Source organism: Haemorhous mexicanus, chromosome 1 (genome assembly GCF_027477595.1).
Source record: "Haemorhous mexicanus isolate bHaeMex1 chromosome 1, bHaeMex1.pri, whole genome shotgun sequence".
In the NCBI taxonomy this organism is placed as follows: Eukaryota; Metazoa; Chordata; class Aves; order Passeriformes; family Fringillidae; genus Haemorhous; species Haemorhous mexicanus.
Window position 1 is genome coordinate 113,315,776 of NC_082341.1, and position 144,179 is coordinate 113,459,954.

The 144,179-nt window shown below is 39.0% G+C and overlaps 1 protein-coding gene across 1 annotated transcript; it reads right to left on the reverse strand.

The window, feature by feature from the left end:
* Positions 1–3,686: 3,686 nt before the first annotated feature.
* CDH2 (cadherin 2) lies at positions 3,687–117,736 on the reverse strand. Its single transcript, XM_059859732.1, has 16 exons — positions 117,604–117,736; positions 106,740–106,851; positions 41,727–41,953; positions 39,749–39,895; positions 38,514–38,669; positions 37,007–37,151; positions 35,779–35,951; positions 30,747–30,884; positions 30,200–30,385; positions 28,055–28,311; positions 26,610–26,752; positions 25,183–25,416; positions 24,629–24,862; positions 23,246–23,385; positions 12,197–12,361; positions 3,687–5,114 (listed from the first exon to the last, which is right to left on the reverse strand). The coding sequence occupies exons 1-16, from the start codon at positions 117,676–117,678 to the stop codon at positions 4,908–4,910; spliced, it is 2,739 nt and encodes a 912-aa protein (XP_059715715.1). The 5' UTR covers positions 117,679–117,736; the 3' UTR covers positions 3,687–4,907.
* Between the last annotated feature and the right edge of the window lie 26,443 nt (positions 117,737–144,179).

A 144,179-nucleotide genomic window follows, 5' to 3' on the forward strand; every position in this document is an offset into this window, starting at 1 on the left:
GGGGTCCTACATGGGCAGCTTTTTTGTGCTCAGAAAGGAGTGCCAAGAGATCTGCAATTATGCTTAAATCTGAGAGACAACAGTTACACACACAGGGATGCATTCTCTGCAGGCAGAGCAACAGGAGAGCAGCTCAGGGACCACATGTCCACCTCCTCACCCTGACTGATCTTTCCAAAAAGCTCTCAGGGTGGGGTTGCAGTGTCACGTTGTCACCACAGGATGTGTCCATCTGTGGCAGAAATGTCAAGAGAGCACATAAATGCAAAATCTGATTATAAGTGCCTACTGTATCACTGGCAATTGCTGAATTTTTAGATGTCCTAGAAACCCACAGAGGTTTCAGGGGTAAAATGCTGTTCAGGACACTGAACCTTGAAAAGGAAGACAAAGGCTTCCCAGCTATTGCTGTGTGGAGGACACGTCCTCCAGCCTGCAGCTAAACAACCAAACCAAAACAAGACCTTGATTCTTTGCAGCTTGTAAACTGAAGGTTACATTAAACCTGGTGTGAGTTTTGGCACTGTTCAACTACCTAGGTAAACTGAGGAGGAAAACTGGGAAAGCAGAGTGCTGGAATGTAACCCAGCAGGTCAGGAAGCAGCACTGACTCTGAGAATTCCAGAGAAGGAACATCTCTAAGTTCCCTGTTACACCCAAAAAGATGTTTGGCCAGTACAGAGGCACAGGTTGGCTAAAGAGTGTCTTGCATTGATTCATCAAAGGGTCCCTAAAAAATGGGATGCTCTTTCCCTAGCTGTGTGATGAAAGCACCTTGGGTCCCTGTGAAGAACACTTGGCCTTTTTTCTTTAGCCTTTCTTCCTCACTTGTATTTCCCAGCTGAGCTTTGTTGCTAAAGGGAAATATTTTCATTATACCCGTGACATATATTAAGTAAAGAGAAATTATCCAATGCTTTAAATAAATTCCTAGGAAAAATCCTTGTCTAGAGAGAGACTAAACATTAAAGTTTAAGCAAATGCAAAATAAGTAAAAAAATAAGGACACCATACATATGTGGATCATCCCTGGCTGAAAATTGTGTATAAAATACACCACTGTGGATTAGGTATTTAAGCATTTGTCTGACTTTTCTGATTTTTATTTGACTAATAAATATTGACTAAGGTAAGAGCTGGAACTTTGCTTTCACACTCCTGAACCAGAAAGGTAAATCTGTCAAAATAATGCTACCACTAGCAGAAAGGTTCCTTAGGAAGGTGGGAGTAGTTGTGTAAAGGAAGAATTGGCAGTGGCTTACATGAGACATCTCTAGTAACTACAGAAGGGTTTTAGAGACCCTTTTGGGGATTGTGTGTCCCATCACCTGTCAGAAGGTATTTTCCCTTGGGTGTTAGGATGAATGGGGCCATGGCAGAGTAGATGTAAATGTTCTAGTCCAAAAAATACTGCATACCAAGAAAAAGAATTCCCAAGCAGCAGCCTTCATGTGGCTTTTAGTCACTTTGCTACTTTGGAACCAAAATAACCACTTGGGAGTTCAACTACCTGTAGGGAGCATGGTGAGAACATTTTAGACTGCTACGGGATGAGTATTAGCATATATTCCTCAGTATTTGGCACTCCCAGAAAAAATACAGTAGGGTAGACCCACCTGCCATAAGGCCATCGGTATCCATTTCAAATGTTTATTTCCTGAAACCACTCTTCCCCACCTTCATCAGCCCTGAAGCTGAGAAGGATATAGGCTATGAAAGACTACCATTGAAAGAAAATACAAATTGCAGAAAGGCTGAAAGGTCAAAGTTGCTCAAGCCTCTCTTCTTGCCAGTAACTTCCCTTGGATACAATGTCTACAAAGCAGAGGTAATAAATGCTGCTACCAAATGCCATTTACAATTTAGGCTGCCGAAATTTCCGTTTTTCAAAAATATTGTAGGGCCATACATTCAGCCATCTTCCTCTCAGTGCAGCCCTCTGATGGGCATTGAAACACATATCACAGGTACAAAACCTGGCTGCACATTTCTAGAATAAGGATGAAACTTGATGAAAGATGATTGGTTCAAACATCTTTTTTCTTCTTCTACAAGCATTTGAGATTCATAAAAATAATTTGCTTTTTCTGCTGTTCAGCAGACCTAATGCTGAACTATCACTAGGTCTGAGAACTGTTGCTACAATTTCAAAGGAGCTGTAGAGCTGGCTGTTTGTCTGATCAAGATAAAGCTCCTACTACTGTACAGAACAGCCAAGTGCTTATAAAAGATGACCTCTGTCCACTTTTAACAAAAAATTGTGTGCTAAAGCCCAAACTGGTAATCTTTCACAGATCTCTCCCCCACTGTGTCCTTTAACATGCAATGTCAATGAATAAAGTTCATTTAGCATTTCCAGTTTGTTGGTTCAAAGTAACAATAGACTATGCTTGAAGTACATGTTTGCGTAATTTTTTGTGCTAAAAGCTGTCTTGTGCTTATTTAACATGCATTGACAGTTTAAAATCTGCCCTTTATGAAAGTTTTACTTACTTAACTATGCATGGTCAGACTTTATTTCCACATCCTGATCTATATCCTTTGTTCCATATACTACAAATTGAACGTGGAAATAGCCTAACAGTGCTTGTTGGCAATGACACATTACTCAAAACTCAAGACTGTATTACAGCATTAAGTTATAGTTGCAAATGCATGATATAAATAATAGCCAGGTGTGCAGAAGTTGAAATAGTAAATCCCAGCCTGAGAGGATTGCTACCTTTCATCAGGAGCAAGAAAAAGGAAGGAGACATGGAAAGCCAGTGGAGATATCCCCCATGCATCATCAACGCTCCCCAAATCAGATTTCAGGATTTACCTCCCAAAGTCAAATTATGCAAATTATGGTGTGAGTGCTGAGGAAGCACTGAAGTGGCACCAGGGAAGAACTGTCCCCCCAGATTAACTCGCTGCCCATGCAGCTGCCCCAGCACAGAAGGTGGCTATGCCAGACCCAGAACCTGGCTCCTTTCCCTGTCCACTGACTGTGTTTCTGCTGAGTTTGAGCTTCCCACCATTCACACTCAGGTCCTTAATGTCTGTAAATGTAGGCATGAAACCTGAGCAGACTGCTGCAAGAGAACAAAGACAGAACTGCTGTACCTACTATGCTTGCTTTGTTTGCAAGTAAATCATGGTAACGGGTCAGAAACATTTTTATTAATGACAAATCTCCTAATGGGGCTTTTTGATAAAGCTCCATGAACGTAAGCACCTCCTTGAAGGACATGATTTGATGTGCACTCAGGTTAGCAGGGGCTTGTCTTCACTTCAGCACAAAAAAGTCCAGGCAGCAGAGGACTGCCACAATCTGCAATTTATTTATGCAACCTGCAGCATAATCACACATCCATTAAACTGTCAGTCTAGAAATGAGCCAAAAACTATGCAAGTTCTTATTTAGATAATGCACATTAAACCATAGAGCTAGCCATCACTGGGGAACTGAAAATTGAGAATTGCCAGAAATCCCAGCGCAGATCACTTTGCTTTTACCTGGGAACTTGTCTTCCAAAATTGTGCTGGGCTTTCTCCTACATGCAGCTTGTTTTCAGTCTGGCAGTAGGAAATGCCAAAGAAGCACACACAACTTCTCACAGAAATCAAACACATTTTGGGTACTTTTTATTTACTGTAGTCAGGGCTGCTCAGGTGGAAGAAAAAATGCCAAACCAAGCACCAGATCCAAAATTAGCATTTTATTCAGAACGTTGGGGTCAGAGGTGTATCATTTGTATTCTGGTACACAATACAGAGGCAAAGCTGTTCTCAGAAGTCTCTCCAGTTTGAAAGCTCCTTCCCCCCCACCCCCCACCCCCTGAAAACATACTGTATATTTTCTCGTGCCAGTAGTATCAGGCCAACTCCCCTCCCCCCCCCTTTTTTGGTACAAATTATGTAAAACTTTTTTGTGCTAAGAACTTTTCTCCCTCCCCAAACCAAAAAAATAATAAAAATAAAAATAAAAAAAATATTGAGTACTCTAACTACAGTTCAACAATTGAATCAATGTCACTTGTTTGCAACCTGTTTTGTAAATACTTTATCCATAAACGAAAGATATAAACATGCAAAAACCTGAATCCATAGTCCAAATAATACATACACGTGTTCTGAAGTTTCTGCACTTCTCCACAGACTATGCCAATAAAACATTATGTACACATACCATTTTTTACAGTGAAGTGGGAAAAAAATACTAGAAATTAAAAAAAAAACAAAAAAACCCAAAAAAACCAAAACGCGTACATGGATTAAGACCAAAATGTGTCTAACATTCTAGCATAAGAAAAAAAAATCAATTCTGCTACAAACTGGTGATATGAAAACTCCCTTTATTTGCAACCAGCTGCATAATTTTTAGAATTTTAGTGAAAAAAGTCCCCTAACATCTAAAACTAGAAGTAATGTACATTGTTGAACCTCATGGTCCTCTCTCCCAGATAATAAAATTGTTCCATGAGGATTTTTTTGTTTATTTTTAATCTCCTTATTTTAATAAAAGCAATGCGATGTAACAAAAGCATTGTGAAGTATATTGTGTTTCACCTTACTCCTCCCCACCCCAACATATTTTGTCTCTTTAATGCTCATTTCACAAATCAGTACCATTAAAGCCTTAAACATAAAACTAATTCCGATCTGAAAAAGGTACAAAAAGGCACATAAAATCCCAGTGCTTCTGTACTGTAAAATTCAAGTGTAACTGAGCTCAATATTTTTTTCCAAACAGCATTGGATCACTGATATTCCACGGAGCCCAAATTGATTTGCAGCCTAAGCCAAAGCCTTCAGCAAGCACTTGTGCTAGTAGACTACAAAGTTAAAGCCTAGCTTCTGTATGCTTTTGGGGAATATCAGTTGAAATGTTTGTACTTGTCCAAAACCAAAGTTCACTTTGAAGTTCAGTCATCACCTCCACCGTACATATCAGCAAGTTTCTTGAAACGTGGGCCCCAGTCATTTAGGTAGTCATAGTCTTGCTCACCACCACTACTTGAGGAGTTAAGAGAGCTCAAGGATCCAGCAGTGGAGCCGCTTCCCTCGTAGTCAAAGACTAAGAGGGAGTCATATGGTGGGGCTGTAGGGTCGTTGTCAGCTGCTTTAAGTCCCTGCAAGAAGGAGAGGGGAAAAAAGAAGATAAAGTTCTGTATCTGAGAGTGAGACAAAAGCATGTCCGGAATATTTGCAGTGCAGTTATCTATCAAGTACCACTTGAGAAAACAAAGCTCTTCCTCTCCTGCCATTCAGTGCAAAAAAGGATTTACATTTTTGTAACTCCTTTTAGAATGGCCAGGTTTCCAGCATTGCAGCACTGGACATTTTGAACGTAGCTGCAATCACAGCCCTAACAAAACCTGAAGAGAGAGTCATGGCACTGGGAATGAAGCTAGTAAATAAACAGTTTCAAAGATATACAGCTCACAACCTGTGCCATGGGCAATGTGGGAATGGTTAGACAGATGAGGAAGGAGAAATAAGCATGTTTGCAGAGATTCACTTCAACCAGTCATCTCACATGGACAATAGCATATCCACTGACTTTTCTTGCCTGCAGGCCATCTGCATGTGCCAAAATCCATATTTAGTTAGTCCTGTACACTCATGTACCTCTGTAGGCTGCTGTGAGAAAAATATATGGTACGTTGTCTTAAGCCTTTTATCTTTTGCCACATCCACCCATGAAATCCACCTGCTCTTCAGAAAATACAGTGACATCAAAGCTGAATACAAGATGATGACTGTTTTTGTTTCCTCATTTCAAAGTACTGAAGTTACCAACACACGAATAGTGGGCCATCAGCATTTTTACATTTTCAGTCTATGGAGTTGAAAAGACAAAATTAAAAGCAACACAAATTGAATTGGAGGAAATGCTGGGGAATTGAAGAGGAAAATCCAGGAAAGAACCACACTTCTTCCAGAGAAAAGCCTCTTCATTCTGTTTTGTTACATAAGTCCAAACCTAAACGCTTACATGAGTAACTAACTTTAGAATATGAGACAACTTCTCTGCGCTTATCTGGGGAAGATTTACAAGCTGAATATAAAAACCTGAAGCCAAAAAGCCCTCTTACGATTTGTATTTTTTTTAACCTCATAGTTTCCTCCATGGGATTAAAAACACTTTTTCAAGATCTTCCATTTTGAATAGGACCTATGCTGGCAGCCACTGACAGGGGATAATGTATCTTCCAGAATTCCATAAGGCTGTGCTAGGATTTTAAATTGCTCACTATTAATTTTTACCAGTGATATTTGTGCTGGTTTTACTTTTAATTTTTAATGTTTACTTATTTAAAGAATGGCATTATTCTACTCATATCTATTTGAAGGAATGAGTGTGCCTCCTTCAAATTATCTAATATATTCTGGTTTTAGAAAAGTACATTTCACTCTCAACTGTGTTTTGTCCAAATATGACAAAATGGAACCAGAAGCTGATTTTATTTCTACACATATGTATTATGGAGTACATACATATTAAACCCATTAATTAAAGCATTTGGCACTGATAAGGTAGAAGTCAATCCTGGTTCTCTATGACCAATTTAAAGAATTCAGAATTGTGCAAAATGTACCTAAAATAATTTCCAAATTGGTGGTGGAAAAGCCCAGCATATTTATCAACCCAATGACCTCTAATCAAGAACAAATTTTGGCCTTGAAATGATCATTTTATGTGGTACAACATCAAGAAGGTTATTAATAGCCTGCATTAAAAGTGCAATTTTGAATTATGAGATAAGAGTAATTGGTGATGCTTGTTATCTCTCTCTGGCATTTTCAAACCTGATGGCCATAATAAGCAAAAAAGATGTGAGATTTTGAAAAGGCAACAGCAAGTTTTGGAAGACATCCCTTATCCAGCTTCCAAGGGGCAAGTTCTAAGGCTTTCTCTTATTTTCTGTTGCTGAAGCACGAAGACAACTTTACTTAGGCAGTAACTGGCCTTATGGCATTCAGATCCTTCCCTAAGCCTGCTTGGGGTGTCAGACACCCATGTGTTTGGAACACAGGTGACAGGGAAGGAGAATAAATACCAGCTGAGGTTAAGGAGTGCTGAGATACAAATGCCAAGTATCCATGTGTGAAAGTCATTTATAAACTCCGTTTGGAGACAAAATGTTATTTCCCTTCAGTTCTGCCTACTAATAGCCAGTCAACCATGGGATACCAATTTATTTTAAAAAATCCGTGAACAAAAGAGTTTCCTACATCACTGCAAAAATTCTGATACCTATCAGTCATCCACGACAAGGCACAAGGCAGCCTCTTTCCATCTGTTTTTCCAAAGGGGAAGTTGTAATTTTTTTTTCAATTTGCTGCTGCTATCATGATAGCATTTCAGAAAAGGAAACTGGTTTTGAGTTACTGACTTACAAGATAGGATCTCACTAACAAATTCACTTTCTCAAAGGCAGTGCTGGCGGTGTAATCCATTTCATTCAGGGAACGTAGCTACGGGTCATGTTTTGGAAGTATTGATTCAACTGCACAGCACAAGCTACACTGACATTTTCACCTATCTTCTGGTTCACAGTGTAATGACTGAACTTAGTGTCTAACTCTTCAAGTGACAAGATTTCTGCTATATTTGTGTCACAAGTTACATACTAAAATGAGAAAGAAGTGCTACAACGTTTTCTCTTTCCCTCTGCTAAGCTGATTCTTTGAGCATACCCAGTGTACTGCTGCTCTTTGCTGTTGGGTTCTACAGCATGCCAGACAGCCCTGGCTGTGCCATCAGCTCAGAAGCTCCCTTTGGTTTCAGCACTGCCACCTTTTTTCTTTTATTACGCTCTCCCTTTCAGTGGGTGGAGGTGGCATGGATACATGGCCTGCTGCATCTGCACAACCAAAAAGACAACAAAGGGCTGCCAGGAGTGGCTTCTATTGATTTTGTTGCCAAGGCATTTGTTGTCAGTCACCTCTGAAAAGAGATCTCAGTTTTTACCAGATGCATTCAAGAACCTCAGAGCAACAGAGCTGTTACAGACACTTGGTTTACAGTTTCCTGATCTGAAACCCCAAAGTTTTCATTAGAATGAGAATTTAATTCAACAACAGAATTTCCGGGGCACATCCTCAGGAGCAGGGGAACCTGCTGGGACAGTGAACTGTCACATTTCTTTACATGTGCTACACCCCCAGTGCACAACAAGCAGTGACAGAAGAGCCACAGCAACAGAAAAGCCAGCTTGAGACCTTGGACACACTCACTTATTTCCTATTCCTCTTTTATATACATAATAGAGCTTTCAGTAAGGAGGTAGTAAGGGGCAGAACTGGAGAAATTACAGTGCCCTGGCTGAGGAACAACAGTAAAGGTGACAATACAGGCAGCATTCTGCATTTCTCTCAAGTTAAAGGAAAGCAACTCTCTCAAATCTTGAACTAACATAGAACATCACCAAATCTAATGCTTCTCTTTTCATTAATCCTACTACTTAATCAGATTCAGCAGACTTTTGATGAGAAGGAAGAAAAAAAAATTCAGGGAAATAAAAAAAAAAAAAAAGGTTTATATCTGGAACCATCGAGGGAGTCCATTCTGCATGGAGGTGCACTACATCAATAACAATTTACTAAGAATGAATTGAGGGTCCTCCATGTCCCCATGGGATGAGACCTTTAGTTTTCAATTTGAATTCAGTTTACCTCAGGCTATGTCCGCTATTGATTATAAATATAGTCTTAGCCATAAATTCTCCACCACAATATAACTTGCTTGAGATTTCCAGGGACAATAAGGGTTGGTCTTGAAAACAGGATTAACAAAATACTTCAAACAGGTCTAATTTATACTGTCCTACAAATCTTGACTATTCTGTTTATTATGCTCCACACTCTGCAGGTTAGGCTTTCAAAGGCTCAAAATGGAAAACAAAGTCTACAGAGGATTCTTAATAACACATGACTTATTTCACTGACTTGTTTGTACACTGGACTGGAAGAAAAGGAGGTTTTTCCCTTCCCCTCTTCAATTACAGATTCATCTATCCATTGAAACAGACAAAACAAGAAAGTCCCTGAGGTCATTTAGCTTATGCCTACAAAACCTATTTTGACTATCAGACACCTCTGGAACCTTCCTGTTTTAAACAGTTCATAGCTTTGTAAGTGTTATCTCAACTTTGTGTTATAAAAATGCATGACTTTTTATTGTAATTCTAACTTGTTTTTCAACTGAGAAGTCACCAGAACACTACAAAATACTCTTAACTTTATATAATGTCTCATTGAGTTAAGTAGGTTTAATACAAGGGATGACAGGTAGAAAATAATAACCAGAAGAAACAGAGTACTGCTAAAAGGAAAAAAAAACCCTAAATGACCCACTAGATATTCTTTTGCTTTTTGTTTCTATGACTCTGTAAGGAAAACAAGAAGAAAACCCCCATGGATTGCTTGGAAATGGGAGCTAACCCCTCCAGTATCTGAAATCAATTTTTTGTCAAAAGCTAAAGTAATTCAGAATCTAGTCTGAACAGTGTGTCTGAAGTGCTGGTGAGCATTGAACAGATTAAATTAATTTCCTCATGTGGACCAGCATCCCAAAAGACCATACTGACCCACATCTCCTGGAATAGGGTTAAGTCCTCCAAAAGATTGGACTGATTTCTGAAAGTGTTGCATCTTTTCAAATCAAGGGGCTAATGCAGACTTTTCTACTCAAGTGCTGACAATTCAAAAGCAGCCTCTCCCTGCTCAGCTAGGGACTGGGCTAGTTTGGTGGGTGGTTTGGGTTAGAGATGCCCAAGGGAAGAATTACATCTAATAATATTGAAGTTGGATGCAGAGAGATATGAACTTTGCTCTTTCTTATCTTGCTATGTTGTTTCCACAGCTCAGCTTATCTTCTGTAGGAACTGCCTTAAGAAATGTCTGGTACAGGCTTTACTCAAGATATTTTTTCAATTTACCTCAAGTAAAACTGAGAGAAACTTACCAAGTTTCTTGGGTTTAATCACACCAGGACTGCAGGTGCAATTTTCTGGAGAGTCTGAAAACCTCTGCAGCCTGAAAATTTATACTCTAGACAGTGATAATTTTGAAATTTAACTGTAACAATCTCCATAGGAATACTCCTATGAAAGACAGACCCATTTTCCCCCACACCCAGCAGACAATTTAGAATCACATCTGTCATGGGACTTTTTTTATAGAAAACACAAATTAAGATGACACTATTTTAGAGCAATAAAATGCCCATTTTGCTCAGTCTTCTGGGAAAACAGAGCAGGGGAAATCTTTGGGTGGCAACTGTCTGCTAGAGAGAGGGTTAGATGGAATGCCTCACAGTAAAACAATACATTTCTGTAAAATCCTAAAGAAAAAAAACCTTATGAAGAAGACAAGCTAAATATATCATCCTTAAAACATATAAGCTACCTCACACAGTTCCCTTCAATCAGAGGATGTAATTAATTCTGAGCTAACTTGCAGACAAGAAAATTGCTGTGTTTTCTTTAACTTCATATATATTTCCATATATTTTCTTAATCAATGACATTATTTTACTGTGTATGAATAGCTGGGAGAAGCTTTCTTTTTTGGTGGATGGCAAGGGGAAGCATAAAGGGAGGTACTGATATAGCACAATACACAGCAGGAAGAAAATGACTCCATGTTCGTCTGTAGTGCTTTATAAACTTATGGGGTTAAATCAAGACCGCATGTGCTGTTTCTTCTGCCCCATGTGTACACACTGATGCTATCATCTTCAAGAGTGATAACCTACTAAAAAATAATATTGCAAGAACAGCTTGCTACGTCATTAAAAAATTGTAGGAGGCTGGACAACCTCAGGCCCCTTTCTGGCCTTACAGCAGAATCAGACCCATTCCCTGCCTTTGCTCCATAGCAGAGCCTCCTAGCTGCCTTGAGAACCACAAAAAATAGGGTTCCTCACTACTGCCTGCCAGGTGGGCACGGTCTGGCCACAGCTGTGTGAGAACAGGATGGGAATCTTGGATTGTATGGAAGCAAAATGGAGTTCTTGTGTGTACACTGCCTTGGCCAACAACGTGGGCCTTTTACTGTCCCGTGTCTCCACTATTTTCCAGAAGCCAATTATAACTATAATATTTAGAAGTGTAAGGCAAGCAAAAACTGGAGTCCCTTAAAATACAACGTCTTACAACAATATTTGTACATTTCCTGCTAGTCAACTCCCCTCTAAGTTTTTTGACAATTGTATCACCGTATACCTTAAAAAGGGTAAATTCAATTTTCTGCAGCTTTCTAACACAAAAGACTTAAGTATATTAGCATGACTTTTCTTCAAGGCAAACAAGAATAAACACATTTGCAGAAACTTTCTGCAATACTCTGCAATATGTGTCCAAATCCAGCTGACAAGGAAGATATGAGAAAACCAGAGAAAATAGTTAACTACTACAATTCAGTACAGCATAAAGTAAAAATAGAAATAAATCCTGTGTTAGCTTTATTTTTTTCTATAGCCTGCAAACACAAGAAACACATTCTATCATAAGTACCACAATACCAATGATTTAAGACTGACCAGTGATAGAAATAATGAGAATCATTTCTTCCAGAGCTATCAGCACTCTGGTATAGTCTGAATCTCAATTACATTTATTAGATTGAAGAATCAAAGATACTGCAAAATCTTTGAAAGCTCTATGACAAGACAAGTATTAAAAGCACTTACATAACATTTAATTTAGCTGCCCGGCTCACTAATCGTATTTGACGGAATTCTTTTGGTCTTATTGAAGGTACTGAATTTCCACTATTATCTGGATTCAAAGGGTAATGCATGATGAGAATGAAAATGAACTTCTTCCATTATTAAATTACTGTGAATTAATAAATGAGTTTAGGCTACACTACAATTTTGTTATTCTGTTTATTACTTGCAACCCATTGCATAATCCTGCTTGGAGATACTGTGGTTGCTGCTGATAACGTACTATGAATGTAATTAATACGGGTGTACAGAAGTTAATTGATATATCTTCCCTTTCTGTTTGAATGAGTTAATTAAATTTGCCTGCACTTTAAAAGACTGTATTTATTTCTGTCTAGTGAGACAATTTTAATTGTCTAAGGAAGTTTTAAAAAGTTATTACGTTCTAACATAACAGCTACTCATGCGGAGTAGAATAAACAAAATATAAAAGCTTATCAGATCTTAGGAGGAAACCCTTTTTCGCTTCTTTACCTCATTAATGAAGTCCCCAATGTCCCCAGGATGAGGAGCAGCTGATCTGACTGGATACTGAGGTTCTGCATGGATTGGCCTTTCATCAAGACGTCTGATTCCAACAGGTTTGATGGCATCTGGTTCCAGCGTGTCAGGCTGCTGGAGCTGGCTCAAGTCATAATCCTGCAAAATATGAGACAGACACAGTATGTTAGCAGAATTTCAAACAATATCTGTCAGGGGAAAACATGAGAAGGAAAAAAAGGAAAATGCAAAGTATCATTTCACCAGAAGTCCTGTTTTCAGGATCGTAATGCTTACTGAGGATAAGTCAATAACACTGTTATTTGCATACCCACACGATGTTATTTGATTTATACTCCCTGAATCTCTGGGTTTGATTCTATTCCATCAGATTTGTAGAGCTTCTCGTAAGTTTTCCCTTGAGAAGCAGGGATTTGAGTAGTACTATTAAGGGACTAAACACTTTACCTAGTAATGATGATTTACAGCATAGAGCAAAGATGCCAAATCCAACTCTTATTTTTCTAAGAAAATAAATTCCATACATTCTGACAGAAAAAAAGCAAGCACAGTGTTCCGCAGTATTTTCTAATACCTTCAAAGAATGAATTTAAGACTCCTTGCTGATTTTATGTAGCTTCCATAATATGAAAGCTAAAGGGGGGGAATTGTCATAAGAAGTACAAAGCTCCTCAGATTTGGCCTTAATTCTAAGCACTTTCTAGAGATTACTCATGAATCTGTTCATTAAGTACTTGATGCTGCAGTTTCAAACTCTGGCAGACTGATGAAGTTAGCACAGCAGTATGAATTCCAATAAGCAGTCTGTATGTATGTGAAAAATTTAATTAGATCAATGTTTATGCATTGAACATAGATATTCCTGAATTCTCTCTGCACAGTGTGATGCACTTCATCATTGTCATTCTCCTCACTGTTGCCATGTCTAGAAGAAAGTCATGCTCTAGGACGCCTTTACATAGGGCATTGGTGAGAATGCAAAACTGAGAACTGGACTTCAAGGCTTGCATGAAAGCCACTCAAGAACTATCAGCAGATGAGGGCTCATGCCAACTCTGCTGTATGCCAGATACCCTGCCCCACAAATAATCCAAGCAGTTATAAACACCCTAAATAAGTTACTCTACCCATCAAAAATATCATTTTTTCAACAGTGGTGTTCTGGTAAAAATCTTATTTATAATCTCAACCTGCTGGAAGTTGCCTGCTCAGACTATTTTTCATTAGTTCCTTACAGGCTCCTAAGGGTAGGAGCGCAAGCTTTTACTGCTGCTGTTATCTCACGGGATGTAGATCCTTTCTGAGACTATGACCTCCTGTGACCCCAAACCCAGACTTTTCAACAGGAGCAGAATTCTTTTTGACAGCAGTGATGGTAGTTTGTGGGGAGAACTGTAACTGATTATCAAATCCACTACAACTTCTGATTTGTTACTTGGGTTCTCAGATGACTGCACATAAATATAAAGTCAAAAAAGGTGGAACGGCTCCACTGAGATCTGAGAATGCAGTTTCATATGCTTTAATTAGATTACAAGTTCCTTGGGGCAGAGCTTTAACTCCTACCATTCAGTACTTCATGTACCAAACAGAATAATAAGTGATCTCAAGGAAGCAGTATGAATCAGAGAAAAGTAAACAGAACAGAACTTTTTATCCTTTCCCTTTTTATTACGTAAAATAAATCAAAATAGTTTAGAGACATGCTATCAGAAAATCCTATCAAATAGAGAAGAATGTACTTTTTAGAATTTATAAATATGTAACACGAGTGCTTTTCATACCCACCCAAAAGATAAAGGTGGAAAACATCAACAGGGAGAAATGAAATATAGATTTTTTTTTTTTTTTTTTTAAATCTAAGCATTTCATTGTGGAGTAATTCAATTGTTTTTTAACTGGTATAGTTAAAAACCAAAGTATTAAAACCAGAAGAGCATCTCTGTTCATTTCAATTCTATAATTCCCCCCCCCCCACCACATTTGTATACAATTCTTTTACTGGTTAGTGGCAATACAGAAATATAAATCAAGCTTGTCAGTCTATTATGTCCACATCTAAGGCATCCTTTTGTGTGCATTTAACAGTTTGAAACATATGCAGACTGTAATAGGTAGAAAGTCAGCAAAGATAGCCATCTGTGAGGTAACAGCAGTGCAGAATGTGTCCTTATGTGGAATCCTACTTTGGTTTTCTTTTCCAGGGTAATTTATGACACTGTCATTTAGCCATCTATCAAAGGAAATTTATCTTGCAGGTCTCACAGTGTCTGGATGGGAAAAGAACATCCACTGTATGTATGACCTCGGACTCTCAAACCCCTCCTATCACTAAAACCAGTACTAACTGCACACCAGTTGGGTATGGCCAACCCACCCAACACCTCCCCAAACCTGCTGAGTGCCAGGCACCGTGCAACCGCTCCAGCCATTTCAACATTCTGTCTAAAGTCAACTCTACTCAATTATTGCAAAGTAAAAGATGGAAAAATGTTTTAAAATTCCAGGTCATAAGCTGTTAAGAGGTGGTAAGGTCCCATCCCTTCACTCAGTGCTGCTTTCACAGACAGGACAGCTTTTCATACACTACCTAAAGCTCCTGGTTGGACTTAAAGGTTAGCCTCAAACAGAGTTTGTTAAGATAGTTACCTGTAGAAGTGACAGCTGAATGGAAAACTGGCACATCAAAGACAGAACAAAACATGGTGGGATAGGCTGGGACAGACAGCTTTGATCAGTATTCTGGGTCATCATTTTAACTCTTAATTTCAGGACCACAATTCTACAGTGCTTTGGTTTTGCTCCAGTCTTTTCCCATATCATCTGTTGATAGTTAAAATCTGCTTATGGATTACTGGCAGTTCATTGGGGAAAAAGTCTCAAGCCCTCCACTGGAAATGCACTTCGGTGAGAGTTGTGAGCATCTAATTCATATGGCTGTCAATTTTTGTCAGAGTATTTATTTAGTTAGGGCTGGTTAGCCCTAACTCCAGCAATTCTAGAAAAAAATCCCTTCCTTCAGTTTGGACTTGAGCATGCTCAAACTGATGTTTAGTACAAGTTTTCTCCTTGTCAAACTTCTGGACAAACTCAAAATTGTTGATGAAAGAGAGAATCTACTTCGTTTTTCTCAATTGTACTACTGCTAAGATATGTAAGTTTGCTCCCATTTCGCACCTAGAAAAACTCAGGCCTTTGGAAACCAGAAACCTGGACTAGTCTGATAGTCCAAACCTACCATCACAGGGAAACAGAAACCTCACATTCTACAACAGGGATTTAAGTGAAGCAAGCAGAATGATTTTTTGTTTTTCTGCTTGTTTATGAAGGGATCTGTTATCACTGGAGAAACTATATCTGCCTTTTTGACAACTGGTGGTTAAAGAGATGACAACCTTGTGCTAGAAGGGCATTTTATCAGAACTTTCATGTTGTGAAATCAATCCATCTCACCACCCACCTCCCCCCAAACCCCACTAACCCCTCTCCCCTCCAAGTTGATTGCAATATTGACATTATTAGCTCTTCACTTAGATCTAACAGCTTTAAGAGAAGATTTTCACCATTATTAGTTCAAACCTTGTATTTCTGAAACATGCAATCCCAGTGAAGAATGCTAAATGTCAAAATCAGGTAACCAAGCCCTACCAATCACCAAAAATGTATGCAGAGGGCTCTAAAACCCCCCAAAGCACTTCTTTAAGAACATCCACACAGTAGTCCAAAGCACAATTCAAGTATCTCAACTTGAATAGAATAAACATCCAGAAAAGAAGAAAAGGCCATTTTACATTCCCCAGTAGCCACTGACAAACAGGATAATGCAGCCTTAAAAAATCTCCTCCTTAAACAACTTCCTCTTGGGCAAGGCAGCTATTCACTGAACAGCACCTGAGTAATAATCCCTCACAGAGCAGTGATCGTTTACAGCAGGAGATGTTTTAAACATCATTTATTTTTTTCATCCTTGTTAGTTGTTCTAAATTAGAAGATTTACTTAAGCTCTTAGAAAAAACCCTAACAAAATAAAAAATGTTTACAGTAACTGATAACTGCCTTATATGAATGTATCCTGGAATATTATGATGCAAAACTGCAAACAACAGAATGAAACAACAATGAACTAAAACTATAAAATTCCATGCAGAGACAGAATGGACTTTTTTTGAGAAAGGAAAACTCAGGAAATATTTTAATACATTACATCTGAATTGAGCTTTCCACTACCACAGGCTAGTGCCTGGAATGTGACTGACATTCATTAATGATTTATGACTCTGGTTTCTCTGCTGTCTCGGAGCTCTTGGTTTATTTCCTGGCTGTTCATGAGACTGTGTGTGATACACTTCTAGGGATGACTTGGGTTTTCACCTTCTACAGAATGAAAGCTTTGGCTAGGCACCAACACAGAACTGGACACATGAATAATGTAACAAAACCACTACACCTGTTTCACATTTTCAAGGGATGCACCCTTTGCAAAGAAATATGGATGTTCAGCTCTATCCCCATACAAGAAATAATCAACTTAACTGTCACCAGATCACTTTGACTTAATTTGATGGTGAGACCTGTAAGTGCCTTTCACTGAACACAATCAGCTGCAGTGGTTTAGGGGCATATAAAGCAAGAGTAGCAGAAATTTGAATTTTACCTGCCCCTTTTAGAGGATGGAGCTTTAGTATAAACTCAGGTTTCTTATTTTCTGAAGAGAACAGAACTAATAATGACCCTGAAGTACCTATGAATAAAACACCTGTTCTGGTTTGGCTTTTTGTCCCAAAGGCAATTACTGTCTACTCCAATAGAGAAATGGGATAGGGAAGTAAGGAAAGAAGTATTTTACTCCTGCATGTTCCCACTGAAATCTTAAAAAAAAAAAAAAGAAAAAAGAAAAAAAGTAAAAACCAATCCTGCTATATATTCTACCCCGAAACCCAGCAAACATCATCCTAAAAGGCTATCAGAAATTTTCACATAAAATATTGCCTGAGTTCTGCAAAACACTACAAACCCCCTAAATCTTACATTTCCTGAAACTATGAGACTTCAAAAAAAGCAAAGATAGAGAACTGACTAGATGTAGGCTGCAGGTGGGAGGATAGTTGAAATGCCTACACCAACAGTTGCTCTTTGTCACTTGCTTTTAGATTACTTTCTGCCATACTGCTTTTCCCATTTGTTTTTATTACAGATGCATCTGGAGTACTACAAGTTAATAATTTTTAAGATAACAAAGAAACTAGCTTATCTTTTTCATAATAAAAAAGGTGCAAGTGAAGCTCCAGCTGCAGATACAATGCAGTAATAGGCAGAGGTTCTAGATATGATAAAACAAAACAATTTTGTAATGGAATTATGAAAACATTACTTTTCTTATCACGAGATAAAGATCACCAAGGAATGACAGTAATTCCTCCACAGGAGCAATGTATGAGTCACTTATTCAAAAAAGTGAAGCTAATGTCTTAGTAAGCAAACACAATCCCTGAAGTAACTACCTTTTAATTATAGTGTTGTATATTCATGGGGAATATCATAGCAACCTTTATTTCATTCATTATGTTTGAAATTTCAGAACATAAAACATGTTCTATTCTTAATGCAATGCAAAATGAAGGTTAAAAACTGAGAGTAAATGATCTCATTAACACTCAGGGTGGTGAAAAAGAAAATCTAATCACATGGATTTATAAAGTTCATGGAGTACGTAAGGACCATTATCATGTTTACAACAAGTGGTAAAAAGACCCAGCACAGAAGACTAATGTTATCTCAAATTATGGGCATACAGAAAGTTATGACAATATGAAAAAGAACCCCAAAACCCCCACACAAAAATTCAGAAGGATTACCTAATTTTGCTTTTATCTATGACACATAAATGCTGGAACACAGCTACCCTTTCATAAAGGAGCAATGTCTGTTCAGAATTTAGATCCTGCACACATAACAATAAACCATTCCATCTTTTATTTTTAATGTGATTAACATCATTAAAAAAATGCTAGTGTTTTCTTTATGTAAATAGGTAAAAAACATTACAAAAAGCAAGCTATTGATTAATGTAAAAAAAAACCCTGATGTAGGAAGGACAATGAAGACTCCTCAGCAAGTAAACTACTTTGAATAATAGCAAAATCACTGCATTGAAATTCTTATGCTGAAAAGATCTGAGGGCTAGATTATCCTACATGTTCAAAACATCTAATCTGCAATACTTTAAAAGCATACCACCCACTTGCTCAGACAACTTGCTTCAACAGGGCTACCAGCATGAGCAAGTACTGCTTAAATTCAGAAAACACTACAGAGAGGAACTCAAAGGAGAGACTCATCTTGTGCAATGAGACATATACAATAGCAATAAGATTAAAAAAAAAAGTATCACAGTTATGAGGCTGACATACGCTGCACATACATCAAGGTGGTGGGTACTTGACTGGGATAAGTCACACAAATGGCCTGAGATATGTGATGAAAATGAGTTAGTGATGGCTATGGGTTGTGGTGTGCTGTGTGAGCGAACTATGCTGCAGACACAAGCTAAGTGCTTCAACAGTCAGCAGCAGGTCTGGGGTCTCTGGAACTCAGACTGGTGTTACAATTTCAGTGCACATTATATCAGGAAAGAATGTTCACCATTTGCAGCTCACACCTCCCCATTTGCTGAACAACTACAAGCTATGGATCATGAGGTTCATTAATAATCAAGAGAGGCACTCACTACGGTTTCCTAATTTGAACTTTCTGTTTCAGAATGCAACAAACTATACCGTCCCCCACCCACAAGAGTTCAAGATTCAGACACAATTTAAGGAAAAAAAAACCAAAATACCAGGGTTTAAGGAACAAAACAAACCAAACCAACACCACAAAAACCACTAACCCCAACACTTCTCCACTTCCCAAACCAGTCACACTGACCTCTGTGGAATGATGCTGACTCAAACCCTTTCATGGCCCATCTCCTCTAAGTCAGGTAGCTCAACTGTTGAAAGTATAAAATACTAAGCAGAATCCTAAGACAAATCCAAAGCTTTCTATCTGGAACACTTCTGCTTTCTTTCATTCCCCCCTTATCCCCAGCTTCTGCCAGTACATTCATTGTTCAGAAAACCCAGACAGTTCCCGCCTGGAACGACAGGAGTGCTGTAAACATTTTGGAGCCTTTTTTCAGCCTGCCTTTTCTAGGTGAAAAAGGTCCAAAACACTTCCAGTGTTGACAATGCTCTTCAGAGGCGAGCAGGCTGACTTCAGTTATGACCCACAGATCAAAAGCTTTTCTGGCTTAGAGAATTAATAGCATTTTTCTCAGCTGCTGTGGAGATCACACGACCCTGTGTACATCATGCCAGGGTAGAAGACAACTATGAATGATTCAAGATCCTCAATTTTCTTGACAAGCATTCAGTCTGTCAGACTGAACAAAGCAGGTCAAGATGGCCTCAGATGGGATTAACAGAAGACCTTCACGAAGGACTAAACTGCTCTTTTATTAGAGATTTCACTTCATAATTCCTTGGAATTGCTGGCATAGGAGAAAAAAAAAAACAAAAAACAAACACACCAACAAAACCAAACAGGAATTCCAACTTGTTTCTGGCAGTTGCTATGACTCAGAGGAACTAGCTGGAATTTGAACTCATCTAATTTCTTACAGGAGACATCACTCTGATACAACGTACAGAGAGCTTGAAAGTAACCTGCTGAACATGTTGTAGGAGTTTCTGGGTCTGCCATGACAGCAAAGAAACTCAACTCGCATAGTTTCAGAATAAATAAATTAAACCTCTCAAATAAATAAAGTATTTAAGAAAAAACCACCTAAGTTTAATTTGTTTCAGGATAAAGAGAGATCTAAGTTCTATCACCTACCTTCAAGCCCTAACAGTCATATCTTCAAATAACCTAAACACCTGGGAAAAATCAGGCCACACAGGGTAAATCTTCAAGCTGTCCTTATAGAGAAGCATGCGATTTTAGAAAGTAATTTGCTGGCTATAAATAAAAGTAACTTTACCTTTAATGAAAATGTCTGAAGCTTTTAAAATACTGTTTTCACTGAGATGCACACGAGGCTTTAAAATTCCCTTTTATTTCACCGTATGAGATGCTTCCTGGGCTGGATGGCTCTGTGTTTGAGCCACCTTGTTTACTGCCATCAACTGAAGCTCCTTGTTTAATCAGTCCTCAGGATTTTAGGGATAGTGTGCCATAAAAAAAGTTAATATTGATGCAGAGCATTTTCCTGTAATTTACTGATGACTTATGGATCCAAGATTGACACAAAGCAATTTTTTCTTGATTTTAATAGAACAGTGGCAGTTTTACCTTGTGAGGCCTCATTCTGAAAATACATTTTTGATGTTAGTCCCATACTTTTTTAGAACACTTACTTCGACACTCGAATACTTTCATTAACATTGACAAAACCACAAAGATCTTTCTAGCCAATATCTTTTGCCCACAATGCTGTATGCAGCTTTGCTTATGCAGTATTTTGCTAAGCCATGGTTTGCAAAAATGAGATTACTGCTTGCAGAGAACTTGCTGGGACATTCGAAAAGCTTTGCACTCTAAGTTCTGAAACCTCACATAAAATGTGTGCAAAACCAAATAAACCCCAATGAAATATAATTCTCCCTGTTTCCTCTGGGCAAAGGAGATGAGGGGGGCCAGGAGGGAACCAAGAAGAAACAAACCTAGCAATTATTACCATCTAGTTATGGACAGGCAGAATGTAGATTAAAAAATTGTCTAATCAAAATAAAGTAAAATATTCTCTCTGAAAAGCAAGACAGAACACATTTATGTCATCCATTGCAGCCAAGAAAATAAATTGAAAAGTTTTTGCTGTCTTTTTATCTATTTTGCATAGGAACAAATTCCTAGCTTTGAAGCTATGGGAGAACCTACTCCTGTTTTGCCTACTAGTGGTATAAAACTGGCTTCACTAGAAATGGTCATGAAAGCTTGCTACACTTTGTACAAGCTGTTCTTTTCTGGACGTGCTTTGTACATTTAGAGTGTGCAAGAGAGTTTTAGACCCCCAGAGACTGGCCTATTGTCAATGGATCAAAAAGGGGACCCATGTACCTGAACAAGTGGCTGCAGTGAAGATAAGTAAGTTGCAGTAGTGGCTTTAAAATTCACCTTCAGAAAGTAAGAAGGGGGGGCTGTGACTAAAAATCATTCAATCTTTTGTAAAGCCCTTAAAATTCTCTAGGTTTAGATGCTCTCCATGTCTGCTGTGAGATGAAATGGTCCTAATTTCACGTTGCTTACTGTTTTCCAGGCAGCCCATCGGCAGGCAGCTCTCCTTTCCCTGCGTGCAGCACATTCACTCAGGGCCGGCGACAGGCTGCGATTACGGATGGTTTACATCGCGCCAACCTCCGCGGCACTCACGGCACGTCTCGCTCAGTCCTGCCACACCACCCTAACCATACCCCTCACTAAGACAGCACTGCCAGCTGGAGAGGAGCACAAGATGGGCAGAGGAGAGACTTCAGCACCATTCCCGTTTTGCTCTCACTGTACACTGTTACTATGCCTAATGTTTCTGATCTGCAGCACAATCCCTCCCAACGCTACCCTACCATCACCTATGGCTTCCCAATGGACTATACTCAGAGAACCTAACTCACTTCTGTCCTGAGGGTTGTGTGGACAGTAATTAAAAATCAAAGATCCATGACAATTGCTGAACAGATCCTCCAGAGAATTCGGGATGAACAGAAGCTGGGAATATGTGAACTGAAAAATTACTTCTCACAGGAATGAGTTTTCCTAATTTTCTTTTAAGATTGTAACTTTCCTGTACAACAACAGATGCACGAACAGGATGCAGTTCTTGTACTGAAACTATGTACAAATAACTGGAATACATGCATAGACTCAAAGGGCTGTTTTCACTTTATTTAACATAAGCATTTTTCCAAAACTGCATAAACTGAAGTTTCCTTTGAAAACTGCCTAAGAAGAACATTAATGCAGAAAAGCCAGGAAGTAGGAACAGTACTTGGGGAAATGCAGGAAGCATGGAAATTACTAAGGGGAACACAAATTTCAGATAAACAAACAAATGAGCAGAAGGAAACTATAGAAGTCTGTACCAGCAAAGGGAGACACTTTTCAGATAACTCAAGTGCCAGATGACTGAGACTGGGGATGTGTGGAAGAATTGCACTTAATTTTTCAAGGCTTTTAACTGGAAAATTTCTTAGACTATTATACGCACTGTTCTCTTTGTAATTACTACACTCACTTCGACCATTGATAATGTGCATAAATCTGCTGTTTGTCCATGTTCATAAAGCACTTAATAAATGTCCTCTGAATGAAGGAAATCACACTGCTTGAAAATCCACTAACTTGGCGGGAGGTGGGGGAAAGACACTATTCTTAGCATATACACATCACTCCTAGGCCTCTGACATATCAGCAGTGGTTCAACCAGAGGTGACATGAGAGTAAATGCATATGGCACCTGCCTGGGAAAGTATCTGAATGAACACAGATGTGCCCTGACAGCTACTTGAAACCTAAATGCTTTCCAAGCTTGAAATCCCAGTGGTGGCAAATCTGTCAATAGCCAACATTACTATTTATCTAGAAAGGCATTCACCCACCACCAAGAAAGGGTTGTATTTGGTTTAGATGATATTAGGCACCCTTCACTCGTGTTGCTGTACAAGCTCCCAGACAAGGAGTGAGGAAAGTTTACAGACAGCAATGACAGTGGATGTTAACTTTCATTTAAATATAACAGCCGTAGCTGGAATCTGGTCAGAATGCTTTTACTGCAAGAGGACAAGATACTGTTTTTACATCTTATCCAAATGGCATGCAATTGGTATATCTGTAATAGCAAAAAAAAAAAAAAAAAAAGATAAAGCAGCTGTTGCCTTCAGTACTTAATGTAAAAATTAGCTACCTACCAGAGTGTTTCAATGTAAACAAAATAAAGAGCAGAGAGAAGTGTAAATCTATACATAAAACCCATTAACCTTTCCTCACCTGATCTTCTTCTCCACCCCCTTCTTCATCGTATTTCAGAATGTTGTCCCTCACATCATCTTCAGGATCAATCAAGAGCTGCTTTGCCTGACGCTCTTTATCACGGCGTTTCATCCACACCACAAACATTAAAACTAAAACTGTAATGCAAAAATGGAAGAGACAAAACCACACCTTAATTCTGAACTACAGCCATAAAAACTGTAGAAATTTAATGTGAAGATTAAAAAGAAGAAAAAAAAAAAAACAGAAAAAAGCAAAGAAGTTGGATTTTACTGTTCTGGAGGTTTTTTAAAAATTATTAATTTGACAGAAGGCAGCTTAAGTAAGAGATGTTTCAACTCAGACCACTATAGGCAATTCAGTTTAGAAATCAATCACATATTCAAGGTTGTAAGTAACAAATCCATTCCACATCTGCAAAATAAACTTGCCATGAAAAGAACTAAGAAAGACTATACTTCATAAACCACTCTATTCAGAAAGAAATCTCTTTTTCAATAAGGCTCTGTTAGTTTCACACCTAGCATTTAAAAAGCATCTTCTATCAAGAAAATGCACTGTGTGCTTGTGTAGAATCATGTGCTTATCCAGGCTCATTTTTTTTTAAATTATTGTTTTCCATAATTTTCTATGTTCTAGATGGCTGCATGGTGTTCTATGACCAGGCTAATCTCTCCCTTGTGTTCCACCACAACAGGCAATCAGTTAACTATAATGTGGAGGAGAGCTAGCTAATCTAATTATCTAATTTACTACACTGGACAGACACTTACTCATGATTTTTAGTCATATCCCTTTCTCACTGCACTTCACACAAAATAAAATACTAGTACAGCTTTATGCAGTACTTAACCATACACATCATTGCAACACCTGCCTTTCTTTCCAGGCCTTGTGTGAAGGGCTGTGATGAATTACTTTCCAACAGTAATTCCTACTTGCACTAATCTGAAGCACAGTGGTAGTAACATCAGAGCACTCCCTAAAAGCATTGCTACCTGCTATGGGTGGCACCAAATTGCACAGTACTGGCAGCGCAAGACAGATTAGAAGCCTGGGGACTAATCACATCTTCAACCTGGCCGCTCACTGACGTAACACTACAAGTGTCCATGAGTATAAATGGAAAATCTCTTTCACAAACCCACTGCAGGGTTTGACTTCCAAACAGGTGCTAGCTGTACTCTGTCCAACTCTAAATCCTGTATTATAAGGAAGTTTTCATACTCGTCCAAAACACTGAAACACGCAGCAACAATTCCTGGACCTGAGCCTTTAATAACTCCCCTGTGTTGTCAAGGTACCTGATACTAAAGTAAGTAATATTGTATTTGCAAAACAAGAGTAAAGGAGTTAAAATTAAGAGAGCTATCTACTCACTGAGCAAGATGATGATACAAAGCAGAATTGCAATGATGGCACCAGTGCCCAGTCCTGCACCAACAATCCGGTCAACATCTGTGCAGTCTCCATTTAAGTCACACTGGCAAACTTTCACCTTCAGCAAGGAAGTGCTGGATGCATGTGGATTTCCAGAATCTGTAATTACTATGGGCACATCATAGATACCAGCCTCCAGGAACCGGATTCTTAAGGAGAGCTGGGCGTGATCACCTGTGTGTGGAAATAAGGTGCTGGTTAAAAAGTAATATATTGCTCACATGGGATTAAAATAGAATTGGCAAAAATAGCTCTTGTTTGAGCTCAGCGTTAACTTCTCGCTCAAACTGCTCTGTGACACTCAAGGTAACAGACTTCCTGACTGCTGTGACCATCTTTTCTTTCTTAAAATTTCTTGTCCTCCGGAGAACTTACACTAAGGTGATTTCTTTTTTTGAATCAACCAAACTCATGTATGTTGTGAAATAATACCACTGAGAAGATATTTGCAGAAGTTTCTTTAAAACTATGAAGATTTCCATAATGTTAATTACCACTAATTCGAACAATGGTCCAATTCCTCTTAATACTAGCAGGTGTGTCAGGCAGCTCAAAGGCAAACGGGCCTGCATTTGGATCTATGTCAGGGTCTACAGCAGTGATGTTAATAGCATTAGGCTGCAGTGTTTCACAAGTTGTGGCTTCTTTTGGATGCACTTGGGGGGCATTATCATTGATGTCCAGCAGGTATATCTGAAGTGTGCCAGTTCCACTCATTGGGGGTATTCCTAAAAGAAAATGAAATAGCATTAAGCCAGTTTCCAGTTGCAAGGTTTTTTAAACGAAGCTGTACCAACACACTTACATGTTTACCTCTGTTTGGGGATTCTTTTACAAAACCAATCTAACACAGTCACTGGCCCTGCTAACACAGTACTTCTTATGTAGTCTGTGCTTAGAAAAATGGCCCTACTCAGCAAAATTCAGCAAATAACTGCAGATCCATAGATTATGGATTCACCCACTTCACTGATCAGACAGACAGCTAATCTCCAGAGATGGTCCACATCAAAGGCTTCAAAGAAGCTGCAAAATTGGGATGGTTTGTCCTCTGAAAAAATTATTTCCTAACTCTGAAGGCTTAAGATCACCCTTTACCACAACTGTGCTATTTAAATTCTTTCTAATACTGAGTTTCATCATGCTATTTCTGGACATTCCTGCCATCCATACTGAATGTGTGATAGTTCTATAAATCTTGCCGGAATCACACACTGATGTGATCACTTGGCACTGAATGTTTCAGTATAACTAGCAATGGTTCTCATTCCACCTCCCATAATCTTCCAGTTCCATTTATGTCTTTTCTCCAGAACAGAGCCAAAGTATAGAAACAGTTGATATAGCTTCCAGTTCAGAAATTTTTACCATGTCTTCTTTCCAAGGCAAATAGCCCCAGTGTTTCAGTTTTCCCTTATAATATGAGAATGTCTCTAACTGTGCCTGTCCATCTTTCTGCTATCAGTTATGAACAGGACAGCCCTCCAGCTGAAATCAAAGGACTCATTTCTGAGCAGCATTAATTGTCATTAACAAACTGACAACAAAAAGATACTTTTCCCTCTGCACTGCTGCACCCTGAATGTGGGAAAATACAAAGCCCCTCCAATGACACATTACTCCCCATAAAGCCCACTCATGCTGTGCATTCACTCAACCTACCACACTCCCATGCAGGGCTTTTTCAATTTTCTGTCAACTCAACTAATGCAACCAAGACAGTATTCTTCTATAAACTCAGAGAATAATTCTTCAGCCATTTCCCAAGTAGCTGGGAAATTATACAGAGTCTGATAGTAATACAGATTTCCAATGGGATGTATGCTGAGCATATCCTGTTTTCTGCCCCAGTAAAACTGAATGCCATTCAATCACAAAGATGAAAAGCTTTTTGAAAAAAATACACAGTATTGATACATACCATTATCAGAAGCAAGAAAAGTTGCATTATACATGTTGTTTTGCACATATATTGACTCTCTGTCCAAAACAGCTGTAGTAGTTATTTGTCCATTAACAGGGTCAATTTTCAGCCAGTTTGCAGGATCTGAAAGTTTTGAGTACCTGTGTATTTAATCATAAGTTGTGTTATTTATCTGCCAACATAAATATTAACAACAAAGACAGTATTTTAATTTGTATTCTGAACATGTTTTTGGAATTTGAAAATAGGATTTTACAAATTTTCATTTATCAAGCCCTGTCAGTAAATTTCTTAGAAATACATATTAAATACCAGTCCTGCATTTTGATTCTTGAAGTGCCTTGCCCTGTAAGCTATCATGTAACTGGAGGAAATAATATAATTACCATAAACTATATAACATTACTACTCAGACTCAATTAAAATATTCAGTCAGGGTCCTCCTTGGTTTTTCTACACCTACAGAGCTATTCATACTAATTTTCATATTGTCAGAGTGCTGAGAGCAGGAGAGAGAGAAAAATGGATAGTGTTAGTTGCACTAACTCACATTGTTCTAGCATTTCAGTATCACTTCATTTTCAGTGGCCCTGGTTTTACTGCATGTTTCTGATCTTAATTTGAAAGAGAAGTGTCTTTCAAAACCATTCTTCTATCTGATAAACTTTCTCTCTGACATTAATCAAGTGCAAGCTATCTTGGTATTCAAGTCCTCATGCTGTCATTTCTATGATGGTTATGTCCAGAAATGAGCAAAGTATTACAAACAGCTAACCAAAAATCAAGATAAAATAAAATTGCAATAATCTTGGATTTTGGAAGGAAAGACAGAACATAAATTCTGGAGTTTCTTCTACGTGAACTAAAAAAAAAAAGCTGGATAAGGTGAGTCCTGACCCATGGGCAGTCACAGCCTTAGCTCTGCAAATAATGACCACGTCTTACATGAGGCATGCTTGTGTACAAAAGTTTTAGACATAAGAAAAATTATGATAAAATTATGATCATAGTACAAGAATTCACAGTCAGACCACACCACCATTTTGCTTTACTGGAGAAAAAAGGAAAAAAAAAAAACACCTTCAGATTTCGTCAACAATCCGATTTTGCTGCAATGTGAAAATTACTGAATTTTAATTGCAAATGTTCTTAGCTCACAGAAGCATGTGTCTGTTCTGACTGAATTCGTTGGGATAGAACATATACTTTACCACAGATGCGTAACTGCTTTCTGTCTTGATGGAATGGGACTTAGGATGAGAAAATGACCCAGTTTACACACCTATGAATACTGGTCAGCTCGCCTTCTCTACAGCCAAAATTCCATTTTACAGGATGTGTTGGGATAGCTGTGTGCTACGGTAAATGCAGTCATTTCAAATGTCACCTCTTTGCTCCCCACCCATTCCGTAACACAGACATTGCCAAATGCTTATACAGACCTCAGAGATGTTTGTTGCATGTAACGATCCGGGTCCTGAGCAGTAAAAGTCGTCAACATGCTGCCAGCCATCAGCCCTTCTTCCTGACGCACGAGCTTGGGGTTTGGAACAAAATATGGGCTCTCATTCACATCAATGACCGTGATGGACACGGTTGCTGTTGACTGAGGAGGATGCTGAATCCCCTTAGCCAAAGGCACTTGATTTTCCGCAGCTACGGTAAGTACAAACATCCTGTTGGTCTCGAAGTCAATAGGCTGGGAAGAGCAAAGAGCAGGAAGTGTTAATGTTCAACCACAGGAGCAATGGACACACAATAACATTTTAAATTTAAAGCACATTTTTGAAGATTTCTTGTACTTTTCTGAAAAATGAGCATGGGGTTTGAAGAGAGCACACAATATCATCACCTCAACACAAGCCCATGCTCTGGGGGTTTTGTTTAGCAGCATGTGGTGGTTTCAGCTCTGCACACAGCAGCAGCAGCAGTTTTGAAGTCAGAAGAGCTAGAAACCTTTAGAAATCATTCTGGGATTTAACCTACTCTGGTACTGCTATTAGAGACAAATGAGGAAACGAGTAGTTTAATCACAAAATGATGAAGCTCCCAGCTTTGTGCTGGGCACTCACATGTACCTCCTGATGATCTCTCCTGGGGACAGAAAGCTGCCTCTTTCTGTTAGAAGGACGGAAGTTTCCTTCAAACAAGTTTTAGTACTATAGATCAGAGATTCTCATGTCCTCAACATCTCACTAGAAAGACTCTTAGTAATCCCAGTCAACCTGATTTCTGATATACCTACAGCTTCCATCTTCCCAGTGAAGACAACCTTCCATTTGGAGATTTCCTCACTGAGCCAGAAGTCCACCTTAGAAGTAAAAACTCTGTAAATGTAGAGTTCCTCTGTCATGTTGTGCAGGGCTGAGGCATTCCTGGAAACAGGATTTCCCTTTGTACTATGCACTGTACTACTCACACAGATCCCAGACTGGAAGAAAACCCTGTACCTTAGTGGGGCAGTTTGCATGTGACAGTATAAAGTAAGTGACAAGAGGCAATCTAATCTTCATTACAGGTTGACAGACCAACTCACTGCACTGCCAATAAAAACTGTAGGCAGGTTTCCAACTCTTCCTGTGTCTGGGCACTTAAAGGAGTGCTAAAAAGCACAGACACTCACATAATTCTTCCTGGAAGATTGCAATGCAATAATTCATACCTCTGGGGAAGAGCAGTTATAAACCAGAGACAGTTCTTAAAAAAACCCAACGTGAATTACTATTAATGCTGCCTGTAGGTTGTATCTTTTTGTCACCTAGATACTGGGAGGATTAAAATCAAACAAAACGAAATTAAATAAAATGAAACAAAATTAAATTAAACAAAACAAACAAAAAAAGAGAGAAAAGGAAAAGTGAATTTTTTAATTTCCAAATGGGATTACTGGCATCACACATGTGACTTTGAAACGGATCAGCCAAAACCAGAGTAGGCCAACTCAGAGATGAGACATTTATCAGTGGGTCATGAGGAAAGGTGGCTACTGCCTGGCAGGTTTAATTATAGAGTCACATTGTTATTATCACTTGAAATAAGTCATCCCTCAACACAGAGCTGTGTTGGCTAGAGAATGAAGACAGACAGGTTATTCCATAAAAGGTATTTAAATGAGGCTTTAAAAATAGCCAGCCTTTAAATGTCTCTTGTAGAAGTACCCTCCCACCTATCATTTTTTCCTCTCTGATTGTGCTTTGACTGCCTGTATCTCTTCCTTAATGGAACATCTTGACATAAAATGTGCAGACGACATGCATGACTACTAATTGAGGAGGTAGGAAGTTTAGACTAGCAAAAAATACTGAGCAGACACTTTTCCACAAAGTAACTTCTAACTTTTGGCAAATAAAGATTCAAGATTTGTAATTTCTAATAACCTAGCCTGATTTTTAAAACTGAGCAGGCAGAATACTATTGATAGCATAAGCAAGGTAACAACTGAAGAGACGGACTAGATTCCACAAGAAAGGGAGCATCCATTTGATTCCAGATTCACGCTGGCCTCAGGAATTCACATTTCCCCCTTTTCGGTGCTCTCCCACCTCTTCCATCTCTGCTGAACTCTCTGAGAGGCAAGCACGCCTTACCTTTACGACAGTCACCAGCCCGTCGTTGCTGTTGGGGTCGGTGAGGATGGTGAAGCGGCCGGTCGGGTCCCCCCCGGTCATGCGGTACATGGCGTTCCAGGCCGGCGTGTGCGGCTGGTCTTTATCTGTCACCGTCAGATTGGCCACAATCACATCCACCCTGTTCTCCGGCACTTCCCCGTAGAACTGCAGAAACCACAGAAACACTTCACCTCATCTGGGGGAGCGTGCAAGGGCCACACCAGGCTGAACATTCATCAAAGTGGGGCAGCCCATCTCTTTTCACTGGAGCTCTGATAATTTATCTGATGAAGATTACCTGAGGCCACCCAGAGAACCAATGGCTTGATTCCCTTGTCAGCTTTTGCCTTCTGGTCAAAAGCAGAACGCAGCATGTAAGGGATATATATTCTGCACATATTTTGATTCTGCCTGCCAGTATGGTATTTAATAAGTAATAAATATTTACTGTCTGTGAATGTAATGAGAGAAACAGAGAAGGGTTATAAATATGCACATCCTTCAGTAACTCCTATCCTGTACTTACAGTCATGGCAGTGAACTCTGGAGGATTGTCATTGACATCTGTCACAGCGATGACAGCAGTTGCCGTGTTTGAAAGACCATATGTTGGGTTTCCTTCCATGTCCGTAGCTTGAATTATTAATGTATATTGTTGTACTTTCTGAAACACAAAATGACAACATAAGTTTTAGACAAAACTAACATTACCATAGGACAGCAGGTGTTCCCAAAAATTGCACTCTGCTAAGCAATGGAGCCTATCGCACAGTTTATTCTAGTTAGCATCACCCAAAATGACAGGAGCAAGCAAAGTTTGTGCCACAGGAATACGGCAGCAGGTTGCTTATACTGAACTACTATTTGACTTTCTTCAAAGACCATCAAGGTAAGGACTGACTGCTTCCTACGCTAATAAATCAAACCACTTTAGACAGTTAATGCATGATCACAGGTTTGACAATGCTTTTCAAACAGCGAAGAGAGAGACAGAGCGCATTTTATACTAAAACAGGGAAAGTCCTCAAAAGCATTTGAGAGCACTGAGCCAAGGTAGGTTCGTCGGCCAAACGGCCACAAGTGCCAAGGTTTTGTTTCAGCCAAGCCCGAGCATAAAACTGCTGCTGCAACTTCTTGTGATCTCTATGGAAACCAAAGATGTCGAGGCCAACAGAGACGAGTAAGGGCACTGGGAGAAAGGGGGAGGGAAGCACCAAACGGGCTATTTCCATAAATGTTAAACACCCTGGTGAGTATGGCAGCCATGGGCCCCCTCTCCCCCCACTGCTGCTAATGGCCCTTGAGCTGGGCACTCACTCCTCCCTCACAGCTGGACTGGGGCCAGCGGCCCTAAGCACCAGAAACTCCTGTAGAGACCTGACCTCAGCCTGGTGAGCTGCTTAAAACAACATCAACAAGGTTCTATTAAAAAAAACCCCAACATCATAAAGATGTTTTCCGTGTAGGATTGGTGAAAAGTTTACTTTAACTCATTGCTCTCCAATATTATGCATGCTCCTTCAGTTTTCCAGTTCATCGTTCTTCCTTGCAGAGAAGTGTTACCATTCAGTTCTTCCCAAAAGAAAGGACACAAACACAAGGAGCTGCTATTGCTTTGAAACAGCACTTTCACAAATCGTTTGTTAACACTGGCAAAAATCTTTCGGCAAAATAAAAATAATTCAAAAAGAGCCTCTTTTTATGTTCTGTTTTTTTTTTTTCCCCCCCACTTTTTTTTTCCCCCCACGTTATTTCCTTCTACTGTCTAAAGAGTGGGGTATATGACAGATTATTTCTCACGGAAACAATTTAGAATCATGAAACATGCTGAGTTGGAACGGACCCATTAGGATCAGAGAGTCAAACTCCTGACCCTAAGCAGGACACCCCTAGAATCACACCATTTACAAAAAGGAATTACAGGTATTGATACAAAAAAGAAGCAAGGATAATTCCACTGATATTATTTAGCTTTCTTTCAAACTTTGGCCAGACAGTACGACAGACATGAGAGGTTTAACGGTTTGCACGTTTCCAAGCAGCAACAATGAGTCACGGAATAGAAAGTTTTAAAAATAAGCTCTATGGATCTTTATCTCCCACTGAAGACAATGATTTATGCTCATGCCCTCTTTCACACAGAAACCCTTACAAGACACCCCAATGTGTATTGCTACATGTGCATCCCACAATTCTTTCAAAAAAGCAAGACTAGTATTAAGTCTACAGAAGTGCAGTATACATGTTTAATAATGCATAAATGTATATACATAGAGGTATATGAATTCTGGCCTGGAAAACATACTTGCAAACCGACCTTCAACAGCCTTTAAACATCTTAAAGGTTTCCTTCATGACAACAATAAGAGTAGCAGTCATGAGGGAATCAAAGAAATGCTTTTACCACTTTCACCCAGGAAAAAAATCAAACTTTACTTACTGTGAAACAATAAAATCTAAAGCAGTATTGAAGCAAATCTCACTACCATATGATTTTATGTTATTGAAACAGCAGGTGCTTCTGATTCATCTGGGTCCTAATACATTGATCCCAAGAAGCAAATTTCATTAAGGAAAACTCCATTATTATTACACAGAGATTCAGCTTCCTTACAATCGACTTACTTAATTCCAACAGAACCAGCACACTACAAACTTCCCCAGAAAGTGCCCCAAAAGACAGCAAATAAGTGTTTTTGTTTGGTTCCTTGTTTTTTTCCCTTCTCCCCAGCACTCACATAAAGCAGATCAACTGCTGAGAGCGAAATTTCAGAAATCAACAAGCACACAACTTTCCAGGCATGGGGAAATTGGGGGAGGTGGGTCTCTTTTTACTGTGGTTTGAGAAGCAGCCAGGAATGAGCTGTGCAGCATGTGTCAGCAGCCTGCACAGAGACTTAGCAGCAACACATCTAAAAGCAAACTGGCAGCTTCAAGAAAGAACGCAGACCTCATCAGTTCACATCTTTCCACTTCAACACAGGCCAAATAAAAGAGCACTTCACTGAATTAACCTCACGTGAGGCAGGAATGTCAGTGTGTAAATTTAAGTACCCTGCCTGACTTCTTCAGTACCTCCAGCAGTAAGGCAGATGTTTTAATGCTGAAGTGAATTCCACAGCAATAAGGGAAGAAATAAGAGCAGCTGGATCTCATGAAACAGCATCTTTTGAGATAACAAATGAAAGATTTCTTCTGCCTTAAGCTGAGTTTCCTTACCTAAGCAAATCTCCTCCTGTGCGTGTTAGCACAGATAATGCATTGTGCATGTTAATCTAAAATACCAGCAGATGAGGAATGCTATCAGAGGAACCACTTTTTTTTTTTTAATGCCTACAACACTTATGCTCCCATAAAAAATGTGTCACATTATTTAAGAATTTAAAATTCTGCCTGGCGTTTTATGACTTTAATTAGAGGTTTATCTATAGAGACAAGACTTATAGAAAAGAGTGGAAAGGCAGAAGTGGGCAGACCAGCTGGGGTACACGGACAACAAGGCACTCCCCAGCCCACTGTCAGAAGACGATTCAGCTTTGGCTCTCTAGACTCCCAGTCATTTTAATTTAATTGACTTCCACAAAATGACTCAGGAAATGGGGGAAGCAAAGCTTGGGAAGGAAACCATTTTATTTCATATTAGTCTAATTTAATATTTGAATGATTTAATGTTAATCATTAATATCCAATATGTTCAAGAAATGTTTATATATACCCATCTGGGTGTCAGCAGAGTGATCCATCAGGAAAACTGATGGTGAATGACAAGGCTTTTCCAACTGTTAATGTGAGGGTCTGAGCTCCACAGGCAGCTGGTTTCTTCCGAGTTAAATCCCTCCAGTATAGCTAGTCACCAAGTGATAAAACCTCAAGAATTATCGCTATGTCCTTCTGAAAGTTCATCTGTCAAAGATGACCAGGGGATTTTAAAAACAAGGGCAAAGCTGCCCATCATTCTTTTAATTTAATAGGGCAATACTGTAAAGTTCAGGGTTTTCCTTTGCTCAAATCCCTTCTCTTCAAAACCAACTTAAATAGTATGAATGTTAATAAAACCTCAAAAATTAATTGCAATATCTAACAGTCTGTTTAGCTTTTCAAATCTTCTGATTGCCCCTTTCAAACTGAAATGCATCAGAATATTAATAGCAAACACAGAACTTCAGAAAGCATTTTTATTCTCCATTTTACATAACTATAAACAAGCAGCTAAAAGATGAACAGTTTATCCAGTATTTTGGATTTAATGAGCTAAAATGAGGTTAGTAATACAGAAGTTGAAACAAGATGTATTCAAAAGAGGTTTGTTAGGATTTTATAGCTTGTTTATAAAATAATGCTTATCTCTTGTGAAGTTTTCAAGTGGTTTAAAAGCACAGTTAGTATGACAGATTTGGAGTTGGGAGGGAAATATTTTTATTCCCAACCTCACAGATGGGTGAATCAGAGCAGAGGATCTGGCACGCTCCTTCTCCAGTGGTGGGCACAGTGAAGAACTGTCTAGACAGGATGGACCTTGCTCAGCACGTAGCAATGAATTACTGACAGATTATTTCTTTTTATTATTATTATTATTATTATTATTGCATTGCTCTGCTTTAGTGTGTATCGTTAGAGTGTATCTGTTTCTTATGAGCAAACAGTCTTATGGGACAAGATCCTTTCCATGACCCCAGACAGCCAAGAGAAACTACATGTATGGAATACATTGGTCCGACTTTCATCCCTAACGCAATTTTTCTCTCCTTTGAGTTTTTGTACTCTGGGACTAGAAAAACAACGGGTGTCAACAGAGTGAAGAAAGGGAGTAAGTTAAGAGTAAGGAGAAATATTTCAAAGCATCATGAAATTGTATGGACTAGAAGTGACCTTAAAGATCATCTAGCTGCAGACACCCAGCCCCAGGTAGGGACACCTCCCACTACACCAGGTTGCAGAATGCCATCCAACCTGGCCTTGAACACTTCCAGGGATGGACCATACACAACTTCTCTGGGCAACGTGTTCCTTCATCTTACCACCCTGACAGTAAAGAATTTCTTCCTTTTATCTGATCTAAATGCACCTGCTTTCACTTAATAGTCATCTCCCCTTTTCCTATCTCTATATGCTCTTATTAAAAACCCCTCTCCAGGCTCTCCTCTAGCCCCATTTAGGTACTGGAAAGCAGCAATAAGGTTTCCCCAGAGCCTTCTCTTCTCCAGGTTAAACAGCCCCAGCTCTCTCAGCCTATCTTCACAGGAGAGGTGCTCCAACCTCCTGACGATCTTCACATCCCTCCTCTGGACTTGCTCCAGGCAGGTTCACTTACTTCCTGTGCTGAGAACCCCAGATCTGGATGCAGCACTCCAGGTGGGGTCTCACAGGAGCAGAACAGAGGAGGAGAATTACTTCCCTTGATCTGCTGGCCATGCTGCTTCTGATGCAGCCCTGGATACGACCGCCTGCAGGTGCACATTGTCAGCTCATGTCCAGCCTCTCACCCACCCACCACCCCAAGCCATGCCTCTTAACAATATTAAGTGCAACCCAGCCCACGGGATTAAGAGCTGCCCTACCTCTCTGTCAAGCCCAGCTGCTACAGTGATAATGTCACCAGTCTCGTTGTTGATTGTAAACATGTTTGGAGAGGGGCTGCTCGGGGCCTGTGACAAGATTCTGTATCTCAGCATCCCATTCTGGGCGTTGGGATCATCAGCATCGATGGCAGTAACAGTCATCACGTAGGTTCCTAGCAGCAGGAAAAATAATTAATGTTATATAAACAGTTTATACTCAGATTATACAAGATCACTTTACAAGCAGTGGTCAAAGCACATATTTCTTTTGGTAAAATCTGCACATTCCTTCTTTACTTAAAACAAACTGGCTAACATCAAGACTCACCAACAGAGTAATTAAAATACATAAGAGGAGATAAAAATACTCTATGTTTATAAAAGACTAGATTTGCTTATAACTGAAGAAGCTACATAAACAATGAAACCCTACAGTTCTGCCACAAATAACATTTCTGTAGCAAAAGAACATCTCATGTTTAGATACTTACGTTATTAATTGGGCCAAAGGAAATATACTTATTGTTCAGAATCGGTGGACATACAGATAGTGACTGAAAATCAATATAAATAATACTCTTTCAAAAGTCTTTGAGATAGATCTCAAATGCCAAGTAAACACTGCAAAGTTAGAAAACACATTTCTGGTGCTAGCCTTTCATTTTGCACTTCTGACAAATTAAGGAAGTGGTTTCAGCCATCGTGCAAACTTTAGTCTGAGCTGATTAGAATTTTAATGAGATCTGAACAACACTTAGGTTTTCTCAAGAATTCAAATGACACCGATTTCAAATCCCAGTATTTCCAAAGCCTCTGGGAATCAGAACTAGAACTGTATCTAGTGACATTTCAGAAGTCTCTTATACCCTGACCTGTCAACTAAATGAACATCAATGTCCATCATAAAAATAAGTGTAAGAACTGTGATGTTATAATTAGGATTTTGAAAACCATAAACCAGAAGTCATATACTTAAAGCCTCCCCTGGTTTTAGCTCATGCACATAGCAAATTTGCCTTTTGGAAATGAGTCCCAGCATGCTAAAAAGTGCATTAAAAATAGGGTGAAATAAGAAGATAGAGGATCTGAGATTTTGCTCATTGCACTAAAGACACCTTTCAAAGTATTACAAGGTCTGAAGGCACTCCCTTCATCACACCTTCAAAATGATATTGTAAATATGATACTTCAAAATAATACCTCTGCCTCCCAAAAGCCCATATATTACCTGGCTTGGATCCCTCAGGGACCGTCCCATTCCAAACCTGGTGTAAGAATTCAGGTCTATTGTCATTCATGTCAATTACATTAATAACAATGTCAATGGGATTTTCCACCTGGTTTCCATTTACATCCACTGCGTGTGCTCTCAGCTGCAAAAATCATTAAAAGTATTAGAATTTGCACAACGTACAGGTGCAAATAGATATAATAATAGTGACAGGAAGTTTCAGGCCAGACATTTTTAGCCCAGTGTATTTTCTTGTCTGCTGCTGCTCCCTCATATCGACCTTTTAAACTTCCAAGCTGCTAATGGAACTGATGTTCAGACTTCCAAACTATTCTAAGTTACACACTTCCTTCTTTGATTTGATGAAAATTATTTTAGATCATGTAATTTTGATTACTACTACTGCCGACTGTCACATAGAATTCTGGTTTAAATCATGGCTATTAGAAAACATTCTCCAAAAAGATGAAGATTTTAATGTAAATCTGTGTATTTAGACCAGAGTGTGGCCATTGCTAGGGAAAAGAGCAACTTCCTACTATAGCAGCCCTGCTGATGCCCATCATGTATACACACACACACACACACACACTTATCTTGTGGCTACAAAGCTACTAAAAAGCAGCAAGATGGCATTATTAGCTCACCACCCTGGAAATGGCTCATATAAATGTAAATTCCTAAGTCAGTAAATCCTGAATTGCCAATGTCAAATTCTCAGTTAAAATCTTATGGATTATAGAGCTTTTGTCTGAGAGCCTTTCACCCACACCTCCCCCCCAGATGCCTCCTGCTGTGTCCTCTGTTTAGGAGCAGCACTCAGTGGGCTCCCCAGAGCACAAGGTAAGGAGTGTTTTAATCCACAACATGCTGGAAAACTCTCTCCAGGAGCTGGGTGATTTCAACATGGTTTCCCAAAAGCACAGGAAACTTTAGCTCACAGCCTGCTCTCCCCATCTTCCTTGCAACTTTCCTTTTCCACTGGTACTGGAATCTGTGGTCTACTTTGTCAATTTCTTTAGAGCAAAGAATATCATTTTCATAAGCTGACAGGCCTAATTTACAATTCTATTAAAATGCTCAGATTTGCCCCTAAAATAAAAATTCTTCCCATCCATTTCTCCAATCACAGCTGCTGCAATTCTAATAGCAGTCACATCCTAATTTAAGTTGCTGAATTAAAAATAAACTTCTAGAAAGTATACAATTCAGTGGAGACTGTGATCAATGGCCTGTACTTGAAATATAAGCCACAGTACCCATATTTCCATCTTTTAGAATTACTTTACCTAAATACATTTAATCACTGTTTACATATGTTAATGTATTTAAGCTGCTTAAATATAGTAACAGTTAGCTTTATTAAGTACAATAAATACAAATCTGCTACAAACTCCTCAAATCATATCTCATACAAAACTAAATGCTGGCTGCTCAAGTCATGTTTGAAGCAGATGTTCATCTTCAATTTGATAATCTGATTTGTGGTAAATTAAACTCTTACATGAAAAGAAGCAATCTGCTCCCGGTCCAAAGGCTTTGTCACAGACAGCTGTCCTGAGATGGGGTTGATGATGAAGATGCCTGTTGGAGGCTGGTCAGCTCCTGGGCCAGTCACGCTGTACCGCAGAGAAAGGCTTTTATCACGATCCGACCTAATCTGTGTGTCAAAAAAGATGAAGTTTACATTAGCTACAAACAAGTGCAGGATGGAACTGCTGCTGAGACAAGCAGCAGCTCTATTTATCTTCTCCTTGCTCCTTAAGAGGTACTTGCAAAAACAATTATTCTGGAAATGGTACAGAGTGGGTATAAAGTCTGAAGTTCTTAACAGGACTCTTTGTTAGAAAATGGTCAAAGGATATTCAGAAGTGTAAAATCATCCCTATTTATTTCTCAGAATAAAAATTATTTGTGTTAAACAAAAACAAGCAAATACTTTAAGCAGAGTTATTTAGATCTTAGAGAAAACATATAGTATCATAAAATTACACATGAAATTAGAAGTTTGGTTTGTGTTTTTCCCCTTCTCCTATACCTTCTCAGCCCAAAGCTACAGGCTCTCTTCCATGAAAGGCCAGCTCTTTAGAAACTCGACATTTTTGCTTAAACATTGAACTTGTTTCATATTCCAAGGAAACAACTGAAGGGCAGTGCATCTGTGAAGAGGAGCTGAATCACCAGTGCACACATAAAATAGAACAGAGTGGAACTGTGTCCTATCAACTTGGGCTAATGTTCTGCCAAGTTCCAGCAAATTGATCATGACCGGCCAGTACCATGGCTGGAAGCCAGCCCAGAAGAGGCTGGCTCCTGCAGTGGCTCCTTGCAGTGGCCACTTCTGGGCAGCAGAATCTTGTGGAAGATCTGCTGTCCTCACCCCATCAGATAGAATTTCCTTTAGTCTCCTGTTGCACTTTGCTTCCTGCTCACTCCCACACCATTTCCCAGGCAGAGAACTCCAGGCAGGAGACTGGAAAACTCCTGAACTAGCAGAGACACCCCTTAGCACACTTACCACCCAAAACAAGGTCATCTTCCACCAGCAGAGATGCATAGGAACAAGTTAAACCCCAGGAAATTAGATGCATCCCAGCATGCAATGCACAGGCAGGAAGTAGAAACCAACCCAAAAGAGTCTGATAAATGTCTGGATGATGAACAAGACATCATTTACACAAAATCTCTTCAAGAGCTCTCTGAGGGACACTGAAACCACACTTCTATTAACTTCCTTACCCTAACTAATTCCTGAGGAAAAGGTCCTTTGGAATTTTCTGGTAGGTTGATTGGAGGAATAACCCAGTCTCTCTTCTGCCTCTTCAGAGGGCTGCTGTGCTTGTATTGTTGCCATGGAAATATGATTTCTTCAATTTTCCTTTGGTCCTTTCCCAGGTACAAGATAAAATTAAGCACATGTTAGAAGGAGAATTACTTGCAGACATTATAAAGTAACTCAGGTACAGTTACATAATTGACTGAAAGACTGTCCTTCCTCTGTGCTCATCGGACTGTTTTATTTGCATTCACAGTGCAGTTTGAAAAAAAACAATATCATTTACAACTTCACTGCAAAACTGGAAGAACCTTTTTTTTCCTTATTTAACTAGGAAGAGAAAGGGAATTATAAACCATTTATAACATGGCACTACTGTGTAAACTATCTGGCACTTTCTGAGAAGTAGTTAATATTTTGCAGAATTTAATAGTACACCCTTATGTATTTCTCATTAGCTAGAGCTTCAGTTCAGGTAATGTGCTACTGTACTCTAAATTTAGATCTGGGTGTGCTATAATGTAATTTGAGTTCCAAGAGAAGTTTAATACATACTGGTAAGGAATGTCTCAAATATTTATGACTCTATTAAATCCCAAAGAATTAATGCTGTAATTATTTTAAACCTATGTCAGCCATGATGGATGCAGTAGATGACCCACTTTACACACTGGGCATTAATCTCTGCTGGGTGTCAACATTCCCTTCCTATTCCCTTCTGTATCTGCAGTCATTTCATCCTTTGGATGACAGCACACACAGCTAGCTTGCTTGAGGTCGGAAACAGGGGGACAAAAACATCTTCCAAATCTTTCAAAAGAAGAACTTTTTTTCAATCTAACCAACTACATCACAGAGTAGGAACAGACACCCAACTGAAGGCCAGATTCTATTCGTCTACATTCTGTTGATGGTAAGGAAACCTGAATAGTGTCTTTGGAATAAACAGGGCATGTGCTGGCACATCTAAGCATCTGCTCTTTTACAGTGCTTCCACAAACAAAATGACAGTATTTCTATTGTTAAAAACATGCCTTAGGAAATTTAACACAATCACAAAGTAAGCAAACAAACAACCGAGGATTAAACAGCAGTGGTCTCCAGTGTGTTCTCAGGAAAAATGTATTGCATAACCACATTACCTACTTTTAACATGATGCTTAAATCTTAAATGTGTACCTATTATAGGTATGTTAATCTATGAATAAACTTTGTTCTTTATCTGTAAACTAAACACTTCTCCTTCACTAAGGAGAAGGCAAGAAACAGCAGGCAACAGGTAATATAACAGAAAAAGGTAAACAACCTAACAGGCTTTTCTAAAGTAAATCCATTGCTAATTGCATATTGCTAGGTCTGATTTTTGTTACAGTACATGGTTTATCCTGTGGCAGCTTCCAGCAGAGGGAGACTATCTTCCTTACCAAGTAGTGCTGGAATCATGAATAATTTACAATCTCCAATTTGATTATGACGGGACAAGACAAAGCCAATATTCCCTGCCAGAAGTGCTTTCCTACTTACTGCTGTAAATCTACAGTTCCCATCTAATAAATGTGACTGATGCACTCTATCACAGATTTGTTTATTTTGTGGTTATATTTAACCGCTTGAATAAATACTATAATACTTTCAAGTAATTTAAAATAAAGGAATGGCTGTGTGAGACTTAAATTCAGGTATAAATCTCAAGCTATACAAACAAAAAGCTCAAACACAAAGAATCCTATATAGTTAAATAGGCATGTCCTTTCATGCCTTAGCAAAACTACAGAATAAAAGATGATCAAAGTTCCTTCTAAAGCTCCAGCTTTGCATGCACTAGGTGTACATTAATAAGCTGGTTCATGGAGAGGTGCATGACAGGCAAAATGAAGGCCCCATTTTAAGGCCTCTTTGTGGAGATACATTTATACAGGCTGCATTAAGCTCTTGTTTTACCTTTTCTGAAGCCCCTGTGAAGGCTGGTTCCGGGGTTAGTTTCACCCTCATTTGCCATTCTTGCTGGGTTTCCTTGTCTTGAGCAGACACGACAAACTCTGTGGGCTCTGCTGAAAGTTGAAAGCTTCGCTCTGCATAGACCACACCATCCTCACCTACTCTGAAATCTCCTGGCTCACTGCTACCAAAGTGTATTTTTTTGTTTCCATCACAGCTTCGAAACCTCACTGTAAAACAGACAGAAAATGGCAAATAGAAGAAAATTGAAAAAGCAGCCCAATTGAATTCACTGTGACATCAAATGCACTAAGAACAAACTCAAAAGCAGAGATACTTAACGTGTTATTGCTATTACCACATGCAGTGAAGTCAGGACTTGTACTTTACCAGTCAGTCCCTGCCACATAACAATGATATTCTTCTGTGGACTGCTAGGCTGAGATTTTAACCCGAGACAGGAACAGCCTCCTGCCTACAAATCTACCCCACCACCAGCAAGAAAACCATCCCCCTTCCATGTCCTACAGTACATCTCAGTTGGTTGCTAGTTGGGTTTGCATCTCAAGCTTTGCAAAAATCCAGTCAAGCTGATTCATTAAAAACACTCAAAAAATTTTGTTACACTGCAACCATAACTGCAAACACAACTATGTTTACAGCACGCTCTCTCTGCCAATGGGAGTAAGGCTGAAACCTTGAAATATGTTAAAAATATTAAATTTTGTGCCCACATCAGCCTATGATTCAGCTGTGCAATCTCAGGAAGATTACTTATGAGCTCTGGGACTGAGTTTCCTTGTTCCTCATTGACAAGATGGAGGAGGCAGTAAATGCCTCACAGAGAAAACCTAAGTTAATGACCTTGAGTTTTCCTTTTGGTTTGGCTTTTTGTGTTTATTTGTCTGTTTGTTTGGGGTTTTGGGGTTTTTTGTTTGTTTGGGTTTTTTTTTTTTTTTTTAGCTATATTCTGTACCACACATGTCCCTTTATCTACTTAGGGATTACCTATTCTTGTTTAATTCTCTCCTCCCTCCTTCCTTTTGTTGTGTCTGAAAGACACACACTGGAGCAAGAAGTCAGTAAAACCAATTGTAGAGATAATCATGTGTTCTCCACAAAAGAGAACTGGTAACAGGTTACTGTCTTCTCTACCCAATTCTTTTCAACACCAGTTATCTTCTGGGTTACTACAAATAATAGTAAGTAAAAAAATGCAAGTGTGCTTTTATAACCAATGATCATTCTTTAAAGTTTCCAAAGCATTATGAAATATTTTGATTGTATGGGCAACAGAAGTGCAAAATACCATTATGAAGGTTGTGCTGAAATCCACATAGTGAAGATGAAGATGAAATGAGGCTTTATGCCTCATTTCAGTTATTGCACTTTTTATATTGTGCTAAACCATGCAAAAACTATTTAGCTTCAAAACCTAAAGGTCCCTCTCAAGAAAAATCACTACTAAATGTCATGCATCATATGCTTTCTTCTGTAATGCACTCTTTTCAGGCAGGTACTAAGAAGAATTACTTACTTTTCTGTATTTGAACTTTAAGGACCAAGCTGATGTTCAGATGACAGACTAAATTGCTTCCCTTATTGCACCCTTTCACTTATCCAGAATCCCCCATTTGCCCTCTCCTGACAGAAAAGACTGTATTTTAAAAGGGTCCACCACATAGAAAAAGGGGACAAAGCACAGCGCTACTCTAAATAAACTATACAGCATCAACCTTCTTAATTTTCATCTTGCTGAACTGGGCACGGATACTGCTCTTTCCAGACAGATCCCGGAGTTTGAAGGTCTTTACCTGTGAAAGGCCAGCCTCACCGTGAGGAGAAGAGCATGCCATGTCCACAAAGCACTGACCCTGAAAGAACAAACCTCCCTGGGTAAAAGGCTGAAGCCTCACCAGCAGGGTTGCTCCTGTGATCCTCCTTAGACAGGCTGCCTCTGGTCTTCCTCTTAAGCAAAGAGAGTGGTTTTCTAAATCTCTAGTAAATACTCAGCCTCTCGTGAAAGCTTTCATATATTTAAGCCATTCCTATGGATCCTCAAGTCTATCCTACCTGCACTGTACCTTTTTAGGTACAATGACTGCCTTCCCTATAATCTACAGGCTACAGGTCTGCAGAATTTGGAGATGTCAGATCCTCTGTTTTGCTGGTCACACGGGAGGAGAAAATTGGCAGGCAGAATTTCCAGTTCCCAGATGTTAACTATCCCATGGACCTCCCACTTTTTTCAGCATGGGCCTTGCAGCTTGAGTCAGCTCACGGTAACACTAGGTTGAAATGCTACAGCCAAAAGAGAACATGCATCACTCTACACCAAGAATGTAAGGCTACTACTTAAAGCAACTACTCCAGTATGTAGGAATTACCGCAGTCCTACTTCTGTAATTCTTGCCCAGCACAGAAATAAAAAGATGTCCAAGAAGAGCTTACTCCAAAGTCACTACATTTAACAATAAAAGAATTTAATGAGTGGACTATTAAACAGTGCTATTTGTACTTGGTTACAGAGGCACAGGCGATCCAGACCCCAAGCATGGAGGAAGTTGGGCATCCTTAAAATGCCACCACTGTTCCCAAACAAACCTCTCAGAAACACTTCACATAAGTAAAAAAAAACCCCAAAAAAACGCCAGCCAGCAACATGACCCATAGCTCTGTGCTTCTGCTAACCTCTCATCTCATCTCAGCTACAACTGCTCTCAAAATCTGCTTTTCAAAAAAGAGTCTTGACCAAAAGGACAAGCCAGCTCTATCTTAGGCTCTTCTCAGACTTACTTCTGGAAAGTTCAAGAGTGGAAAAGAGAATGAAGATTAATCTAAACTTTGATCATTACTGTTTCTCAAAAAGGTGAAAGCTAAAATGAGTATTTGTCAATATGGTCTGAAAGACCAAGATATCACAACAATATTTTATAAAAAAATATTTCCTAACTATTGCACACAGTAGCAAAATATATTCCTATTTTAGATATTCAAATTCATAAAGAAGAAGATTTCTTTTCCCCCATCTCCTTACATACAGACTCCAGCAGCACAAAAATAACACAAAAAACCCACCCTGCTAGCCACTTCATTGATATTCTTCCCCCAGGCGACTCTGTATTATGAAATTCAATGAAAATCCCTTCCTCTGACAGTATCCTGGTAAAAACATATAAAATTGTCAATGTGAGAATTATTCTCCCTTTGCAAGGAGCACACATTAACGAATTATAGTCAAGTATAACCATCTATAATTAAATTCCCTTGACAGAGTACAGGTTGTGCAGTAGCTACTCTCCCCCCAACCACATGGTTATCAGTCTTGTAAATTCGATTTAGATCACTTTGCTTCATTTTTCAGTGTTCAACTAGTATGAACAAAGAGTGATTTCTGACAGTAGGTTTTCAGGCAAAGACTTTTTTTCTTTCAAAAATGCTACAGGAAATATTTTTTTTACTGTGAATAATGACTACTTATGCAACCATGTTCTTTTCTAAAAACCACAGGAAAGGGAGGCATACTTTCCACAAGTCACTTTATGTTGACAGATCAATCACAGATTTTTTTTCCACTTTAATAAAGGTTAACTAGATATAATCAGCAGAATTTCAGTTACTTTATATGCAACAGAAAGAGTAATCAAGTATCTAATTTTACTGTTTTTTAGTAACACTCTGCATAAATGATCAGATAAGAGTATCATAATCTGTAAAAATAACTCACAGATTTTTAAGTATTTTTGAGTATCCTGTGCATCTTCGGAAAGTATTTGCTTTTTAGAAGTATATTATTTGAAAGCCCTGGGAAGTATTCAATCAAACTCAAAGATAACTGTTTCAGTTTTAGAGAATACTTTTGGTCATATAAAAGCAGTAATATGCAACATGGGAGTAAATGCACTCAGTTCACAGGCTCAAAATAGGGCTATGCACAAGGGTTTATAAAAGCAGGGCCTTTAAATAGAAGAAAAATTGTATTTAGCATTAGCATATAATTATTATTAAATATCATAGTATAAATTTATACATATAAGACAAAAGACCATTAATATCCTATTTTGAGTCTTTTTTTATCTTAAAACCAAGGCAAGTATATTCTTTTAAATAAAGAATAAAAGAGGACCTCTGAGACTACAACATTGTAAAATGAAAGTCTACAGCTCCATGATATTAAAAGAAGCTTTCAGTTTAACACTCTTGCATGGAAGTAATTATAACACATGCATACATGTGCAGTGTAAAAAACATTAAGAACTAGACATGCAAATTCATTTAAAGTGCACTAGAAGATCACCACCATTCCTGCTCAGGTCTAATATAAAAATCTATAAAATACAGCTACTCATGTTGGTTTGCACTCTTTGCCAACCTGCTTTTGCTCTTTTTGTCCTGGGAAAATAATATCAGAATTACCTGATCCAAACAAGGACTGAGCAGAAAAATTGCTGTTAATAATATAGCCCACAGTACAAAATTTCATGAACATATATATTCATGTGCAACATAGAATATTAATACGGAATTTTCACTACTCGTTTTGATTGTGAGACTGAGTTTGCCATCTGGATTTTCTGCACTTAGAAAATAACTCAGTTCACATCTAGGTATCATCCACATGCATACAAGCACACTAGTGTGCTTCCTTCTGTACATTTGTTGGAACACTACTCCTCTTGAATGCTCTTCTCAATGCCTAAGAAGCAACCTCAAGGCAAAGGCTCACTTAGTAGACATCCTGGAAAATTGCAACAAATGCCAAGTGCTAACAACACATGCACTTCAGCAATACAGTTAAGAGCATGCATCATAAACCAGAAAACCTATAGCTATTTAATCCACTTGGGATCGTTTTGCAGCAGACAAAATAAACAGAATAAGAAAGTATCCTAGGTACAACTACCTACTGATACCAGTTTTACGTTTGACAGATGGAGAAACTATATGGAAACATTCTGCTTGAACTGTCTAGCCATCTGCATATTTAATATCTGAACACTCTCCAAGAACGCCCTGTATTAAACAAGTCTTTACTTCTCAGAGAGAGAAGCAGGAGAAAACTACATGAGAAACCCCATGTAATGCCCCTCCCCCACGCTCTTCCTTTATAAATTAGTAATTTATTCATACCGGTTACTTCTGTATCTGTAAGATGATCTGTTAGTCCTACTGGCATAGTGCACATGCTCCTATCTCAGTTCATGGCTTGTTGGAGTGGCATGTGTAATGCCCATGAGACATCCTTTATTATAATTATAGATGACCTTCAAAAGAACTGGGGTTTTGACATCCTGGCAAACTGTTACAATCACAAAGAACTAAAATACATTTTAACTTGCCTTTTCTATCACCACCCTTAAAATCTGTTCTTATTTTAGCATTTCCTGGAACCATCTTGAAATCTTATTAAATATTATTTAATATCTGATTTTCTGATATATGGGCTGTCTACATCAGCCAGAAAAATGCTGTTTGCATCTGCAAACTGAGAATATTATCTATGGAAATTACTGAGTCAAAATAAATATGAAATATAATCAGGTTATTTTAGGCAATGGCATTTCCCTACCTGTATTGAAATTCCATTTGTCATTATATCCTTTAGAGATATTTCCATACACCAGCATTGTTTCTAAAAGTTTCTTCTAGTCTTTTTTCCTAATCCCTTTTTCTTCTCTGCTTTTATATTTATTGCCTGTCGTTTATCCGATACTCCAGACCATCCAAAAAATCTCAAAACCCTACTCATTTTGAGCCTTGCTGGACTAACCAAGCTGTGACACTTGAAAAGAAAGCTGGCTGTCAAAAGACAGCTACTTACCAAAGCCTGCTAATTCAATAATTGCTTTTGAAAACCTGTGCCTTGTGCTGAGCACTGTGTTCTGCCACCCCAGCCCACTTGGAGTAGAGGGCTGCTTCAGCAGGTCACGCAAGCCCAACTGGAGTTCTGCCACTTGCTGAGGGCCAAACACAGCCCATTTGCTTCTAAATCCTATTTACACTTGTCTTCAACATCTTTACAGCCTGGTTCCATGGGTAAGCCTGGTTATGAGGCTCTCAAGCGCCAAAAAGGTGTCAAATCAGAAGGTTACAACTGAGGTGAAACTGAGGATGTATTCAACCTATTTACCAACTTTAGGTGTTTCATGATCTGACTAATAGCAGCTCAACTTCCCACTTTTCCACGCTGAACTGTTTGCTTAATTGTCTATTCAGTTAGGAAAACAATAATTAAAAGGAAAGGTGATTTGCAAGAATTAGGTTTAATTCATACTGTACCCTTTTTTCATTAATTGAAAGCAGTTCAAGTGATCAGCAGCAGGCAATAGGCAAAACCTAGTACTGATCTATACCTTTACTCTGGGGGAAACAGGATGCTAAGGAGTCTACTGTACAAAACCCCTAAGTTTTTATAAAAGTTGTATGTTACGTTGGTAAAAGCAATTTGTACTGGTGACCACAACTATGACTCAGTGCAATTCTCTCTCCTGCCCCAGTCCTGAGACTGCTAGTTCTGGATAGAGAAATATGTACGTTTCCTAAAATAACATACTTTCAAAGCAATCTGGCAGTCTACAAGACAGAAGAACACTGGACATAAATCTCCCTCTCCCTATTTCTGCAACATATTCTTTTTCATTCTGAATTTGTACAATTACTGTGAAAGGTTTTCTTTTAAAGTATTTTGTTGCGAGGTACAACTGGGAAATATTAAAACTCCTTCCTATATTCATGAGGCCTTATGAACCCTAATGCCTCCTTATGAGCCCTAATAATTCAAACATTAAGGTCTATTTTTAAAGTATTTTCTTTCACAGGTAGCTATCACCAGACTGCCTAATTCTTGCATTCACAGGGAAAGACTACACAGTTCTTTAATAAAATGCCATCTAGTTTCCAGTTCCCATAATCCTCTTTGTTTACAGAACAAAGTCGTAACAGGCATGCCAGAATGAAAATAGGGATAATGTTCTTTCTATTCGATAGAAATCCTCTGCAGCTTTTCAGTACGGGAATACCAGCCATCAGCAAAACACAGGACTGGTATCTCAAACAGAGTCCAAATTATATCTGATTCACTGACTCTTTTCAGTCTTCGCCTCTACCCCTCACTGGCACAAAGATCTGTGCTTTTCACATCCCTTTTGTCTTTATTTTAGAAAAAGTAAAATGTAGAAAAAGAGAATAATCATCTTCAAGAGGGAAAGTACTTGTATTTCGACAACTGCTTTTGTTTTAAAACACAAAAAGGTTTCTTTTCATTTTCCTCTACTCGGTATTGTTTAAGGCAGCTTCACTATAGATGAGCCTATAGGCCCCTGCAGAGTTCTGCACCAGCTTTTTCTAAATGATGCTAGCTGAAAGAAAACTCAGTAATAAATGTCATTTCTGTACTCTGGAGTATGCAATGCACCTTTAATACTTTCCCAAGCACACCATTCTACACAGTAATAAAAAGAAGGATTAAACACTAATCTCTTATACCCATAATGCATCAACTGACTACACCTGCTAAAATCCAATTTGGTAATTAAAAAAATGTATCTACTGAACAGTCAAACCAGGAGACTAAAGGGAAAGTACTGTCTCTGCAGATAGCTAGCAGAAAATGGTTTCAAAATTGAGGCACTTAACACAAACCTATTTTTACCTCTATTCGTTTTTATGTGACCTTAAGCAGCGTAAGAAACAAATACCTACAATTACACTGCAGCAATTAAAGGGCAGTTTTTGTGCTGCAGTAATGACTTAAATATCTAGTAAAAAACTGGATAAGCTGCTTTTCTTTTTACTCTATCTTTAGAAAATGCCAAAAAAGTTAGCCCTTGTTTTTTTTTTCCTTTTCCCTCACTAGCAATAAGAAAAGTGAGAACAGAGAATAGATGCTTTTGTATGTTCTCTATGCTAACTGTTCTTGGCCTGAAGTCCTTTTAGGCTTCAGGTTTCAAGGGGTTTTTTTCCTACCTCTCTTCTCTTTCTTCTTTATTGTTCCTTCTCCCTGCCTTTCCAGGTGTTCTGTTTTCTAGTTTAAAGAACCGCACTTTATTCCCTGATGCTCCCATTTTTCCTGTCCCCTCTTTCAGCTGCGCTCCTGACAGAGGTGCTGAGGCGTCAAAGCACTGCTAACTTCAGGCTGCAGCTTAGGCTTGGAGCACACCTAGGCAGAAAGATCATGGGAGGCTGTCTTTACAAAAATAAACAAATTAACTAACAAACTAAATATCCAGGCACCTAAAGTTTCTGTAAAAAGACAGAACTTGCTGGAATATCAAATGGGTGCATACTTACAAATGAGCTGATGATCTATTTTATAAATTCAACCAGTCAGCAGCTTTAAACAGTGGCTTAAGCCCCCACACTAAAAGGGGTTTAGGAACAACAACAGAACATAGGAGAGAAGCATATATCACTTTTAGGCAATGTGTCACTTTTTACCATGAAAAGAAATACAACAAAATAAAATTAAGGATTTTTCTCATTAAATTACAGGACAGGCAGAAGTGAGTGTTGCATTTGAACTGCATTGCATCAAACAAAAATTCCCAGCACTGACAAAATGGCAGCAATCCTTTCAACAATCCATTAAAAAAAAACTCTTGAAGCAGTGGGGAATGCCTAATGTTTAGTATTGTGCTGCATACCCCAGGATACTGCCTGTTTCTCGAGATCACATTTGGCAGTCCCTCCCATGTGGCTATGGATGCTTCAAGGGGAAAGGAGACAACTCTCCCTAAACCAGCCTCTCAGCTTCACAAACCAGCACACATCTGAATGCAATGACCCTCCACAAACAACAATACAGATTTTCCTCTGCTTCCTTGCTTCCTCTGTCTGGTCGGCCCAACACTGGTGGCTTTTGTCACTCTCCCACATGTCACTCCTCTGGGCATAATATGGTCTAATTTTCCAAAGCTGCAATTATTCTTTATGACTTTTTAAAAGGTCCTTAGTCATACCCTAGTTACTGTGACAGCTCTGTGCACCACTTCTTTGCTAAAGACTAAGGCTGTTATCCTCTGGGGGAAACCTGGACAACCTTCCAGCCAATGGACACAACTGCAGCAGCATCCCCACACAGCATGGCTGCTCTCAAAGCAGAACCACCCTGTAACACAGGGATGCTCATTTCCCCAGCAAATGGATAACAGTGAAAACATAGCCTGCTTGAACACTGTGCTTTTGTATTAAACAAGGGGAGAAACCTGCCAGTTGCCAAAGGGACTGGAAGAGACAGCAGAGATAGCCCAGCAGTATTTACACTGATGTGGTTAGATAGCAATAAAACCCATAAATCCCAAGGATTATAGCATCACTGGATCATGTCCATTAGGCCTCAGGCAGAAAACTAGTTGGCATGGCAGCTTAACAGTATCTAGTCAGACCTCAGGTTTTCATCATTATTATTCTTAAACAGAGATATCTGACCTTAAAATTCAGAAAAAAGCTCCTGGTGACTGGTGCAGGCTGGTACAGAATATTTCACAGCCAGCCTACAGTAGTGCTGCCCATAACGAAGCAGAGGACTCAAGAAATTGCATGCCTATTATATTATTAGAGAGTACCTGTGGGTGAAAGTAACCCCTAAATGGGTATTCACTCCCTCTGAGTATTTTTTTCAACATTTAAAATAGCTAAGGTGACGTGCTAATTAACTGATTACCGTTAAAGAAGGGGAAATATCAAGGGAACTATCAGGAAAATGCCTGATCTCACGTATTTTGAGATTATTATTTGAGTTGTTCATAGAATCTTGTTATAGCATCTCTCTGAATATGCCTCACACTCCCCCTCCATCCAATATACGTGTGCAGATGCCTTTAAAATAAATGAAGAATCACTAGTATTAGAATTAGATTTAATTAGAAATATGTAGGAAATTGCTTGACACCGCTGACTATGGAAGCTCACCTAAAACACTGCAACATCATAGGGAAACCTTAATGTTGTCATCAGTCCACAAAAGGGAGCAAAGAGTAATTAGTACATACATTAGGTATTTTTTCCTCAAGAGCTAAAATAAGTCCAATGATCAGAAAAAAAAAAATCCAGTGCTGGAATAGTTTCTAGTGACCAGCACTTGTTGAATGCTCTCAAACAATTATTAATTATTTTTATCTTCTTGGCTGACTATCTAAACCATATTCTGAATGAGATGCAAACCACCCATCCTTGCAAAGTCACCAAGTATCAACAGCACAAAAGGAAAAACAAAAGAGGAGGAGAAACTTGGACTTTTTGTGTCTAGGCTGCAGAGTAAGGACCTCAGGCTTGAGTCTTTTCAGATGATTTTTTAATTTCATGTAAGGCCCACCTGACTGTAGGTACATTAGACAAACACTGGCTAATTGCTTCATGTCTGACTGTACCATACAATGCAAACTCATTAAAATGACCAACATGAGGTTACTTGTGTACATGTGACACGGTGTAAGTCAAAATTTAAGTGGTGCTACTTTCCTTCAAGGTCTTTTACCATTTTTTTTAATATCTTGTCTAGGGATTACAAAATTACGAGGCTCAAATAATCCCCTCAAATTCCGATTGACAGTAATAGAATTGACAGAAATAAAATAAGCGTTACACCACGAAAAAAACAGATTAAAAAAACGTTTTCTTAGCAAAATGCAGACAAGCATGACAGCAGCACAACATGGTACCAGGATTAATATAGGAAGGGGAAAAAGTAAATAAATACTTGGATACAATTTGCAGACAAATGAGAGAAATACAGGCAGACTTCATTCAAGAGGGAACTTTCAGTACTGCAAAATTAAGACATACTTCAGGATACCATGCCAAAGCAATGCTGTGCAAATTTATGCAATTTATTCCAGGTGGAAAGAGAAGAGACAGACCTGGCTGAACAGACTCTTGTTTTACAATCATGATTCAGTCTAGTCACAGAAGAACACAGAATAAAAAGAACGGATCTTCTGATATATTCGAAGATACTCTTCCTGTGATAAATGCAGCTTTTTTCTTTTTTTCCTTTTTTTTTTTTTTGGTGTGTCTAGACTTTCCTGTGGGCCTTGTGAGCACAAAACACAAGATACTTGACATTCAAATTGTGTTAGATTGGAATAATGCCTGAAAATAGCAGGGGCTTGACTGATTGAACTAGAACTGAAAATTCTACTTTTAGCAAAGCCTAAGGATGAGAGCAGGGTATTACCTTTCTGAACCCCTTTGCTGGATTGAACAGTTACATGAGCTTTGAGACCAAAGATTACAGTTATAAATATCTCAATGAAAACCCCACATGTGATAATGGCTCCTAGAGGGAATCAGGAGGATTCATTTCTGGATGTGGCAATTAACCTATTACTGTCTGATCAAGACTATTTTGCTGAGAAGCAATGAGCTATTGCACTCTACGCAGACTTGATTTTTCAATTATTAGTCACAACATTCTAAGTTTCTTAGCAAAGATTACACACCAACACCCTCCAAATGCCCAGACTGCATCCCAAGTGTCTGGGGATTATTTCTACAGCAACTGGTAAAACAGGACTGCTCCCTGACTGGGAGTCCTAGGTACAAGGTGAAAATTGGGTAACTTCTGACATTTACCTGAATCAAACATAATACAAATACCTGAACAATGGAAACACTCAGTAACTTGCAGAATCAATCCATCACAAAAATGGAACTAAATCTTCCTTTAGAAACCTGAGTACTGTGTTATTTCAATAGAAGGCACTTCTTGCTTTGCTTACCAGAATACTAAATATTCATTTCCAAAAGGAATCTGAATGGAAAAGCCCCATTGTAATAAACATTTTAACATTTCAATGGCTATTTCAACTGCCATCTGTATTCTTCTCAATTTTCCTCAAATGTTTGAATTCCTCAAAAAGACACCTGTGGCATTCACTCATGAGAACAAGCAACTCTTTTCACTTCCTCTTCCCAAAAACAATGCCAGTTTGCAAAGGGAATAAAGAAAGCCACGCTACGCTTGCTGTATACTTCAGAAAATACTACCCAATGTGTTCTACAGTAATGACTGCTGATCCAGAGGTATTTCTCCTTAGGATAAGCATTACCATGAACATCTTGTGATAAAAATCACTGAAATGCTGTGCTTTGATGGTTAATATAAGCAGATTCATGATCTATCTAAAAGTCTGTTAAAGTTACTCATGGCAAAATTATTTCCTTTCTTGGTGCATGATGCACAGCTCCTCTCTAATGCTAGGCTCCAGATGTGTCTTTGTGTGCATGTGAATATGCTTTTGGTCCAAAAATGCAATAGTGTCACCAACAGGGAGAACACAAAGTCACTGAGTGAAACAGCATACTGAGTTTCTGTTGAAACAAAACTGCAGAGCATGAAATAGAAACCTGTCATCAGATGTAGGGAGTCTGACGTTCATGAGTAGCAGATAAAAAAAACTCCTCTCTCCTCTCACCTCTATCTGAGGGAACTGACATCTGCATGCAGGTGTGGCCAGTCTGCATCATAGGCAAGGACTGGAGTCTCTGCAGCAGAATTTGGGATCTATTTCACTAGGATTTAGGGCTGCGCTCTAGGAAGTAAAAAAAAAAAAAAAAAAAAAACAAAAAAAAAAAAACAAAAAACAAAACAAAACAAAAAAAAACCAAAAAAAACCCACTAAAACAAAAATCCACAAACTAATCCATCACGAAAAGCTACAAAACAAACCGTCCCCTCACACATGCACACCCTGAAAATAAAAAGAAAGAGCCCCCAAAGCTAAATGAATTCTATTCATTTAAAGTAATTTTAGTGCAGGCATTCTCCAGTACTTTGTACTTTCTATCAAAAGGTGCACATGCTAACTGGAACACAGATCCATATTCACATCACCCTACCCCATTTTACAGTCAAGGTGAGGAGTTCAGTTACCCTCAGGAGGAGGCTCCCAAGGAACACAGCCTGAGAGCCTGCAAACACAGGCTCAGTAGTTGTCCAAAAAGCACTATCCAGAGCACATAGAATCATGTTTCCAGCTTTGCTCGGACAGGCTGCTCACAGTCTTTGTACTGAGGACCTTCCTGCCAGTGGAGAGATTCTACATGGCTGGTGCAACACTTTGATCAGGTAATCAGACAAGTTAGCAAGCAATATAATCAATTTGATCTGCCCACCTCAGCTGAGCACTCGGAGTCCCGAACAACTCTTATTAAGTTAGGCAATGCCTACAGTAAATGAGTGATGCGTTATTTTGATTTGCCTCTCAGGGCTCAAGATCATGGTATCTAAAGCTCACCTTCCCATGAGAAATGGTTTTCTGCAAACTAAAAGCAGCCTCTCCCACAGCAGGAGGAAGCAGCAAGTGAAATGGAACAGCTCTGACCTTACAATAAACATCTGAGCAACATTTTAAAATACTGGCACTGCAATGTTATTACTTTGCTTTGATATGCTGCCAAGGGAAAGCAAAGAGCCACTGAAAATTGAACTTCATTTTGCGGTCCAGTCCATTTTTCAATAATCCTTGTGGTACTGTGTACATAACTTAAGGATGTTACAAAAAGCAACATACTATGATGTCATAAAATAATAATATTCATGTGAAGTTCTTAACAGATTCAGGCTTAGAAGTGTCATAAATCAAAAAAAAATATCAAGGAACATACACATGATGCCACAAATGAAATACATACGATACCCTGGGTATGGAGAAAGGCATTTGGGGAAAATTAATCAGATTTTTGGCTCACAAGCACACAACATGGCTGCTGTTCCTTATTAGAAGTTAAAAATTTATAAAGTTCACTACAGTGTGGTTTTTTTGTTTTGTTTTATAAATGCAGAGATGTCATTTTTAATGTACATCTGTTGGCATTTTGTACATTATAGCCATAACTTACAGATTTTAAAAACAAATGGTATAACCAATTAACATGGTTTTTCCTTAACTCTTTTATTGTTGGATGTCTCCAATATACAATTCAAATTTTTCTTTGAGGACCAAGGTAACAAGAGGAACTTGAGACACGAAATTTTAGTCCTCGAGCTATGATTTATCTGCGCTACTCTCAACAAGCTCCCATGATAAAAACCAGTAATTGCATTCAGTTCTGTCTTGAAATCACATTCAACTGACTCATGTCGCTCTACGCTACACAACTCTGTTTTTACAGGAGTTTACCTCCAGATCCAGCAGATTTCTGCACTTTCGACAAGTATTGCAATGTCAACTTATTTTGGTATTAATTAATATCCTTAATACAGTTTGACTCCACTATGTCTTTTCTCAGCCTACCTTCTTACACATGACATAACCCTAGTCTCTGCCTTCACAGTTTTTGACTACATGTCTTTGACAGGTGTTTACCATAAAATGTGTCCATGTTCTTCAGGGCAGTACTATTGCTAAGTAGGCGCTTGTTCTATCATTCTCCCAAATGGGAAAAATAGAAAGAGAATAAGAAAAGCCTCTAAAGGTAAAGACCCCATTATCTTCCCAAAATCTTGATGCAGGGTGGCAGAGCCAAGACAAACAGCAATGTCTTAAACAAAAACACCTTCCTTAGCTGAGAAAGCTTTAAACACAGTATTTTAGGGGACAACATCATTGGACACATAATTTCTTTCCACTATTCAATAAAATGCATTCTCCCCATCACAACTAGAGAAGCTGCTATCCAGTGATGGATAATGATGGATGAAGAGCAAACACAATTCATGCTATGTTTACAAAAAAATCAGAAACTATTCTTAAATTAATTCTAAAAATCAGGCAAGACCTAAGTTCAGAAACCCTCCACAAAGGAATCAGAAATCAGCACCAAGGTCTCTAAAGAAAAATTTGAAAGTCATACTGAAGTAATTAAGAAATGCATGAGGAAACACAACATTACTCTCAAAACACTGTTCTGAAAATCTGTCACAACTTAAACTATGTACTGAAATCTTTGCTGTTTTATTTAGAAAAAAATAAATGAATATGATCTGTGTCAATGTTTCCTCTCTTGTCATAGAGAACCGTTCTTCCTTTTTAGTCTCATCAGGTCAAAAGCACAGGTGAGCTTGTGATTTTCATTTAAACATCTAGTTTTTCCTGCGGATAAGATCAAAAAAGCTACCTAATTTCTCTAGATGAAAATGGACAGGGTGCATCTTTTCCTAAGAATGTCTTCTCAGTCATGTAGTACATTTAATTTTTTAAATATTTGCTAATATTTGATACTTTTCTTCACTGTGGTCATCAGCTGCAGAAGGCTGAGATTTGAGAGTTCTCTTATTTAAGTAAAAAAAGGTGGCTTTGTCCTTTCCTTTTTTCATCTGAGTCTGAAAAACATTTAGAAGGCCAGGTCAACAAACATATATAATTATGAGAATTAGAGAACTGGCTCATCAGACCTAAACACAGTTTTGATACTGTTTAATGCTGTGTTTTTAATTACCACTGTTTCCCAAAATAAATTTACCAAGTTTTTAAAAGGTGCATTTAGGTTTCCTGATATAGTACTTCACTGCATGTACTGGACCAAATCTGCTGACTTCTCATCTGCTCATAAACATCATGCACATATAATAATGGTTTGACTATTTCCTTTTCTTACAATAGATAATAAATTAAAAAAAAAAACCAAAAAAACCCCAAAAACCCCACAAAAAAACCCCAAAACAAAAAACAATCAAATAAAAAAAAAAACAGCCCAAACTTTTTAAGGCCTTCAAATGCAGCTACAATGAAACATGATCTAAGGTAGACAAAACCATCCAGTAAAGGAGGCAGGGAATGAGCCTATCCCTGCCCCTATTAATGCTACTTTACTGGGTAAGCCCAAGGAACATCACTCCCTGGTCAAACAGGAGGAGTTTCCCTGCAGATGGAGGTGGAGGTAAGAGGTGAGGAGGATCCACCACTTCTGGTGCCACAGCTGAGCTGGGCAAGCACCATCCAAGCCTACACACAAGCAGTTTCTGCTCCTCCTGTAACTGATACAAACCTCTGTCTTCCCAGGCAAGAGAAGCCATCTCAGCCTCTGCTCAGAGGAGGAATTTTCGCTCTGACCCACAAACACGGAGCTCAGGAGAACGATGCCAAACGCCACCCAAATGCTGCAGCCCTGAGTTGTGCGGTGGCGCTGCTGCAGGCACAGCTGTGCCGTACAGGCGGGACAAGGGGTCACGCAGGTCAGCAAAATATTACGGGCAGCAAATTGTTTAGGGACTATTTTGTTTACTGTGCAAGTGGCTTTTGACTAGGAGGGGTGGCAATTCTTTCCAGCTTGCCTTGGGCAGTGAAAGCTACAAAAATGTTTGTACTTGACGGGTGTCCAGGGAAATCGGCAGTCTTAGGTCTGTTTCTTTATCAACTCTGCCAAATTCTGTGCTACCTGTGGCACGGTGTTTTTTTTCTCTCTCTTTCCTCCCTCCCCAATGATTCTACATAACACGTCCAGCAAGAGTGCTAAGCAAGCCAGTTCAAAAGCAAACAGAAAGCAGGCAAACAAATTCCTCCAAAACCACTTAGCAAGCTGTTTTTGCAAAGGTTTACAAATGGAGCAAGAATCTGCCCTTGCCTTCACAGCAACCCACAATGCCACAGAGATTCCTCATGAGAAAAATCTCTCTCAGGCTAAAGATTTTCATGGCAAGTTTAAGGAAGCGATATATGGCTGAAAAATAGTTTTATTTACAGCAAGGCAGAAGTTAAATGACCGAGCCAGCTATAGGCATTACTGATGATCAAAATAGAAGCATGACTTGTAAAGTTTATTTGTGGGCCATTATGTAGCTTATGCTGTAGCACTAGCACATGTAAAATAAGAAATTATAACACAGCTGGTGACAACAGGGAATAATTTCATACTGACCTGAAATAATCAGTTATCTTTCCCCCCAAACTTTATCTAGGAAAAGGTGCATTTTTTGTCAAATCTCCTAAAACTGAAGTCAATTGTACATTATTACATTCACAGAAAAAGGTGACTTCAGATAATACCGATCCATTTACAGAGAAACAATCCACCTTTCAAATGAAAACTTTAAACATGAAACACTGAAATGATCAAAAATTTAACAGATTATGAATTGTGATTATTAAATGCAACTTAGAACAGTAACTCAGAGAAAAGTGTGTTGACTTACAGATTATTTTGATAGCAAAGTAGATTAAAACTAATTATAGTTTCAAGTTCATTATTACATAACTCAATGCCCACCCACATCAGTCAATTTACTGAAAACATTACACATGCATGAAGCAAATTATTTATGTTGCAACTGAACAACTAAAGGATGGCAGCCATATTATTAATGAATGTGAATTTAGTGAATATAAGCAAGACCTGAAAAGTCTGAACCAACCAGCCACAGCCTGTTAATAAAGTAAGATCAATCACATCAACCTTAAGTTCTTGCAAGTCTTTATAAAATTTAAATATTTTAAAAGTCACGTGTCCTCCCACCCTCTCCGACTTTTAGGTATTATTTACTCCACTGCTCAGTTAGAACTCTTAGATGGTGTCTACTGGAAATGTAATTTCATGCTGTTTTGAAAAGAAACTACAAAAACAAACAAACAAAAAACCCCACACAAACCAAAACAACAACAACAACAACAACAACAACAACTACAACCGCAAAGATTGAAAGCATTAAAGTAATTTTGGTATTGTTTATTCTTGCTTTACATGAGGCAAGAAAGGAAAAATTGAACAGACTGATACAGAAAAATTCATGAGTATTCACTTGTGATTTCATTTGAAAGTTGAACAAAAAAACCTTTCTGAACATGCGTCTCAAACTGTCAATAAATAAATAAAGTATCAACAACCAAAGGCCAGCTTTTCCAGAGTAATGACTGTGTTTGCAAAGTGCTAAAGGGAAACAAGTAGATACCAGTAAACTCTATGTACTCCACACTGGTATTGATCTGGGGGGGCTTGGTCTGCAGGAGAACTGCAAGACTGCATCCCAGGAAATGAAAAGTAGCTTCAACACATTTTCTGATGTCTGGAATCTTACCACCCAATGGAGGATTTACTTTTGTGGCTTTTCCTAAAATTTCTGATGACTAACAGAAAAAGGGGAGGAGGAGGTTGTGTGTGTGTGGGAATCAAGGCAGCCAAAGCATGAAGAGCATCCCAGTCTCCTCCTCCTTTATACCATATCTCCTTGCCTCTCACTTTGACTGTTCTGCTGAGACCCGGTTAAAAAGCCAGAGCAAATATTTCTAAACACAATGCTAAGGGGATACATGACTGCTCTCACCAACTGCATGCAGGCAAGGGAGCATGCTTCTGCCAAGTTAGAAATGGCCCTGGTCACAGGCACCACAGCTTGCTCTCATTCACTGTATTGCAGACTATACCTCCCCCAAAACTGTTTTATTCACAGAGTCCTTTCTTACTGTCTACAGGCAAGTCTTTGGTTTTCCTTTTCGAAGTACACCAATACAGTACTTGCAGAAATCTATTTTATCTCTAAGATACTGGATTCAGACATACAAATAAAATAACAGGCTACAACAAACACTATTAAAAATGATGCATCCATTTAAAGATTTCCCAACATATATAAATGCTATCTATCTAGGTGTTTACTTCCATATTTTTACAGTACATTATCTATATATTTTTTACAGTACATTGAGGCTGCCAAGAAAACAGAATTGCCACTACTCAGGCTGGAATTTGCTATCAGAGAATTTTTTTTCTTTTTCTTTTGTCTAAGCATGTGGGTCTCAGACATTCTGGAAAGTGACAGCAACAGTTGGTTGCTTTGCTCTAAGAGTTAAGCATATGCTTAACCATGCTAACTACCTTGACAAAGCCCATGGCAGGGAAGGGGAGGTGTTCTTGACTGTGGCAGCTGTAAACCACAAATAATTACATTATCTTTAACTACTCTTCACTTCAGCGGGAAGAAACATGCCTTGGATTCTGCTTCTCCTAGACAACTGTAAGGAAACAGAACAATGGTAATTCCCAAAGCCCCTGACCTCACGGAACTGTATTTCATTAACCAGTTTTCACTAAGCAAGTGGCAGAGAAGTACATTACACAGAAAGGGACACAGAGGCCACAGATCTGGGGCAGCTGAACACTGGGAAAGAACTGTGATGATGTTGCTCAGAGAACACATACCATGAGTGAGCACTCACCTCCTCCCCCCAAGTGTGAGGGTTTGCAAATCTGCAAACTGACAAGACAACTAGGCAGAAATCAGAAAACCAGGTATTTTGACTCTCTCAACTTAAATTTGAAACCAGTAATCATTCAAGAAGGCAGCACACATGGGCAACAAAAGAGCAGGCAGAACGCAAGACTCAGTACATCTCTATTCAGCGGCAGGAAGGCATCTATTATCAGAGGCAGAATGGACCAGAAATGCAAAGAAAGCCAGCATTGTTGCACGCGTTACTGGGAACATCCTAGCTGCTCCTTACAACTATTCAAAGAAAGATGAGCTGGGAGAACCCCAAAACAGTATCTTTAAAATCAGTACCTGATAAACCAGAGCTTAATTCTTGCAACAAAACTGAAACCAAAGCAAGCACATAAAGTAACTTAGGCACTACCCAGAAAACACATGGATAAAAACTGGCCAGAGGTTGGCCCTCACAGCCGATCTCGGCAAGCTCACTATAGAGCAGCAGTGAAAGATGCAGTCAGCCTTTTAGACATGGTTGTCTTGGAGACACCAGAACACACTGTATTGATGACAAAGGAAACAAAAAGCTGGATGCACTTTCTAAGGCTTTTAGTCTGCCCTCTTTCATGTGGAGTTTACGGAGGAGGGCCTCCCTGGGATGGGTATGCGGGGAATGCTGGCAGCAGGACCAGCTTATTGAGGTAGAAATCTGCACTTGCTTAGGAGTTTCATGCAGCCTCAGAGTACCCTTTATCCCAGGAAAGTGGAGCCTTCCACATGGAAACTAGCAAATGAGACTCAGGTTTGCTCACTTAGAAGGTATATAGCCCTGCACAAGCATCAAACCCTTCCACCTAAGGGTCTTTAGGAGAAATAAAGCAAGCAGTCTCTCCTGGCTTGTGCAAGGGCCCTGGAGCTGCTCTGGGGGCACTCTCCAATTATTCAAGTGCTCTTCTGCTAGGCTCCTTCCAAACTTTGAAGCAGAAATCCAGCAAAGTACCTTGAGGTAACTAGGAGAGAAATGGCTAGTGACATTTAGGCTGTAACTGTGAAAACTCCAAGCTCTATCTCAGTGTAACTGAGGTAAGCATGGGAAAGAATTTTGACAGAAGTTTATTTGTTAAAGAGACCATGAGCAGTGAATGCTTCTTATTCCAGTTACTGAGTAAATCTTGTAACACTGAAATGTAACTCCCATACTAGACTGTCAGATTCTGGCTTTGTAAGAGGATAGGACTTGTTCAGTATATTGCACTGTAATATGTGCATTATGTACAAGAATCTTCTCAATTTGTAATACTTCTCACTGATAGTGCAATTTAGACTACACAGAGGATGCCATGACAATAATAGTAAATACTGGCTTTAGGTACAGAGTCACATGCATCTATCGAGCCTTGAATGAATCACTGTAACATCGAGGTCTAGCTGGATAGTGTGACTATTTAGCTGATAGTGCAGTATTTGCTGCAAGGGGTCTGCATCTTACCTTCCTGCAGGACAAGCATGATACTGACTTCTTACCTGCAAACAGAGTGCAGGGGCTGTAACTGTTTCTCACAAGAAGAGATGGAAGGTCTCACCCTGCCACAGGCCGCCTGCTTGCATGAAAGTTTATAAATTTCCTGATTTCATAGCCTGCTGAGTTTTATATGCCCACTTTCAAATTCTGTGAGTACACTGAAAATTGTGCATGATATATCAACATTTAGTTCTGACAGCAGGATGGGTGAAGCAGGAAAAAATTGGTAGTTTTCCACATCATAACCTCCTCTTCTTTCATGTTGCTCCTCTCTTTTGTCTGTAGGGGGGATTGAAGAGGAGGAAAGCAGTGAGGCTATAAAGATAGGTGATAACTCCTTGCCTTTCCAGTCTCTTCAGAAGAGCTATAAAATAAGATAGGAAATAGGTACCTGACAAAGGGATATTGATATAATCAGCACCAACACCATCTTAGAGGTTCTTTCAATGTCTTTATGTAAAACCATTTATCTGTAGTGAATAATTGCTACCTTCTCACAAGTCTGACTATCAACAGCAGAAAACCTGGGTCAAATGATGCAAAAGACACTCAACCTGATGGGAGCAATTGCTACTGGTGTATTTCCACATCAGAGGTGCCTACAAAATGAAGTAGTGCTAAAACAACCAACTCTGTTAATTCTGGCTCATTTGTTTTGTCACTAAATGCAAAACAGTGCAATGAATTGACTGAACTGCTGACAGCAGCTGCGGTTTTTTGGGACTACTAAAATCAAACTATTTATAAATACCACAATATGGATTTTTGAATCTCATTTCAGGCACCACAGAGCTGAGGCATATCCACACCAGGACAAACATCAAGACAGAATAGCTCTCAACTGGAGAGCCTATTCCTTAGTGTAGCTACTTCATGTACCTGAAGCATCTGTGACAGTACAATTCAGCATGAGTTGTGAGGAAAAATTCATTTCACTCGGTTAGTAAAATTAAAACCCTTCCTGCTACTGAGAGGTTCTTCAATATGGATACAGGTGAATTTTGCACTTATGGAATCATGACTGCTTCTGTGAAGTTTATAAGAACTAAATAGTCAAGCTGTGCTATCACTATCTCAGACATTGATGCCAACAATAAAGACTAGGCTCAGAAAACAACCAGATGATTTTGACGATGATGAGCAAAGCAGAACACAAAACACAACATCCTTTCTCTGTCTACTTCGATTTTTAAAATAAGTGAAATATTGCATGAGATTAATGAACAACCATATCCATTTTGTGATGTCACACTAGAGACACATCCTAACAGGCAGGAAAAACAACAAGAGGATGAACAAAGAAGGCACTTGTGTATGCTTTTGCACCAAAATCACTTTTCAGGTTGGACGCCTATCTGCAGCCTACCTCATTCTGTTACCTCATTCTGTTAGAGGAGGCTCTCAAATGCTGCTCAGAACTGGGGCACAAGATGTTTTTACACGATGAATCCATGGGCCTTTAGTAAAACAGTTAGGCAATGACCACAATGTATGCTTGCGGTAAGGAAATTTCTAGCTAGAAGAATTTTTTCCTTAGATCCTATTCAAAAACCTCAAAACCACACCAAAAAAAATCTCCTCTTGACTCCCGGGCCAAAAAAGAAATCAAAAATTAGAAGTTCTAATTCTACTTTTCAGGCAAACTGTAATTAAGATCTACCACATTTATTTACAGGCAAGTGAAATTGAATAGATAATATGCTTTTACTGATAGCTGAATTGTACCATTGTGGACATGCCACACTGGATGTCTATTAAAATAATTTCTCCATAACAAATCTGGGAAACAGTAAATTAGAGGTTTGTTCTTCAAAGCACATTCCTCTCTGTCCCAGCTCAAAATCACTGCGGTTCAGTTTACCAGGACTTTTTTAAGGGCCTGCACTTTATGTAGTTTATGTACAAAGACTGCCAAAATTCAGAGTTATCACTAACCTGCCTATTATGTCCAGATACAACAAAACCTAAAAGAAACAAGAAGGAACACAGCTGTAAAAACCAGGACCTAGAATATTTTCTTCCTTCCTTCTGTCATAAAAGAGTGTGAAACTCTGTGAACCTATTCACATTTGGACAATAAATCTCTGCATGTCTTCCGTATTTGCAATAATCAGCCAATAGATTAAGTTTTCACAAGATCAATGACCACAATAAATACTTGCAAACTAACATACTGAAACTTTTATTACTAAGTAGAACAGGTTTTCTATTTTTTTTTTTTTTTTGCAGCAGAAGCTACTTTCTTCCATTACTCTGTTTTATGAGAATTCTGTTCTTTATTTAGATTTGAGCACTAAAGGCTGCACGGTTTATGGATACAATTATAACCACAAGTCTGTTTCCAATTTTCCAAAGCCAAACCTTCCTTGTAACAGATAAAGTCAGAATTATAGGAACAAAGCACGATCACGGAAAAATGACATTTGTAATGTAAACACACAAAATATTATACTACACAATCAAAAAACATATTTTGCAGCCTTAGCTAATATAAAACACCATGAGGTCAATTGTAGGACTTGCCTGACTGGAAAGCAAAGCCTGAACCACTAAAATAATTGGTATTATTACAAATACTCATATGCTTTGAACTGGACATATGTATGAACCCTTGTGGAGATGCAGTCCTGGACTGTTAATATACACATCTCAGTATATTTTCACAGCAGCTGAAAAACTGAGGTTTTACACTCCTGCTGCTAACACCACGTCCATAGCTCTAGCTGGTATTTACATCCATTCTATTCCTATGGTGAAAACTGTCAGGATAAAAAATTTGGTTGGAGACACTTAAGAAGGTATTTATGACTGATTGTTTTATTTAGTCATCTGCTTCCAAAGGAGCAAAATCACTCCAAACCCATCAGAGTAGGCTCTTCATACTATACTTGAACATTGCTTCCTCTAGCTCATTTTCCCCTTACTTTTTAAAATCCATGCATTACATCCCTTCCCTACTTTCTTCAGCTCAATCCCTTCTCTATTGTGCAGATGCAAAAAGAAATGCAAAACAAGCTTGTATTCCTGCTGTGGGATTGTGTCACCAAAGCAGAGAGAAGTTCACTAGAATTATATACTGCCAGCTCTGTTCTACTCCCACTGATGCTCACAGACATCTTACTGTAGAGGAAGGAACAGAGGGGCAAAGCTCCAGCATACAGCAAATATGTATGAGGGGGAGAAAAACAAAATGGGAATCCTGGTGTATAATAAATATTATGGATGCTGTGTGTGTAACAGACTGCTAAGCAGAAGCAACAGGAATTCTAGTTCTATAATCAACAGTCTTCCAATTTGATTCCAAATTATAGGTGTGTATAACTCATGAAGCTGGGGGTAAATAACTGCTTAAACTCAGTGATGTCAAATAAACTATACATTAACAATTAAATGTTTCTCCCTCCCTCTAAATGCAACATTCATAACACAAAGTCTGAAAAGTTCCTTTTCAGCTGAAATCACAACTAAATACACTTCACAGGAGAGATCTGGTTGCCTGTGAAGTTATTCAAGAGACTCAGAACCACTTCAGTTCTCATAGGAAAGCCATTCAAGTTTCTGTTGGCTGGGAATTATTTCAACATCTAAGACTTTAAAATATATAGGTTATTGCTATACTTATTCAAAAGCGGTCACATTCCTCCCTTAGAAATTCTTAGATGAAGAAGTCAAAATTTGCTAATAACACTGCATAACAACTCTGAGTTTTCAAAGATTGTATCTGAAATTGATATTACAAGTTCAATTTCCATTTTGAGAACAGAAGAATAAGAGACAGAGAATTGAAATTTTCTGTATCAACTTGTCGCATTAGAAGTGTTTTCTCTGGCCTTTATCCAAAGACAATATCCAAAGATACATAAGGGAACTTCACATATACTGTAAAAGGACCACCAGCGAGTGTATTTTCAGAATTTCAGCTTACCCTTAACAAGACTGATTATTGTTAAGGGATAAAGAAAAATGCAGACTGTATTCAGAATGTAAACTAACAGGTTTTCCTGCATCTTAGGACATTTGTGTTGTTTATACATACATGGATGCCCAACACACACATACAATTAAATATATAAGGATTTGTAACAATGCCTTAGGACACCAAGTACTATTTATCTCTGCCCTAAATTAACTGTGAATTTAAGTCCTTGACATGAGGATGCTGCTGATGTGGTATTCATATAATGGCTTCTGTCTTCAGGGGATCCTCAGAAGCAGACTTCCAGAAATTATCTGGCATGTTTTTACCCCATTTTCTACTCAATTTATCAAATAAATGTAAACATTTTAAAGACAAGAACAACTAGCTGAAGATGGTGGAATTCCTTGCAACCAACTGTAGCAAATTCAAATGTGTCTCATAATCTGGACACTTTCTGTACTCAACTGAAAGACAAATTGCTTTGCTAAAGGGTTAAGACAAGCTGGGAAACCTGCCATCTAAAAATAACTCCCTCTTCACTGGAGAAGCCAGAGCCCAGACAACACAGACTAGAGGATTAACAATGAATGATAAGTTTTAGATGAAGAAGTATATTTCATTTGGCCAACTCATGTAGTTTTTAAAAATGACACAAGACTTGGGACAGATAAAGCCTTTTTTGTTTCAAAATCTTTCCAATGTTATTCTCAGGCTAGGCAAGTATTCTTATTTTGGAGCCAAAGAAAGGCACACATACAAAGTCAAAAAGATTTGCCCCGGGCTACGTGCAAACCACCAGCAAACTAAGATCAAAAAGCAAGTGGTTCTAGATGTACATTTGGAGTGGGCTCCTTTCCCAGCTTACATCACTTCTCCTGATACTTCTGGAGACCTTGCACTGAACAAAGAGAGACTTGTAAAAATGCCTTAAATGAGTTTTTGTAGGGCATGTTCAAATGATAAAAGTATTTTTGTGTCACCTACCCAGCAAACATACTCACTGCTGATGATAAATGGTATCAGTTGAAGACACAAGAAAACTCCATACCCCACCAACACTGTCTATTTTTTTAAAATGCCTAATCCACCTATACAAGTATTTCCACAAAGTCAAAGAACAGCCAGCCACCTACAAAGACGAAGAATGCTTTTTTTTTGTTGCACTTGTGGTTGTTTGGTTTTTTTTTTTTTTTTAATAATATTATACTGAAACAGATTTGTTCTAAAGGACTAAAACAAGAGCCTGTTTTTAGGCAGTGTTTCTGAAAAGGAGAGAGAGAGAGTCAGAACATATCAGAAGTGGTTTATACATAAATATATCCAGAGGGGAAAATTACTGAAATATTTGTTTACAGTTCTGAGGTTGAGACTGCCTACAGGTAAATAGTCTAGATGGGAATTAGCATCTGAGGGTGACCAGCCTTTCAAAAGTCTCTGATCTGATATAATCCTTTCACTGAGCTATAGATAGATATCTGTGTACTTGCCCCTTGGGGACTCAGACACCAGACCCGACCTCGAATGGATACCAGCTGGCCTGGCAAAGGCTCCCACCCTGGATCTGAAATTGCCCTGATGCTACAGCCAGTGTGGGGCACAATTAGCACGGCCACTTGACGAGGAGCAATGCCTTCTCTAGTTTGTGTTGCAGTTGGTGGGCACAAACAAGAAGCTTCCCATAAACTGTTCAGTGCCCAACAGAGCAGGAAGAATCCAGAGGGAAGCTTTAACAGGCCATTGAAGAAAACTGTGATGAGCCAAGTATGAAACAGCAGTAGAAATAACAGTGCAAGACTGAAAAACAAAGGTGCAAGGCTTAATATGAGAAGACGTGCCAGATGGAAGCAGACAGGAACTAACACTGGAAAGAAGAGATTACAATGCAATTCTTAGAATAATGAATCAGATAAAAAAATGTAAGCTTCCTCTTGTCATTAGCCTGTGATACATTTAGTTTCACTGCATACACGGGGATGCTGCTTTGCTATTTGATTGCACTCCCTGACTGGCTCTCAGCAGTTATCAGCAAACTGTGCCACCAGCTCCTGCTGCTGTCCCAACAAACCCACACCCAAATTTGAAGATGCTCAAATAGAAACAGACTGATGATTGCTTTACCTTCCCTCTGCTTCCCACAACCTGTGAAAGATAGACCTTTCAAATCGAAGCCTGAAATTTAAGGACTGGACATTTTGTCACTAAGCACTGCACACAACTCCCCAAGGAGCACTGGCTGCACTTCATGGGGGCTCTGCTTCTCTCTTGGTACAACCTCACAGTGCTGCAGCAGCAGGGAAGCTGTTAAGACTAAAGGACAATGAACAAACATCAGTTAGAAGATGGTGTGAAGTTTCTAATTCATATGTTTACAGAAAAAAAGGGACTTGTGATTACAAAAGGAAGTCAATGGGGAAGAGATGCCATTAAGGGCTGGTTGTTTTTTTTTGGTTTTTTTTTTTTTTTCCACTGAAAACACACAGTTTCTCTCAAAATGTCCAAGAGGCCAAAAAAAGCTGTGAATTTAAGCAACAAGGCACTTCCCAATCAGGACCCATCCAGGTTTAAAATCAAAGAATTGTTTAGTTTAGAAAAGACCATAAGATCATTGAGTCCAACCATTAACAAGACACTGTCAAATGCACCACTACACCATGTCCCTAGGTGCCACATGTCTTTTAAATACCTCCAGGGATGGTGACTCAACCACTACCCTGGGCAGCCTGTTCCAATGCTTGACAACAATTTCAGTCAAGAATTTTTTCTTAAAATCCAATCAAAACCTCCTCTGGCACCACTTGACGCCAAAAAGTACCAGCTGCTCAGTACTAGCAGACAAAAATACATGATCTTGCACTCCAAGTCTTGTAAAAGCCCTTCTTAAATGAAGACATTTCTTTCTTTAGAGGAGGAGAATTTATTCTTTAAAAAAAGAGTTCTGAGATTTGAGGTAGGGTAAGCACACAGACCCAAGGGAGCAAAATTAGCTGGAAGCTATGCCTTCCAGAGAGGCTGGTGGAAGAGATCACACACACTCTAGAAGAACATCTAACTGCAGAAGATCTATTGCCTGGAAGGCAGTCCATCCAAATATGGATGAGCGAAGTGTCCTTGCTGTTTGTGCTTTGAGACTAAGAAAAAGGTCTTTTACATACAAGATTTCTTTATTAAATTCATTTCTTCTATTATTGTTTTTAATTCCTTTGATTCAACCTCTTCAGAAGTCATTGTTTTGCTTACTAACAGGAAGGAGAAAAACATGTACAGGACACAGGAGTACCAGGCTGAAAGAGAGAAATCTCTTAACTACAGACTTTAACTAAGCTTATGTAAGACTTTAACTAAGTTTATGTACTCCACTGTATTAAAATCAGATGATGTAGAAGGCAGGACATGAAGGACATATAGGGTATTCCAGCAAAATTCCTAGGTCTGCTAGAGGATTTGGTTCTCTAATTATTTATAGAGTTCATAAGAGTTTATGTATTAGCCATTTCACTAAATGGTGTACATAGTAAACTGATTGAGCAGAAAGAATCAGCACAATATTCTATCCTGGCACATACAAGAATCACATCAAAAACATCTATAAGGCTATTTTCAGCCGGCAGTATTGCAGTGAGAAAAATAAAGCATTTCTTAAGTGTAGACAGCATTCTTACAATCTGAATATATGACACATTTAACACTGGTCATGCAAAAATCATCTAAAATAAATATCTGCTATTCCTTCTTCATTCTGAAATGACCTTCAGTGGTAACAGTTATGCCCTTCCTGCTGCACGGGCAAACATGGCATCTTCCATCGTGTCACTAACAGATTGTCACTCTGACAATGATTTACAGTGACCACAGTTAATGAGCAAGATTGCATAGTGAAGAACACAATATTTCTCCCTATCAACTTGCTGGAGTAACTGAAAAGGCTAAAATGGGATTTACAAGCCAAACAGTTTTCGATAAGAACAAAACAATTCACTTTGTTCAAAGAAAACACTTTGTTTGCTTTTCTAGGACACCTCACAAGTTTAGGGTTTAGAACTCTACAACAGCATAGCTGTAAGAGTCACTCTGAGCACCCACAGAAGCAAATACACCTACAGATAAATATGGGCTTAAGGGTCAGATTTGCCTCTGGAATATTATTGTTTATGAAATGGATTTTGTCTTTTTTAGCTTGTTACTTCAAAGGTAGTTCAAGGGTTAGAAAATGAGTACCAAATAAAAACAAACTCAAAAAGAATTACTGGGAGTGGAGTGGGTCCATAGTTTTCCGTTACCAACAGCCTTTACAGAAAACATTTGTGTTTCCTGCATTTTCAACTGTGATTTTCCAATGTATTCTGTTATACACTAGGTGTCAGTTGCCCCAACTGACCATTTCATTATATGTTTTAAACTCTATACTATTTTCTTTAAAAGAAAGGCCTGAAATTACATTACGGTATTTACATACAAGTCCATCTGTGTTCCTCCCCCTGCCTGCCCCTTGCTACTTGCTGTGTTGGCTTCTGACTGGTGCTGAGCAACCTGCTGTTTTTAGCCTTTATTAATACTTCAATGGCTTTCTGAGGAACAAAGAAAGCCTAATCATCAGGAGGCAAGGCCACAAATTCCAGCTTCACTGCATATAACCAGCCTAGTTACTTACCAACATTATTATCACAAGAACAGAAAATTGTTCTTAGAGAATAAGCGTAAAAGTTACAGGCAGATTTACTGCTCAGCTCTAAAAGGTATTCATGGAACAGTTGGAGAGATAACAATGCAGGAACAAAAAATTATTCACTGTGTTAATCTTACAGCTGTGAGCCTGTCCTGTCACTAAGTCCCAACAGCTAACTTCTCCTCGTTAGATACTAACATTCAAAGAGAAATGAAATTATGCTTTAAGTACTTCTATTTCTATCAATCTCTCAAAAAAAATCAACTACGCTGTTGTGGATGTTATGTTAATATGTAACTTCTGAATTTAACTCCAGAGAGGGGAACAAAACTACAACTACTGTTGAGTCAGATGCTTGTTTAATGCTACCACTGGACAAAATCTTAGTGGAGAGGAAAGAATGTGGCTATTGCTATTTACTATCAGGGTGGACAATAAAAATTTCCATGTTTACACTACGGAATACAATCCTTTCATCTCTGAACTTGAATCAACCAACTGCAAAATGCTTTTTAGAAATCCCTTTTAGTGGATTAAAGCATCTTTTAAGTCATACATTTTACAAATGGTTAATTTTGCAAGCAATGGAATAAAACTCACCAAATCTAATATAAGAATGGTTAGCTTCAAAACAAATTATTACCTCTTCTTGAACAGAGACACATGTAAATTCATTTATCTCCTTAATGCTTCTACAATTCTGCTTCAAACCCAAAATTTCCAGGACAGGGTATGCTAGACAATATGTAATAGGCATAATATTTTTAGCCTATCCACGATAAAGAGATGATAAATACTGTGAGAAGCCCATGGCTATGCCCAGGACCATGAGAAGTCAGGGAATACTTTGGATGTCCCTTTGAACTTTTAAGAATTAAAGGCTAATCGCCTTTTTAAAACGGAGATTGCTTAAAGCTTTCCGCAGAAGATAAAACCTTTACTAGATGAACTACATCTGTTCATCACATCATTCAGAGTCAGCCACACCAGTCATCTTGGAATGAAACACAATGAATCTGGGTGGAGGCTAAAAAGTGATTATTCTGACTTCAGTCCTTGCACACACTGTTCAGCGTGACCCCTGGAGCTCAATGGGAGCTTGTGCTCAACCACCCTTTCCCAGCCCAAGCCCCCATCTAATTGCAATTCCTGCATCCTCTGGTCCTGCAGAACTCCCCCTTACCTTCCCTTGTGTTAAGGCACTGAAGTCAGTAATTTACGTCTAATTAACGGAACTGAGTCATAACGAGCTTCTTTCTTTTACGAGACTTGAATGTTAAATGTCCCAAATAACCAATGAAACCCCGCTTTTAGTCCCGCTCCAGCTCCATGTGTTAAGTTCCTGCAGCACAAAGCTGTTATTCAGGCCTTGCTTTGCATACAGTCGGAGGGTCGGGGGTTATTCACACTGACAAATTCTTAAGATGGCACACACAGAGCCACCAGCTTCAATATTTTAGCTATGCAGCCATGCTGAAACAGGCTTATCCTTAGGGACCTGCTGATTTTCTCCTCCAGCTTTGGAAGGGTATCCTTTTCTCCCTAACTGAATTTGACAGAGCCCTTTAGGAGGGATCAATTTCCACGCCACAGGACAAAGGGCAGTATGAAAGTTGGAAGGCAGGCGCACAAAGAGCTGCACATCTGCCCAAAGAACAGCATGATAAAGCAGTTCTGCTGCTGAGCCAGGATGAACCACCAAGACGTCATGAGGTAAACCAAGGCTATCAAAGAAACCAACTTTGTAGGAACAAAAGCATGCTTGAAAACATAAGAAAAGAAACTGAGCTTCTCACCCCATGAAAGCAGCAACCGCTGCCAATCCAGTGAACTGAACCATAATAACATGAAAAACAAAAATGTATAAAGATACCAACATATCATCCATCTCAAAAGACAAGGCAAGTTCTTCTATCATATTTTCCCCATCATGTTTTAAAAGTTATATAGACAGTGATGACCATCACAGAGTATGCAAATACTAATTTGTTACTATAGCTGAAAGACAAGAAAACAGCCTAAGAATGACCAGGTAGATCAACAACCTACAGCCTTACAGAACTTTGTTCTTCCAAGTCCATATGAGATCCTGTAACTTTGGAAGTGTGGTCAAGTGGATGCTTCCACCTACACATCTACTAAACTACAAATGCATCCATGAAAGAAATTGTTTCAATTCTACTTCATGGTCTTGGGTCTTCTGCTTATTTTTACAGAAAATTAGAAATACAGACTCTTTTGTGGGCTACTAGATGCAATAAAGACTGAGATTTATCTCTGTATTAAAGCAATTCTATATATGCTTGTTGTAACATTAGATTTAAAAACTTTTTTCCAAACTAACTTTAGGATAAGAATCTTTAATGTTCAACTACTATACCTGATGTCAAGTGATACATAAATAGTTATAAATCCACCTACACATTTTTATCTGTAGTTCACCTGAACTGCAAAATAGTGAAAACAAAATAAAATCTTAGACTAAAGTTACTAATATTGAAATCCAGTTTGTATGAAAACTTTCACAGATTAACCTTTATGTCAGTATTGTCACTTTACCCACAGCAACTTACACTTCCATATATATCGTTGCCACTAACTTCAAACTCAGCCTCTCTAAAAATGTCATGAAAAACAGCTTAAACTGCCATGGCATTTAGTTTTCAGCTGTTCTGACTTGCCTCCCCAGGCCCTCAACATCACTCTTTTTGCACAAACTTGTGCTAGTAAGACAAAATCTAAAGCTCATAGTCTTCACACTTTGGAATTAATGCAATTATGATTTATTGCCTAAACTTTTAGGGGTTTTGGTTTTAACAGATTGAATATATTAAGCAAAACCTACACAGGTTTTTTCCTCTCATGTCAGTCAAAATAACTGAGGCACATTAAGTTAATAATCTAGTTACTTGGTAAAAATATTTAATTTGCTTAAGAGAAAGAAAAGGTGATTATTTTTCAATTGGATAAAAGCCCCATTTGTTGAAACTGAACATTAAGAGCACTTTTAATTTTATAGCCATATGAAATGAAAAAACAATGTGCGTTTAAAGAATCATGCTTGTCAAACATTCATTTTGTTAATGTTCTATTCTATTCTTCCATGTTAATGGCTTACTAAATGTACTTTTCAAAGAAATTTAACATATAAGGAAAACAATTTAAGCATATCCCAGTATATTAAAACTAATCTTCATTGAAGAAATACTGGTAATGAGCTAAGTTAGTAAGTGGAATTGCATTCAGAAGCAATGCAAGTTCCCAAACAATTAAAGATATGATTAATCAAATATGAGTATCTTAGTAAAGCTACTGCAGTCTCTTTAAATCTAACTACCAAAAGCAAGAGATGAAGTTTTCCTTTTCCCCACGTTATTCTTCTTTATACATAAATATAGAAAAAAAAGACAACATATCAAGAACCATATATTATGAGTTTGTCAAGGATCCCATTCCTCTTTTCTCAGTCATTCCACTTCTGCTCCTTTCAAACTGAGTCAAATGGATTTGCAAAGGTTGATTATCATCAACCTTTATCATTTGCATGTAAAATGCATTTTTACTGGAGAAGTACACAGGACAGATAAAAAGACAAGGGGGAGGGAAACTGCTAATAAAAACATACACCAAACATGAAAAATTGTTTCCAGAATTGTTCTCCCCCAAAATGAGCACACAGCTATAGCACAGAAAAGGAAATTTGCTGGTGAGACCACTCTGCTTGGTAAGAGCACAAGGTTCAGGCTAAAGTGTACCATGTTTTCTCAGAAATTCCCAGTGCACAGTTGTCCAGAAGAGATATTTTTGAAATAGTATACACAGTATTTCTACAAAAAAGCACAGTGTAAGGTGCATGACAGACTGCATGACTCTATACCTGAAAGAAAAAACAAGTTTGACCAACAAAGCTACACATAATTTACTACTTCAATATTTGCAAAGAATTAATAATTACAAGTTTGATTTAACATTTATTTCATCCACATTATTTTCTGCTCAATAATTCAATATATTTTACACATTATTTATTAAAGTAAACTGAATTATGAAGAAAACCCTGACAGACTAACAGCGTGTCAATGGATGGCATTATTGTGCTAAACTCAGATTGCTTTAATGCATGCTGTACTAGACCAGTGAGAATCTTACTTTTTCTTCACTATGAGAACTGAATATAAAAGCCTGCATTCTCATGTAGCTGAAAGTTTAATTGTGTATAAGAAGGATCTACTCCTAAAATTTAAGAGCGGTGGTGAATAAAATTTTAATGGTAGACAAACATGCCAGATAGGATTCATTTCTGCAATTTAAATCTCAGGTCTCTTTATTTATGTAGCAATGTAGTCTACTATTTAACAGACTACCAAAGCAGAACTTGCAAATCTATGGAAAATTTTATTTAGAAACAGGGATAAAGATGGATGGAACACTGTTAAAAAAACTGTGTGTTTTGTTTTGTTAACAGATGTCTTCAAGTGGGAAGCCCTTCTGCTGGCTCTTCGAAACACCAAGTTCCTAATTCTCAGCTATTGGTTCCACCTTGTTAGAAACTCTATTCTTAACTCGGATATAAAAACTCTTTCGTTCCTATACTTAGCGAATGACCAAAGGAACAATAGCAGCAACAAAAATTCAGGCTGGAGAGATCTAGTTTTAGGCCTCATCTATACAAAAGGGTTTTTTTAATTGCTCAGTCAGATTCCTTTCTTTTGCATTTGTGCCCCAATGCAGCTGCACCAAAGCCAAACTCACAAAATAATGGATGCAGCATTTTACAGCAGAGCAAAATGTGTGCATCACTACTACCACAGCATTACATGAGGACAGGAGTTTCCATTTAAAATCAGGGTTGTTTTCCATATCCTTAAGTCTTTGCTTTATAAGGTTTCTCTTCTGGAAACAAATCTTCTGGAAACAAAATGAATTTCAAATAGATTAAATTAAGTGTTTTACAAAGTCATCAGTGGGGCCATTTTTTTTTTTTTTGTGGTATGAGTTTATCTTTACATAATATGGATTCATCATAAAATGTGAAAATGCTCTGAAGATCAAAACTGTGGCCAATGCATTTTTCCATGTCTGAGAAAAAGGAAATATGTACTTTTCCTATACAGAGCAAGAGGTTTCTTGCAGGTATTTACAGTCATACTAAATAAAGAGCCAAGATCCAACAGCTGGATACCAGCTCCACCTTTTAAACATTACCTCTCCTTTCAATCATAGTTAAATTGTAATACATTTTGTGCAAAGAAGTTTAGCATCATGATAACATTAAAAATTAAATAAATATGAACTTTTTTTGCCAGTATCAAACCCAAATGATGCTTTTTGGGTGCTCATTTAGGCTTTTATTAGGGAGATACTGCTGACCACTGCAACATCCAATCTTCTCTTCTTTCTAAGAGATCCCAACTTAAAATTGGAAAAAGTCTGAAACCTAACACTAAGCACATTTAAAAACACATTATTTCAACACTTTGGGATATGGTGAAACAAAGGCTTTTTTGTTCCTTTGTGAAATTTCTGAATAATTACACTAACAGAGACATGCAAAACCTCTTTTCAGAAAGGGAATGTGTTGTTGCCTCCCGAGCAGAATTCACATCACAGTACACATTTGATGAGTACAGGACTCAACTGAGTAACATTTTCACAGTATTGCAGAGCACAGTGTAAATCCTGGGTCACAATTAAAGTGTCCCCTAGCTCCATCACCAGCTAAAATTCCTCATGTGACCAAGTTCAGCGCTGGTATGTCCTGAAGAGACTGTGAGGGCAAGAAACATTGTGTTTATGACTGAGGCAGAGAAATTATGTATACTGCATAATACATGGCTCTCTCTGGTGCTCATTTCAGAAGCAAAAACATGCAGACAAATAAAGGCAGTATTTCATTTTGGCCAAAATTAAGCATGACTTCTACCAGCATGGGGACAAGAACAGAACACAAAAAGCTAATTCTAAAATTGCACTGCTGTTTTATAGGGGAAAAAAAAAAAGTAGCATCCCAGGAAAGTTCTTCTCTAGCTTAAGTATTATTTGATTAGAGTTTTTATAAAGCATAACAGTCTTTATTACATTAGGTAAGCAACTGTCTCACTATTGGGTAGACCAGTTATGTTTAATGGAATTTAGTCTTTGTAACACAGAAACTACTCCAAACTTCTGCTAAAGGTTTTTATTTTTGTAGTTCTTCAGTTCTCTCCCCTCTGTGCAGAGCTGGTGTGATGTGCCCGTGATTGTTAAAAAATAATAAAGAAAAACTCTTGTCTTGGAAATATTGAACTTAAACAAACTTCCAGGGAAACTATTCTCATTCACATGGTCCACACTTACCAGGGTATTTTTTTGCCTCATATAATATAAATTAGTTCACTAGGGATTGATTCTTCCAGGTATGAAAAATTAAAAAGATGCCAAAATTTATGGATGAAATAATTGTAAATATAACCAGTCATCATTTTTTCTATAAGGGATTGTTCTACTCTCCATGTGGTAGTAGATACAATACAGTATTAATGACTTAAAAGAGGAAATAATCATGCTGTAGAAAGACAAAAAAAGAAAAAAATTATTTCCCATGCAAAGAAAATACGTATGCTTGCAAAAAACCTTTGCTATCCTGAATACATTTTGTTAAACATCATTATTTCAGTAATTAATAAATATCCAGCAGCTAACATCTGATCAAGTCTGTTTCAAGCATAGGGAAGAATATTTCAGATAAACTGTGGTATCTGGTGATTTACATTAAAAAAGACCCAAACCAATAAATCTTTAAAGATGAACTAAACATTTAGAATTGTACTTCCAACAGGGTTGTAAAGTATTACTTCACTCACTGAAGCTGGTAAGAGGGCAAACTACCAGTCAGTGATTACATGTTCTCATATTCCAGCTGCAAGTCACAAAAGAGGAAACACAGGATTTGGAAAGGGGCACTAATTCCAGAAAGGAAGCTAAAAATTCAAAAAGAATACACGTAATGACAACTTTTTCAACTTGTTTTTCTTCTCCTTCACAGTGCAAAAGTCAGTTTTCGGAGGAGGGAAAAAATGGGCATGAAGATGTCTGAAAAGAGCCAGGGACACACAAAAACAAGCAGCTGTTGGATTTATTTTTTTCCCTTTAAGAGGAGGCCTAAAAGATTTTCCACTGGACATGTATCTCTCCAACAAACTTCAGTTTCCTGGTAAGAGAGCTTCTTAACACATCTACAGGAGACCTCTCAACACATAAAAACAAGAAGCAAAAATCACAGTAATTGAACAGCTATCCTCATTGCAACTGAGATATAGAACTGATACAAGGCACCTGGCTGTAGAGACAAGGAAGTCATGGTTGCTCAAAAATTCTGCTCAACCAGGAAAAAACCAAACCTGGGACTGGGAGATTTAACCTCTCAAATAACAATTCTGAAGGGCAATAATCCTTTTATTTGCTTCACTCTGGAAATCTGTCTTTCCTCAATGGTGCTTACAGGCACTCCCAGTGGGAACAATGAAACTCAAACCACGTATTTCTTAGAGGGCTGCTGTTAAATTTGGAATAGCATATATAATTTGGGGAGAAGAAGAAAAATAAATTATCCTTGCTTGCAGTGATTTCTTGCAGACATCTGCCAGATGGGACTATTCCCCAGACTGATCTGCTTTCCAATTCTGTTTCAGATACCCAGCTTTCCTAAATAATTTTAATTGTCTGACATAAAATGTCTGGCAGTAAATCATACATATTTCTTCTATAACTTGGTGTAAAAATTTTACCAGTTCTCGCTGGAATATGAGTTGTCATTATTTACATATTTGTAATAACTTCTTTCTTTCATTCTGGCTGTCAACTGCTCTTTGATCTTTGTTTTAAAAACACCATTCAAACATACAAAGTGACTACTGGTTACCAGGTCAAGAAAATAGAGCTACAAAAGGACTACAAATCTACCATCTCTCTAATAACTGGACTAATGGCTAAGGTGCACATTTCTTCACATCAATTTCCCCTCCATCAAAAAAAAAAAAAAAAAAAACAAACAAACAAAAAAAACCCCACAAAAATCAAAACCAAAACCTTACATTTACTGCAACCAAAGGATGCAGGTGCTGCTTTTTAAGTCAATGCAATACTGAAGATAACTTTCCTCTTCTAATGACATAAAGTAAGAAAAAAGAACATACAGCCACATCATCCAGAATGACTGGAGGCAGGATAATTAGGGATTATTAGCCACATTCTATTATCCCCCCAACAGTATTCCAAATCTGTTGTCTGTCCAAGTCTAAAAAAGAGAAGGATAAAGACAAACCAAAAGGAAGTTAAGCAACAAACATAAGAAGCAGCCTGGCAAGAGCAACTAATATTGGATGATTGAAGAGCTGAACGTAATGGTTCACGTATCTTAGTGAAGCAACAACTGAGGGAGGCATGATATCCTCTGCAAAGCATTTGAAGGACACATAATACGGAGGAGGATGAGGAATTCTGTAAGGCTCCATGACCCGTGAGGGTGCCAAGAGTGCACCAGCCTGTGAAGATAGGAACAATGGTAGCACACTATCAGCAAGAGTCTTTAATAAGAATCACTTAACATGCAGTTATGTTTGAAAGAGGAACACTTCCCCTGACTCTGGTAGCTTCCAAAACCTTGCACCACCTCCGGAAAAAACCCCAGCCTTTCATGCCGGAACAGCTCTTAGCTCTGTGCAACCTATGGGACAGAAGCCAGTCGGAGGTGTTCACCTGCAGATTTGTTTTCTTCTCTGCAATCTTGGTGCTTTATCACTTGGACTCTGATGGTATGGAAGGAATTCTAAAACAGATTTAGAAAGCCTTATCACTGGCAGTCGAGGGAGGATGTCAGGCATTTCCTCCTAAATTTTGTCTGGAACCAGGACACTGGCCACACAAGAGATGATTTTCTCTTTTTTTTTTTTTAATAGAATCAATAAACTTGAGCAGCAGAGTAAGAAATCCTTCAGAAAATCCTTCTAAAACCAAAAGGCCTGAATAAAAAACACACTATAAACCCATGAAACAACAGCAAACACCCCACCTACTTCCCCAGAAGAATCTGGAGGCAATACTCTGACATGCTCTGGGGATGAACAAACACCTCACCACAGACAAATATGTGAGAGGGATAAGACTATAATAATTTTTTTCTTTTTCTAAGTGGTGAATGAGAGTTACATCAGAGTCTGAAAAGTATCCATAAAAGCATTTCATGAATCACTTTCCAGAGATTGCACTGAACAGGGCAGAGACAAAACAGCAAGGTTGCTGAACCTGCATATTCAGGCGTGTGCCAAACAAGTGTTAAGATAGAGCAGATGACAGAAAGGCTTAAATCCCAGAAGTTCCTGTACTTCTATGTAGGAATTTCCTCAGATCAGCTTCCTAACTAGCATCGGTTTCAAAAAACTATCAGGGGGAAAGAAAAAGATCAGGTTTTTGGCAATGGAGCTTTCACATTCATGAAAGCTCCACAAGATCAAGGATGAGGTATCTGCTAAGGTGCAAGGTTAGCAACATCAACACTCTGGGAGAGCAAATTTACATCTAGTCTTAGAACAGGCTAGTGATTCTCAGCTTCACTAAACTAGAGAGGGAGATACAAAAATAAACCTATTAAAAATAAGAAAAGTTACCTAATCACCCGGGGAAAAAACCCAAATAAAACAACAAAACAGCCCCAAACAACAAATACATAAATGCATCACTGGATACACACTTCATAAGGATGAAGAAGACACCTTCGTGTATACAAAAGGAAAGGTGAAGAATGTCATTATAGCATCCTAGCTTAAAAAACCTTTCTTGAACAAATTATGCATTGATTGTAAGCTTTGAGCCAAATGCAAGAAGCCAATACAACTGTGGGAATGCTGAGCAGAATTATTTTTGGAGGATGATGGAATGGTTGGTATATGCACCGAGAGAAAGCAGTTTCTTTTATTTATAAGTATACAGCACATCTTTTCCAGTAGGGCCTCAACAGCTCCACTGGGCAAACCTGCCAGGACTAGAGCTGCAAAAATAAAGGCTTAGATGAATCCACACAACATTTAATATTGAAGATGATAAAGCAAATGCACTTTAAACTTAGGTTCCAGACTGAAAATGCAAGACTAGCAGTTAGAGGGAACATAATTAAACTTGCACAGTAAGCATATTTGATGCACATCTCACTGCTGAACAATACACCAGGAAGTACAAAGCCATTTTTACAGACATGCTTTACAGACTACATGCACACAGACATTGACTTTAGGGTGACACCAGAATGGAGCATATTCTGTTGGCTTTTTGTAATTTCTCTGTCTCAAACCTACACATGCCACAGCTTTCAACTCAGTATATAGCCTCCTAACCAACAGTGGCTTGTCTGAATATCCTAAAGAATGCTCTGGTAACACTGACCTTTGATGTTTGCTGCTTACAGTAATTATGTCTAGAAGGAGAAAACATCATTACTTTCCTCTAAGTGTGATAGTTATCTCTTAATAGCTGTAAACAGAAATAAGTGCCCAAATAATGTCAGATTTACATGATGCCTTTTCCTCAATAAAAAAGAAATTATTTCTAAGGTCAATTTTATTTAAACAAGTAATGTAATCATTTTTGCCTGCAGTTTTACCATAGGGTGCTGTCCCAAAGAGCTCCCCCACAGCCCTGCCATCAGCCTGCTCTGACCATCCCCTCTGATTTTTCTCTTAATTTACGTACAGTTCACAGAATTTACACTTGCTTTCTTGAAGTCTAAATCTTTATTCAATATAGCATCCCTTGGCTCCACACACCAGATAACACTTAGATTTCACCCTATTTGAGGGATGGCACTCAGTACCTTGTGATCACCCCTCAGGACGACTACTGCCCCTTTTAACAACCAAGTTCTTAAACAAAACTCATATTATTTTACTTTTCCTTCTATTAAGTAATGTTTATTTGCAGCCTCCAATACAAATGCCAAACCAGGAGAAAGCTATGCACCCAGGTTATCTGATCCATAAATCCTAGACAGGCTGTCAAGTAAGATGCTTACTTACTGTCCTTTTAGACAGTGCCAAAATTACATTTCATCCTTTACTACCCTCCCTCCTCCCATAAACATACCTCTGGCAGAGGCTGTCAAGTAGAAGCATCTTAAATGGACCATCTGCATGGAGTGAATTTCATCCACAAACCCCATTTACTGCTACTCAGTATTTGTCTATTTTGTGCATGAATCTTCTACTATATAATTTATGCAGTCAGTTCAAAAGTACACAGAAGTCATTAGATGCAGCTGAACATTTAGTCTACTTAGATTTATGTTATGGAACTCTGAGCAGCATCAGAAATGAGATTATCTGATTCGCCAACAGAAAAGGGAAGAAAACATGGAGGAAAGGTCTTCAGTCAGATATATCCTTGCTTTCCTGAGCTAACATTACGCATTTCAAGGTTGCTTTTTGAAAAAAAAAAAAAAAAAAGAAAAAGAAAAAGTTATTGCAATGCCACAGAGCATGGCATCTTGGCCACCTCCTTCATGGATACCAAGCCACTGCCTTGCAACAATCAACTCTCAAACCGCCATGGACACCAAGAAGTTTTAACTTATGTTCAAATAGCTGATGTAGATGAGGAAAGCATGATTTGGTGTCAAAATGACCACCATGGAATCCTAATAAAGTTTAACTAAAAAAAAAACTGAAAGCCAACAGCTCATGAAAACAATGGTTTTGTAAACACAAACCATTAAAGAAATTCAACCTTCTATCTTTTCTAAAGTTAATATAGCTGTGAAAAATAGTTCATCAAAGAAACTCACCAAGAATCCTTATTTTTTGTCATCAGTTAGAAATTAGTTGTAAGAAAATGACTGTATTAGAAATTGTGCTTGTTTGTAAATTTCTAGTTCTTATGCAATGAAAACATGCCATAGACAATTATGTAAGTACATTGATCAATGCATGTTTCCAAAACTGCATATAACCTATGTCTTTAGCCCACTTGCACAAAGGCAAACATTACTGTTTATAGATGACTCATTCTGAGGCAATACTTTGGTAGAAGGGTTAACCAAAAAATTTTCCATGTATTTTGGTTGTCTAGCTTGCGAAGTAGAAAGAAGACCAAGACAAATTTAACAAATTCTGTAGCTATAGTGTTTTTTTCCTTCAGTATTATTTTTGTAGTTACTCACAAGACTTATCTTGAAAAGAATTCTTGTTTAAAGTAGACTTATTATCCCACTGTTAATTAATTGCAAGTATCCAGTTTTTTTTTTTTTTTAACTGAAGCTATTTCAAAATTCTCTACCACCACTTCAGTCCACAAAAAAAAGCAATAACCCACAGCTGATGGGAAGAGGTTGGGCTGTTTGGGAAGAAAAAATATGAGAGGAGAGGGGTCTTACTAGACAATTAATTAAAAAAAATAAACCTATATATGTCCAATGAGCATGACAAATGGTGAAGAGATAAACCGACTCATTTTCTAACACTTTAGTCTTGGCGTTTGACCAAGAGGTCCCTTCCTGGCAAGCAGCCCTGCAAGCTACTGACACTCAAAACATCTGTAAGTATAAACTTCTGGACATTTATTCATTCCTAACATATGAGCTCATTAACTTTTTTCCTAATTGCAGTCTAAGTGAGTAGATTTTTTTTTATTTTTTTTTTTTAAAGAAAGACAGAGGCAGAGTATTCAGCGAACCAGGTCCAGCTGCTGCAACAGCAGCAGCCAAAATGCAACTGCTCATGCCTGGGGCTCTGCCAGTGCCAGGGCACCCAAGTGGGCTGGTGTTCAGGCCCTCACCACACCAGTTGCTGCCCAACTCTTTTAGTCCATTAGGAGAGATTTCAACAGCAAAGCTAAACTCAGATTTTCTAAAAAATCAGATTTGCATGAGCAAGAGGGTGATTGGACTTTAATGCTTTGTTTGTTCTGTAAGTATTTATCTAAAAACTTTTCAAAACTTGTATTATCTCGCTCATGTTGGATATCTTTGGTGCATAATCAACCAGTCCAGAGTGTCCTCTCCCACCATGTCACCAGCTTAAAATGTAGGCTGACTTCAGTCTAGCTAGCCTTATCATTGTTGCAAAGTTAAATGTGGAGACAGAATTTCCCTCTCTGTTTTTAAACTGATGCCACTTCTCCCCACCCTATAATCCCACTTTAAGAATGAGCACAGCCCTTTGAGGACTTCCATCTCATGGAATGGCATCCTACAAAGGAAAACCACAAACATCTATGTAACTTGATAAATTAAAGGGCTTATGAGAAAATGAGTCAACTTTGGTCTTGCACCACCTCTCAAGAGAGCGGGAGGAGACTGTGGCATAACTTCTCATTATCCCTGCAGAACCATTTATGCCTCTGCTATGTAATTCCTGAAGTTCTGGTCTTTCATTACACTCTCAAGAATGCACCACGTCTTGTTAAGAGTAATTTTAGTCTTCAACACAGAATTTACATATAACTCTTGAGGAAGAACTTAAACAAATCCCTGCTCTTCTATCTTATGAGATGATCAGTAATCAGCACACAAAACTCACATGGGTTTCATATCCCAACAACTCCCAGTATTACACAGGTCACAGGGCTCAAGAAATGGGAAGACTCTGCAAGAATGGAAAGGTCTATCTGCTGAGTGATCTAGTCAAAAGAAACAGCTCAAATACATACCTTACACCTACAAATTTTTTGGCAAAAACTAGCAATGAATGGTAGCATTCAGTCTGCCACCTTCTGGATGTGCCACCGCTTGAGCATATGCACAAGGAGGTTGTTAGCTGCTGTGTGACAATGGCAACCTGCTCAAACCTGTCTGTCAAAGCTGAAGCAAAGGTGCATTTGAGGTACACACTTTAAAGATGAGGCCTTTCTGGTTCAGCAGGTCAGGAATACAGAAGAGGATAACAGCAGGAAAATGTGCAGAGAGGTAGGGCTAGGTCCTTCCACTATATCCATACCTTTCAGTGAGGTATGGATATAGTGGAAGACAGATTTGAGAGCCCTTCAAGTAACTCCAGAGCCTCTTGTTGCATGGAGCAAACTTAAGTCAAAAAGGTCAATTCAGCCTACATGCAACTACTCTGAAAACAAATGAAGAGTGGAGCAAACTGACACAGAAGTTTGGGGCTATTTTTGCAACACTGTCATTAGTTCTTACATACAGAAAACACCAGAGAATGTCTTCCAAGGTTTGCCACGAAGCAAAACCATCTTTCTGAAGAAAATTCAGCTAACTAGTAAAAAGGATGGAATGAACTTTACATGGCATTTCAACAGCACTGGCCTGTCAGAAGATTATAGACATCACAAAATATGCATACTGTGCAATGGTTAGACCACGGACAGCAATAATGACAGCCTGCACTACCCAGGGCTTGTCATTGTCAGAGAACTTTGCAAACAAAAAAAGCATCACTACAAAGATCCTTCCTAACAAAATTCTGTCTGGAAAAATATGAAAGAACTTTAAACCCCTAACATGTTCCTCTCAACTTTCCTTCTTGACCACATCCCTGTTTAGACTTCAGAGAGCAAAGTGAGTGTGCCAACTTGAGCCTCTTTACTCTTGGGGAGTGTAAAAGTTGACAGAAGACCAACTTTGCTTGAATGCAGTGGAACATTAACTGCCTCATGTATTAATTCTATATGAGACCTCTGAACCATACTTGCCAGTGGTTCACAGGTCTAGCAACGAGAAATGGAGAAAATTGCCTTCTTTTAGGGAATGGAACACCAAAGAAGGCTCTACAGAATTAGCAGTGTTCAGCTGGTATAAGAAACAACATTCTAAGGCCATCCACCCTTACCTTCCCAGGCAATATATATGAGCAGCAACCTGCATCCTTAAAAGACAAAAAAAAACCCCTTAACACCCACAAAAAACTTCTGTTGTCGAAGTTCCATCCCACCCCCAGAACTGCCACAATATCTAGTTTTAGTACACATATAAAGAAACAACTTAAGGGTGCTGTAGCCTCAGTGTAGTATTCTCCTCTCCTTAAATATTTTCTTTAAGCATATTAAAGAGCTGTGTTAATTTACTAGTCAAAGGATACTGATAGCTTGCATGTCAAGTCCAATCCTCTAAGGACCAAAGATTCTTGTATTACCGTCTGGTAACTTTAAACTACTAGATCTACATTATTTTACATAGATGGACAAACAAATGAGAAACATGAGACTTTTACTCTCATTGTTATGATTTTTTAATTAAGGTATTTTAATTTCTTGTAACAGTATTTTTTGTGTCACCTTTGCATGTTTGATTTTTCTATCTTACAGACTCTGACAGTGGAGAAACAAGTAAGTTCATCCAGCATGGCAGGATTTCACCCCAATTCTTCTGTTTTTAGCTGTAAAGGAAACCCACAGAAATATGCTCAGCTACTCACTGCTATTAGAAGTATTCAGCATTTAAATCTGCACTGCTTGTTTCCCTTTATGTCTTAATTTTTGCTTCACTTTTGACTGAAAATTTCACTTTTACATCTTCACTTAATGCATGAAGCAATAATGACTACCAACTAATTATAGATCCAGCAGAAAGTACAGCCAGAATCCATATGATGAAAGTTTATGGAACACCATGTCCCCTGACGATAAACTCAAATCACACCCACTACAGGCTCTTGGAGGCATGCAGGTTCTTTGATTTTCCTATCTCTGCTTTGTGGCCAGACACAAAGTCACTGGACCAAAATAAACCACAGACACCTTCTGCTATTACCATCCTGGGAGCTGCCTGGAGATGAGCAGAGGTGCCTCCAGCATCTGACCTCCCCGCAGCTGTGGCAGGGCAGCATCTGGGACTGCAGCACACACTCTGCATGCCCAGGTCCCATCAGATCTGACACGGAGGTGAGCCAGAGATAAGGGCCATCAGCTCACTGCCACACCTCTTAAGTCATTTGCCCAAAATAGCCTCGGTATCTGTGGCATTCAAAGAGAAGTCTGATGCATGTGCACGTTCTGGTCTCTCTCTGAATTCACTCATTAGATTTTTATTTTTTTTTAAGTTGTAGAAAATAAAGACAAAAATGGAAGAACTGTATCAAAGAACAGACAGTACCTGGTAGCAACAAAAATCTTCATTCTCCGAAACCTGACACTAGATTAATAAAGGCTAAAAAAAAAAATAGAGGGGAAGAAAAGAAGAGGAAAAAGAAAGTAAAAGGTTAAACTACCATCCTCAGCTTTCCCCACAATGAAAATACTGCCAGCAAAAGATTAGCAGTTACCAAAATCTGTCTTCAATGAGTATTTCAACTCCAGCCTCTGCTGAGGAGAGGAGGATTTCTCCATCTTTCTTATTTATCTTTATAAAAGACTATTTCACCCAAATATTTAAGAAAACTTTATTGTGAGGGTTCTTTACACTGTCTCTTCTGGGTGAAACAGAGAATTGCGCTTTGAAAAGATTTGTTTTTCTTTAAAGGCTGTTCTACTTCAGATGGTCTCTCGAAGCTTATCCTATAACTAGACCCTTCTTTAAATATAGAAATCACCTTTGAGAATTGCTTTTAATTATTTTTTAAAATGCACTTTTAAAAAATGCATCTCAAGTCTCCCAAGACTTTGAAGATTGCTATTGTGCCTTCATTCCCAGTGCCAGGGTGGAGCACAGCTCTCATCTCCTTGGACAGAGATTAGCCTTGCTTGGTAGAACTGGTGGTACCCTGTGCCTCAGCAAACCCACTGTCCTCTCTCCCCTGTGGCACACAAATGCCACCATGCCCATGGGTGGGAAGCATGGCCTCCCTAGTACATGTGGTTCCATTCAGGGCTGTCTGACCCCAAAGCTTTCCTCCCCACATTCAGAACACACAGAAGGTTTTTAGATCAGCCCTTCAGACTCACGGAACACAAGCTACCTTGGCCAATGATGCAAAGCCAAGCAGCATGACAAAAAGTGATGACTTTTGAGATTTAAGGAGAAAATATTTCAGTAGAGGCAACCTGGTATACTCCAACTAGCCTTACACTCACTTTAGCTACATAATTTTTAATCCATGTGCTACTCTTCCCCTGTATGTAATGATGACATCCTTTTAGAAGCAAAGGATAACGAAGGGAGATGAAAAACTGGACTAGATGTCAATAAATGGTATTGCTTACTGGGCAAATGAAACATGAAACAAAAGACAAAGGCTGCAAAACACATTACATAAAACCAGGGGGTATTTTTGGTGGGTTTTTTTTTGTTTTGTTTTTTTAATCAAAGAATTTAGTAGATGGCAGAGTTATTGCATTACTGAAAAGCCCCTTCCAATCTCAACATTTTTACTGGGAAGTTTTCATGCTTAATTGCTCTGAACTATGAACACTGCCCTGCATTTTTAAAATCACTCTTGGCATCCTGCTCTAAAAAACCTGTTCCCCCAAGGTTGTGCTTCCTGCCTAAGTCAATGTCATACTGCTTTAAAAGTGTTTCCAAATACCCAAAACTACTACTTTTGAAATTTATGGATGAGAGATTTTAAGTATAAGGACAAAGAGATGGCCAAAGCACTCAGTAAATGCTCCAAGAGAGCAGGGTGGCTGAGCAAAACAGATCCTTTTGGCCAGTGCAATCTTCCATCCAAACTCCCCTACAAGCAAGTACTTTACCTCCAAAACACCTATAAACCTTTGGCATTTCTAGTGACCAACAACTGAATGTGGGCTCTTGCTCCCTACTGCGTCAGTGACTAGAAAGTGAAAGGATTCCCTAAAAAAAGTGTGATGCTCCCTGTAGTTCCAGGCAGTTCCTTCACTAGAATCAGCTCACAAGACAGCACTGCATGGCACAAATCATCTCTGTTATTAACTACCAGTTTTTAGAAAGCAAAAATCACTTTGAGCTTTGAACACAGCTTCTGTACTGACAGTAAATGATGAAATTTCACTATTTTCTGCTGCTTCAATAATGTAAAGGAGAAAAAAACAACAATTCACCTAATAAGAGCTGAGCCTATATAATTTAATTACTATTGAGGTACTGCATTTACCATTTAGGAAAAACAGATGTCCCTTGTTTTCACGTCTACTGCAGTTTGACAGAAGCACAAAAAATTTACAGAAATAACATCTAATTACCAATCTTAATGGCAAGTATGCAGGAACTACGGATTTCCATGTTTTATCATGTCATGGATTCCCCAAATTTGTAACTTGGAATAAAAGAAAAGCCCATGGTGAAATGAATTTAATAATTTTTTATCTTCTTGTGTTCTCCTCCTTCCTCACACAGAACGCTTGCAGTAAACCTGAGATGCACATGAACTATCACAAGCTATTTACTGATCTCTGCTTAATATGTGCACTGTTGCAAGTGTATTAAAATTGCTTCTTTTAAAATGTAATAGTTATATTCAGTACCTTGCACAGCATTTCAGAAAAGCTGAACATTTCCAAGTTCCTAATACATCTTAAAATTGCTCTATTTTTTCAGTATTACAGCCTACTTCTAAAGTTTTGCACCATGAGAAGTATTCACCCATGCAAGGCAGGCAGTCGTTGAATTCAGATGAGGAAGTTGTTCTGAACTGCATCTGTCTAAATACTGGAGATTTATTTTCACAATGTTCTCATAAGAGCACAAAATTGTTCAGATGTACAATAAATAATAAAAAAGAAATGTCTTAATTAATTTTTTGATTCAACAATGAAAGCCTCCCCCCACTTAAAGTCTGCTTAGAAAAATTAAAATTATTGGCAAAGACACACTATATTGCATTGAAAAGCCCCCTCTGGCCACAGCTGTCAGTTTTTACTTTTAGAATCAGGATCTGCCCATGGGCACACAGATAGCTTGTAGCTCATAGGCTCATTACAAGTCAAGGGCAAATAAAAAAATAATCTATGCAAACCAGTAGGAAATACTAATATAACTTTGGATGCTAAGATTACACAATTGCACATCAATATTCTAATTAAAAAGAAAATGTACTAACAAACATCCATGTTTGTTAGTTTATGGGAAAACATGTAAATTGTAAGTCAAACCAAAAAAATCCTGACCATTGGGTCAGATTATAATAAAATCAGGTATCACAAAATCTTTATCTGAAGAAACACACTGATGCCGTCCAACACATTCTCTTCATCACACACAACAATCTCGAGATACACCTTTACTCCTATATGTCCCTGAACAGAAAACCAGCATCCTTGTCATTCCCTGTAACATTCACTTACGATACATAAAAACAACTCACAAATCTTTTCTAGAATGCAAGATCCATAGCAGATCTACAGAATTTCCCTTTTCCAGCTGAGATATTCCAAAATAAAAAAACAATGAAAAGCCCAAAGCCCTAAATACTAGAAGCTTACGAAGTTTGTGGTTGACTTTAGACTAGCCAGATTTGCCTTGAATTTCAAGTATTCTCAGAAACTCCAGACCTAGTTTTCATCTTTCTTATACCACATATTTATGTAAATCCACTGGTTTTGATGAATTACTTTTAAGCTGACCACTAATTTAAGAGGAGAGACAGATTGTGCTATTTAAAGAACTCCGTAGTAGATAGCTTACAAGGCCGCCGGGTTTGCTTTTTTTTTCCTCCCTTAATGGGAAGCTTTAGAAGTGTCGTCCAAAACAAGTCACAGCCTTCAGCTTAAAAGAAAACATTCCTGTTGTTTTCATCCCAAACTTAATCAAACTGATTATTACCAGTCATGGAGAATGTGTCTATTTTTAACCCCAAATGCCACAGTACATACACCTGGAACAAGACTTCAGCCTTAGCAGAAGGGCAGCAAGCCTGGCCACCAGAGGAATTCACTGCAGAAAGCACTGCAGACCATTTCCTGAAGATAGCTTCAAAGGTCCCTGTGACCAAGAGCTCTGGGGCTCTTTTGCCTTCCCGGCACAAAATACATCCAAGCCCAGATCTTGACTTTGCTAAGGACAGTGATGAGCAAGGCCTGACAGAAGGGCACGCACATCCTTGTGCTGCTCTAGTTCTTCTGCTGCTGCCCTGGTGCCAGCACATCTTTATCGATGATAACTCAGGGGAGGCTGTGACCCTCGGAGGCGAAGCGCAGACAGGCAGCCTGCGTCATCAGCCCAGCAGCAGGACGGCAGCCTCCAGCAGAGAGCCAGCATGCCTACAGCCAGGCAGCAGCATCCTCTGCTACAGCAGGAGACTCCAGCAGAGCTAGCCCTCAAATCTCTACACGTGGAAGAATCTGAGGAACTGAGAATGCCACTGAAGCCCCTGAAGCAGCCCTGGTAGACTGTCATGTTTTACATCACCCCAGGTGACAAAAGAGAGTTCAACAGGGATCGCATGCAAAAACGACTTACAACTGCGGTAGTCGGCTTTGTTTGCTTCATTTTGTCTTTGCAATAAACCTGTGACTCTTCTTGTCTGGATACTGCCACTTACTGAGGGGTTTAATGCTGGATTGTTAGTGTGGAGGTATGGGAAGGCAGGGAGAGAGACTGGACAGACTGCAGATTAAAATGCTGCACATCATTCTCATATTTCACAGAAGAGCTTGAGCTAATGGTGAAAATATCCATGATTTATACATTCATTAAAAAAAAAAGTAATCACAGTGAAAAGGTCATCTGATTTGCATACTAGATGCTCAAATCAACCACCCTGGCTCTGCAGATCTAAAAGGACAGCAAAGCAGTATGGCTGGCCAGTGAGAGATGAAGATCTCAGTAAAAAATGAGCAATATTTACAAACACAGCTAGCATGCACTTCTGGCATGACAATTAAAATGATTTAGGCACAAGATCCTGCTAGAAGACATGGTCTTGCAGCCCATGGTCCCATATCCCTCTTCTCCCAGAAGCCATCGCAGTGTAGCTATGGGACAAGTTCATTCATCCTGCTGATCCACAGGAATATCACTTCTCTGTCACTTCAGTGTAAGCCTGCCATGTGATCAGACCAATGCACTGACTCATACTGAGCCTGCAGGATCACTCTAACTAGGATAAAACATGCACCTGGACCTCTGGGGAGGGCAAGGAAGAGATGTGGGACTGCTCTCTCGCATGGTAATTTAGATGACTTTGTTCCAATACTGGACTTAGACCTCAGACTTGAGAAGTAACACCTGCCTGAGCTCCTCTGTCACCAGGAAGATGCACACTGGATTGTCTTCTCTGTGGTGTAACTCACATCAGGAAAGTTGTACCACTCAGTCCCTCATCCAAACACCTCTTTCAGCCCACCTGCAGCCCACCTCTCTTTGGTCCTACTACCTTGTACAGAACCAAAAACAGAGACCAAACTTTAATTTAGCCACCTCATCCACAGCAATGCAAATGCTTCTGCATGAATTTTCCCAATGGATTTGGGTCTGGGAGAGTGAGACACTCTCGCAGAGTAGGGACTGTTCCACAGTAGGACTGTTATCCACAAGCAGGACTGTTATCAGCAAACCCTATTTTAATGTGCATCTGTTTTATGTTTGTCTCTCACTAGCAAGATACGCTTCTCTTTTTGGGAGCTGCTGATGCTGCTCTGCAATTCTTAGACCCTCTAAATAAGGGGAACTGTTACTCTTGAAATGAGGGAACTTGGAGCTATCAGTCTCCCAAACTGGCCTTCTAATCTTCCCAGCCATTTTCAATATCCCCCATGACAGCACTCTTTAAGTCTTTCAATCACGGAGATTTGACTTTTTTTAAGAGCCACAGACAGTGCTTGGAACCCGAAACATCTACCTCAGAGGGCTCTGAGCACCTGATGGCTAAAATCACAGAACCACTAAAAATTCTGCAGCCTGTAGCAAAAATTTTTTAGAGGATAAACTTTAATTTTAATATTCGTTATAGTGAGGAAAATGTATTTTGAATGTTTAGTAGGGGCATCAATTAAAAAGATGAGATATACCATTTTCATCCACATGCATTCAGAAAGGCAGCAAATAGACTGTGCATAAATGAGAATTAATCCTCCAATAACATTATTAGAATTAACTGGGCACATTCTGAAACAACCTAAAACCATCTGTCTGTCCCATATTGAGTATTACAGACCCACTGTCCCCCAGGTATTTCAAAAGACTTGTCTAATATTATCATTTTGGTAATAAACAATTATTATATAATAAAATTATTTTTTTTAAATTTACTTTTTGTTGTTGGCAAAATTAGCAAATTTAACATTAAGTATGCAATACAAAATGAGCAATGTTATTGACACATTTTGCATTTATGGCATAAAGGTGACATTCTCCTCTTTCAGTTCATGGGATGGCACACTCAGAATTTCATTTATCCTGTTCATGCAGATCTGTGAATGGCTTGCAGAAATTTTAAAATGTAAGACAGCAAGATTCTTACTAAAATAATAATGCAGAGACTTTAGAACTCTACCACCAAATAAAAATAAAGACCTACAAACAAAAAACCCCATGTTTTGACCTGCAGTGACTTCTAGACACTGCCCATTTTCTGGCAAATTCTCTGTATCATAAATATACATGGTTGACAGACATTATTAAAACACAGATGTAACAGCTTACCGAACTATTTATGTATCTCTACCCCCTCTAAAAAGGTGTAAATGCTTTACAAGAAGTTATTGCTACTAAAAAATACATATATAGCCCTTCAGACTTTGCTGATCTGCTAGATTCACATTCACAATTTTTTAATTGTTTGCAACAGAAGTCACACTATCATCTTGGAGCAGACAGCAAGCAGTCTTTAAAAGCAGCCATTTCCAAGACCTTATTTGGTTACCCAACAAAAGCTTTAGGTACCTTTTCAAAGTTGATAGTCACTTATAGGAACAAATGTTTGGCGAGAGCTTCTTCAGTTTTTTATCTATGTCCTGCATGATAGATGGGGCTTAAAAAATTAAGAATTTTTGTATACTATTGCTGGGTTTTGTGAGGAACACACAACTCAATACTGTTAGGACTCAATAACTTTTCTTTTTGGTTTAAATCAGCTGCACTATAAAACCCACAAACACTGAGACAGTGGCCATCTTAAGCCAGGCTTCATCACTGCACCATAACCTGCTCAGCAGACTGGAACAGCCATGTGCTGCTGGGATGTCTCTTGCAAAATTGCTTCCTAAAGCCAGGTGCACCTGTGCTTTTGTAGGCTTTGCTCCCTTTAAACAGCAAACTCACTGAAGGCTAACAAAAATTTTCCATTTTAGCCACACTACGTCAGCTTTTTGGCATGCACCTGTAAATTACAGAGACATTGCTTCAAAAACTGGAAGAAGAAAATAACTTCCAGATCATTTGCAGCTGTAACAACTGATATAGTCACTTTCTCTGAGGAAAAAGAGATCCATTTTTATAAATAATGACACATATCATTCTTAAATAATTAATTGGCACACAGGCATAAGAACAAGATTTTAATTTAATGAGACTTGGCATGGTCAGAAGTGCAGGTAGTGACACACAGGATAAGGATGAGATGGATTTCTTTTGCTGTTAATTTGTATTTGAAGTTTCAGCGTGATACAGACTTCATTCCAGTCCTGGTAAACATACTGAATCAATTACACGTAGGCAAAACCACCTGCAGTCCCTAAACCACTAGATGTGCTATTTGCCCCAAGCTGTTAAAACTACTGCCCTAACATATCACAGCTCTGCATAAATGCACTTCAAGAGGTTAAAATTGCCATCTGTTTCAGTGCTTCTCTCTTCCAGTCAGGAAAGCACTGTGATATTGACCTTCCCCAGCTACCTTCATACACATGAGCACTCCCTGCCCACATGTGCTGACCCAGTTTCCACTAATTTCAGCAGTGTTTCTGCTCTTGTGTAATAAGTACCTTTTCAACAGAGACTCCTTCAGAAGAAACCAAATCAACCAAAGCTCCTTTTGCATAACCTACCAAGCAGTTATAAGTTACTGGCTACTGGATGCAGATGACAGACTGATGTGAACCTGTGACCTCTGCGGGACCTACACTCCCCCATTAACTGTCCCCTGAGAACAAGTTGATCAATTTTTTATAAAAGCACATCCATGCACTAAAGCACTGCAAAGGGAAAATTGGGGATATTTGAACAGAAAAGCACATACTGAATTGGAAAGTCACTGATTTATTATTTCTACAGTATAAAATGCATACTTACTGCTTTACAGAACACACTTCACACAAGGGGGGGGTTTGTTTCGGTTTTGTTTGAGTTTCTCCCCCTTGAAGAATTCAGACAATAATCAGCACTGAAAGCTAAATCTATGCAAACATTAATTGGATTTAATGAATGCACAGTGACAAGAATTTGATTTAGGGAAGCACATTCCAAAGAACTTTTAGCATAAAAGATGATGCTAAAAAACCACCACAACAGCTGACAGAAGGAGTACTGCTGGTTAATAAAGCCACATAATTGACCCACTGATACAGTTCACACGTCTGTCAGTAAACAATATTCTTGCAGAGGGTAGTTAGCAAGGTATCAGTGTGTGAGAGATGTTTCATAGATTTGAAAATACAGACATTAAAAAGATCCTGAAAAGAGAATTTTAAATGTGTGATTTTTGTTTACCTTTCCCAGCAAGAGTTCTTATGCACCAATTTTTTTGTATAGCTAGGTAGAAATAATTTACTGTGAGAGCAGTGAGGCACTGGAACAGGCTGCCCAGAGAAGCTGCAGGTGTCCCATTCCTGGGAGTGTTCAAGGCCAGGATGGATGCTGCTCTGAGCTACCCAGTCCAGTGGAAGGTGTCCCTGCCCATGGCAGGGGGTTTGGGACTAGATGGTCTTTAAGTTCCTTCCAACCCAAACTATTCTAAGATTCTCCTCTGTAGAAACCTATTTGTTATGGTTTCTACAAAGGAGAATCCTATTTCTTAAACTTTGAATGCCAGGCATTCAAGTTTAAGAACCTGTACTACACACCACTGAAAACCTTACAACATAAACACCACTCATAGTTTATGCATCCAGTTTCTGCCACAAGGCTTGAAAATGAAATGGCTACATCATATAGCAATAATTTTAATAGAGAACATGAATATGATCCAAATCCAGGAAAACTCAACAGAGTAATTTGAACAGACTCAGATATGTATCAAATCTTATGTGCACAACTAGTCAACAAAAAACAGAAGAAATGAAGACAGGAAAAAATCTCATGCACACTTAGTATTATGTTACTAATGTTTAAAAGCCATTCACTTGTGGAAAAAAAAAAAACCACTTCTTTTTCCTCTTTTCATGCGCTTAAATTTAAAAAATGACCACCAGTGAGCCAGCACTAATAAAATCTCCATGCTGAAAACAACTAAGAGCTTACCCTTTACCCACACATAACTTTGATACAGGTATGCTAAATGCAGACGTCAAAGTCTACTCACATAGATGTTTTGCTTGTATTTGATTGCCAGTTTACTTGTATTTGAATATCAATTTGCAAGCTAATTAGAGAACCTTGCTTAGCCCATTACAGGAAAATAGTGCTCCACCATTAACTGCAGTGCTATCTCACTAATTCCTTTAAAGACTGGCTTCAAATACCATCTTCATCTCCATTCAAAACAATTAGTGTACATTTATTTCACATTTTAAACTGCAGCGAATCAAATTTTTAAACACTTTAACAGATTGCACTGCTATTTTGATAGCTTTTATGTTATAAATTGTGCTTTTAGGGATTCTGACTTCCCTATTTAAGAGAATGTTAAACTGGAACTCAAAGAGGGCCTTAAATAATTCCTTCTCTCTACAACCTGAGAGGCATATGCCATTAACTTTCAAAACCAAACAAAATCTACTTCTTAAAAGGCAGCACAGTGCACAAGAAAGAGCTGCAGGCAAGCAGACACGATCATAATATTTGCCACTGCTCACAGGTCTGCCAAAACACAGCAGACGGTGAAAAAGAAGGAAAAAACTAAATCTAAATGGGCCAGTTTCTGAGCTCTGCAGGCAGCTCAGAGGAGGAGGAGATGCACCTGAGCCGCGCTGTGCTGCTCCTGTGCCCAGAGCATCAGTGCCTTACAGGCAGGCAGAGGCTGCAGCCAGCAGGGTGAGGGATGGCAGCCGTGGGCAGCACTGGGTGCCCTGGTTCTCCGGGATTATCTGCAGCCAGGCTGGCAGGTTAATGGGATTGCTCACTGTCATCTGCAACCCAGCTAAGAACCGTCGGCACAATTCACTGCCGTGCCTGGGTAGCGCTGGGATGCAGCAGCCATCAAGGCTTGGCAAGGGATGGCAGGGCACTGATCCTCAGCTGCCCAATCCTGGAGTATATTAAAACAGCAGGAAGAAAGCACTGAAGAGAGAAAAGAGGGTGGGGAAAAAAAAACTACCAGAGAATCTAACACTAAAGAGTTTAATTCAGTTATGATCTCCTTTTATCTCATCACCACACACACACCTCTTTTTTCATTAATTTATCTCCTTTACCACAGCAGATCCCAGCAAATCAACAACTAACCTGAGCCAGAAGAGAATGAGCGCAGAAAAAGAAGGAAGAGTTTTGTGATGCATTATCTTGCTGATCAAACTCACTCATCCTGCAGCCACATCACTGTAATGCATTTGCAACAATAGGAAAGATTTACATTTTGGATATACCCTCTCCTAGCTTTAATTAAGGCTGGTGTTTTCATATGCACTTAAACTGCACATATATACAAGGTGAGAAAAAAAATGAAAAAAATATTGGTGGTACCAAATCATCTGTAACAAAAAGCAGCAGTGGGTTTTAATACCACTTCACAGACTGATGGACCCTTAGTGCTCAAACTCAATGTTTCCTCCAAAACAGCGGACAAGTCATGATGTGCATCTGTAGGTACTCTAGCTAACCTCAAGTCTTGCCTCAGTTGCATCAGTTTATCTTCAAAAGGCTCTTCCTTGTGCATGTTCTGATCTTGGCTGAATACTCAGATAACTATATCTTTTAGCTTAAATTGCAAAAAAATGGAAGATGTAGGACACCGTGCTGTCATTTTGGTGTAAAGAAGGCCTGGTGGTTTCTCCTAGAAAAGCTTCTCAGCACCACACGCTCACTTATTTCATACTGGTGAGCTCTACTGGGTCCTCAACATTTCCTTTCGGGTGGGTATTGGCTGTGCATGGCTAGCTCAAACTGGGTGCCATGAGGAAATCTGAAGTATTCCAAGATAGTTTACTTTTTACCTTGGGTTGCTTCTGCCTCCTCTTTCAACTAATGCAAAGTTTCTCTGCTCTTTCTAGGCTTGTGGACAACCTCTGCTTTCCCTTCCCCCCTGAATGACACCAGGGTTCATAACTCCACCCTCCATTCATCATCCTTCATACCTGGATTCTTCGGCTTCCATCTTTTCCCCAGCCTCAGCTCCATTTTGCACTCCAGTGTTTCAATCCATTTATTCCCCAACATTATTTTCCCCACCCTCTGGAGGACACATCAACCAGTGAGGGCATATGGAAATGAGGAGAAAACCATCTGTGCTGTGTTAAATTGGAAAGATTTCCAGGGTACCAAAGGCCAGTTGCTCCTTCTACAGTCTAATTAGAAGATAATAGCAAGTCCAGCAAATTTCCTTTCTGTCCAAAATCTGACTCTGTTTTTTTGCACCTTCCTTCTGCTCCTCCTTTCTCCTGAGTTTAGCAAGGCTGGCTCTGATGCCTAAAACATGTTGTGAAAGCCTGGAAGAGAACTCTTTCAAAAGTTATTATTTCCAGAATAAAAAATAAATGCCCTCACATTGAGTGTCCCAAGTTCAACCAAAAGCACTAAATCTGTCTTACTGCATTCAACCAAAATCAGAGCAGTTCAAACTGTACTTGGGATATGTTGACTGACATCCAAGTCTTCAACACAGCAGTATTTAATTTGATGTGGTTTTTTAAGTGTTTAAATACTAGAAGAGTTTATCTGTATTTAGTATGGTACTATGTATTGCAATAAAGGATATTTCCAGCAATATCAGTTCAACAGGACACTCTCATAAATTTGTCTTCTGGGTTGTTAGAAAAATGACAAGTCAATAGAAGATGTAATGTAGTCCTAAGTGACAACCTGAATTCCTAATTACAGATGCCATTTTCTCACATTATGTATGCTAACATAGAGGGCTTCACCTGAGTTTCTGTTCCATATATTCCATATACTTATGTACCAAAGAAAGAAACATTTTTTTTTTCCATGCAGCTCTTGCATGCAACAGCAACCTTCTTCTGTAACTAAATAAATCACCCATACCCAGGGGCACCTTTGCCTGTTGGGGAGGTTTTCTGTACAGCTTTGCAGCCACCATTCCTTCCAGCCTTCCCTAGAGCACTGGTCAGCACTGAAGAATACTCTAACTACAATGATTCCAGGGGAAATAATGGCCCCATGGGAATCAAAGCCAGATTGTATAGCTTAAAATTGAACTAAGGCTACACTAAATGGTGTTATAAAGACCATAATGCTAGAGCCAGCTTCAGAGGGCAGAAAGAAACATCCCCTTTGCCATCCTTCATTGAGTCATGCTTAGAGCCTATTGAGGCAGCTAACAATTCTGCTGCTGTAATTCAGATTTCTGCATACAGAAAGGATACTTCATTTGAGACCCTCGCAAGTAACCAGCTGAGTATAGGAAAAGGGAATAAGTACTAATTAATTCAGTGCATTCCAAGTAAATGCACTACAGACAGAAATTACTAGCTGAACTGGACTAATTAACTAAGACAGTAATTTACAGATCCCAGAATACAGCAACCATTCAAGATTTCTATAATTTCTCTGTAGGTGTATTTTTCTCTTTATCAACATGGAGTTAGAAGAATCGACAGGAGAAACAGAAGTAGCACTCTTTTTCTGGGGAATAAGAGAGAATCATATTTCTTCTCTGGAAAAACTGGACAGAGTAGTTTAAGATTTTGCTATCTCACCTGCATTAAAAATATTCCATGAAAAGTAAAAATTTTTTTAGTACATTTTGATACAATTTTTTTTTAGAATTCCTTCTAACCTAGAACTTAAGTTATAATTTCTTTTATACTGGATATACACATTGATTCACACAGTACATACAATTCCACAATAGCTTTACAGTCCACCAAGGGATAACAGAATTAAGTTTCTGAAATGTTAGTCCTTTGTACACATTCATAACATCAATGAATTTCATTATTTATGCTTATTATCCACTTTTATGTATGTAATATTCAACATACAAGCTTGAAATGAGATGATACCAACTTATGGTCAGTAGTTTAATGCAGAAAAATAAAATCAGATATCACATACAAGTCAGACAAAAAAAGCAAAAAGGAGTCACCATTCAAATAGTATATTACCACTGTTCAGCAGGGTGAATATATGCCACATATACTCTAAAATATAATCCATGGTTAAGTAGTTGGTAGAAGGGAAAAAAGAAATGACATCTCAAAAAAAGCAGTCTCTTGCTTCAGCAAAAGAAAGCTATAATTTTCAGGGGACAAGTATCTAAGAATAGATTAAGAGCTTGGTACATGAACAGACAACTGGTATCACAAAACAGGTACTGTGCTAGCGTAGTGAAAGCAAACAAAAGCAGCTCTTCCAATCCAAAATAGCAAGATCCAAACTGACATTGGAGAATTTAGGATGCTGTAGGGTATGGAAAGAGTACAAACAGGAAAACTGTTTGAGAAAAGAAGATGAAAAGGAATAAAAAGGCAAGAAACCAAGAACTGGAATGCAACTGTAACATACAATAAAACAACAAGGCACAGCATCACCTAGTAACAGCAACAGAATTTACTCTGCTTCTCAAAGAAGAGGGCAAAACTAAACCTACTAAATCTTAAGCAATAACTCAGGGGGAAAAAGTATCTTAACAACAGAAGCTTCTGGAAAAAAAATTCACACCCACTAAGGCTTAAAAGAGTAACTAGAAGGGGATGGTAGGTTGTAGTGGTTTTTTCTTTCTTTTTTCTTTTTTTTTTGCAAGAGGGGGCAGGGTGAAGAGTACAGGAAAAGAATTTCAGAAAACAATACATTTGGGAAGAATTGAAACAGTTTTCCCCAGCTTGCCAGCAGCTCGTAGAGAGACGCCATCTATCTGAGATTGTTTGGCTGTCTGCCTGGAAGGAACTTGTCAACTTGTCTTTTTGCTTAAGGCAAGGAGACTTCAAACAAAGTGGTTACTATTTCCAGTTTTTTTAATAGAAGAAAAAAAAAAAAAGGCCAAAATCTTTTTCCTGGGTAAAGACTAATTTCCCTCTTGGAAAATGTAATTCTTCTAAGAACACTTTCCTTGGCTCTAGTTAATCCACCTTAAAAGATGTGCTGCTGTCTTCAGTTTTAAGCATTATGACTTTTTAAAAAGGAATTTTATTCTTAGCTGATGGTAGACATTTGTATATATAGAATAATAAAACAACACTAGCAACAAAGCCAAGTAGCTTCAGCTGGGACACACAGCATCCATATAACCTTCCACTACATCATGAAGAAATGCCAAGTTACTCTTAAACACCAGGCCATGCTTGAGGGCCACACTCCCAACAACACCACCACATTTCTGGGTTGAGACCAACTGGTATTTTCAACAGTAAAGTATGAAATAAGTCTGTGGGAATGCAAAAAACAAGTTTTGCCACTCAGTTTGAAAGCATCAAAACAAACACTATTTTCTAAGCATTTAACTGCTAGAGGAAAGAAGGCAGCAGGGACACCATGGCTCTGTTTAAGCCTACAAGGTCACTCAGAAAAAAGTCTAAAGGAGTGGGAGTGAAAGTTTACCCCAGATAAATTGGCTAACCCCGTTCATTTAATGGTTTCATGAGCACTTGGTACCAGGCTCAAAGAGGAGGGAAGGCACAAGCGTGCCTTTTTTGGCAGAGCTGATGCTGTGACTGAAATGAAACTGCAGTGCTAATCATCAATAATCACTGCTTATCTCTGTGATCAACACCAAAACGTATTTTTTCTTTATCATTCTGCAACGCAAAGACCTTAGAAATATTTTATAGCTACAAAGCATTCAAAGTAATGGTTTAGGAATTAATTTTCTTAGCAGAAAACTAAAACCATGCATTTAGTAACAGGACAGACAATGTTAAAATAACATCTCTGAGAGATAAGAAACTGCTACAATAATTATCAGCATAATAATCTCTAAGAAATGATTCTGCAAACCATTCAAGTAACCTTTTAAGGTGAATGATTTAAGCTGAAAACGCTTTATTTGTATCTTAAAATTTGCAGGATATAGAACAAAGATTAGATAAACATGCTGGACATATCAAACTGCCACAAGTACTTTTCCCTGGATGTACTACAAAAATGTGATAAAACCAGTGCAAGCAAGGGCATTTAATATATTAAACGGAAGTCCCTCTTGACTTAACCTCTTCTTCTCCAAACACCACATCTTATTTACGGCTCTTCAAAGAGTAACCACGTTTTATTTACAGAAACCAGTTGCAAGTACTGTGCCTTCACTCTGGGTTAGATATCTACTTCTATTAGCTGATGACTGGAGATTTTTTGCATATTATTTATTTTCTTTTTTAAATGTTGGAGGATTTAAGTCCTAAAAAATTTCAAAGTATATTACATTTTAAAAGAGCTGGGGGCTCAAGTAATTCCATGGTTTTATTACTAAGAGAATTTTTAGCAATGAATGAAGTTTCTCTTAATTCTGCTTCTGAAATTATCAATTTTTTTTTTTCTCCCTGTACAGAAATTAAGGTAGTAGTTCTGAGGTCACTTAGTTCCTCGGTAAAAATCACTGTAATTTCAATGAAGCTACTGGTATCAAGTGAAACAACATGTCAAATACAGTAAATAAATTTAATATTAGGGCTATAGGACTTATTGTAAATGTATCTAGTGACCTGAGCATATTGTATCTGGAAGTCAGACTTGCCAGACATTGTACAAGACAAATTGAAAGGTATCAGCTTCAAAGAGTCTCCAAGAGTATGACCAGTGAAGTCTGTTCCAGGGGAAAACAGGACCATGGGGCACTGGTGACACTAAGCCAGAAGGAGGCAACAGGGGACAGCCTATATGGTGCAGGTCACCTCCTACACAGCTCAGTCACAGCCTACAAAAGGAGAAGTTTTTTCCAACTTCTCTGATCTCTCAACTAGAATCATCTTCTCCATTTCCTCATCCTGAAACCAAGGGCAACAAGGGCAGCTCTCTTTCTCTTCCCCAATAATTAACGTGGAGCATTTTTTCCCTTTTCCAATTTAAGTTACTCTGAATATATATTGCCCCACCAATTTTTCACATACTGGGATAACTGAACACTTGGACAAGAACTGAATGTGTAGTTGCCTCTCATGCAAAAAAGGAAAAAAATCAATTGATGCTGTCATAATGTCCCAGCCATATGAATGAACAAAGTCAATATGAATTATTCTTAAATGCAATGGGAACAAGTTCGATCCTCCATCAAAAACAAGCACCACCTGAACATAGGGTAGAAAAAAAACCTCTTCAAAAAACAATCAGTATAGAGCAGTGCAAGAAAATTTCCTACAATAGAGTTTTAAAACCCAGATATCCTATGTTACTGTAACAAATGGAATGCAGAGACCTACAAGTCATGTGATAATTCTAATTTTATTTAAGTTTTGGTGAGACAGAAGCCAACAAACTAAAGAGAAGCCTGTCCCCCAATGTACTAGACAGAAGCAAACCAGGGAGGTCACAGATGACCAGAGGTGAGTAAATTGGATGCACAGCTACAAGGAGCTGGAAGGAGGATCTGCGGAGCTACAAGACCGTCAGCCTGGCTTCAGGGCTGGGGAAGGACATGGAGCAGATCCCCTTGAATGCTAACATGCAGCACACACAGAACAGCCAGGAGATCAGACCCAGCCAGCTTGAGTTCATGAAAGCCAGGTGCTGCTTGAATGATCTGATCTCCTGTTACAACGGTGTGACCCACTTGATGGATAAGTGAAAGGCTGCAGATGTTGTCCACTGACACTTTAGAAAAGCCTCTGACACCCATCACCACAGTATTCTCCTGGAGAAACTGCCTGCTCACAGCTTGATAGGTGCAGTGTTCACTGGGTAAGAACCCAAAAATTGTCCAGCCAGCCAGGCCCAGGGAGTGGTCGTGAATGAGTTACATCCAGCAGGCAGCTGGCCACCAGGGGTGTTCCCCAGGGCTCACTGCTGGGGCCAGTCCTGTTCAATATCTTTATTGATGATGGGGATGAGGGGATTAAGTGCACCTCACTTGGGCAGGAATGCTGATCTGCTGGAGGGCAGGAAGGTAATACGAGGATCAGTGAGCCAAGGCTGACTGTATGACCTTATTGTTCTCTACAACTACCTGAAAGCAGGTTGTAATGAGGTGGGGGCTGGTAGTTTCTTCCAGAAACAAGTGATAGGACAAGAGAAAATGGCATCATCATTCATCAGGGAGGTTTATATTGGATATTAGGAAGAATTTCTTCAGCAAAATGGTCAGCAAGCATTGGAACAGGCTGCCCAGGAAATTGCTGGAGCCACCATTTCAGGAAGTATTTAAAGGACATGCAGATGTAGTGCTTAGGGACGTAGTTCAGCGGTAAACTTGGCAGTGCTGGAATTAATGGATTGGCTTTATGGTTTTAGAGCTCTTTTCCAACTTAAATAATTCCATGCATTTAGATAGCCAAGGTGGCTGAGATCAGAATCAGGCACATGATTATCCCTACGAAGCAAATGTCATGCAACTATACTTAACTTCCAGCATCATCTGAATCTAGTTTAATAACCAGAAAATAGGCTTTTGACAACAATAGTATTTCAAAATGACAGTGTAATTAAATTTAAGTCAAAGCTATGCAATGATGGACTGTATGTTTATGTGTAACCAGCAAATTATATGCTTTTAAGCATGTCAAAATTTTCAAAAGAATTAACCACTGCAGTAATTCAGTTGAGGAAACGGTAGTAGGAAAAAGACTCCCCCAGGTCATTTTTCAACCAGCTGATATGATGTGATACATACCATTTGCCTCATACAGTGTTTCCAATTCCTACTTCCCTAAAATGTTATGCATTTTAATACCATTCAAGGACAAACCAACAGTCATGCTTCACTCACTTCTGAGAAGCAAGGGAAGGGACTGTGGGACTGGGATGAATAATGAGACAGGAAGTCAGTTTGTCATCCTATGTTACTAGTTCAGACTCAGTTAAAGCTGATCAGACATTATCATCAGGTTTGCGTGAGCAATGACAACAGACAATTAGTGCCCAGCCTACTGTGGTTCCTAACTGGTGGGAAAAGGGAAAAGCTGCAGAAACAGCCTTGATTCCATAGAGAGTGAAGAGAACTTCCACAGAACAGGGCAGATCTCAAAACTTGTGTGATCTCCATTTCAAGAGGAACTGATGGTACTTGGTGGTTTCAAGGCAGCACCTTTGGAAAGGTCACCTTCGGCTGTGCTCTGCATCCCTGTTTCTGCACCCTGTGTTTGTTCATCACATGATAAGGAATTCTCCTGGTGATGTCTACGACAGGAGTATTAAGGAGGGCCATCTATTAACTCCCATTTGGTGGAGAAGTGAGGCATATTCTCTTTCCTCATTATTATTTTCTCAATTGGCAGAACATTTACTTCAATACATAAATTTCTAAGCCATCTTTTAATAAAAAAAATCTGTGCTGGTAGAATATACTTTCTTGAAACTGAATAGAGAAAGCTTTAATAACTCAAGTTTAAATACACTAAAGCTAATCAATTCATCCTGCATTCAAGATTCTATTATACTTCTAAGAAAGTACAAAACAGATCCTTAAAATATAATTAACGAGAGACTGCTACATACAGCATGTAAAATCAAGACTACAGCTTTGACTTCATTTGTTTTGCAGACTCATTAGAATTTTTTTCATTTAAAAGTCTTGAACTGTGTAGCCAAATTTATATGTGAAAGAAACAACAAATTAAATTAAATTAGTCCTTATTTAAGCTGTATTTGAAACTGTCTAAAACTGATGTTCATAGTTCCACAATTTCCAAATTAGATTTAAAAAATTATGTTAGCGGTTCACAAAACAGACAAATTAATGCAGATTTTAAAAAAATGTTGTACTTCTGCAAGCTTGTACACTGAAACTTCACTGGCTGGGAAATCTAGGAAACATTCAGAGCATCTGCCTCTTTGTCTCACTCTATCCCTGCAAAATAGAGACACAAGAAGAACAGTGAACTGAATTCCCAACATGGACAAACCTGGGCAGGTGTAGTGACTGCAGGGCATCCCTGGCAGAGGAAAGGGCTTGTGCTCACCGAGCAGGTCATCCCCAGCCTGGGCACCGTGCCATTTGGAGGCAGGTAGGTGCCAGGGTGAGAGAGAGAGTAGTGTACTGTCCCTGAGACAGCCCTGGCACTGTCCTGCCTCTCCTGGCACACCTCCTCACAGAGCCTGCAGGGCTGTGGTCACTGATCAGGGGCTCACAGACAACCACTCTCTCGTGTTGCTGCCCATCCCACTGCTTGCTTCCTACAGGTGTCTCTCCTCAGAATGCCATGAAAAAGCAGTAAGGGAACTATCTCTGCACTAACATGAGCACTAGCACTGGGTGTAACTGCAGTTCTATGAGAGGTAAAGCAAAAAGGAAATTTTCTTTACCTCCTCATACATACATGGGCTGTAAGTACAGACTAAGGGCATACAGCTTGTCAATGTTAGTAAGAAACATCAGAGTGAATGCTGTGCCAAGAATCAGAGAATAAATAATAATGGGAAGTTCTGCAACACTCAGTGTTCTCAAATTACAGTCAGAGGCGCATGTGCTGCCACTAATGTCAACTGATTTTCCAAGTCCTGTGATAGTGACCAAGAAATAATCACAGAGCAGCTGATGTTTTCTCCTGAAAGAGTTTGTGTCCTATTTAAGGATGAAAATGCTCCAGGAGTGACTTATGGCTACAACTAGAAGAAACAAAAAAGTTCAAAATATGTTTTCTAACAGTACCATTGAGAAGAGGCTGTCCTCCATGTACACTCCTTGAGACTACTGCACTGTGAACATCTTCAGGAAATCCAGTCTTGCATGACAAATCTTCACAGGTTGCTTTTATTGGTGCCTGAAACACAAGACAAAATGTATGTAATACTTGCAACCCACATTCACCAGAGAAACATTCCAGTTATCACATCTACACTTCACTGCTGTCTTGTACAAGCAGAATCTTTGTTTCTGAACGACTGCAATTAGGACTGTGAGGGCAAAGGGTTAATCTTTCTGATAACTGGAATGGAAGGAACAAATCCCACTTGTCTGGTAAGATCTAAATAATACACCATCTTGATTCTTCTGACAACTGAACATTTCCACTAAACCAGACATCTAGACTGAAGGGGAATCATAAAGGGAACAAAAACATTCCTTCCTCTGGAAATAAATGTTGCACAAAACACGTCTCAACTTTTTCACAGCCCGATTGCTTGAAAGGGATCACTTCAACCACTGGTGTAAAATGCTTTATATAGAATATTTCTATGTGAGGCTGCACCAGAACAAGTAAACTAAGACAAAATGTTACATTTGCAATAACTTAACAGATCTTACATTTGTGTTAGCGTTCAAACAGATACCATATAAAGCCAAATGCTTCCAATGCAACTCCTATTTCAAAGGGACATTAAGTTAAAAGGAGGGCAGCTCATTAAATTTGCACAATGGAAGAGCTGAGCCACTGAAACTGTTTGTTCTTTCACTTATTAAAAAATTTTACCCTCAAATCACATTCTTAAAAGAGCTTCATAAATGCCTTTCCATTAAGAAATATAATACAGCATTTGGAAACTTGTTTGTTCTGTAGTCTTCCATGTTCATAAAATACTTCTGGTAGTAAAGCTATTTTCCAGGACAGCTTGTTGCCTATTTAGAAAAAAAAAAAAAACCAAAACCAAGCATTTTCTGTGGCAAAGGACTAAGATTTCTTTTCAGTAGATTGGTTTTGCCTCATCTTATCACTGCACAAGACAATGACCCACCTTACATGCGGCTACATGACTGTACATTGGCAAACCCTTTTCACACTGTACACAGCAGAGAGGTCAGCTCCCACTGCAGCCTGGGCTGAGATATAGCCAAGAAAACAGGACAGCTCTCACACAATCTCAAACACCCCTACATGCCAAACAAAGGCTTATCCAGATGTAGTATATGGTCTTGGACAGCACAAGCAACTGTGTGATTATATCATACTTAAATCTGACCAAGACTTAAATTAGATTTTCCTGTTTGCTTTCCAGATGGGCTTCCATCAAGCAGACTGACTCAAGGCCATATAAGCATCCCTGCATCTTGCAAAGAAAGCCCTACAGGAAATAATAAAAAAAGGGAGGGAGAAAGAGGAGATGATGGTGTTACACCCATTCACCCTAGTAACCTCAGGGAAAGAGAGCATTAAAGCAGAGGTGGGACAGGAGCACCTCAAATGACAGGGGTTTGCTCAAGGAAGAAAAAGGGACTAGGTGGAAGTGTAATCTCTCCACTGACAAACATGGCCAAACTCAGCATGTCAAGCCCTGCTGGAGCAGTTTTATAACTAATACAAGGAGGCATCTGTAACTCATTGCATTGCATTTACACCAACAGCATCCTAACTGGGCAGCTCAACACCGACACTAGCAAAACCAAAAAAATTTAAAATTTACCAACTCACAAGTTGATGCACTATCCAGTTATGCCCTCAGTAAGAGAACTTGTAATTATCAAGTTTCAGATTAACTTAAACTGTTGTGATTTAAGATCTACATGGGTAACTCAGCTTGTACAATTGCTTAAGTAGTTTATTATGTTTATACAGAAACCCTAAAGAGAAAGCAAATAAAGCAACAGTTTAGCTACCATGGAGCTATGTTCCCTACAAAACTGGAACCAAGATCTGTAGCTATGTTCCAACAGTTTATTTATACACTGAGTTTTAAGATAACAAAATGACAAATCAAAAATAACTAAAATTTCAACCAGCCAGTGTCCTTAGCTTTAGAACTCAAATCACAGGTTTGATAAGGTTTCCATAATTTGAAAGAAAAATAGTAAGACTCATTTAAACTACTGCACAAAAGGTGACTTCAAAGTAATGTGGTGGAAAAGGAAATAAAAGTCTTCCATGGTATCTTTGAAACCAAAAGCTACTGGCTGGGAGCTGAGGAGATAGCAGGATTTTTAACAAGACTGCACCGATGTGTTTGGGAATCTTTCAGCCTTTCCAGTAATCTATATGTACTAAACAGCTCTTATAAACTGAAACAATGCCCACTGAAACAAAGGCTGGGGAGCATGAATAGAAAGCCTTCTTTATTCTTTCATTTGCAGCCATCAATTTTATCCAGAAACAAAAGACTCTACTCTGCTCTCCAAAAACAGGCCTTTGTAAAGATTGTTTCAGAATAAAAACACAAGGGAAGGAAGAATTCAAATTTTCAGCAATTCTTAATCACCCTGTGTTAAGCATTCTGAATTAAGTAGAAGTTGCAACTTCAGACACACTGGGTCACATGAAGTTCAGCCTAAGTGTACTGCAAGACTTAAACCATTTTAACTCTAAGAAAAGAAGGATGCTGAAGTATTTTTATCCCCTTATCTGGGGCAAAAGGCAAAAGCTAGTGAAGATTATGGGACATGTTATTATAATTTACAGGATTTTGTGTGATTAGTACAATTCCCAAGACACTTTAAGATAATATTACTTGTACATTCATCTGAAGAAGGACACTACTTTACAAAAACCCCATCTTTTTAAGACAGAAAGCAATCACCTTAGCTTGTACCCACATAAAACCTGCTCAGTAGAGTCACAAAGCTTTCAACAAGCTCAGCACTTGGAAAATTCTCCTCTCAAGTACTACCAGACTTTGTGACAGCAAAATAAAATTACTTCTAAAAAACTATTCTGCTTTCCTCATCCTCTATGACTTGTTTAGCCATTTTTAACTGCTAAATGAGTGATAAGCATTACCATCTCCAGATGCTAGAGAGATAGTCACACATGGTATCAGATCATGCATATAAACTCAGTACTGTAGATCTCAAATATAAATGCAATAGGAAAACGGCAATTATGAAGCAACATGATGTAAATTAGAAGTCTTCTGTCAAAACTGTTATTCAATCAATTAAAAGAATTCACCATTTTGATATAGTTAGGCAGTTAAGCCTGCAGTTTTGACATCCTGCTCCTCTGTTACTTTAGTTTCATCTCTAGATATGAAAACTGTGGTTTAATTCCAAAGCTGTATTTCAGTTTGATTAAAAAAAGAAAAAAAAACCCAAAAAAACAACCCACCAAAAAAACCCCAAAACCAAAAATACCATTAACAACCTGTTTACAATCTCGAGCGTAAAATTCTAAGGGATTTGCATTTACATCTTTTTCCAAATGCCATCAGTAAAAGACTTCCAACAACACAGGCCTCAAAGTTTTGAAAAGTTTCTAACTGAAACAAGCCTTGAGCCAGGCAGAATTTCTCCACTTATACTGACAGATCTGGACTCATAACCAATTTCCATTGTTTTTAAAAAGTAGACACATTTAAAATTCCAAATATCTGGAAATATCCATTTAAAGAAACACGTATTTCGAAATGTAATCTCACCACCTCCTCTGCATATGCCATACACCACTGCAGTTCAGTAATAGCTATCAATCTGAAACATCCAAGTCTCTTCTACTTTGCATCTACATGTACTACTACACAAGATTTCTTAACAACAATTTTAACAAAATGCAAGGCAATTTGGTTTTGGAAGACTGCTTTCTTTTCAAATCATTGTGCCATAGGAAAAGAAGCCTAGGTAGTAAAATGAGAAACCAAGTGGGGTATGTATCAAAGGAAATATCATAGTACACAGTATAATTGAACACAGTACAGTTACCAATTGCCAAGTCCAGCCAATTCACAGGACATTATTGTGTGTAGTTCAAAACAATGTCTGACATAATTATATGTATGATGAAGCAAGAATGGGGTATTTGAGCTCTTCCTCCTTAATAACCAACATTCATTTACAACTATCACAGTAATATTCAACTTAAGCACAGATCACAGAAATATTTGTGACTGTGTTTAAAGACTGTGTGTTTCTTCATTAATTTAAAAGCCAGGAAGATACCCTTGCAACTTAGGTTCTAGAGAACTCTAAAAATTAGAGATTGTTCTGTCCATTTTTAGTTTTGTGTACAGACATTATTTGACACAACGGGATATGCTGTACAAGGTGGTATTATTTAGTAATGAGTTTCTACTTACTGTCATAAGGCATAAGAAAGATACCCTGGATGACAAAAACATCTCCAAAACCTTTAGATACTAAAATTCAAACTGTTCAGCAACTCTCTTAAATCCCCAACTTGCTGCAAACAAAGCTGCCAACAGTTTATACTCTCACAGTACTCAGTACTTCAGCAAAAGTAGTCAAGTACAATTTGTTTTCAACCATAGAGTGAGTGCAACTAGAGAAAAAGAAAAGTGCCTTTCATTCAAATTGTTCTGGAAGCCAAAAGCTTCCAAAGTGGGTGCCAGGCCACATCCTCCCAGAGGTCATTCAGTTACAGCAGAAAGGGCTTTCATTACACCATCTTCACTTCTAATCAGTGCTCTACTTTGTGAATCACAAGATTTTAGATCAGAAAATCCAATTTCTTAAACCAATATGTAGAGCTCTCAAGTACCTTCCCCAAGTACGAGAATCCCCAATTTTTATGCAAGTTTAAAGTAACTTGCCTTAAACCACCAAAGGTTCATAGAATTGTACAACGCCTTTAGCTGGAAGGAGCTGTCTAAGTCATCTATTTCCACCCTTCCTGCCCATGGGCAGGAACACCTTCCACTAAACCAGTGGGACTTGCTCAAAGCCCCATGAAACCTGGCCTTGAACACTTCCAGGGATGGGGCATCTACAACTTCCCTGTGCAACTGGTTCCACTGCCTTACCACCCTCCCAGTGAGGAGTAACTAATCTCAACCTACTGTTTTTCAGTTTCTAGCTATTCCTACTTATCCTATCTCTACATACCCATGTAAAAAGTCTCTCTCTCTGGTCACGTCCAGCCTCTCATACACCAGCACCACCAAGCCCTGCTCCGCATCTGTTCATCCCCCAGTTTTACAAACCATGTTCATAGCCTATCCTGTTAACCCGTAATAATAGACAAATTCATTTGCTCTACTAAAAATTAAGACAATTATTTAGTACACCCTACATGCTCAAACCCATGATCCAAGTTTGGATTTTCCCCCCTGCCCCAACTAGGAGAACATAGGAATAGCTCCAGCTTCAAAACACATGGTTCTTCAGGTAAGCCATAGGTCAGAGAAGGTTATCTTAAAATTTCTGTATGTTTAAGTTTTAATAATTGTTTTAACAATAACTTAAAAAAAAAAAAAGATCCTGTATTTGACCACCCATTCTAATTTCTCTACAAGAAATCAGTCTCTCTGATTTGGTAATAGCCATTGCATTGCTCACACTGAATATATCAGCCTATAAACTGCTGCTATTCCATACAGGAGAATGCTGCATTTTTCTGACCTTTGGGAGAGGCCTTGAGAGGCCTCTTTGGGGGGACCACAAAATTTTAACTATGTCTTCAGCTGCTGAGTGATAATTATATGCTAATTATAAGGAATGGGAGAGTCCCTAGAGGAGTCTATTGATAAAAATATATTTTTTAAATATGTCAAGGAGTGCCTAGAGGAGAGTATAAACACACTTTTTGGAAACATGGTATTTAATTAAATATACGAATACTGACTAAAACCAAATACTTTAAATGAAATGCTGAAAAGATTTGGCAGCGAATCACCTTCCATCTTGGATGCTGCTGATACTGTATCTGTTTTCATAAGTCATTTAAAAATAGAAAGCCTAATTTCCCTTCTTTATTCAGACAGAGCTCCCATGATCTTTCAGCAAGAAGTGCAGGATCAAATCAAATGATGAATCATGCACACTTGGATTATATACCTCTCAAGGTGAACAGCAACATGGTCCAACACCCAGGTGAAAAAGGTCCCTCTCAGCTCATTCACAAACTACAAATGCACTTGAGGAAAATACAGATCTTCCTTAAATTCATCCTGCAATAACGTTCATGTTTCTTTCCTCTGAGGTTTCACCTCATTGTATGCCACTGCTGGCCAACGAGAGTCTCAGTCAGTGGAAGGTGAGAAGTGCTTTAATACTGCTCCTGCAAAGGATGTCAAGTATTCTTTTTGCCTTCATTATCCTCCACCCAAAGTTTGGACAGTGCTCTCAGGCACATGGTGAGACTCTTGGGGATGGTGCTGTGCATGGCCAGGAGCTGGACTCGATGATCCTTATGGGATCATCAGCTTATTCTGTAATCTGTCTCACTGAACCTTACGCTCAACTGGTGCTACTGGGTTAACAGAAGAACACAGGCTACTCCATTAGGCCACTATGGGCTCCTCCTACCCTTTATAATAAGAATTTAAAATAAAAAATCCCAGTGAACATTAAAGATTGCCCAGCCTTTGGGAATAGACTTGTCCTTTGTGTGTGTACAATGTTTGAAGTAAGTTACGCTCCCATCCTAATAGGAATGCTAGTAACTACTGAAACTATTGCAAGCTTTCTGAACTTTTTTGTTACTCTAAAAAAGCACTTACAAAACCAATGAAAAACAGAAAGAGAGTTTAACTGGTAAATTATTTTGTTAAGCAGGAAAAGCCATTCAAAAATTCCTCTTCCTTACCACATGACAAGTCCCTTACACAATACTGTCTGTATTGAGTAAAAATAACTTTACTCACAGCTTCCTCAAGCTATTTTTAAATATAAACATGCAATTTTTTCACAACTAAACTGTCTCATGTGTTAGTACTCAGTAATTAAAAGAAGTAATAAAATACGTTATTGATATAAAAGCATCAATGAAACCAAGTAAGATAGAACATGACAGGGTTCTTCCAATGATGTTTCTGGGAGGTCCTTCAACTTCTAGAACCAGAAAGGAAAATAACAGAAAGTTTTCGAATTACACACTCTTGACTAGATGTAGCACAAAAATATGATAATTTTTGGAAATATTTTAAAAGCTGGTATCAAAACGATACATTCATCTTTGCAGCACACTGAGCTGCATGCCTAGGTAGCAGTACTACCCAGGAAGAGAGAGAGCAGTAGAAGGCTCTCTAGAAAACACACAGTTATTAAAAATACATAGATCGACAACATAAGAATATATGCCCTCTGGTACATAAGCAGAGTATGTATTTCTGAGCTTGCTAGGATATCTGCCCAGATAATTTAGTGTATCAAAAAAATTCTGATTATCTCCTGTTCTGTCAACCAACGACTTAAATTCAAAAAACTCACTGAATTACACAACCTTATCTGTCCTATAATATATGCAAAAAGGGGTTTTTTAAAAGTATTTTAACAAAATATATTTAAATAATATATTCAGTTTAATATCCAAGGAAATTCAGCTCTGCAATTATCTGAATTTTGAGGATGTGTCAGTGTTATTACTATCACTTAGACGAGACAGACAAGGTTTGGAGAGCTCTCTGCTGCAATACCCTGCCACATTTAACTTTTCCAATGGAATCTTTGAAGACAAAACAAAACCAGAACACAAAGATCTACACTGAAAAAGCCCGAGATACTGCACATAACTGCTCTGGTCAGGGGCTTATGAATGTGTTACGAAATGCATTCAATTCACTACATTCAGCGTACTTTGAATGGTCTGTTAATGGAGTAATTTATCAGAGACACTGTAAAACTCATGCTTATACAGATTAAAAAAAAAATAAATCTAAGACACAGGTATATTGTGAGAAACAGAAGATTTATCGACAATAGGGGATCTTGCTTGTTTCTACACAAAACTATGTTAATATTCCTCACCCCAATTCTGCCAAAGACTACTGCTGCTGGGGGTAGACCTGGCAAGAAATGCCATTGCTGGATTCTCAGCTGAGGCAGCTTAACAGGAGTGTCATTTAGGGTAGTAGCTTTATCACCTGGATACATTCACTAAGACCTGGAATAAGACCAAAACTGCCTGCAGAGGGTAATAACTTACATCCTCTGTCATCATAATTCAAATTCAAACCAGTCACCTGAGCTGAAAAGCCTCCAAAAACTGCTTTATTGTTTACTTGCTTTTGATTTAGAAACAGACAACATCCACGTAGTGATTCAATAAGCTTTTATTTAAAGAAATATATTTCCTTTTTGAGCACTTTATTTCTAATTTGTGTTTCAGTTTATTTATTATAGTAGTTTCATTACTGTAAACTCATACTGGCCTTCCCATTCCTTCGCTGGATTGGAATTGTTGCTATAGCCAGAAAAACAAGACTCGCTCCTTTCATCCTATCTTCTGTCAGGATTTTTTCCATGTAATACTCCCAGAATCATACTGATATGCTAACCAGCAAAACAGAGTGCAGTTTTCATTCCCTTCTTTCTTGTGCAGGTTACACACTGCCAAAACTCTTAAGCCGTATTTCCTGTACACAAACAACATCCACAGACCTGCCCTTAAAATCTGGCTCCAGTTACAATCTTTCAAGTAATTCTATAATGACAGCTTTTCTATACCACTAACGAAAAACTGATTAATGCTCTAGAAAATAAAGGTAGGTAGATGCTGTGTTGCAGAGAGGAAAAACTGAGTGAAAAGACTAAACATTTCAAAACAACCTGATAAAAATAACCTCCTACAAACCAAAAGTAATAGGTGTGACAACAGGGGAAAAAGTTAGCAAAGCACCTAGGTGGTGAAGGTTCTTGCAGTAGGCATGATGGAAGAAGGGGGTAGGAAAAAAGAGCTCTTAAAATGAAAGTGTTCTACAGACACAGGTCTGTAAATCTGATTTCATACTCAAGTTCCAATTTTGTTACACGCTATTAAAAATCAACCCTAACCTGATTTAATGGATACCCAAACAAGGGGGAAATTGGATTCCCCAACCATAACGTGCCAGTGACACTGAGTGATATATAAAAGCAACACGGCTAGTTCCTGTCCTTAATTCACAGCCTGTGCTTCAATTTCAAACCTGCCTTGGTTAAGGAGAAAAAAAAAAAAAAAGATGGAATAAAAGCTTACTGCAGATTTTGTGCTTTAAAGATTTATTGAGATAGGAAGACTAAACAGAACTGAAAGCACATACAGTAAACAGCACATAAGGACTTAAAAAAAGCACACGAAAAAACCAACACAACAACAGCCGGTAAGTGGCACACACAAGTTTCTGAACAGGGTGTATGCTATCACATGCAGCCGCTCATGCTCAGCCGGACACTCCCGTGTCACGCCAGCCACCCCTCCGCGCGTCCTCCTAGGACTCAAGGGAAAATCCCAGGCTACCGCGGAGCAGCATTTCAGCACCTCGCTCCCTGGCGCAAGTCACTAGCCCCGGAGAGCGCCTCAGAAACTGCGTGAAGGACGCAACTGCCCGGGGACCCCGTAAGGGGACAGGCGCGTCAGAGAGACGGAGAAGCGGAGAGAAGACGGGAGGCCGGGCGGGCTCCTCCCGCCCCCGGTGCGGCGGAGGCAGCGGGGCCGCACCATGGACAGTGGCTGCGCCTGCCGCCTCCCCCTGCCCTGCGCCAGCCGCTGCGGGCGCGGCGGGAGGGTGCCCTGCCCGCCCCGGCACCCCGGCCCCGCCGCCGGCCTCGCCTCAACCCGCTCCCCCGGCCCGACAGAAATGCCCCAATCGTAAATACCATTAAGAGGCGATGATCTGCGCCATCTGTCCCTCGGACTTACCGCCCTCTCCACCCCCGGCGCCGCACCGGATACGAGCTCAGCGAGCACAGAATGAACGGGGCACCCACCGGGTGCCCCGGCTCCGCTGCTGCTCCGCACACTCCTCACCGCCGGAGGGGAGCCCAACCATCGCCCCGCGGGTACTGCCCCTGCTGCCCCAACGGGATCCATTTTGTCGTCTCCCCGTCCTCCCCACACCCTCCCGGTGACTCCCATCTCGCCCCAGACCTCCGCTTTCTGCACCTCACTGGGAGCGCACCGCGGCTAGCGGTGCCCGGCGCTGCCCCGCGACCACCTGCCCGGGACCCCATCAGTCACCCGCCCGGAGCGCCCCGGCAAGGCCGCCGGCGGGAGGCAGCAGCAGGACTTTCATAATAATAAATTAAACACTTCGGGGCCCGAGCACCGTCCCAGTGGAAATTCCCGTTAGCGGCAGGGGGTGGGGAAGCCCAGCGCCCAGGCGGAGGCTGATTAAATTCTTCCCGGAGAAAGGATTAGCGGGCGAGGGAGCTGGGGGTAGCCGAGGCGCGGGGGTTGCTCTTTGCCCCGCACCTCTCTGGCACCACAGCCCGCCCTTCGTCACGCGGGACGGAGGGGGGAATGTTCATTCCGTCCCCCACTCCGGTAGTTTGTTCCCCGCGCCCGCGGCGGGGCCGCGGTCCCGTGCTCCTGCCAGGAGCGCGGGTACCGGCCAGCTCCCCGCCACGTCCCGTGGCACCTGCTCTCCCGGGAATGAGGGGGCATCGGTGCCCCCATCACCTCTCGCGTCTCGAGACCACCCTCTCCCTCTCAGCCGGCCCCGGGCAGGGGCTCCCCCATCTCTCTCTCTCTCCCCGCGGCGCGGAGGCCGGTGGCGGGGCTGCCCCGAGCAGGTGGCTCCGCACGAGCGGCCAGAAGCCACCCCGGGGCACCCCGGCGGGGGGGCCGCTTTCCCCTACCCCCTCCCCGAGACCCCAACCACGAAGCGCAGCCCCCCCCCCTTTTCCCCCCGGCTCTCCCGCCTTCTCCGGGCATCGCCGCCCGCAGGGGAACAAAGAGCCGCAGCCCGGCCCGCTCCCCGCCGGCGGTGCTTACCTGCTGCAGGGCCGCCAGCAGCATCAGCGCCAGCGGCGGCAGGATCCGCGGCGGCGCTCCCGCTACCCGGCACATGGAGGCGAGCAGGGGCGGCAGCAGGGCGGCCCCCAGCAGTTCCGGAGCGCGGCTGGAGTCCGCGGAGCGGGGCGAGGGGAGCGGCGGGGAGGGTCGGGCAGCGGCAGCTGCCGGGAGCTGCGGTCGGCGTCTGCCCCCGCCTGCCGGAGCCGGCTGCCGCTCTAGCTCATGGGCAGCGATGCAGCGGAGAGAGAGAGAGCGGGGGGCGGAGGATGGGTGAAACTCAGCTCTGGGTCAGCTTGCTTGTCTCTCGGCCGAGCCCCCTCCGCGGTGCAGAGGGTGGGCAGGGAAGAGGAGGAGGAGGAGGAGGATGGGCAAACAAAAGGCTGGGAGATAAGAAAGAAGTAGTCGCTGCTGCTGCTGCTGCGAGGCCGGTGCGGCGGCGGCTCCCTTCGGCTGGCAGCCTTCCCCACGCCTGGATCGTGCCCGCCTCGCTCCTCCCGCCGGTGCCCCCCAGCGAGCTCGGGCAGGCGGCTCCTCTCAGCGCCTCAGCCCAGGCACGCCAGCACCGCCGCTTCGCCGGCCCCAGCCCTGCTGCATGCTCGCCCCGCACTTTCTCTCTCCCTCTTTCTTCTCCTCCCTCCACCCCTCCCCCTGCAGGCAAAGCTCTCCGCCGAAGCACAATGATAACAATACCCCAGCAGCCTCTGCCTGCCGTGCGCTTGTCTACGCGCTCGCCCGGTGCCTGCCTGCCTGTCTGCTGCTGGCAGCTCCCTCTCCGCCTCCCGTCGCTCCCTGCCGGCCGCACGGCCAATGGGAACGGCACGGCACAGTGAGCGCCGGGGAAATTCGCCGCGGTGCCTGCGAATAGTGCTGCCCCTCCTCGGTCCCCGGAGAGCGGGCGCTGGGGGCAGCGGGGCAGGCGGCAGCGCCCGTTGACCCTGCAACGCCAACAACTACAGAGCGATGGAACGAAATAAATTCCAACCCACACACTTGGTGTACTGCAATGGTTTGGGGGGCGAGAACTTTCTGGGGAAAGAAGGACCCGTCCCCGTCGTGCCCGGTAGGGCGCAGTCGGTGCAGCGAGAAGCTGCGGGGACGCCGCTGGTGCCCAGCCCGGGGGCCGTGGGACGGCTCTGCCTGCTGTCCGGTGCTGGGACTCGGCAAGTTCCCCATAGCTGATACTGCTGAGCTAGTCTCTTTTTTATTTCTTTTCTTTTTTCTTTTTTTCTCCCCTTTTTTTTCCTTTAGCCACCTTCCGTCCCCCTCATTCCGTATTTCTTTTTCTAAACTACCTGCTGAATTTTATTAGCACGCGTTTTCAGAAGCTTGGCTGGATCCGCAGTCCGCGGGTCCAAAAATGTCAGCGTGCGGAACGCAGCTGGGGAGTGCTGCTGAGCGAACAGTTACAGAAGCAAGTACCAAGTGCTGGGTCATTTGCCGAGCTGGCACGGATTTTCGCTCGCCCACAGTCGGCAAAGTTGTTTTGTGTTTCAGAGCTTTCACCCTGGGACATAGTAAGGGGAGGATTCGTAGACACTGGCCCCTGGGTATTCTCACGAAGCGTTCATTCAAAATGGTGCATTATTTATTTAAAAGCATCTTTACACCCGAACTTGCAAGAAAAATACTCTTCCCAACATCCCCCCCTCCTTTAGAAAATAATGCAAACCGTCATGCTCAGTGTTTTGAAAGGAAGCAGCGGATTTGCCTTTGTATTTTTGTCGGGGAAAGGCGGGGTAAGTACGTGCTTTTACGATGCTGATTTCATTAGCCTGGGAATTGAAAGTAGCGGTCACTCGTGAGCTGCGATGCAGCTGCGCACCCAAGGCAGGGGAGAGGCAGAGAAGGCCCCGGAGCCGCGGCGGGGATGCGCGCCCGCCCGTGCCTGCAGCCGGAGCCGCCGCCGCGCCGCCCGCCGCCTCCGCGGGGCAGCGCAGAGCCCGGGCACCGGGTGAGCCAGACGCCACCTGCAAGGCTGAAACACCAAACGAGACTCAGCCGAGCAGAGGCGGCCTCAACTAGCAAAACAGCCACCCCCCCCCCCCCCCCCCCCCCGCCGCCACCACCTCCCTCCCTTCCCGCGCCCTCTTTAAAGTTGTAGCCCGTGCAATTGTACCGATCCCAAGAGTTGTGAAGAACAATGAGTGGAGGAAACCACGGCTGGTCATCAGTTTCTGGATTAAAAATTAGGAAAAGCCTGAGGGAAAGTAAGCAAGAAGGGCGCAGCTGATGTTTATATATGTAACAAGGAGGAGTTTCCCGGTTTTGCACCTGACGGAGCATGTGTTCGGTCTTTTTGGCAATTCTAAGGAGAAATACTTGGATTTGCTTATGAAACAGTAACTTTGCCTGAGTAACGGATTCCTGTTTGTATTTTCTGATAGGTAGACAAAATATTAGCATTTGCTAATGGCTGTATTTGAGCATTTATTCACTTTTACAAGTGTTGTACAGAATGCAAAACACACATTATAAACTACTCTGTAAACCAGCTGTCTGATGAGAATAATTACCTGTCACCTAAATGAGCCTGGCCCCTCACATCCTTCAACCCATCCATCCCTAAAGGCCTGAAAAACAAAAGGCTCTGCAGCATATCTGGAAAGTTACCAGATCTGAGCTCTGGCTGATGCTTCTACTGCTGCCTTTAAATTTACTTGGCAGGATTAGTAAGACTGGCAGAAAAAATGCTCTCACCAACATCATTTTACTGAATCTTCTAGCCTTGAACAAGTTTGAATAAAGCAGTGGCCTTCCCTGCTTAAAACCCAAAGTTTCCTCTGGCTCATCATTCCCTACTTCTGGGTATTGTGATAAAGAGGTAAGAGAGCAGGGGTGGGTAGTACCTTTTGAGGTATAATCTCTGCACCACGTATCTTTGTGGTGAGAGGCATTTGTTTGGGAGAACAGAGCAGAGGAGAAACTTGTGCATTGCCTCCAAACATGAATGACTCCTCAGGGAATCCTTTATCTATAGCCTAAGCCCAAGAGAACATCTTTTTATTTTTTTTCCCAAACAGAAATAATCTAGCATTAAGTAGGCATAGCTGGAAATTCAGAGTTCGTACTGCTGCTAAGGTGATATCTTCAACTTTTTTCATGTATATCATGCAAAAGCCAGCAAGCTGGCAATTTCTGGCTAAGATTCAAACAAGTGATTTAGAACTCAAAGGCTTGATCTCCTAATTCAGCCTCAGATTGCATTTATGTGTTTTAACTGGTATTATAATAGTGGACACAAGTTAATGTTCAAGTTAGGAGATCTCAAGAGCTTCCAGAAAAACCTTGTTAAAATTCCATGATTGAGTTGAAGAGAGGATTAGGGTAATTCCCATGTTAGTCATGGAGTTGAATTTCTCTTTCAACTTGTCCAAATTAATTTTCATTCCTAAGGTTCATAAAAATTCTGTAAAAAAATGAATGCTTTCAATTTGGAACTTCTAGATTGCTCATGGCTTCAAATATTTTGGATAAGGAGACCCTTTCCCTTGTGGATCTGTTCTTACATTTAATCTGCCAGGTACTGCCACTACAACTCCTCTCCTCAATTCAAATTATGCAAATTAAGTATTTTACTGACAGTTTAAGCCCTCATCTGACATTTATGCATGTGATTTTAGTGAGTTACACTGCACACATGCATACTCCTGTGTCTAAGTATTTACAACATGGAAGTGTAAGTGCATTGAGCAAAAGTAGTAAGTGCATGCTAGTTTTTGTCCAGTTTTCTTGTATTCTTCATGGCATATGAAGAAATGCTTATATTTGTTAAAAAAAAAACCCCAATACCAAATCACACAATTAGTGGGTCTGAGGACGTTCAGTGCTTATTAACAAGTTTGATCACAATGGAGGAAAATGCAGTGAATGTTTTTTACTATGACACAAAGGCTGCATACACCATCAGCTAATCCAGATAAATTCTCCTAACGGAAAAGAAAGAAGTACTAGGAAAAATAAAAATCCAAGTTTTTAAAACAGTGGTTTTAAACTTGGATGCTGTTATCATCCTAAGACTCCAGATTTATTTTGAGTAGTCTGTGACAGGCAATGGGGAAAAGCATATTTGTATATTCTCTGTAGCAACTTCACACATGAAGTGAAATTCCTAAGGGGAGGGAGATGTTTCTGAATAGTAAGATTGTTAGTTGTTGGCACCACATGAAAATGATTTATTGCTTTAGGAAGTAAATAATCATGTATGGCCAAGAAGAATGAAGTTTTATATAGATAGCCACTCTATGCCACTCAGTTTTTCTTAACATCAAGCGGGTAAGAAAAACTGAGTGGCACAGAAACTAAAATAGCTTAAATATTTTAAAAATTAGAATAATTTAAATGCTATTGTTAGTGCTGCTGTCTTTCTCAAACTTCTGTGAAATAAGTATGACACTGAATTATTTGGTCTGAGTGTTCAGGTTTTTTAATATGCTTTTTCATATTGATCACCTATGTGAACTAAAACCCCAAAAAGTTCTAATTGTCATTTATTTAGGGACATATTCTCAGAAAGAAGGGGGAAAAGGTGGTCTTGGCAGTAAGTTAGTAATATTTATTTGACTGAATCTTGTAATTCCTTACAGAACTTGAACAGTTTCTCCTGGTGGGCTTTTCTGGCCCTATCATTACTTAAGATGCATAGCTCTACATATTTTTCCAGATTTTCTTAAATCAAGGCAATGAAAGACATGGAAAGGTGCCTACAGCTGCAGCATTAGTGTGCTGTTATGCTCACATTTGAAAATCCACTGGGTGAGAATAGAAAAATGGAGCATACAGCAGATCTGTTTCTGCTTTAGCAAGCCTCAGATGCATTAATTGCTTTTTATTGAGATAGACATAAGTGAGTGTGTTTGTATACACATACTTACATATGATTTGTAGAAAAGGATTTTCTTTTCCCTTTTCTGGTAGCCAAATTGTATCTGTCACCATACTTATATTTCTGTTAATTGCTAATGAATTTTGTAAAGGATTTCTCTATGGCGAAGAAGCTGAGCATATGTCATCCTGATGTGATACAATATATTTGCATATTGTGTAATTGGCTACATGTTTATACCCTTAGTGTGAAGATCTGGGATCAACATGTTCAAGCTGATTGCTTGTGCTTCATTCTTCCAGGAATCACATTCAGCATTACTGCCCACTGCCTTCAAGCTGTTTGGCATGGAGAGTTTCTATTGAAAATCAAGATAGAGACTTTTGGATCAGCATAGTATCTCTATTCAGTGGGATATCTTAAAAAAAAGAAAAAAAATCTTTTCCAGAACAAGGCTTTAATCATATGGTGTGAGAAAGGATGATCGACCTGTAACTGATGATTGACTGAAAGGATGATGACTTCTAACAAGGGCATATGATGATTTCTAATCTCTACAAAAGAAAGTTTTAGAGTTTCACAGAGCTGCTTCATATTGATCAGGCCAGTAGGAAGAAGTGAACTTGCTTCCTAAAAAGCTAGCTTCAGTAAATACTTTTTAAAATTATTTATGATTTGAAGTGTTTTCTTTTTCTTGGTTGGCTTTCCAACACTAAAAAGTAATAATTTTACTGTCTTGGGATCAGAAGTCTTGACTTTTTTCTGATTTATGCAGTCTGCAGAGTCCCAGACTCCCTCTTTAGACATAACCAGAATTCACTGGTGTGAATGAAGCTGTTGACTTCTATGAAGAGGTATGTATGTAACACCTACAAAAAGAAACAAAGAAGTTTCCTAAAGATAAATTTTACTATTCCTGACTTCTTGGTAATAAAAATTAAGAAAGCGTAACCCTAGTTATTTGTAGTAAACCAGCATAGACAGATAATAATTTAATTTAACGAAATTTTAATAATTTGCTGTAATAAAATTGTAAGACCAGTCATGTGAATTGTCCCTTTCATTATTAAATAGAATTTTTAACACATATATTTAGATATGTCTAATATTTTCCACCAAATCCATCAACCTTATTTTAGTTAATAAGTTTTAATTCTCTGTTTTAAGCCAAGTGCTTTTTGAAAACTTCAGAAAAATTCTTTGTCCTTTTAGAAGTATGAGATCAGGGAAAATATGTAATTTTATTTTTGTTGAAAAATTCTTGCTGCCATTTCAGGTATTTTACTCCAGGCCCTGAAGCAGAGAGCTTAACTTTGGGAGGAGCATGATCCTTGCATTGAGGTTGTACCTCTTTCAATTGCTGTTAAAGTTGGCCAAAATCTGGCATTTTTACAGATCTGAAAATTATGTTGCTATAGTTCAGAAGAGTTGCACAGCCATATCCCCTGACTGACCCATCTGCATCCAATATACCTCCTAATCCCCCAACAACTGCTGTTTTGCAAAAATTCTGCAAACAAGCCATCTTCATAGAGCAAGTCAGTGTCCCTTATTGTGAGTATGGAAGAGATGCTCTGAGATTTCCAATGCTTCCTGTTGGATTAAGCATGGGAGAGAGAGTAGGGGCTGTCTATATTCATGAGTTTGTTGCTCCCTTTCAGACAATGTTCTCAAAAATTACAGAAGGATTCAGAAGTTTAGAACAGTTAGAAGGTAAGGGAATTGTGGATTCAAGCATCTGAAAAATTGTTTTTATCAACAAGTATATTAATAATAGTTTTCTTATTAAGAGCATTTACAATTTGTCTGCAAAAATTCAGTCCAGTTTAAAATTAGACACGCAGTGAAGTAGCCATGGAGAAGTATTTTACATACTTGCAGAAAAATCTGATGATTTAAAAAAATCCTCCTACTTTTTGAATCATTTTTACATTAGTAAGACTCAAAAATGGCTTTCATCTTTAAAATGAAATTTTGCAGATCTTCTATATATTTTGCAGCAATGCAAGCCTAAATCATCCCCAAATGCTATCTGAATTTACAAGACTGGATCATTAACCTGAACTTTAGGAAGTCTATAAAGATCTATTCATAGAGGAAGAATATTCTCCCTTGGTTACATTAGACCCCTGGCAGCTTGGAGACTTGGGTTTTTGTCCTCACAGTACCACATATATCCTGTGAAAAGCCTGATCTCTGCAGGCACAGCTGTGTCTGCAACTTCAAACAAAACAAAACCAAATAAAAAGACAACCGTGGTTTGCTACTGTTGACGGCTGCCCACCTTGTCTCTTCCCAAGAGGTCTCCATCCTCAGAGCTGAGGGGAACATGTGCTTGTCCCCCTCTTCACCAGTTTGCTGGTTCAGACACTTCAACAGTGACAGGAGCTGTAGAGCTGAGTGGTGCCCCTGGTAGCTGCCAGGCAGTGGATTAGAAAATGGCATGGTGGCTCTGAGGCTGCAGAGTGGGAGGGTTGTTTGGACTGAGGTGTTAACAGCTGCCATGGCAAGATGGGACAGGGCTCCTTTGTCAAAACCCTAAATCTATGTTCTTCCTGCTTACAAACGCCCCTCTGCTGCTTCTCACCTCAGGATCAGTGGGAGTTCCTGAGGGCTTGTCAAGTTTGAAAGTTGGTCCGTGTTTTTTTTTTTTTCCCCAGAGTCTTAAAAAAAGTATTTAGGAGTTGAAGTTAAGGATTGATATTTTTATTTAAACTGTAGCCCTAATTTATTTTTTTGTGTTAAAGATCACAATTCAATACATGTGCAGATTCTGAAGACAACTAACTAGCTAATGAAAAAAATCTATTACTTTAGTTCTTGGGCTTTAAAATAAATTCACTTTTTCTCTGCTGCTAATGGATCATGTTCATTGTTTTTTTATATTTTCTGAAGTCAGAAGGGGCCACTTTAATAATTTATTTTGACTTCATCAAAGCACAGGCTTAAAAATATCACCTAGTAGTTTTCCTAACAAGGCCAAGAACTTGGGTAGAGCAAGGGGATGTTTTTGAGGCAGACATAGAAGCTTGATTTAGAGTGGCAAATCCTTGCTAGTTGTATTTTCCTAGTGAAATGTGGTTCTTCTGTTGTTCTACGTTGTACTACGGCTGTTGCATAGCCAAGAATAGTTTTTGGAGGAAAATAAATACTGAAAATGGCTCTCAGGGTTTGTTGTCAGGCATTCTTTATACATGCTTGTGATTTGCCTTAAAATTGTTGCTTTGGAAACAAAGCAGAAGTTACTGCCTAATTAGACATTTATTATTTTCTAAAAAAAAAAAATTCCCATTTTTATTTAAAAATTGCTGGTATTGGAAAGTAGAATGTTGCCTGTGCTAAATGGATACTTACCCTTCTCTTTAAAAATATTGCAGTTTAATGTCATAGAATCATAGAATGGTTTAAGTTGGAAGGGACATTAAAGGTCATCTAGTTTCAACACCATTGCAGTGGTCAGGGATGCCTTTCACTAGACCAGAGCTCCATCCAACCTGGCCTTAAACCCTTCCAGGGAAGTAATGAGTAAGCTACGTTTATCTAACTTGTGTAATTTCTAGGCATTCACTCTTGTTACATTTTTCAGCACTGAAAGAGTTAACTTTTTCATGTGTCTTTTCACTGTAGTGGAACAGACCAGTTACCTTTGATAAGATGAAGCTTTTCCTCATTAAGCTAACTAAATCAAAGTCTTTGAGTATTTCATGAAATAAATAGTTCCCAATAAGTTAATAAATGTTCCAGTTCTCCCCTGACCCTCTAATTTTTAACATGCTGCTTGAAATGCTGGTACTAGAACTGCATGCTGTATTTCACCACCAGCTGTAGTAATTTGAAAAACAGAAGTAATACACGTACCAGACTCCTACTCAGTGCTCCCATGTTAGCAGATACAGTGATCATATTAACCCTTGCATCACACCCTTGCTTTGGTTACCAGATGACCCCCCATCAGAACCAGTTTCCCAGAATAATATCCTTTGCTGAGAAACACACCCTTCAGTATTTGCTCTTGGGCCAGGAAGAACCCTCATTTTCCTTTGCACTGAAGCTTTTGTAAGTACATTCTTTGCAGTTCCATTCCTGGCAGTCTTCCACTTCCATCCCACGCTCATCACTTTATATCTCTCCGTATTCTCTCCTGACACTGATTTGGAGTCATCACCAGATTGCCTTTGCAAATAAATATCCTTGGGAAGCCAGGAGTGCTGATAAATAATGTTGAGTTTCCATATCCATTAAAGCAGCCATGTCCCTTTTGATTCTGCTTGAACATATCTTAAGCTTCTGAAGTGAAGAATGTCTAATCCCACCTGGAGATGAGTCAGTAGATTGTAAACATATACAAGGCATTCCGAGCTAGTGACAAAATCCCTCCAAATATGAGTCCTTGTGTCAATGGCTAAGAAATAGCAGTAAAAGAACTGAAGGATGAGAAAAACAGAAGAGGACTTATGATGATGAATGTACCACAGTTGTGAGGAGTCTGGATCTTAGTTGTGTCAAACCAAAGAATTATGTACTGTTTAGGTATCCATCAAAACCGCAATTGATATGATCCTTGGCTGTAACTTTGCACCGTATGCACAAAATTACAGGCCTTGGGTTGTCTTGGAGATTTGTTTGTGCATATTACTTTGCTTTACATCTGTTCCTTCTCAGTGCTGTTACTTCCCTAGAGTCAGGGGAGTAACTTCAGCCTGGACTGGAGCAACACAGAACTTTTGGAAATGGTTAATTCTTTCAGTGGCTTTTTCCCGCTTTCCATACACATCCATGTAATGACTCAACACCTCTACTCACATTACTGGCTCTTCTGGAGGAGTGCTGGGGAAACAAAAGTCTGCCAATACTTTTGCTGCTGGAGACAGCATTTTAATGGAATCATAGAATTGTTTAAGTCCGACTGAGGATTCACTCAGTCCCGATAAAGATATTAAACAGGACTGGCCCCAACTCTGAGTCCAGCTGCCAGCTGGATGTAACTCCACTCACCACCACTCCCTGGGACTGGCCATCCAAACAGTTTTGGTTTTTTTCACCCAGTGAACACTACACCCACCCAAGCCATGAGCAGGCAGTTTCTCCAGGAGAATACTGTGGTAATGGGTGTCAGAGGCTTTTCTAAAGTCAAGGTAGACAACATCTGCCGCCTTCCACTCATCCACTGAGTGAGTCACACTGTCATAACAGGAGATCAGGCCAGTCAAGCAGCACCTGGCTTTCATGAACTCAGATGGACAAGGCCTGATCTCCTGGTTGCCCTGTATGTGCTGCATGGTGGCACTCAAGGTGATCTGTTCCATAGCATAAGCAGCCAAAATCACATTACAGAGAAAATTCAGACATGTAGGACATTGAAAAGTGCTTGGCCTTAAACAGCTATTGCAAAATGCTATTCATTTTACAGTGTATTTGCTAATTATTTGCAGGTATAATAATAAAGAAGTGAAAACTAAGGGCAAATACTCCAACAAAGAAAAAATATCCTGTGCTTGTTCAGATATTTGGTATTTGCCTTTACTCTTCCAGCAGCTAGACTGTATCTATGGTTGAGAGTAAGATGAGGAAAAGATCATGATAAAGAGCACCCTTGTTCATCTTTCCAGTTTATCCATTGTCTGTTTTGAGTAAGATCCTTCTATCTGTCAGGAAAGTCTTGTCTCTGGGTAACATCCTAAAAAGTAAAAACAGCTTTAAGGGTAGTAGCAACCCTCAATTTGAGGGCTGGTTTTTTGTGGTGTTTTTTTTTTTTTTGCCTAGCCCCCAGTCTAACACATTCCTGGTTGAACAACCAGCTGCTGTCACAGAAGCTTTAGGAAGAAGAAAATTATTTCCAATACAGTTCAGCCTCTCAAGGGATGTCAAATGAAAGGCTAAGGTAGAAGAATAGCTGGGAATGGCTCCCCAAAAACTGAGGGGGAAGTGGGAAAGGGAAAAGGATTGTTTTATGTTGTTGGCACTGATATTATGGAGAGGGGTCTCCAAGTTCCTGGGATGTTTCTTTCATGCTTCTGCTTTCATAAAGGGAATATATCTGCTTTTCTCCATTGAGAAGCAGATATCTCTACAGAAAAAGAAAGAAGAAAAGATCTGTTTGGGGTTTTAATTAATTTGCTCTAAGAAAGCCATTAAGAGACAACTGAGAAGCAAATACATTCTTATGCTAGGACCAAGGGATCAAACTGGATAAAAAGAGTCAGGAAGGGTCAAAATAAAGAAAATGAGTGGAAAATTATGCCAATGGAAATCTTCAGCAAAAGGCTGGGCAGGATAGCCCCAAGCTTTGCTGCTGTCACTGTGGGGAGCACCTTTTCAAGCATTGGCTATAGGACCTTCCCACAGCAGTCACTTAATCCTCCTTTCCTTCCTTCTGAGTAAAACAGTCCTTTCCACATATCCTTGGGAAAAATACAGCATTTAACCATAAGTGGGCCAAAAGCATTTTCCAATTTTAAACTAAGCAAAATTAAGCCAAACTATTATTTTTTGCTGTCTGTGGAACACAGAGAAAGCACCATATGCTGGGGAACTGAAAATAAATCAGATATTCCCTAGTGAGGTGTGAATTCTCAGCGACATTAATATCTAGATTATCCAGAGAACAGATTTTCCTTTGAACACTGTTGAAGATGAGCCCCAGTTCCTGGCTATGTTGATGTTTCCACGTTATTATTAGGGGACCTTCCTTAATAACTGATGAGGCCCTGCGGCAACATGAAAATATATTTTGCCCTGTATACGAAGATTTTGAAAGATGAAGGCTTGAAACCTTGTAAAGGTTAGTCACGTACATCCCTCTACAAGTGCAATGGTATTGGGAATGCAACTATACAATGCAATTCATAGGGAGCCTGTTGCTCCTCTTCCATGAGCCAGATGACCATGGCATCTGAAGGTACACAATACTGCACAGTGATACCCATGTGCTATAAAATTCTTGTTGCAAAGGCACAGCCTGTTTGTATAAATAAGATTTACATTCATGGCATTATTCAAGGGTTTGTCAAGTGTCCTGAAAGCAATTCAAAAACAGAAATGGCAAAAGTAATGGATATCAAAAAAACAAGGAGAGTGTAAGTTGGAGTCAAAGTTTTAAATTCTTTTCTTCAGGGACTATCCTGCACTGAGAACCCGAACATGTAGGATAGAGTTATGTGGTGGAACATTGTACCATGGTGCATTTTCTCAGACTACAGAGGGGCACTTTTGGATAAAAAGTTAACATTAAATAGTCTCATTACAGTGAGACTACTCTAAGCTGGTGCCTAAAGTGACACAGACCCACTTGGGTTTGATATTGCTAAATTGCTGTGCTGAAGCTGATTTCTGGTTTTTAATTGACCATCTTGTGTATGGTCAGTTACAGGTGCAGCCTCAGAAAGGTGTATGTGAAGCATTTCTTCAGATGATTTTTACCCACTATAGTTTGCTAAGACCTGTACCAGGAAGTATTATTGTAGTACTGAGAAAGTTTATTTTATTGACTGCTGTGGCTCTCCCCGGCTCATTCTTTTCTAAAAACTGGGCACAGCCCCATAAACCACAGAAGTACAGAATCAAGATTAAAATTAACCTCAATGCCACTTAGTGAGATCATTTAAGCAGTTGGAGTCAGTGTGGTTTTGCACCAATTAAGTACTGTTACAAGGCAAAATCCCATTGACTAGAATTATGTCAGTGTTTAGTGCAAAATAATGTACATTATCCTAGCTATATGAAGTCATGATGGAGTATGGTGCCAATACAGCTTAAGAAAGCTTTGCACAATCCTAGCAAAAAATTTAAATATTGCCAGTGTCAACTGAAGGACAGCATTCATTTTCTTGATGTCATGCTGGGTCTGAAGAAAACACCTAATGCAAAATATTGAATATGATATCAATGGAGGAAATGAAGGATTTTGTTTGTTTCAAACCAAACAGAAAATAAATAATAATGCTATTACCATGAGGCACTCCACCCAGGAAATGATTCATCTAAATCCAAAATAAGACAAAAAAAGACCAAAACCAAATATTTCTTTCCCCCCCCCCCAAAAAAAAAAAAAAAAAAAGAAAGCTCACTTAAAAAAGAAAAGAAACCAAGCCCATTTACTCTCTGTTTGTGTTGGATGGAAGAATAAGAAACAGAACTCTGGCCAGCCAATACAGTCATCTATCTACACAACTGTGATAGTTTTATAGATCTCTAACCATGTAACAATCAGCTCTGTTACCCTTTATTGGTGGAGAAGTGCATGGAAAAGAGATGAAGAAATTAGTCCTTATAAAGCAAATAAATCTTAAAATAAATTCCCAAAAAGCAAAAAAAAAAAAAAAAATTGTGTTATACTAAAGGCATCAAGCAATGTCTTTTTAAGTGTCTTGCCAACAGTTCATAAATAGAAATAACAAAACTACTCCTGTAATCACTATAAAAATTGATAACCGTGAAGCTGGGAAGGTGTCAGGCTTGGATAAGGGAATCTGCACCTCCATTGCATTGTTACCTTTATGACCAAATTTTTTCAGTTGGTAATACTCTATTATAAAAGCTTTAAGTTTCCATATGTGTTAAATCAGGCACTGTATCGAGATAAAAAAATCAGAAATTTTAAATGCCCTGGAAATTAGGCACTGAGATAGCAGTTTCTTTGACTCAGAAGAAGCCTGCTTTTTGGATGAACTGGCTAATAAAATCCACAGATCACCACAAAAAAAAAGGAGAGGTGAATATTTTGAGCATATACTCAAATGGTCACATTTGAACTCTGCTTCTCCTTGGTGAAGCTCAAGTAACACTTACTGCTAGGAGTGGGTCCATGGACTTCTATTAAATTTCTTTCTTTAATTGGTCATAACCTGATAATCTGCCATTTCTCTGGCCCCAGCTGCAGGGAATGAGCAACATGCCCTCCACTGTACTGCACTTTAGTTACTCTTTGGATGCTTCTTCACTTGCCTTAATCCTCAATGGAAAGGATTTATCCTGATTTCTTAAATTCAGCCTAATTTTCATTCAACTCCATTGAAAGTATCTCTTACATTCTGAGCAAATGGAGCACAAGGAACTCTCTCCTACATTATTAAACAAATGCAGCCAAGGTGATTAGACTTGGACAGCTGGCTGGTGTTGAAGTTTCTGTGTTAAAGATTCCTGTAGTTATTTTTTTCTTAATCAGTCTAGAAGCAACATGTTGCTATAGGCAATCAATTTGTGTACAGCAGAAAATAAAGTCTAATATTTATTATTCAGTGATCCAGCCACTCACATGTGTGTGTATGAATTACATACTGTATTCACAAAAAACCAATTAAATTGAAAAGGCCCAACATGAGGCAATTTTCATAAAGGACTAACAATGCTGACAGTAGGTGTCCTTTTAACTGAAGACTTTTTTTCTTCAGGTCTCTTCAATAAGAGGGTAAGTTCTTTAAAATAACAAAGTTAATTGTAGCTAACACTGAAATGATAAAAAAAAGATTTGACTCTCTATGGGAGGCTATTTTTTCAACTGATGAAAGGAGAGAGATGTCTGACAGAATAATAGGATTAGTTTTTAAAACATGCTCAGCTTTGGACATTATGTCCAAAAGCAATGACATGATTACTGTTGTCTTTAAAGAACGTACAAAAGTTTAATTTTAGAGAAAACACTGGAAATGCTAAGACAGTAGGCATTTGATTTGCTTTGATGACTTAATAGACAGTTTAGCTACCTTTTAAATTGGTGGCTGACAGTTGAAAAGAGTGCATTTTAAATAAGTTGTCTGGATTTCTCAGTCTTGGCTTCTACAGGCTTTAGTGGAATTTATACTGTTAATACCTTTGGTAACAAGTCTAAGTTTTCTTGAGTCAGTTATTTTGGGCACCCTGTCAAACAGTGTGGGCAAGGAACACACAGCTTTACCATAATGATCTATATGGAGAAGTCAACCACATTTTACACTTTTTTTTTTTTGAAAGTTAGATTCCGATCACCTTGAAATTAGTTTATTTTCAAACTATTTAAAATGGTATTTTGTTCCACGAACACAGAGATGTCTGAAAATAAACTTTTACGTGTTCACACACTGAAGCTGGATAAAGATAATATAAGAAGCTATTTTGAATTCCCTGACCTTCACATATTGAAGTTTCAACTTCAATCAGTGCTAACACAGTTTTTCTTCTTCCCTCCCCTTTTCACAATACAATAAAATTTTATTTGAATATTGTAGTGTGGGTTATAAAGCCTGAGAGAATTGAAGTGGCAAGTCTCCAGGATCTGACTGTGCTAAGGGAAGAGATAAATTACCTTTCTTGAAGGAGAGAGTGATTGCTTCATGTTTAAAATCTTTCTGCTATTAGGAATGAAAAACAAACACTTGGATTTTGGTCTGTGACCTCCCTACAATGTCCATGAAGGAAATCACATAAATGTCAGCTACAGTAGGCCTTCACATAGGATGGGGTTTCAAACAATTTCCAGAGAGAGTGGGGGTTTTGCCAGCACAAAGAATAACATTTTTGAAAGATGTTTTGAAGACAGGTGTATTATTATGCATTACAGTAACCCATGCCTTCCAACTTTTGTTGTTTTAAGCAAAAAAAATATTAGGAAGATTTTAGATTAATATTAATATAACTTCTGCCTCTGAAACAGAGAACACTTTTAACATTTTAAAAGTCAATAAAGTACACTTAGAGGAGCAGTCCTGTTTTACACTTTTTAAGCAAATATGCTGTTATTCTACGGGATTTGTCTGTCTCTTTCTATGTAATAGCAGAGTTCTAACATTAATAAGAAGAAATCTAAGTAATATAAGTACCTCTGCTTAGAACATTAGCTGCAAAACTAACAGTCCTTGTCATTGTCAAGTTTTAAGTCTTCATTGCCAAATACACATGAGACAAAATAAATAATTTGGTGTAACTGTAGAAACCTTTCTCCCCCAGATTCCTTTCTTTTCCCCTCTAAGACTTTTTCATGCTATTTTATGGTAGCACAACACGTTAACGTCTTTATGCTGCAATTTGCTGATATGAAGTTTCATTGTACATGTTAATGTAGGAATGCTACAAGAAGGTTGCTTGATCTTCTTCCAAGTTTTAAATACCAATTTTAAGCAGCAATAGTCTCAATCACTAATTGCTGTTTATTTCTTACATGTGGCTGTATTTTTTCCTTTCCTTATTTTCTCTCTCTACCACAGCATAATCTTTTTAATTGCAGCACAGTTTTTCATTCTGCTCAGGTCAGTTTTATTTCCCTTCATCCCCAGCTTTAAAAATATTTGCACAGAAAAATACAGAGCACTGTGTTATTTTTGGCTTTTGATAAAAGTTGGAAATATATTCTAGCTTTGCATTAAAACCAAGGTTAAGTAGTGTTATAAGCAAGGTGTGGACCAAAACTGAACAAGCTGCTTAGCTAAAATGTTGGATTTTTTTTCAAGAGGTCTTTTCACATTCAAACAATAATTCACAGGGATGCAAATCTGCGATCTCATTCCAGGAGGAAAAAAAGAAATCAGTTTCCTCCCAAATTTGTCTCGAACTGGGACACCTTTTCATTAACAGGTTAAAAAAATAAACCAGGGAAAAACCTACCTTTGTTTGTGCATTTCTGAAGATGATGTCTTCTTGTTGTAGATGCTGTAAACCTGAATGAGACATAATGTTCTAGCCTCCAGCCTTTCCTCCAACCTTGCCTCTTAGATTAAGAAATAGAAATGAAAACGTTAATAGAGATTTTTATTTTAGTGTGTAGACTTGGGGTCTCTTCAGGCCTCCTGGAGTGTTTTTTTCAACTGCTTAATTCTTCAAGGGAAAAGTATAAGCTTTCTTGTACTGTTCTAGTGTTACCAAACTGAACTTAATTTAGTCTGAGCATACTTCAAGGAAAGAAGCCATCGCCTCACTTTATGCTGCCTGTGTATCTATGTGTTTACAGCAAAATTAGTTCTTCAGTCTGATTCAAGTCTGAAAATTGGTCACAATTAAATAGAAAAAAAGCTCATGTTCAGTAAATGTTCTGTGTTCACTCTCTCTCATTGTTTTCTTCTCTGCACAGTTTTTTCTCCATCTCTCTCTATTTTCTACACTGTATTCGTGATGCAGTGAAATCTCAAGATACTTAAACCAAAATAACTCAGCATTAGATAAAACAAAAAATAAAATTGTGGGCTGATTTCCCCTCCTCCCGCTCTTCTTTATATCCAAAAGTTATAAAAGACTGTACAAAATTTCCATGGAAGGTGGAACATAGGTGCAGCTTAATAATGAACTTTCCAAAATGCTTTTTGACATGCTTTTATTACTGACACTGCTTACCAGGCTCCTGCTGAGTTTAGGGCCTTTTTGTTCTGAGCACTGTGTAAACAAAGAAGAATCTTTATACTGCACAGGGGGAGTGAAGGTTGGAAGTTATTCTTCATCTTCAAGAAGGATAGTGAGCAGGGGCTATATTGATTCTATTTTCAAGAGTATCTCTGGACTGATAAGATTTGACCTGTTAAGACCGATACTACAGTATCAGTATCAGATGTTATGGTTGAATGAACCTGTTAAGACAACCAAGAGAAGGAGGCTCTGTAAATTGAGAAGATGATGTCCTGTGTATTCTCAAATTTCATAAATCCCAAATTTTAGAAAAGTTAGAGTAATAATAAAGACTTAATATAGGCCTTTCCAGCAGTCCACTATTACATAGTACTTGAAATAAATGGTGACTTATGTTGTTGGAGTTCTGATAAGTACTTACATTACAGTTATTTTTGGAACACTCTGATGAGGTTTAAATAAAACCAGACAACTTGGAACTGCCATAAAAACTTATATTAAAAAAGATAACTTACATATAAATCCGTATAAAAAGCTTTTGGTGGCTAAGTGAATAAACACAGAAGAACACTCATAAAGGATCTTGAAAACCTCTGCTACAATTTTGTATTACTTTGTTGTAAAATTTATGTTAAGTAGACCACTTTAATCTTAGATCTTTAAGTTACATGTGAGCCAGTTAGATCTTCAGTATCTCTTCCATCTTCACTCCACTTACCTGCTATTTAATTCAAGTGTAAAAGATTTTATAATTCCTGTTTCCCTTTGTTCACAAGACTGGAATGGAGGACAGGTTTCCATCATAGAGGAGAAACAAATTTTTTAATGACAAAACAATTAAATTGATTTTCACAATTTGACTGAAATATGTCTTTTTCTAATTGAGAAGCTAACAGTAAATACTAGCACCTTAAAAACACTGAAGTCTCCCTTTGAATCATTCTTCCCATCTCATCACCAGACTTGTCAGGGATTTTGTTGGCATGCATGCATCAAATGTAAATGTTTAAGCTGGAGCTATGGTGTGGAAAGCATGGTCTGAAGGAGAGAGATGTAGAGTCTAGAAACTCCTATCAATTTGTTTTACTTTTTCAAGTTGTAAAGCTAATTAAGTCACAGGATTTGTTTTTAAAAAATGAGCCAATATTGCCTCTGTACAAGCACACAGTCTCACAACTCTTCTAGTTTTCTGTTATGCAGTACAACTTTACAAAAAATATTAGTTGTAAACAGCAAAAAACTGGATCAAAAATAGATACTCTTTTCTTCTAAACTTGAGGCAGGATGAACAGCAAAATTATTCTCTTTTCTACTTCCAGTATATTCTCACATGGTCCATAATGTGATCAGAAGAAGTCCTCTCTCTTCAAGTTTCACAAGTCATGTTTTTCAAAACAGAAATTAATTTCTAAACAAAACAGCAATAAGATTTCCTTTGAAAACTATCAAATCTAGACATTTTTCTTGAATGGTTGATTTTTTTAATACCTGAACTTAATGATCATTGATTCCTGGAAGGTCTACTTGCTTAGACAGTTTTTTATCATTGATTCTTCAGTGGCCATTTTACAGTTCTGGCTGCTGCCAATTTATCATGGACTTCTCTGTACTGGCTGTCCAGTCACATGCTGCTCAACCATTGCCAAAACCATCTTCACATTTTATACTAATAAAACTGCAGTACAGAGAAATTGTCATGTTTATAGTGCTACTAGAAATAATAACCCTTTTAGATTTAATATATTTAAAAGGCAAATAAAAAAGCATCCCTCAAGATGGCGGAGGCTGTCAAACTCAGCTCTAAAGACTATTTTTCTGTACATTGCTTTTGCTTTTAGACTTTACCATCGTTTCATCTTGAACTGAAGAAAACATGAATTGCTCAACAACAAAGTAAAATTTAGGAGAATTTCTAACTCATAAAAGAGATTAAAGTACACCCAATCTCAAGAACATTTGTTAGAAAGCCAGTTTTACTCGTGTTTTTGCATCCTTCCACCCACAGAAGCAACTGAAAAAACTGAATTTTCTGTTTTTCTGGGAAAAGAAAACTGCAAAACCAAAACTGTTCGTGTTTGCCGATCATGTAGGTGTGCATAATAACTTTTTCTAGCTCTCTTATTTTTCTTTCTAACGATGCATTTATATGTTGACATGCCCTGAAAAGTTCTAATATTACATGAAGGAAGGGGACTTGAGGAGGTAATCTGTTGTCAGTGGGAAACATAAGATGTACAATCTCTAGGGAAGGTTGCTGAGAGGATGGAAGGGCTCAGTTTCTTGCATTAGACAGTCTCAGCTCTGTGTGTTATCCAGAGAAGGGAGCATGGTGCCTCTAGTGAGGCTGTATACTGCATACAGCTTTGAATTAGCCCTGAGACTGCTCTTAGATCACACCATTATCCCTCTGCCATGAAGATTTTTGCATCTGATGTGCTTAACCTGAGTTGTTTGTATTATTTAAAACCACACTGGCAAGTAGCTCTCAGAAAGGAGTTTATGAATTTCCTGTGAAATCTGGTATTTATGAACTATGTATGAACTAGTCCAGGTTTCCTTTAAGTGTCTGGCACAGAAAATCCAAGTATGTTGGTATGGTTGCATGACAAACTGTGCTTTAGATCCTGCTAGGATATCCATTAGGTGACAGGCTTGTTTTCCCTCACACATCACAGAAGATGAAGGCTTGGAGTCCCATAGCTCTGTATTCTCAACAGTGTTGGCATTATGGATCTACTTATACACAGCAAAAGCAAAAGCTTCCCTGTCAAAGAGTTTATGATCAGCACACTTGGTAAAATTTACTCAACTGTAGGCATTCATTCATTCATGCATTCATGCATTCATGCATTATTTCACAGAACACAGAAAAGCAGGGAAAAGATAAAAGGTTAGGCACATACCCACATTTCCTCTTAACTACCTCTTAGTCTTTACTTTCAATGATTGGTAAACCAACTTGCAGCCAGTTCTGGTCTGGGAAAAATAAACTAAGCTTCTGCAATGTGCTTTATTTAGCTAGGTGTAACTGCAGTGATATAGTGACAGCCTTAGGTCAAGAGGATTAAACTGAGCAATGCTTACAGCTGCTCATCACACTGTTTCATCCAGGTAGTGGGTGTACCTTTGGCTGCCTCTTAATCTTAGAAGTAGGAGGTAGGTTAAGCATCCCAACTAGCAACAAAACAGGAGGACATCACTCCTAGAGAACCCAAGCCTGAGTTTTGGAACAGGGAAAGTTGTATTTGGAGTTCCATTGCGCAGAATTAATCCTTTTCTTTTTAAACACCATGCACTCTAAATGTATTATGCAAAGGAAGAAAAAAAGGTGTGTGGGGGAGAAACTTAAATCTTGCTGTACATACTTGGTATGCAGGAAAATTGCAGTATTTTTAATGAAAATAGGGTATTAGATAGTGGACTGAGTTCAGTTCTAGGTGTAAAAGCAGAAGAATTAACGTAATCTAGATTTTGAAACACCTCAAGTTCCAGGCAAGACTTCATCATGAGATGTTTTCCATAAGGAAAAGAGACAGGGGAAGGACATGATTGCAAACTTCAAATATGTAAAGGGTTGCTTGGTATTCTCTTTGTCCATGGAAACTAATGTAGCAGAGGAAAAGAGGATGTCCAAGGAATAGGTGAGGAATAGTGATCTAAGGGCTCCCAAATCTCCATGTCTCATGGTAAGAGACTATGGGCTGGAAGAGGAGAGGATGATCAAGCTAAGGGCCCCCCAGGTAATTTAGGTGTTTGATGGTTCTCTGTGGGGTTACCTTGGAGGTTATTAAGAGGACTGGTCACTCTGAGGCTGCTGTTGGTCATCTCTGAAGTCGCCTCCCACCAATGTTCCACGTGCACGTGCAGTGAGATCTTCACCATCTCACAACTTGACAATCAAAGCTGGGCCACAGTTCTTGCTATCATTAAGTTGTCTATAAGCTAACATGTTAAAACTCTAAGAATTTCACCACTTAAATTCCTTAAATTACTTTAAGATGACATGATGCTGTTTATGAATATTAACGTTATACTACTTATGAATGCTAAAATGCTGCTGCTTATGAATAAGTGCATTTCAGTGAGGTTTGCCGTGAATTTCCTACCAGATCAGGGGCATTTTTTAATTCTGGAACTTGTTTCCTGACATCTTTTTGTTCGTAGCTGAGGGTCAACAGTACCATATATTCCTACTATTCTCCCATCTTTCTTTCTGAGTTTCCCAAATATGAGTCAGCCAGGTCTAGAGCTGTACCTGGAGCAGAAAGCTGAAAAGCAGAGTGTATTAACACTCTTCTAATTTGCCTCTCTGGCTGCCAAGCCAAAGCACATGCACAACTTCCTAGCTTGGAATACAGCCAGGATAAATCCATGACTACACTTATCTGAGCAGATACACGTTTCAACATCTAATTCCTTTTTAGGAATATCATTCCTAAAACCCTTTCCTCTTTCAGGGTAGGAAGCCTCTGTCTTTATACATGTCTTAACATCAGTATTGCTGGAGGCAGTGGGAAGCAGCAGCCATTTTGAAAGGGAATAATTCTTTTTTCCCTAGGAAAAAGCACCTACTTTTAATGAAAGCAAGTTTCAGCTCTGTGTTTTTATTGATACAATAGCAGAGGTAAGAAGAACAGGATAAGGAAGAGTGGCAGTGCAGGTGTGCATCTAAACAGCGAGTGCTGAGAAGAACTATGAGAGAGTATTTATGGCAGAAGAGAGCGTGTGTTGGGGATATGCAGAAAGGGTACAGAGTGGTGAGGAAGTCTAGCATAGACACTTCAGCCACATGGGCTCCTGTTTCACCAGAAAGAGGAAGAAAAAAGGCACTTTCATGTGTTCTGGGAAGTAATTTCTTTTCATAAATATTCCACTGAAGGTGAAGAGCCAGACAAATGCTCAGTCATGACCTGGAGTTATTTCATGATTTCACTGGACGTCGTAGACCAGTAATTAGTTGATTTGGTTCCTCTGTTGTCCATAGCTGATGTTTGGGTTTTGGAACAAATGTTTAGCATTTTTTATTTTTGTACATGTCAAACTGCTAAGCTCTATTTTGACTATATTGTGTTTGATAGTTTTGGGCAGAAAAACATAGAGGTCTTTGTTGATCATGAATTTCAAGCAGACCCACTTCCTGTGGAAGATTCTGTTTTGGTAAGAAATTGACAGTTTAAAAAATTGCAAAATAAACCTCTGTCTATAAAACAATAGAATCAATAATTTCATGAGTCAATAATTTTTCAATTTAATGTTTCAGTTAAACCTTTTAAATAAGTTCATTGTTGAAATTTATTACACTGTTGGATTAAGTATTTGAATTGAGCTGGATTGTACTGAATATTCTTGAGATCTTAATTATTTTCTTGATTTGGTGTGGGAAGAGATTATAAAATCTTGACCTTTTTCATGATGATTAAACTATTTCCTATACAGTTTTAATTTTTAACAGTGTAAGAATATGTCTTAGTATAGATTTCAGATATAAGCCGTCAACGTTAACTCAATTTTATTGTAAATTTTTATAGCAATTTATTAACTGACACAAATACATTAAGACCATATTGTAAGCCAACCACTGATATAGACAAATTGAGGCTGAAATTCTATCTCAGCTCCTGTTCTCTCCTTCACCTTCCAGGACTACATTAAATGAAATGATTAACATTGATCACATGCAGTTGTAGAAGAAAGTGGCAAGATTTGTAAAGGCCATTATTTCATGCGGTAGCTTAATTGATAGTCCTGCAGACACCCCTAAAGAGTTGTGTCTCCTGCACAGACAAGCTTTACCTCTGTCATAAAACTGCCCTTGTGTCTGAAGAATAATACTACCACCCATTAGTCATCATTTGAGAGCTTTAGGTGAATTTTCAGTTACCTTGGTTCCACCCCAAATCTTGTCTGGAAAATAGAGACTGTAACCCAGCACAAGGAGTGAAAAACAGATCGAATGTACATATGGTAGGTTACAATATTGAGAAAACGTGCTTAAGATTTATTATTATTACTATTACTATTATTATTATTATTATTTCTTAAGGATTGATAATTTCCTGGCCAGATAACTTCCTGCAATAATGTTGTGATGGGACAAGACAATGGATGATGATGTCATTTTCCTCTAGGTTGTGACAGAGGGATGAACCACCACCAGATTTACATCATTAAATAGTATTGATAGAAATCACACAAATATTCACAAATTTCACAAATAAAGTTGTGAAGAAATCTGGTACAAGCAAAGTACTCCTCCAAAACTGAGTCAGGTTGACCAACTGCTCACACATACTTTTGGACAAAATGAGCTCAAGCATGGTGAAGCACACTCCAGAAAGTATATTCTGTTTACCTGCATGACCTTTGCCTTGCTTTGATTCCCCTGCATTTGGCTATACTTCATTATGAAATGAAATAATCTGATTGCCATTCTAGCCATTAATGCTGAAGATGAAGTAGAGATAATTTTTTTCTTGAAGTGCCATCTTTTGCCCTGCATTTCTTGCTTTCTCCATAATCCTGGTATTTTAAATGCAGTGTTCTTTATAATAGTTTTTTTGGTTTGTTTTATTTTGTTTTTCAAATAATATTCCTTTTCCAGGGGAAAAAAATTAGCCAAATCCATTTGGTGGTATAGCACCTTTTATAACATGATTATTCATATTCTATGGAGAGATAACAAGGACTAGGTAACTGTATTATCTCTTATAAATAGAAAAGATACACAGTTTGACACAATTCAGCTTATCAGAACAGAGAGTTAATGAAATTTAGGTGAGTAAATAAGAGACATAGGAAAGGGGTAGGAAATGATACAAATAATCCTGATGCTTTTAACACAGACAAAGTAGTGCAGGGCTGCGGTCATTTGGTGCCTGTAAAGGCTGGTACTGTCCTTTTCCCAAATTTTCCTGTTGAAGGACATTTTATGGAGGTATCAGTACAAGTATTAAGGGATATAAAACAGCATTGATGGCTTATGATCAGGACAATGCTTGAAAGCATATCCAAATATGTATGTGTAGAAATACACAGGTGTGTATTGCAAGCATGCATACATACCCATGTGGCTGTATATATAGAGAGAGGCATAAATGTGTAGCATGAGTTAGGTATATATTTAGTGTGAAACATTCTACAGTTTGCTGCAGTTAAAATGACAAGTTTGATCACTCCGTGTCATCTACACATGTTTGTGGCTTACTGGTAAGAAAAAAACCCCCAGGTTTTACTTTAATCTGAAAGGTGAGTGATATATGGTTTGTTCTGATTCATTTCACATCTGTGTAAACATAATGTGTATTTTAGCTGGAGAATTTTTGTTGTGAGTGGATGGGAAATGATGTATGGAATAGAAGGAACATGGCTTCACATTTCTTTTTAGGCAGAAGCTGAACAGGCAACATAGATGGTTGGATAAAAAAGAAGCTAAAAAAAGTCTCTTTTATTTTTAAACTGAGCAGATTTAATCTGAAAATCACCAAGAGAAAATAAATAGGGTACATGATAGATGTAATTTTTATAGTCTTTTTTTTTGACCAGAGTTACACTTTAGCAGTTCTGCTGACATGATAGATGTTCCAGAGGAGTCTTGCGTATCACAGAATTTTAACTGTAAACCTTTATACTTAACACATATCTCCTAAGGCAAAAAGACACACCACAATCAACACTAACATAATTTAAAACTGCATCAGCCAGAAACTACAGGTCTGTATCAGTTATGATTGCTGCCCATTAATGCAATCCTTTGTTATTGTACCACCTATTATTTTACCACTTGTCATTATACCACCCATCCCTAGGTGGTATGAATGAAGTTTGCTTTTTTTTTTTTCAGTAGAAATAAAATGAAATTTTGTTGTCCTAGAAATGTTATTGTCTATACTGCATTTTTTTCAAAATCACGCAACTTGAGTGCTAAGTCCCATATGGGAAAAAAGAACTAGCAATGGTACTGAGAGATTAGTAGGGCACAGATTTGCTGCAGTAAGGCCACTAGAATAAGTGCAGAGCCTGACAGATTATAATTTTACAGGAATAGCACAGCATGAGAAATGACAGTAGAAAAGTAAAAGAACTGGAAATAAAGGGAGAAGAGAAAGTGCCAAGTGAATAGTGGCACTAAATCCAGCAAAGAGTAGTAAAGGAAAAAAAAAACAGATATCCAGAGGAGTGAATAAGCCTTTAGTTATCCATAAGTGGTCCCATTACCAATTTAGAATTCATTACAAGCATTAGCATGGCAGCCATCAGCATCGTTTCTGGAACCTCCCTAAATGCTTTCTTTCATCCTTGTGAAAACCTCCAAAGCATAGCAATACAGCACACCTGGCACAGCGCCAGCTTGCAGCTTCTCAGCTGCAGAGCAAAAACAGAGTTATGCTTCCAGAGAGTGGAAAATGGGGCTAGGTTAACGTCCTCTTCTGTCCCTGGGATGGGCAGAGATGGGACAAAGGGTGGCCACGGGGAGGGAGGCTCTTTGCTGCAATGGATGAGGGGACAAGCTGTGTTCTTCACCCCTGACCTCCCACTGGCACCCACTCAGCAGCAGGAGTGACAGCAGTGGTCAGGAAGATCTCCAGGGCTTTGGCACAGCAGCCCAGTTTGCTGAAAATCTATTGTTATCCCAACTGCATTGAGGCTGGATTCCCTCTGCTGCCAGCTGAAGAGTAAGGGAGACTGACCAAATCTCTTGATATTTTGGGCATCTCTGGTTTCATAATATCTGATAATGTGTGAATTGGTGTTCTCAGTGTTGCTAGCTCAGAAAGCAGCAATGGAGATATGCTGAGTTAAAAATGCTTGTCAAATTTTGCTGGAAAATGCTTTTTTTGAGAATGGCTAAACCCTTGCAGAAAGTTCTGCTGAATTTGACTTATTATTTGATGAATATTAAAATATTTTATTATTTGGTAAATGTTCATTTGGTTTTGCCTTAAACATTTTATTTTTAAACATATGTAAAAAATAGCAGTGCAAAATGTGTTAATGAGAACATCCAAACCAAAGTGAAAGATATCTTTTTAAGTCAGACAAAATGTTTCAGTTTACGAGAAACAGCCTTTTTATTTTTTTCTAATTTCAGCAGTAAAAGTGGGAGAAATTTTTAAAAAATAGATGATAAAATGAGAACTATGCCTGTAGCTTCTCTGAGGACTGCTGATCTTTCTTGTGTCCTTGGAAGCCATTTCTGCAGTCCTCCAGTTCTTGCAGCAATATTGTTGTGGCATTTTGTTTTACTCAAGCAGTAGTAAATGTTGCAAATGACTGAGTATCTCTCTCTTAATCAAATATTGAATTTGCCTGGGACACTTAGAGATTCAAAAACATTTACAAAGACAGTTGTATCAATATAACATCCTTCATGGTGACCCTCAGAGTGTCTTCAGGGAAACTATACTAGCAGCATAATGTTTTCTGAGAA

Bases quoted from the DNA above. Each gene is read 5' to 3' on its own strand.
- CDH2 (XM_059859732.1), bottom strand. From the start codon at position 117,678: ATGTGCCGGGTAGCGGGAGCGCCGCCGCGGATCCTGCCGCCGCTGGCG. The intron at 30,885-35,778 runs GTAGGGCAGCTC...TTTGTGTTTCAG, and splicing joins CAGCTGGGCTTGACAGAGAG to AAAGTACAACAATATACATT. The intron at 5,115-12,196 runs GTAAAGAAGCGA...TCCTTCTTGCAG, and splicing joins TTGGGGACTTCATTAATGAG to GGACTTAAAGCAGCTGACAA.